Raw genomic sequence first — 144,179 nt, 5'->3', positions numbered from 1 at the left:
ACTTTTGGTTAATTCTAGAAAATATACTGCTTTCTTGTACAATGGTAAGAGTTACCAATATTGTGTTGTGCCATTTGTGTTAAATTCTTCTGTTTCCGAATTTATAAGAGCTTTGGATCATGTACTGGGGCAAGAACTTGCATCTAAACTGATAATCTATGTAGATGACATTTTGGTTACAGGGAAAAAATTGGGAGGAACATTTTTTGATTTTGAAGTCAGTTTGTGAAAAACTTAGAAAAGGGGGGATGACATTGAAATTAGAGAAATGTAAATATGCAGTTTCTGAATTAAAATTTTTGGGTCATGTTGTCACAGACAAGGGAATTTTGGCAGATCCAGAAAAAATTAAAGCAATTTCAGAAATTCCTATTCCTAAGACTAAAAAACAATTAAAGTCGTTCTTTGGGTTATGCGGTTATTATCGAAAACATATAAGTGATCAGAGTCTGAATGCACCATGTTTAAGTCAGTTACTTAAGAAAAACACTGTTTGGGTTTGGGATAAAAGTTGTCAGGAAGAGTTTGATAAAATTAAGCAAGAGTTGAGGAAGCAACACTTATTACACAGACCTGATTTTAATTTACCATTTTGTTTGAACACTGATAGCAGTAATTATGGGCTTGGAGCAGAGTTATTTCAAGAAAGAGTAGAGATACATTGTACCATAGCATTTGCAAGCAGAATGTTGCTCAAGCATGAGAAAAGTCATAGAAAATCCACACCCTAATGCTTATCGTTTGGTGTATCCTAAGTCAAAGAAATTATTTGGTCTTAGGAATGTTGTCTCTTTAAAACTGTATAAACAGAAATCATAATTTCAAAAATTTAAATAATCTATTATCATCTAAAACAAAAGTCCTCCACTGGAATACGCTTTTTAGAACAAAACTGCCTGTACAACGAAGTGTGTATATTTGGATGTATAAATTAATAATTTGAAGTCACATGTTAATTGAAACTGATGAAAAAAAGACACTGATGTAACAAAGAATGAGAGAAAGATTTATTTTTACTTTTTTACAAAAAAAGTCTCCCTAGTGAGCATTTCTGAATTTTTCTAATTTTGGAAGCTAAGTCTTCCCTGTGGGTGAAGGCATGCATGTGAGGACATGCATGCAAAGGTATAAGTTTCAAAACGAATTTTAGATAAAGCCTCATGATATACGAGCAGTTTATTGTTGTTTATACTGATGTTGTGGGGAGCAAAAGTACTCCTCATAAAAATCTGACTTGTAGTAATATTGTAGTAGAGAGGAAAGTGAACATAAATAATTGCAAAAAATTTAGATAATACTGATGTATCTTTAGCTGTACTAAAAGAAGAAAATCATAAAAAAGTACAAAAAAACATGAGTAAAAAAAATTTAAAAAGAAAAAAATCATAAGCAAAAAAATCTACAAAAAACAAAAAAACCATGACTAATAAAAAAATATAAAAATTAAAAAAAATCAGAAGTTAAATATATATATATATATATATATATATATATATATATATATATATATAAGGCAAATATAGAGAACAACACATTACACTATATATGTCCAGTATCATTTTTACTGTACAATATGTAAGCATAATGAAATTAACATTAATATAAAAAAAAATTAAATCTTATTCTAGGAAATGAGTTTTAGCTTTCTATTATTTTCAATCTGTATGCTGTATGTTAGAATATTTCTCATGTATGTTTTATACCATGTATATTTGTCATGTTAAATAATTTTTTTACTTGAAATTTTTGTGTATGGGATTGATGGGGAAGTATCATTGCAACAACAGCCAGTAACAAGTCCACAGATTCAAAGAGTCCAAATTTGGAAGAGGTTATCAGACTGCATCATTAATGTACTAATTGTGTAATACAGATCCATCACCGAGTGTTGTCGGGATTTTGTTGTATATGTCCATAACAACAAAAGCCCTGGGGAGCAGTTGTAATGGATCTGGGAGACGTTATTTTTTTACCGTATTTGTCGATACTGAATTGAAAATGTTTTCTTATATTTTTGTCAGAATTTATTATAATTTGTCTTATTATATGTTAATTTACTTCTGTTTTTGAGAGTAAAAGCATATTGATTACTATTAGAAAATGTATCGAAGAATAGCAAAGAAACTGATTGTGTAAAATATCTTTGACGTTGGAGTAGTCTTTGACTATAGTCAGTCCGAGTCGGAAGCTAACTCTTGGTGTGTGTTGACGTAAGAACAATGTGAAGGTCGCCGTCATAAATAATTTTGAATTATGTTACTATTATTTTTGTATTATCTGAAAAGAAGAAACTACATTGGAAGAAACTGTATTTGAAACACCAAAATGAGAGAAACACGCTGAACCACGTCATTTTCTGCAGCCGACAACGATGCATTGTGGAATCATACTTAGACAACTGAAGCCAAGACTTATATTTGCTTGCAAACGTCTAATGGAAAAGGTACTGTCACGAAATATGGCAAATTTAAGTTTATAAAAAAAATAGTGACCATATTTTCAACTTGTGTAATAGCCGGGAAGCCATATTTCAAAGGGCACGTGTTGTGCCGCGCTAACAATACACACCAGGGGTCACGTCGAACGTGGAAGTAGCCATGTCTAAAGTATCTTGTGTGTCTAGCAAGTTCACTACTTCCTGCAAAGACGTGTTCTTAAATCTGAGGATTTGTTCGCGGATGCGGTGATCCGCCACATTCTGCGCAATAGTGTCTCTAATCATTATATCCGCATATGAACGTCCAAACGAGAAATTAAAGTCACAATCAGAACTTAGTCCCTGAAGGTGCGCTAACCAAGATTTATTCGACTGAGTAGGGCCACGCCGGAGGCAAAAGAATTTGTAGCGTGCATGTACCACATTTACACTGTCACGGAAGTAGGAGTTCAAAATATCAATCACTTCATCGTAAGTTTTAGTTTCTGGGCGGGTGGTGGGAAACAATTTCACGAGCACACGGTACAACACAACACCCGCGTTGGCAATGAAAAAAGCAAGCCACTCTGTACCTGGTATGTTGTACGCTACGAAGTGTGCCTCGAGCTGCACGATGTATTCTGGCCAGCGTTCAACGTCAGGACTGAAGGCACGAAATGGCGGCGCCATCGGCGACGGTGTCGGTACAGGCGGTGGCGTCGGTGGCGCCAAAGTAGCTGCAGTTTGCAGTGTGACCAGTCCATTTATGGCAGCAAGCAGCTGCGTCATCTGCTGAGACTGAAAACGTACAACATCGGACACCGAAGCCTGTTCCTGTGGTGAGGCCATGGTTTACACAAATGAAGGTCTTATACTGAGGCTAGCACGAAAAGAAAGCAGTGCCGAGCAAAGAAAGGAAATGATCAGAGAGGGAAAAAAAATTTAATCCCTGATCGTCGCCAACTTTTGTAGCCCGCCTGGAAGGCGGCACGTGGGTAGGAGCTGGAAAAGATGAAAATCTCTCGATAGTGCAGTGTGAATTGCACTTCTGGCCATTAAAATTGCTACACCACGAAGATGAGGTGCTACGGACGCGAAATTTAACCAACAGGAAGAAGATGTTGTCATATGCAAATGATTAGCTTTTCAGAGCATTCACACAAGTTTGTCGCCGGTGACGACACCTACAACGTGCTGACATGAGGGAAGTTTCCAACCGATTTCTCAGACACAAACAGCAGTTGACCGGCGTTGCCTGATGAAACGTTGTTGTGATGCCTCGTGTAACTAGGAGAAATTCGTACCATCAGGTTTCCGAGTGTGATAAAGGTCGGATTGTGGCCTATCGCGATTGCGGTTAATCGTATCGCGACATTGCTGCTCGCGTTGGTCGTGATCCAATGACTGTTAGCAGAATATGGAATCGGTGGGTTCAGGAGGGTAACACGGAACGCCGTGCTGGATCCCAACAGCCTCGAGATGACAGACGTCTTATCCGCAAGGCTGTAACAGATCGTGCAGCCACGTCTCGATCCCTGAGTCAACAGATGGGGACGTTTGCAAGGCAACAACCATCTGCACGAACAGTTCGACGACGTTTGCAACAGCATGGACTATCAGCTCGGAGACCATGGCTGTGGTTACCCTTGACGCTGCATCGCAGACAGGAGCACCTGCGATGGTGCACTCAACGACGAACCTGGGTGCACGAATGGCAAAACGTAATTTTTTTAGGATGAATCCAGGTTCTGTTTATAGCATCAAGATGGTCGCATCCGTGTTTGGCAACATCGCGGTGAACGCACATTGGAAGCGTGTATTCGTTATCACCATACTGGCGTATCACCAGGCGTGATGGTATGGGGTACCATTGGTTACACGTCCCGGTCACCTCTTGTTCGCATTGACGGCACTTTGAACGGTGGACGTTACATTTCTGATGTGTTACGACCCGTGGCACTACCCTTCATTCGATCCCTGTGAAACCCTACATTTCAGCAGGATAATGCACGACCGCATGCTGCAGGTCCTGTATGGGCCTTTCTGGATACGGAAAATGTTCGACTGCTGCCCTGGCCAGCACATTCTCCAGATATCTCACCAATTGAAAACGTTTGGTCAATGGTGACCAAACAACTGGCTCATCACAATACGCCAGTGACTACTCTTGATGAACTGTGGTACCGTGCTGAAGCTGCATGGGCAGCTGTACATGTACACGCCATCCAAGCTCTGTTTGACTCAATGCCCAGGCGTATCAAGGCCGTTATTATGGCCAGAGGTGGTTGTTCTGGGTACTGATTTCTCAATATCTAAGCACCCAAATTGAGTGAAAATGTAATCACATGTCAGTTCTAGTATAATATATTTGTCCAATGAATGCCCGTTTATCATCTGCATTTCTTCTTGGTGTAGTTATTTTAATGGCCAGTCATGAAAAATCACCTTTACTTTAGCAACAAGAGAAATACGTAACTTTGCCCTGAGGTGCGAATCTGAAGGGAAGTGTCCCAGCCGTCTGTGTAGATCTCTCCCACTCCGGGTAGAGTGCGCTGTCGTTGGTGTCTGCCGTAGTGCCAACTTTAGAACTTGTATTTATGCCGTGGCATCGTTGCTATCGATACCACACGTTCAACACATGTCTCAGAAACGGTAAACGTTATCGCTGTTAAAAGCCTTCATCACGTCTGTGCATGCTTGTATAAACACTACTAATCATAAAAGTATTCTTGTTGTTTGTAAAGAGAGCACTGTCTAAGCACAGACGGGAAATTAGAGCAATTACGCAAACACAATTCAAAGCGCTGTCTTACAGAAGAGAAAAATGGGAGGAATTTTCGGTGACCTACAGCTACTGGTCTGGAGATGTCCTAATGGGACAATGGTGGATGAGGGACAGCACCCGTCTGCTGCAACTTTGAGCACTTGAACAAAGAAGACATCATATTACTCTCAGAATTTTTCCATAGATTCCTTGCACCCCCATCTTGTTCGAACCAGTCTGTAGAGGCTCCTATGTCCCAGCATAAAAGATGTCTTGTAAATGAATGGAGCATACTGATGGGCTCTTACTGAATTTACCCGCCAAATTTCTGGTGCTGCCGGTATGGGAACACTGACCGTCACTATTTTTCTGCAGATCAGACTTTCAACGGCAAAACTGTTTTGTAAGGATCGTCATAACGCACTGACGGTTAAACCTTGCAAAAGTAGTCTACAGACCGTGAAATACAGAAAGACACTTCCTCAATTGCACTGCTCTGCCACTGTCGATGGAAGCTTGAATGTTTCAACGTGAAACAGATCTCCAAACCCGGCTATATATAATCACATATCGTGTCGATGTAATAAACACATAAATCGTATCCTACACCAAACAAAATCATCACTTCTGCATGCTGCATGTAGCTAGCGATCGCCAGAAACTCGTACATACACTACGAAGACAGATAGGGTAAACACACGGATCATATATAGTATTTGCAGCACTAGACATTTCCCACGAGGTCGGTAAGTCATCCACCACAGCAGACGGTCACAAGCCATATGCCCCCAAACACACACTGGCTGGACACACCCTCGGCAAACCGAAGTCACTCTCCGAATTGTTGTACAAAGGCTGGGCCGGTTCCCTTTGTCACAAAGTAATTATTGTTCCTGGTCACGACCTGCTTGCTTCCTTGCTTTCTACATCCGTTATCAAATTCTGAGATTACAAAAACATACATATTTTCAAACGACTTGCCAGAGTATCACACCATTTACACGATACTTCTTGACATCAAGGACATAACAGTGTGCTACCAATCGCCTGCCGAATATAATTCCAAAGATGTAGACTGGAAATGCTAGACAAACCCGAACCTTTAGCGAGATGCAGGATGCTGTAAGCCACTGAGTTACTAGAAACTTGGCCTGTCTGCAAAGATCTTTACATGAAAATTCGAAAGAAATAGAGGAAACTGATATTCCGACTCGCGAACACCGATGTCGGTGACATAACAGATTCCAAACCAACCTTATAATTTACAAAGTCAACTAAAATGCTTCTCGTATCTAGAGAACCAGCAAACATATCTTCCACCCATCTTTCACCTGCTAGATGCACACATCACAGTCGATGTTCTCTGAACCAAATGAAAGCGGGAAGCGTCCAAAAGCCGTCAGCCAGACAATTTACATGAGAGGGAATAATGGTACAGCACAAACACTCGTTTGTATTGAATCTTCACAAATTTCCACGGAGCACACGCTCTCACGAAGGCTGTTCAACGCATAGTGAGTATTAGTTCACTATTCAGCCCTTTTGAGGGCGACATAGTTAAGTCAGCTATGTTCCTGAACCCCCCACCGGTCTTTCCATTCAGACCGCTCCTGCCATTAGCTGGAAACGTGAATCATTCCCGCCACACACCACCGCTGTCATGTACTCCTCGCACACCAACAGAATCGGCCCACGAAACTGGCCACATATATTGTATCACTGTACTTACAATTAAATATAACGATCGCGGTCTCAATTGGATGACATTCAACAATGAGCGAAGTATCAGAAACACATTCAGCTGACGGCTCTGGCTCTAGAAACAGAAATATCTGCACCATTCTTATGACTTGATACACTTTTCCAAGTAAAAAAAAAAACCCTTTCATTCCTTTGCAGCTATTGCAGTATTCCGCATCAAACCCACACCTTCCATACGTCTGCATATAGTAATTTTCTTTGCACATGTCGGAACACACACACACACACACACACACACACACACACATGATTTATAAGCCTGATCCTCAAGGCGAATGTATCACTCATCCCCTACTACTAAGTCTAATAATTCGCCTATAATGATTGCTGGCGATACGAAACAATACTGAGCGAAAATCAGCGATGGGTGGACATGTCTCATAAGTTTTTCTTGCGGGTGGTACCATAGTGTCTTAGAGAAACATAACCTTCTTACAAGTCGCCAGATGTTAAAAATAGTATCGCCACGACTATGTTACGATCACAATCGGTCTTGGTTCTATAGGTACTCACGAGTATCGCTAACGATATCCATGTCAAAAACTATACAAGCCTTATAAATCGAGGTGTTGCATTAGCTCCGAATGATGTTCTTTTTCCACACAAATACCGCGACACCGAATATAGACGGTGATCGCCGGTGTGTATATTAACAGACCAAAAGTGCGGTTACACGTCACCAATGGTGTAAGCTCGCAATAAAATCAGCGAATTTAGAAAGTGATTCGCCTAAGGAACGTGGTATGAAGCCGATATTTACGACTCCGTCACGCCGCAGCTAGATATTTGTCCAGTATTTGTAATGCATTCTGTCTCGATGCCACGTCAGAGGTTCTGCGATATATCTACTGGGTTATAGCCGATGATTGATTCAGAATGATCACACACAGTAGATGGTGTGCTGTCGTAAGAAATGTACACAGGCTTTTCAGATCTATACTGTTACCCTTTCCAGTAGAAATGCTGTCTTCGTTTTGAAATCAAGTCATTCCATTCAACCCTATACCTGCGTTGGATCCAGAAAATGAAGCAAACGCTCTGCAGCTGTAGAATATGTGGGTGGAGGTGACTGGATGCGTTCGAGTACAGTTCTATACTATGCCGCCCAACCAGAAAAATAGTGCATTTGTACTAGGTGTTAGCAGATGTACTACATTTACAACACAGAACGAGAAGTGATTTCATCTTCACACAGATAGTAGTCACATAAAATCGATAAAACTACGAAAAATGACGGAAATACTTATAAGTTGACGGGAAAGGCATCGAAATGCAGGGAAATTGAGGAAGTACTTACGTGTCTTCTGGTTGCCGCAAAACAATTCTTGTACATGGGAACGAGTATGCGACAGCAAGAGGAAAACGAGAAAACGATGACATGGAAGCACCGGGAACCATGGAAACAGTCTTTTTTTTTTTCGTCGAGGCAGCATTCTACTGTATGTCCATTGGGGTAATAGTAATACACTCGAGTTGACTGCTGTCTTTGATGCTTTCCTGGAAAAAGAGAGAGCCATCTGCCTCTAAACCTACTTGCATCTACGTTGAAGGATGACAGAGAGTGGATGGAGTGATCGGTTTGAGATGGAGTTATAACGATGTACGGTTTAATGGTAGACTGATGATGCATTTTAGAGAGAGAGAGAGAGAGAGAGATGTTCCTGCAGGTCATTTGACCATGTTTTTCCGTTGTTCTGTCAGGATGCATCACTTTTGTGACATAGCCTATATTCGACTCGTATACATCAACATGTTCTGTGTGTGACTTAGAGCACTGTCTATTTGTGATAGTTAATAACAAACCTCTCGCTCACCAGAGGACTCGTATCTCATGTGTGATGAAGCGTGACCATCCTGTTTCGACACATCCCTCTAAACGAACGAAGATTTATGCGACACACTCCATTCCCCTGTCGCATCTTGGATATAAAATCGAGACTTCAGTTTCATAATTAAGATGATTCAAAGTTAGCCACAGGTTTTTGTGAGGCACTGCAATCCCCGCATATACATCTGATTGGCAGATGTCCCGTTTACAGAGTTAGTGGTGGCAAGACGCGTAATTTCAAATGTCAAACGCCCCTGCTATGCGTTTTCTGTTTTCTTGTAAGAGGTATTCTCCGTTACTAACGATCATTTTCTATGGGACTGATGCGGGCTTAATGTAATTTCTGAGCCGGCCGGTGTGGCCGTGCGGTTCTAGGCGCTTCAGTCTGGAACCGCGTGACCGCTACGGTCGCAGGTTCGAATCCTGCCTCGGGCCTGGATGTGTGTGATGTCCTTAAGCGAATTAGGTTTAAGTAGTTCTGAGTTCTAGGGAACTGATGACCTCAGATGTTAAGTCCCATAGTGCTCAGAGCCATTTTTTTTGTAATTTCTGAACCGTGATCAGAAGTGAACAGTGAACGCTATACATCTCTGGAAAGCTATATTGTGTGTATATGACACAGAATCGATGTTTTAAGGAAGCAGTTTTTTTCATTTTACAGTTTGGTACCATAGCTTATCGTAGGGATACCTGCAAGAAGGTTGTATGTCATGTGCTGGAAATACGAGGATTGGAACTTTAATAGTGGTAACTATTTATTTACAGCTCGTACAAAATAGATACATGTTTCAAAGTTTTACTGACCTTCACCGTAGTCACCAGCATTGTGTATAACCCATTGCCAGCGATTTGGAAGACGTAGGACACTCTTAGCAGTGCCATTTGTGTTGACAGTTCGGGCGGTGCGGTCTATTGCCCGACGAATTTGTAGCAGTTCTGAAGCGAATGCCGTGAAGTGTTTCCTTCAGTTTAGAAATCGAGTTGAACTACGAGGGTTTAAGTCAGGGGAGTGCAGTAGGTGGTATAGCACTTAGCAGCCCCATCAGTCAAACAAATCAGTAACAGCTTCCACTGTATGTGCTTGAGCATTGTCCTGAAGAATGATGGTGAAGTCCTGCAGAAATCGTCATGACTTCTGTCTCTATACTGTTCATGTTTGGAACACATCCTACGACCAGCATTCCACACGACTAATATGTCAGAAACTGCAGCGATCTAGCCTGTTTTAAGTGCAGAACCTTGTGGCCTTAGGAGAGCATGCGTTTATGTTTTGTCTTATCAATAGCTTCTTGGTATTCATCCCAGGCACTAGAACAATACTTTAGAATTGATAGCACAGTTGATTTACGTAAAATGCTTCGAACTCGGTCCGTCTGAAGCTCCGTGATGCATAAAACCACCCGTTTTTGTTTTAACCGGCTGGTGTTACCACACTTATCTACTACTATACACCGATAAGGGGTGCTAACGTCCCCGACATGCGCACATCTGGAGAAATCTTGTGCATATGGATGGTTGCGGAACAGCAGTTATGGACTAGAGACGCTCCATTAATTCACGAGACGCGGAATGTAGTGCTCTACTTCTGGTCAGCTGCATATTAAATCGGTAACGGTGCTTCATGGTGGATTGGTCAAAGACAGTGCGAGGGGATCTTCCAGTCTCTATCCTAAGAATGCGAGAAGTCCTGTGACTCCCATCCTCATAGATGCTCGAGGTTCTATAAATATGTAGATCGCTGTCTGGTATACTTTGTTGATGTATATGTTCCATAATTAACAATGAATGGATGTACTGCACAGTCATCTACCCACGTTCACAAAATAGAGGAGGGGCAGTTCAGCGATGATACAGAACCTGGGAGTCATGCTGTCGCATTATTGGTTGGTGTTGAAATTGCTGTAAAATTGCTAAAATTGTTCGCACTATCAACTTTGATGCTCATTATTACAGTACATGACGGTGTCTCTTCCATCCCATCAGTTCATGGCTACGCTGTTGATTACCACATAATGATAGACTGTGATGGCTTGTTTGAGATGGAGAAAGAACCTTGGTGGAGGGGCAACACCTTCTGGACATGCCTAACAGGCCGGCCGAAGTGGCCGTGCGGTTAAAGGCGCTGCAGTCTGGAACCGCAAGACCGCTACGGTCGCAGGTTCGAATCCTGCCTCGGGCATGGATGTGTGTGATGTCCTTAGGTTAGTTAGGTTTAACTAGTTCTAAGTTCTAGGGGACTGATGACCTCAGCAGTTGAGTCCCATAGTGCTCAGAGCCATTTGAACCATGCCTAACACCGACACAGTGACAGTGTACAGTGACTGCAGTATGAGGAATCAATTAAAACGAAACTCAGAGCCGTCAGCTATCCCATCACGGTGACAGACGAGTTTAAATGTAGAGGCTGTCAACCACCTTTGGACAGCAGTTTGGAAACGCTTCACACTGCCGTAAAACTCTTCCAGTTTCCCTATGATGTGACTGTCTGTTATTTAAAATTATCCAGTGTCTGCGTGTGTGTGTGTGTGTGTGTGTGCTGTGTGTGTGTGTTTTGTGGTAGCAGCAGCAACAAGATTTACACCGTGTGATGTATAGTTTTCTGTGAGAGGCAATGGATCATAACGTGTTAATGTCAGTTTAGAACCTGACACAGACCTCAAAGTCGTGGTGGGAAAAACAAAATGTGTGGCAAGGCGCGTTGCAGTGGGAAAAAGGCAATGTTTCAAACAACGACACAGAGCCTCTCTCTTGCGACTCATAATCCATGTGACATGGCCATCTTCCTACAGTACAGGCTATGAAACTTTACGCTGGTCAGCGCAATGGATCAATACCTGTATATTTAATAGGATCGTCGCATATGCTCAATGCTGTCATGCATATGGTATTTGTTTTCGACATATTGGAAGAGAGAGAAGCGGTAAAAATCTATCGGGTTCTCTATCCGATGAAGTTAGCGGAGCTTTTATAGTACGTAATTTTTCTCTGTTGGATGGCACAGAATGACGATGATAGAATGTTTGGGTGATAGATGTGAGTGGACCGTGAGGGGAGGTTTGCTTCGGACTGCAGTACCTGTATGTAGTTTGGAGATGCACTGCAATGCAGTAGCAAAATCCTCGTCCTTCTCCCAGTCCCCATACCGTCTTTTATACCACCTCATGTTGCAGGAGTTGGCTTCGTTTGGCGCTGACCTGACACAACTTAAACGGTTGGCGAGCTGCAACAACATGTTTCCATTTCCACTGAATGTTCAAAACACGATACTGTCGCACAAACTCAGCTTAGCCTCTTTCAGCATGGTTGCAGAATGCGATAGATACAGCTCTCTCCGACTGCTGCTCAGTTCAGACTTAAATTGAAACCATCACATGCACAAAGCTGCATGGATGGCAGGGCAGAGTCTGAGGAGCAGTTAGAAGATTCATAGGGCCTATCTAAAACCATGTACTGTAACAGATAGGTTCGAAAAAGGTGACTTGTTTCGACATATGAGAGTGCCAGAATATCATTCACTAGTGGCTGTAATCATTAAAAGACTTCTCCTTAGGATCAAACGCAGGTATGTGGTTGAATGGAATGACTTGATTCCAAATTGTAGACAGAATTTCTACTGGAAAGGGTAACAGTATAGATCTGAAAAGCCTGTGTACATTTCTTACGACCTTAATCAGCACACCATTCTCAATCAATTATCGGCTATACCCCAGTGGATATAATGCACAACCTCTGACGTGGCAACGAGGCAGAATGCTTTACAAATACTGGAGAAATATCTAGCGGCGGCATGAGGGAGTCGCAAATATCGGCTTCATACCACGTTCCTTAGGCGAATCACTTTCTAAATTCGCTGATTTTATTACGAGCTTACACCATTGGTGATGTGTATCCGCACTTTCGGTGTGTTAATATACACACCGGCGATCACCGTCTATATTCGGTGCCGCGGTATTTGCGTGGAAAAAGAATTTCATTCGGAGCTAATGCCACACCTCGATTTATAAGGCTTGTGTAGTTTTTAACGTGGATATCGTTAGCGATACTCGTGAGCACCTATAGAACCAAGACATATTGTGATCGTAACGTAGTCGTGACGATCCTGTTTTTAACGTCTGGCGTCTTATAAGAAGGTTAGGTTTCTCTTTCTAAGACACTATGTTACCACTCGCAAGAAAAACGTATAAGACATGTCCACCCATCGCTGATTTTCGCTCAGTATTGTTTCGTATCGCCAACAATCAGTTATAGGCGAATTATTAGACTTAGTAGTAGGGGATGTGTGATATATTCGCCTTGAGCATCAGGCTTATAAAGTATGTGTGTGTGTGTGTGTGTGTGTGTGTTCCGACATGTGCAAAGAAAATTACTATATGCAGTCGTAAGGAAGGTATGAGTTTGATGTGGAATACTGTAATATCCGATAAGGAATGAAAGATTTTTTTACTTGGAAAAGTATATCAAGTCATAAGAATGGTGCAGATATTTCTGTTTCCAGAGCCACAGTCATCAGCAGAAGGTTTTTCTGATACTTCGCTCATTGTCGAATGTTGTCCAATTGAGACCGCGATCGTAATATTTAATTGTAAGTACAGTGATAAAATATATGTAGCCGATTTCCTAGGACGAATCTGTTGGTGTGCGAGGAGTACATGACAGCGGTGGCGTGTGGCGGGAATGATTCACGTTTCCAGCTAATGGCAGGAGCGGTCTGAATGGAAAGACCGGTGGGGGGTACAGGAACATAGCTGACTTAACCGTATCGCCCTCTAAACGGCTGAATAGTGAACTAATACTCACTATGTGTTGAACAGTCTTCGTGAGAGCGTGTGCTCCGTGGGAATTTGTGAAGATTCAATACAAACGAGTGTTTGTGCTGGACCATTATTCCCTCTCATGTAAATTGTCTGGTTGACTGCTTCTCCATGTTTACCACCTTTGTTTGGCGCAAAGAACATCGCCTTAGTGTGTGCATCTACCAGGTGAAAGACGGGTGGAAGACACCTATGCTAGTTCTCTAGAGACGAGGAACAGCTTAGTTGACTTTGTAAATTATAAGGATGATTTGGAATCTGTTATATCACCGACATCGGTAATCGCGAGTTGAAATATCAGTTTCCTCTATTTTTTCGAGTTTTTATGTAAAGATCTTTGCAGACAGGCTAAGTTTCTAGTTACTCAGCGGTTTACAGCACGCTGCACCTCGCTAAAGCTTCGGGTTTTTAGAGAATTTCCAGTCTACATGTTCAGAATTGTACTCAGCAAGCGATCGGTAGCATACTGCTATGTGCTTGATCTTGAGAAGTATCGCGTAAATATTCCGACAAACCATGTGAAAATACATATGTTCTTGTAATCCCAGAGTCTGATAATGGGTGTGGAAAGGAAGTAAGCTAGCAGGTGGGGACCAGAAACAGCAAGGCCGTTGTACAACAGTTTGGAGAGACCTCGGTCTGCTGAAGCAGCTCTGGTCATGTGTTGGGCCAGTGCATGTTTGGGGGCAGATGTTTTGTCACCGTCGGCTGTGGTGGATGACCTACCGTCCTCATGGGAAATGTCTAGTGCCCTGAGGACTATATATGATCTGTGTGTTTATCCAATCTGTCTTCGTAGTATATATACGAGTGTCTGGTGGTCGCTAGCTGTATGCAGCATGCACAAGTGATGATTTTGTTTGGTGTAGGATACGAATTATGTGTTTACCACATCGACACGATATGTGATTATATATAACCAGGTTTGGAGATCGGTTCTGCGCTGAAATATTCTAGCTTCCATCACTAGTGTCAGAGCAGTGTACCTGAGGAAGTGTCTTCTCATATTTTATGATTTGTAGACTACTTTTGCAAGGTTTAAATGTTAGCACATTATGGCAATCTGTACAAAACAGTTTTGCCATTGAAAGTCCGGTCTGCAGAAAAAAAATGGCAGACAGTGTTCCCACACTGGCAGCATCAGTAACTTGGGGGTTAAATTCAGTAATAACCAATCAGAATGCTCCATTCATTTACAAGACATCCTTTGTGCTGGGAGATAGGAGCTTCTACTGACTGGTTCGAACAAGATTTTTTTTTTTTGGGGGGGGGGGGGGGGTGTGCAGGTATCTACGGAAAAATTCTGTGAGTAATTTGATGTCTCCTTTGTTCAAGTGTTCAAAGACAAGTTGCAGCAGACTATCCATCTCTGGCGGGATGCTCTTCCTCATCCGCCACTGTCGCATCAGGACATCTCCAGACCAGTAGCTGTAGGACACCGAAAATTGCTCCCATTTTTCTATTCTGTAGGACAGTGCTTCGAATTCTATTTGTGTAATTGTTCTGATTTCCCGTCTGTGCTTAGACAGTGCTCTCTTTACAAACAACAAGAATGCTTTTATGATTAACAGTGTTTCTCCATGTATTAAGGTTTTTACTGTTTCTGAGACATGTATTGAAAGCACGACATTATGATTTCCAGAAAGGGTAACACTTGATCGATGGGGTACATCATTAGGACCATCAGGGACAATGCATCGGTGTTATTCTGGGCTATTGTTGTAAACAGGTCGTGTTGGGACAAGAATTTCCATGCAGACCAGAGGAGACATCACGAAAGCTCCTACAGCATTAAAAGCAACCGTTAACTATTTCTATGACACTTTACAATTTCTGAGAGTGAGACTTGGCTCTTATTTACATAGACATGTGATGTCAGTATAACACTGACAACCTTTTAGCTACACCTGCGTGGGTGAGCCACTCTGGAAACATCTCGCTTGGTGTTGGACCTGCAGCTATGAAAGCTATGGATCAGCCATAGTGGCTAGATAAACAAGTGGGCGGCCAGAGGTGTCTCATATGTGGAACGTGCTGTCCAGTTAAGATCGAAGAATGCATCTAGTCATCATTGCGTCTTGGAACTCCTCAGGGAACAGTTCACTGATACGTCACAGTCGAGTATCTTAACAACAGTTTTAAAGCATTTTTACGTGCAATGAACGTTTGTGCAATGGATTATTATCGGCTGTTTAAGCGTTTTCATCGTGTTTGCAGAGCATTATACACGCATTATTTTGCCAGTTTTACACATTGTGAACGTGTCTGTTGCTTTATTTTGTGAACAAGTCTGTATGCTGTGCAAAGCATTTTTCGACAGTTTACAATTAGTGAGCCCGTTTACAGAGCGTTTTACATGCACTATTTTGACAATTTACGATCTGTTTCATGTCTGTACGGCAGTGTACTGTATTATTTCGGTAATTTACGAGCAGTCTGGATATGTTGGATATTTGTTGCGACCCCAAGCATGTCAGGGCAAGTGTTTTGTATCAGCATAATAAATAAACTACCTCAAATCCGTCTCTAAAAAATTGTTCCAACTTCTCACTGAAAATAAATAAATAAAGTACACTCCTTCCTCTCTGCAGCAGCTGGACACAGACTGATTCCTTTTCCCGCTATTTTTCCTGAGACTGCCATGGGACGACACTGCCCGCCGGCAGGAGTACTGTTTACTAGGTCAGTTGGACTCTGGACATCATGGTGAACACATTGGATGGAGGTACTGCCTATCACAAATCAAATTGCTTAGATAAATACTGTATGCATAATAAAGATTATGTCCATCCTATCCACCAGCCTAGTGAAGGCTGAGTCCCTTCCTCACCAATTCCACAGAAGAGGTGGTGGTTGGATGACTTAGGTTAGTGGAGGTAGCCCAAGTGACCTATTTTCCAACTAAAATTTCCCCGCTATTTTCTGGCGGTGGGAAGGGGCAGGGGAGAGGGGGGTTAGTTAATTGGAGGTAGTCCGATTGACCTATTTTCCCACCCAAATTTGAACTTCTCACCATGATGTCATTGTGACATTGCCACATCCTTCGCTGCCATCTTGAATTCGCCATTTTGAATACATTTTGACATCAATGCAATGTGGGTTGGTGCTCTCTTTGTCACACTACTTACTCTTTTTCCAATTACAAAGCTCATGTAGGCACACCCTACAATTGTCACTTGGAACCAGCAACAATGCAATCCCAGTCCGTGCTTCGACCTGCCCAGACTGCCATGGTTTGTGAATTATAATACAGTGAAATGGTGTGTATGTGCTAGTCGGCTGCATGGAATCACCCCAAAAAGATATGCCAACGTGTGTCAGAATCACAGAAAGAAGCTATCACGTTTGGACATGCCCCTGCCGTCGCCTTGAACAAAGTTGTGTGATCTGTTGGTGCACCAACGTGGGCTTCCCAGTGTGTCTACAAAGAATGATGTACCACTCACAGACATTTAACTTAGTGTTCCAACAACGGTCGTAAATAGATCATAGTCCACTGGATTTAGAGATGAGTGTCACACCTTCTAAGTCGGCGTTAGTTTCAAATCAGACAGGAACTGCAGCTGTTAGCGATTGTATATCAATCTCAACCAGTTTCCAAGCGAACATCACAAAGGAAACTGCCTGCACTGGATATTTGGAGTCGAGTACATCGCGAAAGGCCATCGTCCCTAGCAGTACATAAAGCCCTGCTCCATCAATAGACTAAATAACATACAATCAGGACGGTAGCTGACTGGAGGCGCATGCTTTGTTCTGACGAGTCGCAATTTTGCTTTGTTTCAAATAATGCAAGGCACTGTGTGACAAAGGTCCAACGAACCGCTGAAGTCACCGTTTATGGAGTGTGTAATTCAGGCTGGAAGTAGTTCTGTGATGTGTTGTGGGTGTCTTTCGTATCATGACTTGAGTCCACAGAATCACGTCAAAGTTAACAAGAGTCAAGAAGTTTATTTTAACATTCTAGGTGTTAAAGTGTGAACTTTCTGCTACATCTTCGTGATTTATTCGTTGTGGACACAACCATGTTCATGAAACTGCACACATACGTTCCTCATTTGATTATCATTCAGGCACTCTATTGCTCTTCAGTGGGATGCTAAGTCACACAGTCCTAATTCCATAAAACAATGTCTGAGATTATTTGTAACAGTAAACAAAACGTAGCTATCACATCAGTGAGTGGCTACAGCTAGATATGGCGTACTTGTGTTAACTATCAAGGACATAATGGAAGTCACTCTGTGGTTTCGGTTGGAAATAGAGTGAACAGCCACTCTCTGACGATTCACCTACAGTTCCCGAAGAAATTTAGGTTGTGAGAGTCATTATGCGACAGTTACCGCCATTTTATTGCAGGTCTTGCCTCCATCATTTTGGAAGCAACCTTGTGTTCCGTCATCCACGATCTGTCCATTATGATTTGTGTTGGGAAGCGCACCACCTGCAGAGGCTGCAACTGTGTTATTGCGACATCTTCGCTGCAAATATACTGGCATAGCAAAACCACTGTCATAGTATAGTAAGCTTTATAGTTTGACCCCTGTTTTCGATTATAGTATTTGACACTGATGACTTTCTTTCATTACCTTGTTTTAATCTGGTTTACCCTCCACATTCTCTCTAGGGACTGGACTTTATTCTGATGGCGTAACAGCAGAAAGAAGCATGTCCATAGTTATGCTAGCTACCTCTCTTGATATACTCGAAGTGCAGCTGCAGCATTACTGTTGTTTGATAATAGAATTTCACCAATAATGCTCTGTTCCTTTTGTCCAAATGCATGGTGACACATCAACAAGTTCACTGAGATTGTCAGGTGTATGAGACTATGAATCACTTTGACTGATCACGGCACGTCGTGGCCATAGTTACAACTGGATGGTGGCGCTGTGACGCATGGAAATCATGCACCCAATACTCTGGACATTAATGCTGCCAAATTTGATACTTATATGGATATTAGTTTCCATGTTATAACATGCTAAATAGGGAAAGTTTATTATAACCATCTGGGACGATTTCATTAGCAGAATCTGCTGACTTTCACTGTTCTCACTCTAGCTTTCCTGCTGTTGATCATTTGTTTCATTGATTGATTACTAGACAACGAAACACATGTAGTATGAGAGGAAGTCTGACACCAGTACAGTCGAGGGACAAAAGATGTTTGTACTTCTCCAAAAAACATTTATACCCTCTATCCATAGTCTGCACAAAATAGACAGCTGCAAGGTTTACACAGGATAGACTAGTGTGGGAAGCTACATCAAATTGGTCTTTGAACTGAAGACTACAAGAAAAACAACAATAAGAGAGAACTAGTTGGAAATGTATATCTTGCTTGTTGTCTATAAATATGGACCAGAAATGTTTTATCAGGAATGACACAAGCACAGCGAAGTTATCACTTAGTTTTGTAAATAAGAAAAAGTAAGGAGGAAGATGCTTTTCAAGCTGCTAAAGATTAAAATTCACAGGAGCTGTCTTGAGCTTTCCATCTTTTTTCGATTGAAAAAGTAAAATATTATGTAAAGTATAGTAAGCTATATAGAAAGTAGAAACAAGGAATTTAGTTGCATCATAACTTGTGTGCACTTATTGACAGTAAGTATTTTCTTATCTTACATATTTCATTTTAAGAGACAAAAAAAGAAAAAAAGAAGTTAATCAAATGGCTTTCCACATTGCATACCTATAGTAAAGTGTCACATTGAAGTCAAAGATCAAGTCACAGAATAAACAACGACGAAGAACGTTGCTATTGAGTGCAGATATTGTTTGTCCTATTGATGGTCAGCAGTTCTGTTTGCGCTGTATTCATAGAATTGCCATATTGATATGATATAATATTATGCACAAATAATATATGAAATTTTTCTTTATGGAGATGGTTATTAATTGAAACTGATAGTGATAATAGGGGACATATAGACAGCTGTGCAACATGCATTTCATAAAAAAAGAAAGAACAATTTTGTTGTTTTGGTGTTCAGGCACTTGAAAAGTTGTCAGAAGAATATTTTCCTCTGCTCAGAGAGTAATTATATTTGTATAATTTACATAAGATTAACATTAGAAGATGTCTGTTCATATGTACATTTTCTGTCATAATAGTAAACCCCCAATTCTTTAAGGAATCAGATTTCTATATGTGAAACAGCTTCAAATGTCTGAGTACTTTGTAAATGAGTTAATGAATTAAATGTTTGGCATTAAGCACGTAAGAGAGAAATAGTTCAGAAATGGTTTGAAATTAAGCTTAAAGTGTCTTGGAAGTCGCTGAGTACTCACATTATGAAACACTAGGTGAATATAACCTGGCTAACTTGCGTTCATAAGCAGAAGCAAATTTTTCATGCATCTTATGTTTAAGACTCCTGAACTATGTGTCATACAATGACACAATTTTTTAGAGACATTTAGCAGTATATGTGGATACCATCTAAAAAGTGTGTTGCGATTAGAGTTAGTGGTAAAATACTATTAAATTAAAAAGTTGTGTCTGACATTGAAGTTTCACTGTGAGTCATTTTTAGTAGAGGCTAGTTTTCATTGCGTCTAAATGGGTATGATGACATATCTTACAATGACAGAATTTTGCAGGTACCCAGGTATATTCAGTGGTATTTTCGGATACTGTCTGCAAAGGATGTTGCAGTTACAGTAAGTAGTAAAGTAGCAATAAACTAAAATGTCATGTCTGAAGCTGAAATTTTACTGCATGAAAAGCAGAAATGTATGCGATAAACTTTTGCTATTTGTCATTTTCTGGAGGGTTTCATCAAGAAAAAGTTTCATAGAGATTTTATTAATATTTCTAATGTACATGGATTTACATATGAATACTGCTAGTGTATTACATGGCTATTGTAAATGATGGACCCATTTTCAAAAATTCCTATGTATTCTAGTACAAATCCAAAATGAACAAGCTTTATACCAATGAAAAGAGGAAGTTTCGAAGTTTTTGGCCAGTGGCAGAAGGCAGACGGTGATGGTTTCAGAAGCAGCCAATAGAAATCACACTGCAATAGGGTTGGCATTCCGTTTTAGTCTCAATTGTGAGTGAGATGGCGACTGTGGAGTACAAGGTTTTCTGCATTCTTGAGTTCACGAAAAGTGAGTTGCAAGTTGCAGTGCAGTGGGCATTTTATACCAAATTCAGTATCCAACCACCAGCTCACAAAAGCATTAGCTGTTGCTTTAAGGAGTTTAAACAGACTGGGAGAGTGTGTAAAGGAAAAAGCACAGGCTAATTAATTACAAATTATTACAAATTATTAAATTTATTTAATTGATATCAAACATTAAGAAAAAATTTCTTCTTTTCATCCATATAAAGCGTGTTCATTTTTGATTTGTACCTGCATACACAGGAACTGTTGAGAATGTATCCATCATTTAGAAAAAACATGTAATTCTATTGAGAACATTAGTAAAAGAAATACTGTGCACTTCATTAGACCACTACCTGCTAAAGCAACCTTGTGCATTATACTGCACTGACAATGGAACATTCCTGAGAGTCAATAAACAAATTTGATGAAATTTAGAGGGTGTGTAGAGGGGCAAAATTGTGTAATATGCATTTTTTGTGTCTAATTTCATTTTTAATGTGTAAAACAAACCCCAAAATGTAATTAGGCGTTTTAGGTTCAGAGGAAACATCTTAGAAATGATGACACAAAAAAAAAATGTTTTCCATATAGAAGTTGATATAGGATTAATGTTCTTGAAGACTTTGTAATCAACTTTTATAATAATTTGAAATTTTGTAGAATACCCCTGAATCATTTATTAATTTTGAAAAATGAAAACTTTTGTATCAATATAAATTAAACAAGCTTTCAAGCCTGTGTAGTAAAGCTGGTTTCTAAAATACCGTTTTTTCAGAAAATAAGATGAACACAATGTGGTGTCTGAGTACTTTGTACATATGTAATTAAAATATCTAAAGATACATTACTGTTCTAATTATTTATTTTACTTATATTTGTTTTATGTTTTAAATTGATATTTTACATTTTACATTCATATTTTTGGTTTTTAGTTTACTATATGAAATATTTATATTTTGTTAATTGAAAATAGTAAGTAACTCATTATTATTATGTAATGAAATGCTTAAAACATAACTTTTTACTCCATGCACATAAAATGAAAGAAATTTCAACATGTTATATAAATGACGAAAAACTCAATAAGAAACAAAATTCAATAGGATTTCAAACTGTCGCAGGTGATCTTCTAAATATTCTGATTTGTATCGGGCATATTTCAGTACTTTGGTAAGCCTTGATGAAGAGAACTGACTATCTACTATGCCTGCAGTTTGATTGTATTATTTCTCAAGTGGAGATTGACATCATAATCTCTCAACAGAACTACATCGGAAGCTGTATACATCCGAACTCTTTACCTGTGCCATCAAACCCTTTGGGATCACCAGATGAACAAGTTCGTTGTCGTTAGCGAAATGCCCTAAACATTTCTTTCACACTGGCCACCGGAAGAATCTAACAATAATGCAGATCTTTCTCCTGTACTGGGAAATAAGCATCTTTCAAATATCTTTTGATATGTTCAGATGTTTGTTTAACAGATTCTGATACTGTCAAAAGGAGACTTGGAGATTCAAAAAAAGATTCTCAAATCCTTGATCCAGACTCACTATTAATTTTTTTGAAACTATGAAAAGGCGAATTTTCAGTGTGAAAAAAACGGTTCTGATCATCATACCTAAGGACAAAAAACATTTGGTGACCCAAAAGGGTTCTATGGCACAGGTTGGAAGAACTTACAGATCTCGTTCTGTTGAGTGATTATGATGTCAATGTCACCTGGGAAACAATAATGAAGATAAAAACTCCTCTTGAAACTAAACTTGCCAGAGCATTCTTTTTGTGTCATGTTTTGTTGTTTATCATGTTCATCATACAGTATGTCATGCAACACTGACAAGGGAACATTCCCAATTGTCAATAAACGACCCACCACCATTTCTTAATGCAACATACATACATCCCTTTGTAATAAAGCTGCTTTCTGAAATATCATTTTTGGAAAATAAGCTTACACAATGTGCTGTCAGAGAATTTCTACATATCTTGTTAAAGTATCTAAACATTCATTACTATTCTAATAATTAATTTTACTTATATTTGTTTTATGTTTAATTTGTTATTTTATGTTTTACATTCATAGGTTTTTTTGTTTTTTAGTTTATCAGTTCACATACATGTATTTTGTTAATGAAGAAAATAATAACTCATTTTTATAAAAGAAAATAATTAAGATAATCAGTAAAGAAATACTTAAAACATAATGTCACAAATTAATTACTTAGTCACAAATTATACTGCAAAGAATTGAAGATAATGAAAATAAATGATTACAGAACAAGAGAAATATACATGTCTGACGTAAATTATTATGCTAATTTGTGGGAGTAGGAAAAACACAGAGAACCTTTAAACCCATTAGACTATAGCCATAATCATGGAGGGCTCTTCCTCTCAGTCAAGAGATAATAACAACATAGAAATTACTGAAAAATGTAACTAAAGGTGGTTCATGTTATGAAATCTTCAAAAAATAAATTGTATGTAATTACTTATCAATTCTGCATTTACATACATAGAAGCAACATTGGTATCTGATATCTTGACTGTAAGGTTTTGTATTGGAATTTTATAGGAGCTGAATTCAAAAATGATACTTTGCTTCCTTTTTTAAGTTAGGAGAAATCTTAGAAAAAATCGACAGCACAGCATATTCCTTAAAACACACTGTCAGAACTGATATTCAGACTATTTTTTTACATTTACTTATTTACTTTTGTTCCATAGATCCAGTATACAAGAGAACTGCATGGATGTGAAACGAGTCATAACTATACATGAGAACAGTAGCTGACTTATAGAAGCTAACAGTATGTGTAAAGGAAATATGTTAACAATTACAAGCCTCAGCACCTCCTAAAGTAAAAAAGAGGTATAAAACAATACAATAATTAATTTCAATTATTCCATATCAAGTTACAACTTTTCTAGAAGTCAAGTATATTGTTATTCTGATATACCTCATCATGTTCAATTACAATGTGGTAACAGCAAATGTATTTATGTGAAAGAACTCATCAAGAGAGCAAAAAGACTGTTTCAGAAGATATTCTTTTAATTTACTTTTCAATTTGGTACTACACTAGTAAGATTTTTTATGACTATAGGAAGTGCATTAAAGATCATTTTGCTTGAGTAGTGTACATATTTTTCTACTAGGCTTAAGTTTTTTCCATCCATATGCAAGTCATGTTTTGATCTTGTGTCATAGGCATGATAGTCACTGTTGGGTTTGTGCATGGGTAGGTTCTTAACTAAAAAGGACATAAGGGATAGGATATATTGTGAGGTCACTTTTTATATTTTGTGTATTTTAAAAACATTTCTGCTTGAATGATTTCTACTCACTCCACTTAGAATTCGGATAGTTCTTTTCTGAGTGACAAATACTTTATTTGCCACTGGTTAATTTATGAAAGAAAATACCCAAAATAAGCAGCCTTAACAGTGTTAGTATTTGCAGCCACTGCTATAATGTGTAGAGTGAACTAAGTTTTTTTCTCAAGTCCAGAATATGGCACAACCAATTAAATTTATTGTCGATGTGGAGGCCTAAAAATGTAGAAGAACATACTTTATGTATGTCTTGATCATTAGAGCTTAGATGTATGTCCTACTGCACTTTCTGAGCCTTATAGAAATGAATGCACTGTTTTTTTTTAATTGTAGTAAGGCAATTGCTGGTGAACCATTTATAGATATCACTGAACACAAAGTTGGTAGATGTTGCAATGTCACTGTCAGGTGTTTTTCAACTAAAAGAGATGAATCATCTGCAAAGAGAGTAAATTTAGTAGTAGCTTTTGTACAGTGTGGTAGGTCATTAATAAAAATAAGAAAGAGTAAGGGGCCTAGCCCAGAACCTTATGGCACTTCTGTACTTACTGTTCCCCGACCAGATGAGGCTATTGTACCATCTCTGTGATTAAGTGATACCCTCTGCTTTCTATCAGTTAGGTATGATAGAAGCCACACTCCCATTCTGGCACTTAAACCATAATAGATAGCTTTTGAAAGGAAAATATCATGGTTCACACAGTCGAAGGCTATTGTTAAATCACAAAATATACCAACTGAATCTAATCTCTTGTTCAGTGCTTCTAAAACATTATTGGTAAATGCAAATATAGCATAATCAGTTGACAGGCCTCCTTGAAATCCGAATTGACGATATCTAAGAACCTTGTTGATTTTGAGGTGCTCCACAATTCTCTTATGTATCATTTTCTCAAGAACTTTGAAGAAACTTATTAAAAGAGAAATCAGGTGGTAGTTAGAAGCATCAGTTTCATCCTATTTCTCCAATAGTGGTTTCACAACAGCATATTTTACTCTGTCTGGGACAATACCTTGTTGAAGTGATCCATTAAATACATGGGAAAGTATTACACAAAAGGCATTATGAGAATGTTTAAGCACCTTAGAGGAAATGTTATCAAAGCCACCAAATTCTTTCAGGAGGTCCATAGCCTCATTGCCAAGTCCTCTTCCCAAAAATGCTGTGAACATATTTTGCTACATCTCGTTGGTTCCCAGTCTCAAGTGTCAGAAATATACCACTACAATAAAAGTAAAAAGCGCAACAACAAATCATGTATAGAAAATAAAATATTGTTTGAAAAGCTCCATTTAAACCTTTAGGTTACGATCAGATCGATTAGTGCACCTGTAAAGGCACAAGCTGACTTTTTTATGTGTGAACTACAGTGCCACACAATCAATGCACCAGATGCTATTTGGGACATGACCACGAAAGTCGATACATATCGCTAACGATTGAAACTGGACATGGGCACATCAGAGTGTCGTCACAGGGAAGTATCACTTCTGTGAACCATGGACTTAAAAATGCCATTAACCTAACGTTTTGAGGTATGTAAGATGGCGGACGTTGCATTCAAGTTTCTGATGGAATGACAACTCCCTTCTTTAGTTACCTCCATAGGTATAGTGCATGGTGAAATTGTAAACTTGTGGAACACAACAACTGGAAAACGAAATAAATAATAACAAATATGAAGCATGAAAGGAACAGTATCATGAAATGTGAAGAAAAGTCACAGAAATCCCGAAAGAAAAGCCAGTACAAAAGTAACGAAAAATCACAAAAGGTAACAAATACTGGAATCAGTAACTAGAATTAAGCCATATAGGTCAAACAGTCCTGTTGGAAGAACATCCACAACTGTGCATTATACCAGAGGTTGAAAATAATGCTTCAGTGGTAATTTATTTTATTATCACACAACCTCTTTCAGGCTCTCATAAGCCCATCCTCAGGAGTTGCACTGGAAATAGAAAGAGAAGAGACAATTTCAACACACCGCAACACACATAAAAAACAAAAAATTTCATATAAAGTTTTAAAAACTTAAAAAAAAACGTTTCGAAACCGCCGGTCGGCCTAGGAGCTGTGAAACCTATGTCAGTGCGAAAGTGACTCCAGGCAGTACTGCAGACGACTGCCTGGGTAGGGAAATATACAATTAATGCCAGGACACTTACATTGTTCTAGGGCCCCCGAGCGCCGCGGTAGACGTGTACTAGGCGTGGTGTACCACCTATGAGTGCAGAACAGGGAGTAGTCGATGGGAACGAGGAAGTAAATTGGTAAACCAGAGTGGCAAAAGTACTGCCATCTATTGACAGAGAGAAGTCAGGGCCACTAGCCCAGCCATTCACAAATTGAATTAGTTGTTTATATGAAGAAAAATCAAAAGAATTACATAAAAATACACAAAACAAGTGCATTATGCGTAGTAAAGGAGTGTATTGAACAGGTCGGTACAGAACTGTGGTACAGCTGAGTGGAAGCTGCGATATAAAATTATTATATAAACCGTAAAGCACAATGAGACTTTCCTTTTACATGAGTGGCAAACAAGTTTTAAGTTTAGTGGGGATATATAAGTGGCAACCTGGAACAAAATGCCACAGTCATCAGTTAAAAAAAAATACACATATGCTACTCGTATTTGCAAGGTCTCATTACTGATAAACAAGGAAATTAGCGAAACCTTACAGTCTATACTATCTGAGAGCAATATGCCAATTAACAGCTAGTAGCAATAGTACTAAAAGGACACATTAAAAGTGGGGTCAGTTTAAAACCTGCTAACCAACAGTTGACAGCTAATCGAGGCTTAATGAGAGAAGATCTGAGACGGATCTTACATCATGAAAGACAGGTAAATTTTTAATTAGTGAGGGTACAGATAATGCCACAATACTATAATGCGTCATAGTCATAGGATAAAATGAAAAACATGCAAAATTTTACTAAGAGAGTACAATTTTACAGCTATGTAAAATGAACTGGGTGGTCCTTGTGTGGACCTCACTATAGGAAACAGCCGTATGCTGTACATTTGTTAACCCTATTGAAGGCCACAAAAATAATGGCAAAAAAAAATGCTGACTGAATTTAGAACTGGCTCCTTACGTTGAATATGTAGAATGCTGCAACTTGTGTTTATATTTGAAATGGAATGGTTATTGTCCTTCAGGTGGTTACTGAGAGAGGATTTGAGATGCTTCTGAACCGTATTTTAAAGGAGCGGCCAGTTTGACCTATGTATGTGGGAGAGCACTCACTACACTGGATTTGATAGCTTGTGCGTCTGGTGTCACTTTCGCATTGGCATAGGTTCCACAGCACCTAGCCCAACTGGCGGTTTCGAAATGTTTTTTAAAAGTTTTTAAAACATTTTTATGAATTTTTTTGATTTTTATGTATGTTGTGGCATGTGAAAATTATCTCCTGTCTTTTGCTATTTCCAGTGCGACACCTGAGGATTGGCTCATAAGAAGCCAAAATTGGTTGTGTGATAATAAAAGAAATTTAAAACTGAAGCAGTATTTTCAACCTCTGCCACATAGATCAATTCTAGTTAGCAATTACAATCATATCATTGTTCATTATTTAGATCATTTTCCAGGATGTGTGTGCACTGAAATGTAATAGGATCTCTGCATTTGTAAATGCTCTTTGAACGACTGTCAAATAGTGACAAATATTGGAATCAATATTTAGAACTGATCTATGGGTTTTAATTTTAGTTATTGATTCCAACTATTCCATAGTTCGTTATTTAGACAGTTTCTGCAACATATATGTGCACTACAGTGTTACAGGATTTCTATGTGAAAAATAAACTTGGATTGGGCACCTACAATAGTTGTTACTTTTTCGCTGTAATCTGGAGATCTAAGAATTCTAGGAATCCTACATACACAGAGTCCGCATATCTACTACAAATGTCTAACATTGTGAGCCATCAAATAGTTGGGATCAGTAACTAGAACATGCTAACAGGTCAATTCTAGTTACCAAATCCATAGTTCCTCGTTTAGACTGTTTTCCTGCAGAATTTCTGCATTTGTAATTGCTATCTAAACCATCACGATAATAATGAGAAATATTGGAATCAGTAACTAGGATTGAGCTCTATAAGAGGTCAACTCTAGTTACTAATTCCAATATATGTTACATTTTGTGAATTATCATAACTTATGTATTGGCTTTTTTAAGGATTTCTGTGTCAGTTTTTGCACATCTCATGCTACTGTTTTGATATATGTTAATATTTATTTCATATTACTATTGTTGTGTCACACTGTAGTTTCTCCCCACAGAAAACCAAAACTTTCCTACAGTAGTCCTATCTGATTCTGTTCTTATTATTATAAATTAACACTATTTTATGATCTCACAACTTCACTCTCTGCTATACTGTAATAGAATTTAAAATTTCTCTGTGTTTCTCTTATGTGCATAAATTGCGAGAATAATTTATTTAATTAATATTTCGTTTCAATTTTGTTCTTATTTGTATCCATTATCTTAATTTTGTTTTGGTGTAATTCGTGGCTAACATGTAAATAAATAATCGTTAGAATTGTAATTTTAACATATCTACATTCCTTTGTTTATAGATATCATCCATTGCTTTCAATGGTTGTCTCTATGTAGCATCCTTGATTCAGGTATTACAGCGTTGCTCAAAGCTTTCAACTAAATTGGGCACTAGAATTTGTCTAACTTTTCACTCAAATGCACTGCCAGTGGTACCCTCTTCTTTCATATTGAGAACGTTGCTTTTAATTAATCAGTTGTAATAGCAATTCCTGAATGTTGGCTGGCCATCATCATAGGGGAGTATTTTTCCAATAATCCTGCTCAGAATAATGAATCATTCATTCATCACTAATCACAAACATGTTTTGCCCATTTCTACTCCTTGATGTATACAGCTTTTCACTGAATCACATTTTTGTAGATGTACTGAAATTAATGTGCTCAATAAGTTCATTCTTCTCGCAAAATCAAAGTCATCAGGCAAAAATTTCAGTTTCTACCACAAGTCCACTGTCATAACTTTCTGCTTTATATACACATACAAAGACAGATCAATAGTAAGAATTATTTTCGTCTTGCTCTTGGCATCTTCATATACAAGTACCTCTGAGGTACATTTTGCCAATCATTCGAGAATTAGCATGTTGCCAATTGAAAATCTCTGTAGTTTTCACGTCCTTTTAACTTCTGCACATTAATCAAATAATTCATCACCATCTTCTATTGAACAACAACATCCTTGACTGGGCCCATAACCAGTTAAGATTTCTGACAGATGTAGATATGTATGTGGATATTACTAGCTGATTACTTCTATTGAGAATAATGATGGCGCTCCACGGGTTTTGTAATGTCACTTCCTGTTCTTTCACGTTGAGAAGTCGTTCTGTCACGTGAAACACAAAATAAGTTCTGTGATATTTCGGCAACATGCCTCGTAAAGTAGAACCAATAAGAAGCAAGCATGCTCTCTACATCACATACAGCTTTCTCACGCTAAGTTAGACTTCATTTGGTTGCAACATGGCTATGGTGTGGACCAAGGAGAAAATGTGTGTCTTGATTGAAGCAATGAAAGAAGAACAATTTCTGTATAATGTAAAAAACAGAAATTATTATAACATTGTCGTATGGAAGCATTCTCGAGTGGTTTTTTTTTTCTAAAGTGAAGCATGTTAGGCCTCGACTGAGCAGCCCAAAGAAGTGCCAAACGAAATTTTATAACATGTGTAATACGTATAATGTAGAAAACAGAAAGAGGAGGAAAGAGAGTATGAGAAGTGGAATAGAGACAGATGATGTAAGTATGCACTGTTCATCTACTGGATCATTAGTAACTTAAGTATGTACTGGTATTTTATAGTACATTGTGACCAGAAAACGGAATGCAGCTTGTTTCATAAATCGTTTCGAACAAGTTTTAAGGTGTATACGCCAGCTTTGTGGTATTTCCGCAGCTGTAATTTCTGGACGAACATTATACTCTGCGAAATAGCGTGGCAACACCATTATCGTCATCCAACGCATCAATAGAGCACAGTTAGTTTTCTGAAAACCACTGCTAAGTGCGTGGAAAGATTTGCCAGTTAATTCTGACGTTGTATTCAAATTATTGACTATTTGTGACTTTTGAAATTAATGTCTAGTATATTGTGTACCGATACTCCGCTATTCAGCCAGTAGCACGATGGTTAAATAGTGCATGTGTGTACATAGTAGACCATAAACAATACATAATTGAAACATTTTGTGATTTTAATTCAAAGAGAGTGCAGCACTGAGGATGGGACTGTTACTTTCTCGAGAAATTTCACCTTCATATGTGAATATTCACGTGTGTGAAAGTGAAGACTTCGTTTTTCACTACTACTGTGTGTCTCTGTATTGCATTTATAAGTATGCATGGTTCTCTTTTTTCGTTTTAAGTGACACTGTTGTTAATTGGTTGAATTCAATACTCACCAGCAGCAGGAGTGTACAGGTTACTTCATAAGTAATCTTAATTTTGCACTTGCTGCCTCCATATTTTTCAAAATCGGATTTGGATGTTCATTGGCAACACATGTAACCCATACAAATGCATTTATTGCATCTACTGGTGCAAATACTTCTACTTCTACTTACTGTTAAGTGTGCACTGACTATCACGTGCTTATACAATGTAATTCTAACACAAAAAGCTGAATACTTTTATCTAAGCCATTATTTTATATATTCCAGATAGATGACAGCTCTGATGAAAACGATTCTGTGGAACCTTCTACAAACAGTGCAGTACATGCAGAGGATAATGATATCGACTTTACAGAAGAAACAGACATCATAGTAGAAATACTGTCACCAGCAACAATGAGTGTAGTGCAGAATGGTGCACCAAGAAAAAGAAAGAAAAGTGAAGGAGATTATTCTAGAGCACTTCGGTTGATTGTTGAAAGACTGCAGTCCAGTACCACTAATGATGTTGATACATTTGTCAAATACTTATCCATAGAAATGAAAGCCATCAGAAGCCATGAAATGAGGATGCTTGTTTAACAACAAATTTTAAAACTTCTTTATGATGCAGTAATCAATCATTAAATGTGTGAATTTCTTGTGCTGTTATTTTATTCTTTCATGGAAATACACAAAATCCTTATTACCCCCATGCAGTTCATTGTATCCATATGATACATAGCTTTTCGGAATGACTGTCAGTAGTAGTAATGTACCTTTGAGCTGTCATATCATTTTAAATCTTGTCGTAAGAACCGTGTGTTATGGAGTGGGTGTTGTCACATTCTGATCGTCATTTATGGGTACAGCTGTGTCAAGCCATACTTTCTTGAATTTGTCCATCACTGGTTTGAGTTGTACTCTAAAGGTTAAAGAGATACATGTTAAATTAATATTCAGAAATGCTGTATAATTTTTATATACCATAACTATGGTATCAAGTGAAATAAGGTACCTGGATGATTAGTGTGTACATGCAACAGTACTGTATTGTGAAAAATAAATCACTGCATAAGTGAAATGAAGTTTGGCTCTAAGATTTGTTAGTATCTGCATTAAAACTCCCACCATATAGTGTAGATTTTAAAAGACAAATAGGTTAATTTTCTAAGTTGCTAGTTTATTAGAAGAATGTCACTGAGCGTAGCAGTTACATATGAGTTGATTTGAAGTCATAAGTGAACCCTGTAGCGTTCAATCACAATATTTTACATTAAATATGAGTACAATCAGCACCTAGAGGCAATGTCTAACCTCAAGTTCTTTCATCTTCGTAACCAGTAGCAATAACAAATTAATAATGTGTTATCAGCAAGTGCAACAGTAAATAATTTTCAATGCAGTACATGGTAAAACAATAATTAATTTAATATAATAAAGAAAAATGATGAGAAAATCTTTTAGGCCTGTAACTGGCTTTAAATTCAGTCTCAAATTGTCACAAACATGGAAGAATTAAAACTTTCATAGGATTGTCAGACAACACAACTGTGCAACTGAGAAAAAAATCTACTGAACACTATGGAGCTCATTTTACCTTTTTCTTCTAATGAAGTAAATATATCTTTAACCTAAAGCAATACTGCCTGGCCACATGCTGGTGTTAGTTTAATGTTTCCTGGTTCATTTGCGCGATAAATCGTAATGATTTAGAGCAAGTCACTTCAATACACATTGCACATTCATTTTTAAAAGTGACTACATACTGAAATTATATATATATATATATATATATATATATATATATATATATATATATATATATATATATATATATATATATATATGTGTGTGTGTGTGTGTGTGTGTGTGTGTGTGTGTGTGTGTGTGTGTGTATGTGTGTGTGTGAATATATATATCTATATATTACTGTTGATATGTAAGCACTGAAGCGCTAAAGAAACTGGTATAGGCTACATATTCAAATACAGATAAATGTAAACAGGCAGAATACAGCGCTGTGGTCGACAACGCCTATATAAGAGAAAAAGTGTCTGGCACAGTTGTTAGATCACTTACTGCTCATACCATGGCAGGTTATCAAGATTCAAGTGAGTTTGAACGTGATGTTGTAGTTGGCGCATGAGCGATGGGACACAGCATCTCCCAGGTAGCGATAAAGTGGGGAATTTTCCCATACAACCATTTCACGAGTGTACCATGAATATCAGAAATCAGGGAAAACATCAAACCTCCACCATCACTGTGGCTGGAAAAAGTTCCTGCAAGAGTGAGACCCACGACGACTGAAGAGAATCGTTCAACGTGAGTAGAGTGAAACCCTTCGACAAGTTGCTGCAGATTTCAATGCTGGACCATCAACTGTCAGCGTGCTAACCATTCAATGAAACATCATCGGTTTGGGCTTTTGGAGATAAAGGCGCACTCATGTACCCTTGATGACTGCACAACACAAAGCTTTACACTTCAACACCGACGTTGGAATGTTGATGACTGGAAACATGTCACCTGGTCGAACGAGGCTCGCTTCAAATTGGATCAAGCGGATGGACGTGTATGGGTATGGAGACGACCTCATGAATCCATGGACCCTGCATGTCAGCAGGGGACTGTTCAAGCTGGTGGAGGCTCTGTAATAGTATGGGGCGTTTGCTGTTGGAGTGATATGGGATCCCTGATATATCTAGATAAGTCTCTTGACAGATGACAAGTAGGAGAGCAACCTCTTTGATCACCTGCATCCATTCACATCCATTGTGCATTACTATGGACTTGGGCAATACCAGCAGGACAATGCGACACCCCACACGTCCAGAATTGCTACAAAGTGGCGCCGGGAACTCTCTTCTGAGTTTAAACATTTCGACTGGCCACCAAACTTCACATACATGAACGTTGTTGAGCATATCTGGGATGCCTTGCAACGTGCTCATCAGGAGAGATCTCCGGCACCTTGTACTCTTACGGATTTATGGACAGCCCTGCAGGATTCATGATGTCAGTTCCCTCCAGCACTACTTCATACATTAGTGGAGTCCATGCCATGTTGTGTTGTGGCACTTCTGTGTGCTTGTGGGGGGCTGCACGATTTTAGACCAGTGTATCAGTTTTTTGGCTCTTCAGTGTGTATATGATCAAAAAGTCAGTATAAATTTGAAAACTTAATAAACCACAGAATAATGTAGATAGAGAGGTAAAAATTGACACACATGCTTGGAATGACATGGGGTTTTATTAGAACAAAAAAATCCCATATTGCTAGACATATGTGTTAGTAATATCTACCCACCACCTTTTACGCATTACAGAAGTTCTTGTATAGAATAGGAGTTAAGGAGAAACTTTAGTTTTCAAGTTTTATCTTGTTATGTCTCAGACATCTTAGGTCACTGGGTAAGTTACCAAAATTTTTGTTGCAGCATAGTGCACCCCTTTTTGTGCTAAAGAGAACCTTAATACAAATGTCATTTCCTTCTTCTACTGTAATTATATACATTATAGTTCATTTTGAACTGCCATTAATTTACAACAAACTTTGTGAGGGGTTAAATATTCTGTGAAGCAGTAGTCAGAATGCCTCACTCCTTAAACAGGTGTCTACACGAAGAACATGGGTGTGCATCACATATTATTCTAACAGGATAGTTTTGAGCAATGATGACTTCCTTTCTTAAAGATGAGTTACCTTCTTGAAGCTGTCCGTCGTCATCAAAACGCTGCATAGCCAACCACTTCTTCATTGCTGGGAATAAGTGGAAGTCTCTCGGTGCCAGGTCGGGACTGTACGACGGATGAGGAAACAACTACCACTTAAAAGATACGAGAACTTCACGAGTGGCATTTGCTGTGTGGGCCCAGGCGTTGTCGTGAATCAGCAAGATCTTTGTTTTTGAGCTCAACTTTCCCCTGCGCTTGTTTTGTATTGCTCTTCTGAGGTTGTGCAGAGTTTGGTAAAACCTTTGAGAGTTTATTGTAGTGCCTCTTTCCAGGAATTCCACAAAAATCACACCTTTTCTGTCCCAAAAGAGGTACCCACGTGGTTGAAGGCGCAGGCAGCCGAATTTTACGACGAAGGAATTTCCAAGCTCGTCCATCGCTACGATAAGTGCTTTAATTTAAATTGCAACTATGTAGAAAAGTAGTATTTAAGTGTGGCTTTCATCTGTATATAATAAAGAAATTTCCAATACTTTATTTATTTTTAATTCCAAAACGTAATGTACTTTGTGGATAGCCCTCGTATTTCTCAAATCTACTTCATGAAATACATTACTAGCTACTGTTCCAAAAAATTTCGGGCGAACTGCCGGATGTTTGCAACTTCCTGCCGCAATATTTCGGCGCAGAGTCTTCTGGCCATCTCCAGGTGATACTGGCTAAAACTCCCTGAGCTCTGGTATTTAAGCCCCCTGCGGTTCATGCGTAGTGGATTCACTTGTCGTTGCACGTGTGCTACTTGAGCGCGTTCGATATTGCTGCGTCGCGCGCCCTCTGTGGCGAAAACTCGCCGCATCGCTGTCAATTCGATTGTCTTCCTGCTGTCCCATCACAGACCTTAAATCTATACTCGATGTTAACAAATTTCTCTTCTTCAGAAACACTTTCCTTGCCATTGCCAGTCTACATTTTATATCCTCTCTACTTCAACCATCATCAGTTATTTTGTTCCCCAAATAGCAAAACTCCTTTACTACTTTAAGTGTGTCATTTCCTAATCTAATTCCCTCAGCATCACCCGACTTAGTTCGATTACATTCCATTATCCTCGTTTTGGTTTTGTTGATGATAATCTTATATCCTCCTTTCAAGACACTGTCCATTCCATTCAACTGCTCTTCCAGGTCCTTTGCTGTCTCTGACAGAATTACAATGTCATCGGCGAACCTTAAAGTTTTTATTTCTTCTCCATGGATTTTAATACCTACTCCGAATTTTCCTTTTGTCTCCTTTACTGCTTGCTCAATATACAGATTGAATAGCATCAGGGAGAGGCTACAACCCTGTCTCACTCCCTTCCCAACCACTGCTTCCCTTTCGTGTCCCTCGACTCTTATAACTTCCATCTGGTTTCTGTACAAATTGTAAGTAGCCTTTCGCTCCCTGTATTTTACCCCTGCCACCTTTAGAATTTGAAAGAGAGTATTCCAGTCAACATTGTCAAAAGCTTTGTCTAAGTCTAGAAGTGCTAGAAATGTAGGTTTGCCTTTCCTTAATCTTTCTTCTAAGATAAGTCATAGAGTCAGTATTGCCTCACGTGTGCCAATATTTCTACAGAGTCGAAACTGATCTTCTCCGAGGTCAGTTTCTACCAGTTTTTCCATTCGTCTGTAAGGAATTCGCATTAGTACTTTGCAGCTGTGACTTATTAAGCGAATAGTTCGGTAATTTTCGCATCTGTCAACACCTGCTTTCTTTGTGATTGGAATTATTATATTCTTCTTGAAGTCTGAGGGTATTTTGCCTGTCTCATCCATCTTGCTCACTAGATGGTAGAGTTATGTCAGGACTGGCTCTCCTAAGGCCGTCAGTAGTTCTAATGGAATGTTGTCTACTCCCGGGGCCATGTTTCGCCTTAGGTCTTTCAGTGCTCTGTCAAACTCTTCACGCCGTATCATATCTTCCATTTCATCTTCATCTACATCCTCTTCCATTTCCATAATATTGTCCTCAAGTACATCGCCCTTGTATAGACCCTCTATATAGTCCACCTTTCTGCTTTCCCTTCTTTGCTTAGAACTGGGTTTCCATCTGAGCTCTTGATATTCATACAAGTGGTTCTCTTTTCTCCAAAGGCCTCTTTAATTTTCCTGTAGGTAGTATCTATCTTACCCCTAGTGAAATAAGCCTCTACATCCTTACATTTGTCCTCTAGCCATCCCTGCTTAGCCATTTTGCACTACCTATCGATCTCATTTTTGAGACGTTTGTATTCCTTTTTGCCTGTTTCATTTACTGCATGTTTATATTTTCTCCTTTCTTCAATTAAATTCAATATTTCTTCAGTTACCCAAAGGTTTCTACTAGCCCTCGTCTTTTTACCTACTTGATCCTCTGCTGCCTTCACTACTTCATCCCTCTGAGCTACCCATTCTTCTTCTACTGTATTTCTTTCCCCCATTCGTGACAATTGTTCCCTTATGCTGTCCCTGAAACTCTGTACAACTTCTGGTTTAGTCAGTTTATCCAGGTCCCATCTCCTGAAATTGCCACCTTTTTGCAGTTTCTTCAGATTTAATCTACAGTTTATAACCAATAGATTGTGGTCAGAGTCCGCATCTGACCCTGGAAATGTCTTACAATTTAATACCTGGTTCCTAAATCTCTGTCTTACCATCATATAATCTATCTGATACCTTCTAGTGTCTCCAGGATTCTTCCATGTATACAACCTTCTTTTATGACTCTTGAGCCAAGTGTTAGCTATGATTAAGTTATGCTCTGTGGAAAATTGTACCAGACAGCTTCCTCTTTCATTTCTTCCCCCCAATCCATATTCACCTGCTATGTTTCCTTCTCTCCTTTTTCCTACTCTCGAATTCCAGTCACTCATGACTATTAAATTTTCGTCTCCCTTCACTACCTGAATAATTTCTTCATCATCTGCAGAGCTAATTGGCATATAAACTTGTACTACTGTAGTAGGCGTTGGCTTCGTGTTTATCTTGGCCACAATAACGCGTTTACTATGTTGTTTGTAGTACCTTACTGCACTCCTATTTTTTTATTCATTATTAAACCTACTCCTGCATTTCCTCTATATGATTTTGTATTTATAACCCTGTATTCACCTGACCAAAAGTCTTGTTCCTCCAGCCACCGAACTTCACTGATTCCCACTATATCTAACTTTATCCATTTCCCTTTTTAAATTTTCTAAGCTACCTGCCTGATTAAGGGATCTGACATTCCACGCTCCGATCCGTAGAACGCCAGTTTTTTCCCTCCTGATAACGACGTACTCTTGAGTAGTCCCCGCCCGGAGATCTGAATGGGGGACTATTTTACCTCTGGAATATTTTACCCAAGAGGACGCCGTCATCATTTAACCATACAGTAAAGCTGCATGCCCTCGGGAAAAATTACAGCTTTAGTATCCCCTTGCTTTCAACCGTTCACAGTACCAGCACAGCAAGGCCGAATTTCGTTAGTGTTACAAGGCCAGCTCAGTCAATCATCCAGACTGTTGCCCCTGCAACTACTGAAAAGTCTGCTGCCCCTCTTCAGGAATCACATGTTTGTCTGGCCTCTCAACAGATACCCCTCCATTGTGGTTGCACCTACGGTATGGCCATCTGTATCGCTGAGGCACGCAAGCCTCCCCACCAACAGCAAGGTACATGGTTCATGGGGGGAGAGCAACTTAAATTGGAAAGACCACATCGATAATATTGTGGGGAAGGCGAAACAAAGACTGCGCTTTGTTGGGAGATCACTTAGAAGATGCGAGAAACCCACTAAAGAGACAGCCTACATTACACTTGTCCGTCCTCTGCTGGAATACTGCTGCACGGTGTGGGATCCTCACCAGGTAGGATTGATGGAGGACATCGAGAAAGTGGAAAGAAGGACAGTTCGTTTCGTGTTATCGCGCAATAGGGGTGAGAGTGTCACTGATATGATACGCGAATTGGGGTTGCAGTCACTGAAACAAAGGCGGTTTTCTTTGTGACGAGATCCATTTACGAAATTTTAATTACTAACTTTCTCTTCCGAATGCGAAAATATTTTGTTCACACCCACCTATGTAGGGAGAAATGATTATCATAGTAAAAGAGAAATCAGAGCTCGAACAGAAAGATTTAGGTGTTCCTTTTTCCCACGCGACTTTCGAGAGTGGAATGGTAGAGAAATAGTATGAAAATGGTTCGATGAACCATCTGCAGACACTTAAGTGTGAATTGCAGAGTAACCATGTAGATGTAGATGTAGAAGTAATGAGTAGCAAGTGAGTGCAGTAAATGGCAGAGTGCCGATCCACATTTTCAGCATCTACTCCCCACTTGGTTCAACAATAAGGTGGTTGAGCTAGTCCAAAGGTCAGAAGAAGGCAATATTTATAATGTGCTGAAATATATTTTGGGAGGGAAACTTATGCTTCTCCCAGAGTATAAAATGTTCAGGTCGTTAACTACCTCTTACAGACCGAGTATAATCAAAAGAATGTTGTAGAATTGGATCCAACTGAATGAGGCAATGCAGGTATTACGATACTGGCCCTGTATTCAAGAGAGTGAGGTTTGCTCTGTCTGAGCGTTCTGATTTAGATTTTCCATGGTTTCCTTAAATCATTTCAACCAAAAACTGGAGTGGTACCTTTAGCAAGGCCATGATCGGCCACCTGACTTTGAAAAAACATACTTCTATATTCTATGTGGATGCATATTTCAATGGACACCAGCTGTTTTCAAGGTACAAATCACATCACTGTGCATGGCAACTAAAGCCCTCAGTAAGTCGGACTACGCCAATCAGAATTCAAAAGACTGCACATGTAGAATTAGTAAACACACCATAAATAACTAGCTGCACCACAAAACCAAAGATGATCAACCTCAGGTATTAACAATTCTTGAAATATTAATTAACAACAGTTGTGAAAGTATTATTAGCTCTGCCCTCCATTTTTTGACTGCTATCACTTATTATATGATCATTGTTAGTTTACTCTCAACAGCTTCCTCCATAACACTATTGCAGTAACTGACAGTGAATCCAGAATCTACATGTCATTATTCTGCATCTGATAACACGTACCAAGCCAATATTCTGCAATTGTATATTTGCTGGCTGTTGTAGGTGTATGTAATGTGTATGTTCTATACAGCAGTCCAGTTGTCCTAACCATCTAACTGATGTACAATATGCCACAAATGCAGAGGATAATATAGACACATGCCTCACACACAAACATAGTGAATGCTTTACAGATCCTAGGAAGTCCCTAATGTTATCAGGTGATCAAAAAACAGTCTTCTTGGAAATACAACCTGCATGAGTCAAAAAATCTGTGGACTTAGGCAGAACCTCATTATTCTTTTGTACCTTGAAAACGACGTTGTGTACTCCTGTGGTAATACTGGAGGTTGCTGAGGATATTACTACACTATTTTGTATTATGCATGTGTGCTACTGTGGAAATAAGAAGCCAAAGGATCAGCATTATGCGAATACTAGTCACCCTACAAATCACTTTAAACATTTTTTTAAAAAAATATCCAAATTTATTTCGTATTAGGCGAGTTATCTTTTACTGTTAAGAATGTAACACTTTGTGGGTATACTTTCATCATTAGCATAATCGAGCACTGTTTGGATCTTTTAATTCTTAAGTTGTTTACTAATACCCAGCACCGGTTTAGAAACATTTTAAGACATTTCAAGCAGGTGCTCCATTTCTTATGGATTCCAGGGATTCTTGCTGATTTCCTCTGCTGTAAGCTGCACATCGGTGAAGTTCAAGCTTCCATTTACTCCCTTCCATATTATAACAAAATTTATCTCAATTTTCGACGAAAGAAGATTCATCAGCAAATGGATCAGGTCAACAACAAAGTAATGAAATACTGTGGAGCAAAGTTACCCAAGTTTTGCCAGAAAATAGCCATCACAGCTACTTCCGATCGTGTAGTGATAAACAACTTATTGATTACAATTTTATGGGTACAATTTAAGTAATAACCATTTAATCACCTTAAAAGAACTGTATTTGCCTTTTGTTTAAATATTTTTCTAGTAGCAATGCATCAATTTTCTTGTCAAAAACTACCTCGAAAATACAGCACTACCAATTCGGTTAGCAGAAAATATCCAAGATAGCGAGTGGGAGAATATGAGTTAGTAGAAGCTATCAGCTATTGGGTACAATCGACAATGGTCTGAAATGTTTATTCTAATAGCTTCTAGACAGGACTGAAACTTTTTCAAAGTTGGAGCAAAGCTACCACTGTGCGTCGAAGTAGCCCGGCTTTACGAAATTCATTCTTTCCATCTCCATACGCGAGTAAAGCAGGGAGGTACCCTTTTACGGGGTGCGATGGCAAGTACCCTCCACCTTGTACTCCACACCGCATCGAAGAAGATTATGGATGCGGATCTATTACGGCGTTTGTGTCTTACAGTTCAACATTTGTGACCTGGTCATACTATATGGTCATCTTCGCCATAAGCACTATTATTCGTTGCTGTTCTTGAATTCCGAGGTTTCCGTTTCTTTACAGTAGAGCTCTTATAGTCTTTTTTCTTCGATTGTAAATCTTGTGCGTTGATCCCTATTTGTAGACAGATCACTGGTCTATGTACGAATTAACCAATATTTTCCTTTACGTAGTTCCCATCTTTTATTGCAGTCTTTGGAATTATGCACATTGGCATCTGTGATAAGTCGATGGAAGGAACTGCACGATAGCTTGCGTAAGATTATACTGTTCTTGGGAAGGGTAATTAGACGAGAAAACTGCTGGAGCTAAGTAGTGTGTTGCTGAAAATTTATCGAGATGATTCTTCGGCTAAACACGAAGGGAGCGAAAACGTTTCCGATATTAAAATGACGTCACTGAAAACTGCAGGAGCAACAGCTCCTAATCGAAATATAACCGTTTTTAGTCATGTGAAGTACGAGCATCTTATAGCAGGCATATCTGGTGGTGTCGCGTCAACCCTCATCCTACATCCGTTAGATCTCATTAAAATCAGATTCGCAGGTGAGTGCAATTGAACTTTGAATTGTGAACACTTCACTCTACTGGCAGGATAGTTTGTGTACTTAGATTTCTGTTGATTATTTTGTAATTCCTTTGATCTAATTCAGTATCTCATGCAGTGTACAAAGAAATAAGAATAATAATCCCCTCATTTTTCTGTACTTAGTGTTCCCAGGTTATTCGTTCTTGTTTCTCTATTGTATTGTGTGAAAGTGTGCAGTGTCTATATTGTTTATATCTGGACTGTAGTGTAGCAATTTATTCGCCCAGCAATTTATATTAATAATAATGAAAATGTTGGATTTGTCAGCCGAATGAAATTAGCAAACAAAAAAAGATGCAGTGTTAGCAGGTCGTGAAACAACGTGTGTGTGTGTGTGTGTGTGTGTGTGTGTGTGTGTGTGTGTGTGTGTTCATAATTAAATGTAATCGTGAAGTTTGTTTGGCAATTTCCTTAAATTTGTAAACATTTGGCACAGAAGTTTTAGTTAAAATGTTTTAAATGGTTGTTGATAGTGATGTTACAGAATTCGCATCAATGTAAAATACAAAATCAAATCTTTGTAACATAATAAAAGCTCTAAATAGCTATGTCCATTATTTTAGTGTAAGCTGAAATGTTAACTTCATATTTTTTTTACAAACTTGTTAGAGTGCCAACGTCTTGTTGTATTACAGTTAATGATGGACAAACCAAAACAACACCACAGTACAAGGGTTTAACAAGTGCAGTAACAACTATAGTGCAGCAAGAAGGTCCTCGTGGCTTATATAGAGGTGTGACACCAAATGTGTGGGGCTCAGGAAGTGCTTGGGGATTTTATTTCCTGTTGTGAGTATTTACCTTCTATCATATACATAAAATATAAAATGTGGATCTGCATTGTCTATTTCAGTATAGTCAAGCATTTACATAACATACCGTAGCTGTCGCAATTCGGAATTATTTCCTATAGGCCACTAAGTAAATATAGCATGTTCATGTAAATAATTTTGAACGTCCATACTGTTTGCAATGGGAGTTCTTCTTAAGTAACAAATGTTATTTGTGTAGTGTAACTTGAAAATTTTTGAAATTGCAAAGCCTTAGTTTTATGAAGTGGTCTGATAATGACTTGTCTGTCTTCCCCAGAACAATAAATCTTAAAGGGGATTATTACTTTAGTGACAAGTATATTACAAAGCCCTAATGAAAGATGGAAGTCATAGTATAGATGCTATTGAAACCTCGATTTCTGGTAGTTAACATGGCAAGCTTTTCCCCTCCATGTTGAAAAACCAAAGCAATGCCATTTCTGCTACAGTTCTATCACATTTTGATGGCTTTGCTCATGGTAGTAAAACAGTATTTCCCTAACTCCATTGTTTCTCAATTGTAACTTCACACATTATTACTGGGGTTACTTTCACTTTAAACACTTTCTTTTGTGGTATTGTCACTGCAAAATCACTTAACATATGAAACCAGTGCTCCTGTGTGTCAAACGTGTGTGGGTGGCAGTATATCAACTGATTGAAAGGTGTATGTAGTGGTAGGTATTAAAGCCCAGTTGTGGAAGTCTGCCACCTCCACATTTGAGATGTAATGGAAAGTATTGGGGTATGGATCTGGTGTACCACATCTAATAACTTTAGGTGATATTTTCTCTTGAGAGTTGGAAATGGAACTTTTGTTTGTGGTTGTGGCCTCTCTTCGCGTTTTCTTGGTCCGGGACCCATGACCACATCCCTGTGCAAGGAGCATTCTTTTATCCCACTGTTTCTCCAGTTTTTAGATTTGGTTTACCCATTTGTGCTCTCTGCTGCCGGCCAGAGTGGCCGAGCGGTTCTAGGCGCTTGAGTCTGGAACCGCGCGACCGCTACGGTCGCAGGTTCGAATCCTGCCTCGGGCATGGATGTGTGTGACGTCCTTAGGTTAGTTAGGTTTAAGTAGTTCTAAGGGACTGATGACCTCCGCTGTAAAGTCCCCACCCACTTTTAATGGACACTCTCTCTTCCGTGAGTAGCTTTGGAAGTGTGGGATTGATACCTCACTGTTTAGTCCCATAACCTACCCCTGCAAATCAATCAGTCAATGATGTCTGTGCAATGTTATTTAGCCCAAATGATATTCATAAGTATTCAAATAACCGAATGGAGTTGTTACTGTGTGCAGCTCTGTGTTGCTATGCAATCAGTCTCTGCAAACATACTAAGTGGATCAGTATTTTTTAAATTAAATCAAGGGGGAGGGAGGTGGATCAACGTTTGTTAATAGTCATGTGTTTGAGGCAATCATTCTTGAAAATTACTGCCCATGTGTACAGGTGCTCTTGTTATGGCTTCTTTACGTTCCATTCATGTACTGGTGTCGGAAGAATGACTTTCTAGGTGCCTCTGCATGAGCTATAAGTAATCTAATCTCCTGCTCACTTTCCCTACAGAAGTGATATGTAGAGTTGTTGTATATTCTTAATTATTAGCTAGTTGTAGAAATCTTGTTTGTAGGATTTCTCAGGACTGTTTCTCTATTTGTTGATATTTTCAGCACTCTGTTTTCTAACATATGGAAGATAGCCCACGAAAAATTACTACACAGTTATAATTTTCCCTAACAGATAATTTTTGTTGCACATTACCACCATAAGATTTATATTATAATAAAGATGCTTAGAAATATGTCAAAAGTGCTTCCTAATTTTATTAATTCCAAACAATTTACAAGGTATTCAGTTTGGAATATACTGTAATAGGGCAATGCATCAGATGAGGATATCTTTACATCCATTCCAGAATGTCACTGAATGAAAATCAAATATTTTGTTTTGTAAGTTTGCATCTCTTCAGCAGTGGTGCTGCAACTGCAACAATCAATTCCAGTAGAGGTGTCACATACATTTGTTTCTTGTGAGGTTTGTTATTTCTTCCACCAGAGGCATTGCATATGTCATATTCATTCCTGACAGGCTGCTGTCAACCAGTAAGGTTATTACCTTTGCTCAAGGCACATTTTCTCAGTCTTGTTGCCAACCTATAATCTGCATTTTAGAGAATGTTGTTAGTTACTATTTAATCATAATAAATCATTGTATAAACACCATATGGTAGACTCAATATAAGGTAGAGGTATACTGCAACCAATTTCATGTTTTGTTGGGTGAAAGGTTTCTGAACAAGGATATTACCTCAAGATATTGTCACTCAAGACAATATTGGCAACTTCTTAATGTGTGCTTCTTTAGGTGATAAAAGCTCTACATAAGGAGGTGTTTTTGTGTTTGTAACAATGAAATAGGAAAAACAAGTTACACGATTGTCATTTCATCATAAGATTTTACTCTGTGCCATACAATTAATTTTGTGCACAAGCCTATGTTACAGTATCCTCAACAAAAGCCAAGTTAAGACATTGACGTGCCATATCGTCATTTGAAAATGGAATTGGTATAGTGTTTGGCATTGGTCTGCCTGAATCCAGAAATGATGTTGGATCCTGCATCCTCATTATGAAGACTGAATAGCTCTGCACATCAGTACAAAAAGTTTTAATGAGATTGTTATTTTAAGTAAAAGGAAATACAGCAGTTAGTCAAGATATAGAAATGTGTAGTTTTGGTCCGATTACCTAGACAGTTTGTTAATAAGCATTGGCGAAGTTCTTCTCTTATTGAAATGCCTTTTGTAGTAAGATGGGTGGTTTTGGTCATGGACTTGTGAAATCTCATCATCACCCATTGTTATAGTTCACCAGCACCTGTGCAGCTTGGAAAACAGCCACATATGGGCTGCATGAATCATTAACTCTTGGCATTATCCCACCTTGGATATTCCATTTTAAAAAAAAGAAATATTACAAAACTTTTCATTCTGCTTTCCATGAGAATGTTCAAAGGCCACTTTGTCATGTAACATTAGTGGTCGTGCATCTCAACATGTTGAATGATTACTTTCGTTGATTGGATTTCATAAATGTTTCCTTGTAAATTGCAACAATGATGGCTACCAGCTAATCACATGTTTCCAACTGTTAAATTTATATGCTGCAATACCTTGTAATGTAATAATTCCCTTCTGCAGCCATAATTATAATTTTGATTTACATTAATACATTTTCATTTGCAGTATTCAAGGAGTCAGTATTTCCTTCCTGTAGTGGTACAAATAAGGAATTCTAAATTGTACAAATTTTCTTTCGGAATAACAGCTGATTAACAACATTTTAGTTGTCTACAAATTATGATAGTGCACTGGTATTAATATGCTAGTAGGATGGTGATTCTATTATGAGCTGGTTTTTGTGTGTGTGTGTGTGTGTGTGTGTGTGTGTGTGTGTGTGTGTGTTTCCTACTTCTTCGTTCTTTAGGTGTTAAGAGCATTTTATTTTAAAATTTATCGTTCACACACATTCTCTGTGCTAGTAACTGAAGGTTGACAGTGTCAATTTTGGTGAAATCATTTGTATGTTGTACATAGTGTTTGTGATCTTGCTTCTCAGTGTCACCATGAATCATCTCTAATACGTAATAGAATGATTCCCATGTCCTCTCATATATTCGTAAAATTTGTCTGGTTATTTCAATAATTGAAGAAAGAGGTTGTTGGCACTTTGATGGAATAGATTCTAAACTTTATCCTGCCAAAAACTATCGCAGATTAGGCATGCTGTGGACCAAGCTGCCGGACTATGTTAACAGGTGACCTCTTGCAACTGTTTTTGGTGCCACGGTGACTACGGCCCTCTGTGGTGTTTATGCTAGGAGAACACCTTCAGACGCGTACGGCCATCCTGATTTAGGTTTTCCATGATTTCCCTAAATCACTCCAGGCAAAAGCCGGGATGGTTCCTCTGAAAGGGCACGGCAGACTTCCTTCCCCATCCTTCCCTAATTCGATGAGACCGATGACCACGCTGTCTGGTCTCCTTCCCCGACCAACCAACCAACACCTTCAGAAATCTCATCATTGGCAAGTGAACTTTTTACAGTCATAGGAAGTTCAGTTTCTGAAGTTTTAATCAGATTGTTGGGCTCTAAAACAGCAAATTGATCTGATTTGTGTTCCATGGCTTTGCAGTGTGTATAGCTTTGACAGTAATCTGTTGATGCACTTTAACAGTGACCTCAATTTCTGGTTCAAAGTCAGTCTCCCTTGCAGCCTTCACTCCAGGCACCATTATTTTCCTGAATCGATGTGCTATGTCAACAAGATAATTTCTCATGTTATTCAAAAGTAATAAACATTCTAAAGTTGACTCAAAGAATCTGTAAATACTTTCAGGCATGGTTGGTTCCATAAACATATAAATGAGAACTCTCACAATGTTTGCAAGAGCTTGAGCAGCTCCTCTGTGTTCTATAATTTCTGAAGAACCCCAGTTCTTAGTGGTGCTGATAATCTTTCTAAACCACTGATACAGACTTAATGGCTTTGTAGTGAGCACTTGATCATGTATCCTAGTCTCTTAACTGCAACTGTGTCTTTCAGAAGGTTGGTCCTCATGTGGATAGAAGCTGAGTGAAAAGCATCGAAAGTATCTGAGGTCCCAAAAAAAGTTACATGTGATGAAACTATTGTAAAAGGATGTAATTCTCCCAGATTGAGAATGGTGTGCACAGAGTTCAAACAGTGCCTTAGGATTAAGTGCACAAATTCTTGGTTGAATATTTCAATGCACTCCAGTCACTGTAGAATAATTGTCTTACTCTTGTTCTTGGCACTTTTGTTATATCTAGACAATGCTGTTCAATAACCTGTAAAAGATCTTGGGTTATCTTCCCAGTTGGCTGAAAATAACTTAGAAAGAACTCTTTTAATTCAACTTTAGCTTTTGTAATTTCACTAAATCGAGTTACCTAAAAGATGCTGTTAAAAAAAGATACAAAAATACTTCGATTTTTATATGATTTTAACAAATCCACCCTCAGTACAGTGTCGTATTTAGATACTGGTAAGTCTAAGCACTTGCAGAAAACTTCATTTTCCACTGACATTTTTCTCTGTAGCTGTAAAATGGAAAATTCTGTTAAGCTAAAAACATTGTTATGCGTATTAATCGTTTTAAAGCAGGGGTGTCCAACCTTTGAGCATACCAGCAGAATTTTATGGATTTTTTTTTACTGCTTGTATGAGTTGCTCACTTCTTAGGCCGCACTGAAACTTGCTTTGGGCTGCATGTTGCTGCGAGTTGGATAGTTTTTAAGTATCTCAATTTCTTGTTTTTCCGTTCGACATGCTGCTTCGCCAACATAGCCAATTGTGGCAGTCACACTTGCTCTTGTTTTCTGTTTGTCAAAACATACTAGATGTTTCTCTGAGGTTTCATAGTCGTAAACACTCGAACTGTGTACACCAAGCTTGAAAACTAGTAACAAATTAATAAGTATTGTTTGAACTTGGTTGTGTTAAATATCCTACAGCAAATTTTTGGTTTTTAGTTAGGCATGCCATACCAGTTCTCAGAATTTTCTCGCCACTTGGCAGCCTGGTACAGAACCATCAGATGTCAACTATTTCTTGATTTGCTCCCTTTTCATCTGGTGCACTGTTTTCGAATCTTTCCTGTACGTTACAATTATTTAAAAGATTTTCTACATTTCCTTTGAGCTCTTCAGTTTCTTCTTGAATGCCCTCCCTGATTTTTCAGTTTGGTTTTTGTGACCTGCAAATTCACTCCAAGGTAGAGAATTTTAAATTTTGTTCCCTGTCCTTTTGGTCTGATGCTTTTTGAATACTTGCTGCTGATGCAGAAAGTTTAGTAAATTTCAGCATTGGGCTGGACAACAGGTGGTCTTCCAAAACATTGGCCCTGTGTCTTAAATTATATTTCTGCAGAAAGAAATAAAAATACATTTACAGTACCTGAGAAAAATGATGCACCCAGAAGACATGTTTGGATGTCAGTGTAATGTTGTAAATGCACACCATAAATGGTATGGACATGATTGTAGAGTTGCAGTTCTATGTGAAACAGAGAGCAGCCATTAGTCCATTGGTGTTGTCTGTGTTTTGTGTTACCTGACCTATTAGGGTATATAAGGAATGCAAACAGTGACAGATGTTGAGTAATCACTGTTAAGGACAAAGAATATTCATACTTGCATGATACCATCTTATCAGCACCTGGGGCAGACTTTGAAAGGGATTTAATGTGGGTCTCAAATTGGGTAGCTGTTTGAATTGTGCAATATCTAGATTTTAGGGGCATCAACCAACCAACCTGTTCACATCTGTGCCTGGTATCTAAGAACAAGTAATAGTTGTTTGTTGCAGCATTATTGCCCCACACTGTTGAAGACTAGCACCAGCACGGTGGCCTACTTAGTCATAGATTGCCCTAATTTGACTGCTTTGAGGTGGCATCTTAATCTTCCTGGCAGGTTACCTCTGGTGCTAGCAGATGACACCAAAGTGGCTGATCTAGAGTTAAGTTTTGCCCCTGAAAGTGGTTTTTATTCATCCCTGTAGGGTAGTGCTTTTTGACCTCGTGGACTGCCTGAGGGGTTGGTGGGATACCCCCTGTCCCGACCCCCTGTGTGTCCCTTGCTCGGTGACGCAGCCTGGCCTCTACCCTTTTCACCTTTTTATTCTCTTTATTTTTGTTCATTTCTTGGTTTCTTTGTAGTGACTGATCTTTTAATGATATGCCTTTTTTCTGGACTTTTATCTCTGTTTCTTATTGTGTTAGTTATACTTGGGCTTTCCAGGTATTTCTTTCACCTCCTTCCTTCAATGACCACTCCTGGTGTGCCACTTATCAAATGAATGGGCTGATGACCTAGAAGCTTAGTCCCTATCACTTGAGGCCAACCAACTCACTCAAACCAATCACACTAGAGAATCACTGTCCCATGTGTTGGCTGCTGTTGTTATGACATAGATGGCTGCATTTGGGGTGGTGCCATGACCAGGAAGTGTAGAGTGCTTATGAATGGCATCACATCATGTTAAGTGATGAATCACAGTTCTGTACTACCATAGATGACCATTATAGGTGAGTATGACGACAACCTGGAGGGAGATCACATGTCAGGTCACTCAGTGATTTTAGTCCCCATCCCAGATTCGGATGAAACTTGGCACAGAGGTAGCCTATTACAAAAAGCACCCCACCTCTAGAAGTTAAAGTTGTTCTGGCAGCTCTCCTAATTAAGCTAAAATGATGGGAGAGGTGCTATTTTGCAGCATTCTTCATGAGCTTTCATAGGATATACAACAGAATGTAAGTTTGAAATGAAAATTATCAAAAAGAATTTTTCAAACAACTGTAAACACTTCACATATCAACCAAATGATTTCAAGAGCTCCTTGGTGGCAGCGGCTGTTAGGGCAGGCATTGTCGTGCAACAAGCACTCCCCTCTCACCGGAATTCACCTCCTTTTGTTTTGAATACTCATTTAGAGTTTTGTAGAGGCTCACAGTAGCATTGTGCATTGATAGTCTTTCCCCAACACAGAAATTTGACCAAAATGCCTTCTGTCCCAAAACACTGAGGTCATGTTTTCCCCCAAAATTGTGATTTTGAATTTTTTGGTAGATGGGGTATTTGTGTGGTGCCACTGTGAAGACTTTTTGCGTCAGGTGTCTAATGAGTCACCCATGTTTCATGTCCAGTTGTAATAGAGTTCAGAAAATCCTCGCCTTCCAATTAAGTTGCTCAACAAGCTCACAGACACTATTGACCCAATTTTTATTATACTGTTTCTCAGTTGTTTTGGGACCCATCTCGTGTATCATTCGTGATATCCCAGTGTTTCTGTGAGTCTCTCATAGGAGAGTTCTGGAAACATTGCAGAAATTTCATCCACTGTCAATTGGCAGTCTTCATGAACAGTTTCCTTGATCCCCCCCCCCAGTCAAAATGGAATGTCCTACACCCCTCTGTCTACCATGAACGTTTGTTCTGCCTCCACTAAACTCACTTCACCACTTAAACCCAACTTTTTTCTGTTCATCACATCTTCACCGTAAACTATTTTGATTCCTGAATAAATTTTGGTGGATGTTCCTTCCATGAGTAGGAAGCAGATCACAGCACTTAGTGGGGCTGGCATCTTTCATGCAACTGGACAGTACAGCATGAGTTTAAGTACTACTGTGTTCCTGCAATGCCTGGTCTGGTCATGGATCACCCTCTGTCAGTGTTGCCAATCTTCCAAAAAACATAAAACCACAGCCTGTTATGGTCACAGCACACTTAATTTCTGAACATGCCTCATAACATCACATACTCCTTCTACTTGCGAAGTTTCATTTAGTTTCCTCCTCCTCTTCTGGTTGCTTCAGCTTAGTAGATGGTATATTTTAGTATATATGAAAAATTGCTCATTGATAAAAGTGAAATAAGCATAGAAAACTCTTTAAAAGTTCTTTTTGGTGATCCCTTGATGCCTCACATGTCCTACCAACCAATTCCTCTTTCTAGTCAAGTTGTGCCACAAATTTCTCTTCTCTCCATTTATCTTAAATACCTCCTCATTAGTTATGTGATCTACCCATCTGATTTTCAGCATTCTTCTGTAGCACCATATTTTGAAAGCTTCTATTTTCTTCTTGACTAAACCATTTGTTGTCCGTGTTTAACTTCCACACATAGCTACACTCCATACAAATACTTTCAGAAAAGACTTCCTGACACCTAAATCTGTACTTGGTGTTGACAAATTTCTCTTCTTCAGAAAAAGCTTTCCTTGCTATTGCCAGTCTGCATTTTAGATACTCAATACCTTACCTCATCAGTTATTTTGCTCCCCAAATTGCAACTCATCTACTACGCTGTCTCATTTCCTAATCTAATTCCCTCAGCATCACCCGGCTTAATTCGACTACATTCCATGATCCTCGTTTTGCTTTTGTTGATGTTCATCTTATACCCTCCTTTCAAGACACTGTTCATTCCGTTCAACTGCTCTCCCAAGTCCCTTGCTGTCTCTGACAGAATTACAATGTCATCGGCGAACCTCAAAGTTTTTATTTCTTCTCCATGGATTTTAATACCCACTCTGAATTTTTCTTTTGTTTCCTTTACTGCTTGCTCAATATACAGATTGAATAACATCGGGGAGAGGCTACAACCCTGTCTCACTCCCTTCCCAACCGCTGCTTCCCTTTCGTGACTCTCGACTCTAACTGCCATCTGGTTTTGTACAAATTGTAAATAGCCTTTCGCTTCCTGTATTTGACCCCTGCAGCCTTCAGAATTTGAAAGAGAGTATTCCAGTGAACATTGTCAAAATTCCTTAATCTCTCAGATAAGTCATAGGGTCAGTATTGCCTTGCGTGTTCCAACATTTCTACAGAATCCAAACTGATCTTCCCTGAGGTCAGCTTCTACCAGCTTTTCCATTCATTTGTAAAGAATTTGTTTTAGTACTTTGCAGCTGTGACTTATTAAACTGATAATTCGGTAATTTTCACACCTGTCAACGCCTGCTTTCTTTGGGATTGGAATTATTATATTCTTCTTGAAGTCTAAGGGTATTTCACTTGTCTCCTACATCCTGCGCATTAGATGGTAGAGTTTTATCGTGGCTGGCTCTCCCAAGGCTAACAGTAGCTCTAATGGAATGTTGTCTACTCCCAGGACCTTGTTTTGACTTAGGTCTTTCAGTGCTTTCTCAAATTCTTCGTGTAGTATCATATCTTTAATCTTCTACGTCCTCTTCCATTTCCATAATATTGCCTTAAAGAACATCGCCCTTGTATAGACCCTCTATGTACTCCTCCCACCCTTCTGCTTTCCATTCTTTGCTTAGAAGTGGTTTTCTGTCTGAGCTCTTCATATTCATACAGCTGGTTCTCTCTTCTCCACAGGTCTTTCCATTTTCCAGTTGGCAGCATCTATCTTACCCCCTAGTGATATATGCCTCTACATCCTTACATTTGCCCTGTAGCTAACCCTGTTTAGCCATTTTGCTTTTCTGGTCGATCTCATTTTTTAGACTTTTGTTTTCTGTTTTGCCTGCTTAATTTTCTGCATGTTTATATTTTCTCCTTTCATCAATTAAATTCAGTCTCTCTTCTAGCATTTACTTATTAGTGCTTAATGGCCCAAACATGAAGTCAGATTAAAGGATATCTAACTTGGTATGCAAACAGTGTTTCAGAATTACAGCACAAACATTTTGTAGTGTTAAAATACTTCAGTTTGTAAAAAATCCTGTGCAGATGTTGGATAGTGTTTTGCACACTCTTCCCACTGCAAATATCTCACTATGTTGAATGCTGGTTAAATTTCATACTAGTGTAGATTTGATGTTTCTTCATTTTCTAGTGTTGCACACAGTTTCTCTTAATGATTTAGTTGTTCCTCCTATTGCTTCTGGGTTGATGGTTCTATTCCTCTGTCCATCAAACAACTTCATTGTTCCAATAATGTGGGACATATGGCTGTAACCAGTTTCCTCACAATGTATTCATTGATATGTTTTAAACTCCTTGAGAAGTACTCTTATGTTTCTTTTTACCAGTATTCAATTTGTAAATGACACTGGAGTTTAATGCACATATCTTTAAAAATTAGAACACAGCAAGGAGCCATGTGCTTGTTTTGTACCAAACACTGTGCGTGTTGCATAAATTTTTACACCTATCCAATACTACCCTCCTGCTGTTTTGGAAACACACATTTTTTTACAGGCACAAGTATCTTCATGAATGTTGTCATGATGGGTTGTTCTATAGAAGTAAACAGTGAGCCTTTCTGGGAACATAAAATGCCATACACAGTTGTCATAAAACCAAGCCAATGTATCAAACATCTCTGTCTACAGGGGAGGAGTGCAGCAAGAATCTCACATTTATATTTTGTAACATTTCCACTGAAGTTGGCTTCAAATCAATCAAATTAGTGGCAAGTGGGACACTGGTATGCCAGTTGTCAATGGTTATCTTTCTCCCCGAGTGTCTTTGGGTAACAAGATATTTAAGAACAATTGAGAGGTGATTAGATTGCCTGAATGAACCCTCAGACTGCATTCCTGGACAGTGCAAATAGAAATGTCTACATTCTCCTATAGAAATTACCTTTCAATGCAGGTTTTTTGGAATTTTTAGCCAAATGCTGCTTTCATGAACAACATCCCTGAAATAGAAATAGTCAGATATTCTTTAGGGAATATACTCCTGTGAAGTTTTTTCCTATATGGGTCAGAAATTTGTGAGTAGCAAGCAGCAGGCAAGATTTGGAATCAAGATATTTTTGTGGCACAGTAGCCAATGTGTTAAATTTAGAGTGCAGTCACATAAACTCTTCTTCTTCTTCTTCTTCTTCTTCTTCTTCTTCTTCTTCTTCTAATATTTCAGCTGTATAGCTTTTGGCCATCTTCATTCTGTTGGCTCTCTGAAGATAGCTGAAACATTAGAAGAGGGAGAAATAGTTTGTGGCTGCACTCCTTAAATTTATTGACTCAGCAGCAAGAGTCCTTCATCTCTCATGTACTTCACATATAATAAGGTAGGTGTTTCAACTGTAGGAGGAATATTTGGGTGAAAAATACATTTGAGGGCTCATTGTAGCGCGTTGCAGTGGTGATAGTATCTTGTTGAGGAAATGCCTAGTTTTCAGGTTATAAAATTATGAGATTAGTAAACTGTTACATCGTTGCTGCACGGTACTATACCACTGCACTTAGTGCTGTATGGTACGGAGAGATTGGGCCTTCACAATATGCTGATTCAGGCAATTACCACTGCTGCTGTTGTGCAGAAGGAACTAACTGCCCTGTACTAGTGTATATTTACACATCCTGTCTAGTAAGTCTGGGCAACTTTCCCGTAACTCTCTCCATTTCCTAACCTTGTCAGTCCTTTCCCTTCCTCACTCTTTCTTCTTCAACCCCTTCTGCCAGTAGGAGCACTGGCACATTTCCATAACTTTCACATATTGTTTTTTCCTCTGGGCACTTGGTAATTTTGTATCTGAATATTATTGCTCATTTATTCAGCTACATATTTTGCAGAAAAAACTTTTGAATAAAGGAGATGAAAACCAGGTAACTCTAACATCACAAATTCAATTTTATTTTTTGTACAATTAAAATACATTTACTAATAAAAGAACTGTTTTCTTTTAAAATATCAAATCTCTACTTAACGTAAGGTAATAAGTGTGAAGACCTTCATAGCACAATCACGTTATAAAGTGACTGACAATGTACAATATATAAACTAAGCTTTTTGACATGACTATCTCATGACAGTGAGGACATCACTGTGGGGTGGTAAATTATGTTTGCATGTTTTTAGTGGCGGGGTGTATACGACCTGGGAATTTTTTCATCCGGGAGAAAACTGTTAAACCCGGGAATTTTTCATTGTTTTAGTTTTTAGTTACGTTTTTGTAACTTTGACTAACAAGAACCAATACTCTAACAAAGAATATTACTATATCTTGCTACTGCAGAATAATACTGCAGCAATAAAACACAAACGAGAGAAAAAATGAAAATAAAACTAAAGTTCCAAAGGAAATGCACCATATACAAGAACAAAACACAGTGCTCATACAAGTGTCTGCCAACAGCAAAATGTGTCAGTCTTTAGGAAGACTGTGCAGTGCTTCATAACAACAAATTGCCTCCAATGAGCGTGACGTCACAACTGTTAGCAATAGATTCGTTTGAGCGGTTGCGAGCGAGCTTATGCGCATGTGCAGTGGACTCGCGTATGAGTAGTACCTTCTCCTGCTTCTGGCTACAGAAACGTGGCAGTTAGCTGTACAAGCAATTGCAGCAAACAGCCAGATGCTATCCGGAAAAATTTTACTGGTGCGCCTAAGCTGGCAGATTCACGTATGCGCAACAGGCCTGGAACTAGTGGGCAGGGGCAAACTGGGGTATCTGCCCCCGGTGGCAGATTGGGGGGGGGCGGGGGTGGCACCAAATTCATATTATTGTGGAAAAAAGACCTTGTTTCACAAAGCTCCCAGCATCTGTCGCATCTAGAAATAAACTTTCTTGTAGACAAAAGGGGGCGGGTCTATACGAGTTGAGTGAATAAAGCCGAAAGGGTGAATTACAATCGCTGTTTATGTGGTTGACTGGGTTTGCAAATGATCAGTGTTGTCATAATTACTAGTGAATTCCATAGATTCAGACTACCAGAGTGGAAATAAATGACTAACAGGAATAACAGGCAATTAAGATTACATATTGTCTTCTCCGTGTATCCAAGAAAATGAAATTTTGACAAAACATTTTTGGCCAGACCGTTGCACTACTAAGGGCCAGTTGCTAGCAGCCGTTGAAGTTCTATTCTGGGAGCAGTGCGGAAAACGCGTTGTACGAACACGTAATAACACCTAACTGGAGAACAAATGCGGGATAACTAAACCGGTGATTGTGGCAGGGTTAGTGAAGTTAACTAGAGAATAAATTTTGACACTGGCAGGAATAGTTACAGAATTAGTGATGACAAGATCGTTTGTTAGAACGAGGAAGGAGAAGAAACTGAGACTCTCACATATCACGGAAGAATATGATGATTCGAAATTTATATAAAAATTTCGTACTACTACTACTACCATTCGATCTCGTGCTTCAGAAGCTAGAGACTATGAATGAAATGTGAAACTATTTCCTAATATACAACTTTCTGCTTGTAGTAGGCCTCATAGGCATTTGATTATATTGGTACTTTGTGAATTATATTCTGTGGTGGTGGTGGTGGTGGTGGTGGTGGTGGTGGTGATCATGATGATGATCATGACCATACAACACCACCCAGTCATCTCGACTCCCTGAACCCGCCGGGAATCGAACCTGGGACCCTGTGCGCGTTAAGGGAGAACGCTACCGCAAGACCACGAGCTGTGGACCTGTCGTGTTATAAAAATGACCATTTGTGCCAAAACAGTTGTTTATTTGGTGTGTGTAAAAATTGTTGCAATATTAGGTAGGCCTATTTCGTTTTATCTAGCACACAGTGACAAAATACACGTAATCATATCGAGAAACCGCACCAGTCTTGGGTACTATTTGTATTAACAGCTTTTCTGGTAGTAGACGGCGACGTTTTGTTTTTTCATGTAGTAAAACATTGACGAACTTGGATGAGGTAATAGATTCTTTCTCTGAAAGGGAAGTATGCCATATAAAGCCGTGGCAAGATTAGAGAGAAAAAAAGGCTAGGCCTTATGGATTGAGGAAATGTGTACTGTCTTGCTTGTCTCTTGTCTTTACTCGTTTTATGTATCCTAAATTTAATTTTATGTCACTCGAAACAGCAAGTTAATAGCTAATAGGCAGTAAAGACTGCAAATTTTCTGAAGAATTCTTGTTCTCCCAGTTACAAATTATCCCATCCACTATTAATTGCGAGATTTTTTTTTAAGAGGGGCAGGGTGTCAAACTGGCCGACTGGGAGCAGGAGAGGCACCACAGGACATTTTAATTTCCACTGGCCTGAATATAGTTTGATGGCACCCATTACAAAATATTACACATTTGGATTTCACAGAGCGAAATACAGAGACGTGCGATGGAAGGAGGATGTATGAAGAGGCGTGGCACTGCACTTCGGCACACTTAAGACGAAATAGCATGTCTTAAGGTCCCTCGATCATATGTTTTACGTATCAGACTCATCAGAAAGATGTGCACTACAAAATGAAGATATTTTTGAAAAGTCGATTTTTAAAATTTTTGGCGTCCTACCTCAAACGCTCGAGGGAGGGGGAGCGCCACTGTCTAATATTGCCCAAGTTCGGAAATATCGTAGATCCGGACCTGATGTGCAGAGCAATCTGAGTTGTAGTGGTGAGGTGGTAGTCTCCACGTGATCCGTGTTTATGTTAAGTGATTTTGCTGTTTCCCTTTGTTTATTGCTCTCAAGTCAAATGAAAGCAAAACTGATTTCTGTGGCCGGGAGCTATCAAGTGAATTAAAATACATTCACATAATTATGGTAAGCTAAAATATGTTATTTGTTTCAGATTTTATTTTGTTTCCACCTTTCTGACACTCAAGCGTTTATTGCCTTGCAGAACAATGAAGTTATTTTTGTTGGTTTGTTAAAGAAATTTGACTTTTATTAATCTTTTCTGCTGAGACAGTCAATTTATTTGAAACTAAGTGTTTAATTCCACACTATGGGCTAATTTCAACTGTTTGCTACATTTCAAGTTCACATTTCCACCTTCTAGCGCGTATGGCATTATGCCATAATAAAGAACCAAACATGAGATAATGCAGTACTGATAATCCAAGAAAATTTACAGCTGAATCTAGACAGACGAATGTGCACTTTAAGCCGAATTATGCATTTTAGTATGGTTCACAAAATTCCCATGCTCTTAGCGTATCCTCCAATGTCTTGTTTCTTTTATGACATAATGTAAGATCTTTTAATGTTTTACATGTACGAACGTACAGGCTCCGTGCATCATCGTATCTGCGCAAGCGCAGCGACACCTGTCATCTGGCGCAACTGCTGAAACTAATAGATTTCTAACAGGTCGCGGGAAAATATTCAGTGGTTGTTTGAAAAGCGTTACTTTGAAGTAAATTAAATTTCCTGTTACACAAGATGAACTGTCGCGAATGTCTGATGAATTTCTTAAATAAGAGCGTTTGACTCTCATTCAAAATTCAAATCTTTGAGGACAACCATTTAGAATATTTTCGAGCCCAGAAGATCAGACATTTGTCATTGTTAAAAACTTTACTGGCACATTTGTGTGCGCAAAAAAGATCAGCATTATGTGTGAAATCTTCTTTCCCATTCTTCTGTGTATTATTCTTGTCAGTAAGATTGATGTATGAGCTATTAAGCTGATTGTAAGATAGTTTTTACACTTGCATGCCCATGCTATCTTCGGGGTTGATGGATGATCTGCTTCTGAGGGTATGATGGTATGTCTCTAGACATACATTCTACAAACCAACTCTGTTTTGATTGCCACTTCCCTCATTGATTTTAGAAATTACAAAGGAATGTTAGTGTGTTCCTTATTGGATCTGAAATATTCCAAAGGTCTGTAAAAGTCTAATACTGGATTCCTCATACTCTGTATTTCTTTCCCTAACATGTCGTGAGGCCTTCAGTGTATGTATTCAACACGTTTCCTTTTTTTTCTTTGTTTAACTGCAGAATTTCTCTTGCAGTCTCTTGACACCTTTGCTTTCAAGTTCATTGAAAGTTGTTTAATTTTCTGTGTGCTGAATCTGCTCTTCTGATAACCCTTTCTTCTTCAATTTGTTCATATTTTTCCTGCAGTCATCGTGCATTAGCTTCCTGCACTTCCTATTTAGTTCATTCCTAAGTGATTTAGGTTGCTGTATCTCTGTCTTATTCTGAACATCTTTGTGATTCCTTTCTTCTGTTGAAATATTTCTTCTGTTACCCAAGGCTTCTTCAGTTATCTACTTTATACCAACATGTTTGCCCATCTTTGGAGATTGCCCCCTTTTAAAGAACTCCATATCTCTTCAATTGAACTGCCTCCAAGTGGTATTCATTATCACAATATTGACAGTATTAGAGAATTTCAAACACATGTTGTCATTCCTCAGTACTTCAGTATCCCACTTCTTTCCACATTGACTCTTCTGAATGATTTTGTTAAATTCAGCTTACTTGTTTGCACCAAATTGTGAGCTGAGCTATGTATGTGTCTGCTCTTGGGTACAGCTTACACTCCAGTATCAGATTTTGGAATCTCACCAAAATGTAACGCAGCTGAAATCTTCCCATGCCTCTAGGCCATTTTGAAGCATACTTCCTCAGCTTGTGATTTTTGAACAGTGAATTTGCTGCTACTAATTCTCCTGTAACTTTTTTCTATTCCCTCCCATACTACAGTGTTCCAATCTCGCATGATTATTAGATTTTCATCTCCCTTTACTTACTGTTTTATCTGTTCACTTACCTCGTATGCTTTCTCTTAAACTTCAGCAGCTGCTTTTTGAACTATTGTTTGCTGTCGAGTCCGGATTTTCTAAAATGTGGTCTGCAGAGGGTGTGGATATTTTGTACAATCTGAAAACTATCGGAAATAAATAGTATTGGTGTTAATCTTTGAACAGAAAGCAACAAAAAATTTCCAAAAAACGGACTGCTTGTTTCTTTGTTTATGCCGATCATACGTAGAGGATCATAGCACAGTTGATGGTGAATGATTTTCAACAATTTTTGCCACAAGTTCTTGATGATACAAGGGGAAAAAAACTCAAAAGTTGCATTGGCCATGATAATGCCAGCGGTCACGCAGCAAGTAACTTAGTTATTTGCTGGAGAGAAACATCTGATTGTATTAGTCAGATTTATCACCTAATATCTTCTAGTGTACATAGGAATTTCAACTACCTTAAACTGCTGAATCATTCCAAAACTATTTATTTTTGAGGTATCAGCATCAGAGCAGAGAGAAAGTTTACGGAATTAGTTCGAACACCTGCAAAAGTGCACACATTTGAAAGGCAAATGTGTTTAAAAAAATAAAATGCTTTTTTCATTGTTATTGTAAATTGGCTTTTGTTGAGGTCTGCTTAGGATTTTTCTAAAATATGTGGTCCGTGTAGGATGTGCGTTGTTGGAGTACACCTGTTTGTGTACAGGTTTTTCTCAGCATACAATGTTTGAGTCCAGATGCTTGTGCTCGCTCGCTCGCTCGTCTCTCTCTCTCTCTCTCTCTCTCTCTCTCTCTCTCTCTCTCTCTCTCTCTCTAGCCCTTGCAGATTGACTCGTACTTCAATTATTAACAGTACATCTTACAATGTTGAAATTACTGTTACAGCTATAACACCATTAAAACATGGATCCAAGGAGGGAACAGCAAAAAGCCCTTGGGACCATTCCTCCATATGTTGGCTGCAGCAGAGGCAGGGATTCTCACCCTTGTTATGACAAATCCTATATGGGTGGTGAAAACTCGGTTATGTCTGCAGTATAGTGAGTTGGATCTGTCGAAGCTACCAGACAGCAAAAGATATGCTGGGATGATGGATGCTCTGAGAAAAATTTACCGTACAGAAGGGATCCGGGGACTTTACAGGGTGAGTACATTTTATTTATTTCAGTTTGCAAATTTTCTACTTCTTTTTATGTATGCATACTTAAATTGTGTTCTGGTAGGAGCACGGTCATGGGTTCATTTCTGTCCAAACCCATTTCACCTTAGTTGTGGGTGGCATCATCAGTGTGTCAATAATTGTCTGAATGTCTCAGTGTTGCAGGTAGCAAGCTGCATTTATCATAAATATGTAGCTAAAATGGACAGTAATGGAAAACACGAAATATAATATGAGGTACAGTACGTAGGTACAAACATCGTGTTAAAAAGGGCCAGATTCCAACTGCCTCGAATTTCTAATTTTATTTCCAGAGGAAATAAAAAAAGTGCAAACTGATGCCACAACTGTAGTGAAACAGATTTGCATATAAACATTTGTGTTTTCAGTGTTTGGACCTGTCAATCATTTTGCAAGGTTTCCTTTTTTGATTATGTTAGTTTAAAATGTTGTTGTGTTTGTCAGAGACTAGTGTCTTAAGTTTGGAATCTAATCTGGTAGCAGTGTGGCAGTTCTTAGTAAGAGGGGAGGTCAAAAAGTAAAGGGACTACTGAGAAAAGGAATGTGTAATGTAATGGTAGAAAACTGAAATAAACATTATTTTTCTGTATAACCTACTTGCACTTAAACACACTTCGTTGAACACTTCACAAATTTTTTGATTCCATCAGACAGTGTTTTGGTTGCATCTGTAACTAGTTGTGCACTGCACAAATGACTTCTGCATTGTTGCAAATCTTCTCCAGAGTGCTTCCTTCAGTGGTCCAAGCATACGGAAATAGTTTGGAGCAAGCTCTGGACTGTACAGCAGGTGCTTGAGCAGTTTGACTCCTTATTGTTTCGGTTGTCCATTTGGCAGAATGTGGCTGAGTGTTATCTTGCTGCAGGATGATACATGTTTGCAGTTTTCTGCAGTGTTTGAATCTGATTGCAGGTTTGTTTAGTTTGCGACACACTGCAATACTTCTCACTGTTCAGTTTTCTCTCTTTGGGGTGAATGAATGGCCATCACACATTCCATGTCCCAGAATAGTATTACCATAATCTTGCCAGCTGATGGTTGAATTAGTTTCTTAACTTCTGGTGGTGATGAATGTTTCCATATCGTGCTTGCAGCCTTACATTCCAGTTTGTGATGATGCACTTAATTTTGTCTACAGCGATGATGATGATGATGATGATGATGATGATGATGATGATTTCTTCAGTAGTGGGTGCATGTTGAGCTCTATGTTCCCTCGAAACTTGCGGGGAGAGTCTGTATTAAAGTTGAAGGAAAGGACATACATCACCTAAAACTCTCACACATTAGTGTCAGACTGGTAGACAGTTGTGCTTAATGTTAAATTATAGCATGAAGAGTTAGGACAAGTGAAAATTATGTTCTTGTTTCACAAATTTTGCAGCAAGAGAAATTTAAGTGAAGGACCGTGCACTAACAACAATAGGCATATTTTGAGTCCCATATCTTCCGATGCTATCGCCATTCCACATTTTATGTGCTTTTGGAAAATTTGGAACACAATGCACTGAAGGTTGAGTCCATTCAACTTACGTAGATGTAACTTCCCATTACCACATGATTTCCATCATACTGTGAATATCAAAGTTTCGTTGTTTTTTTTCTAAAGTTTGGTTGGTTTTTTATTAATTGTGTGTTTCATTATTTGCAAACTTCCATGAATTGAGTCAGTATCTCCATAACGATACCAGTAAGTCAGGTCAGCTGTTCAAATGTCTTCAGTTGCCAGTATAGAGAGGGAGAGAATTTTGCAGTACTAGATGTAAGGTGGTGGTGGTGGTGGTGGTGGTGGTGGTGGTGGTAGTAGTAGTAGTAGTAGTAGTAGTAGTAGTAGTAGTAGTAGTAGTGTGCTATATCACTACCTGTCCAATCTGTGGAATGTCCTGGTCCATTCTTATGTAACACCTACACCCAACACTTTGCCACTTGGTTCATATACCCATGGAAGACCCAGATGCAAGGTATATTCTATGTACCCATACATCACATCTTATTCCAGTTCCACCAAAAAAATATCCTCTAAGGCAGGACTGTCTTGTGAAAACAGTGTTAAGCCAAATCTGTTGTTACCTACACGCAGCCTTTGAGGCACAACCACCAACAGCTGCCCACCTGAATGAACAGCTATTCTAGACTCTTGTCTAGAGCAGAGGTGACAACCCAGTAGAACAACATGCTGCTGAGCACATGATAGACTGTTTCCTCACAATTTATACATATGACACCACCACCCTTCCCAAATATGAACTTCTTCAAAATCAGTATGAATTGTCCTTACAAAACAGTCATCAATCTCGCAGTCCTCATAGCCTCAATCTCCTCTAGTTGCTGTCCCACATCCACTCGTTCCACTCCAGTCTGTCAGTAGTACTACTCACATATTGCTCTCTGCAATCTCTCTCTTCCTCTGTTCTCTCTCCCTCCTAGTCATTGTTAGTGAGTTTATTTATTTTCCACCAATGACCTTTTTTGTGTATCTCCAGTTTGTTTTACTTTTTCTCATCTTATTGTATTGTTTTGATTCTCGAATAAGTGAGTATTTAAAAAACTCCAAACTCTGCAATGTTATGTACTTAGTGTTAAATAAAATTTATTATTGCAGGGTTTTGTTCCTGGGATATTTGGTGTTTCTCATGGTGCACTCCAATTCATGACTTATGAAGAAATGAAAAATAAATACAATAATTACAGAAATGTACCTATTGATACAAAATTGGTAAGTGAACAGAATGATACATGAACTGTTTGTACTAATGTTAATCTTCATATAGTTTGGATCTGGTCCTGATTAATTTTTTGGAGAAAGCTCATAAAGTCTGGAATTAAGCTGACAGCTAAGCAAGTATGCAGAGTTATTCAAATGAGCTTCCCACCTGAGAACTATATTGCAGTTAAATCACTAAAATTTGTACTTCTGTGAATTGTTAGGTGATAAATAACATCTCCCTGTTTCTTGATATGGGGACTGCTGCTTACGTATTTTAAGCAGTGTATTTTATCTGTTGTTATTAAAATGCTGTTTCATTGTGCCATATAAATACTCGTTTTTGAAGCTTTGTGCTTATGCCATTCAATGTGTAATTAACATGACACAAAAGATAAAGATTTTACTAACTTGGAACTGCTTTATTAACTGTTAAAATCTTAAGTAGTTCACATCCACTAAATAGACTCACTTTTGCTTTTGATGTGGGTATTTAAGTAATACTTACTTAATTTTCTCAGAAGCTGGCTCAATTCACATTGGATATAATGTTCAGTTCCATTTAAAATTACTTGGATGCTTGCAAGTGGAATTGTGTGTATAGTGTCATTAACGAATCATTTTTACCATTTGTATGCTAGTCACTATATCAATTAAGGAATAGATACCTGGCACCCTTATTTCAGTCTTTGTGATTTAGTTCAGTTTAAATTTTTTATATATTTTCTGTTGTACACAGCTTACTCTTATTACACAACAATTTGGTTGAATTTTCTGTGTCAAATGCTTCTTTATAGTCAACAAATGCATTTTAAAAATATTACTCAGTCATTTGTTTGGTTAAGAGTTCCCTTGAAAACACAATCTGCATATAATTTGCATTTACAGATTCCATTCTGTATAATAGTGTTGTTATCTTTTTCTTTTTTTTTCTTTCCCAGCAGGGTGTTAAAATTGCATTGCTCAAACTTTCCATTAATTAATTTCTTGTGGAGCTAACTACTAGTGGTTGAGTGCTTTCTTGCTGAAAACAAGTCCCTTTGCCATTCTGGCATTTCTTCTTATCATCCTTGCTGCAGTCTCCTCTCCTCTCTCTCCTCTTATGTCTTTTCCACTTGACTCATAAACTGTGGTGGCTTCTTTGATGTGGATTAAATGTGCCTAGGGACTTGAGATTTTGATTGTTCTTCTACCCCCATTAGCCTGTATCTTAACATTTTTGACTGGCGAAGTATGATTCCTGTTATTGGGTTTCACCCTCCACATATAAAAAAAGAGCATTCATTGTGGTCTTTGAAGGTGACAGTCCTGCAAGAGTGGGAAATAATAATATTATATATATTTTAGAGGGAAAAATTCCACATGGGAAAATTATATATAAAAATCAAAGATGCTGTGACTTACCAAATGGGAAAGTGCTGGTAGATAGACACAATTGTCTCTTTGATTTATATATGTATGACATTTAACTGTGTATACCTCCCTTTATGGAGACCGCCTGAACATTGAGTAAATGCTCTATGTGCAAAATCACCACTTAACTTTACCTTTGAGGAAGATCATTATTTCCACGCCCTCCTCCTGTGCTCTTTGATGTAGCAAATCTTTAAAGAAGATTGCAGAATACAAGTATGCAGACAATCTAACAGATTAATGTACTTTGAAACTTGGATGATAGACAAATACATATGTTCCTTGAGGACTTTAGGATTCCTTCCGAAAATAGAGCAGTATTCTCAACATACAATACATCTTGGACAAGTGCACCCCTCAAACAGACATATCCCACAAATAACAATGTAGGACAAGCACTCACAACAGGCAGTGGATGGAGGTGGTTTGGACAGTGGACTGTTGGAGCCATGTCCGTCAGTTCCAGTAACCCCCCCCCAAACATTTCCTAACTGAAACTTGATCCCTATAAGGAAAAGAGAAAACTCGAGAGAAAGACAGGTGTCGTAACTCAAGTGGACACAGATTCTGAACTTTGCCTTCTAGCTCTTACTGCTACAACCCTGCTTCCAAAAGTGCTTGTTAAAATTGTTCAGTGGAACTGTAATGGTTCCTCCCATCTCTGTGCAGAACGTGAACTTCGTAGCACTCTACCCAGAAGTTGGTATAGGCTTGCAGAATAATCTATTCTCAGACATTACAAAACCTGTTACAACAGAGCTGACATTGTGAAGGCATTGGGTGGGATTTGTATGTTGGTCCACGAGACCAGTTTCACTGAACAGATGGCACTCAGCACTTATTGAAAGCAATAGCCTTACATGCAAAGATGTTAAACTTTACATGTTCTTTCAAAGTCGATGGTGACAGGACTCCAGATAGTTACTAATTATGATCTTCCTTACCTCCACCTGACCTCATATTGCGTGGATTTTAATGCACACAATGCTTTCTGGGGGTAGTTCCAAAATTTATCAGCAAGGCTACCTGCTGGAACATGTAATTGACAAAAAAACTTTGTTGTTTTAAACTCAGGGTTTCAAACTTGTTTAAGCCCAGCAAATGACACCTTCTCAGCTATCACTCTATTCAGTTACAGCTCCACTTTTCTCCCACCTCCATAGTAGAAAGTGCATGACGATTTATTTGGTAGCAACCATGTTCTGATTTTTTTTTTCTTTCTGTGCCACGCTGACAACCAACAGGATAGACTCCATGCAGAAATCTAAAGAATAGTAATGGGTATAACTTCCATTTATTTTAAATTTGTACTTTTTCATACATGGGAAAAGTGGAATCATCCTAAGACATACCGTTATTGCAGTATAACAAGTGGCAGAAGCAGTGATCACCTTGTCATCCTTTTCCCACTTCCAGAAACCTGTGCCACAGTGGAAACATAAAATATCCATTACAAAAATTTCAGCTAGGCAACCCTTGTATGAATAAGACATCCACATAAATCACCTTCAAAAGAATTTTAGCCTGGTGTGCTATCTGATTTAAAAGATTGAAAATTTTTTAACCATTATTTGGGTTTGTATTTCCTCCTCTGATATATATACTGTATGAGAACTAGTTATTCTCTAGTACTACAGGTATCTATTACATGCTATTCAGTCTGGTCTCCTCCCCCCCCCCCCCCCCCCCCCAGTGTTGCTAAACAACTAACAATCACTTTCCTGTGAAAGGCTCAACATCTGAAAATTATCATCTCACATCCCATCTCCACATAAGACAGGTTTATCTCTCTCTATTACTGACTCTCGTAAAGATATGTCCCCAGTGATGATATCAACTTCTTGAAACCAGATATGAGGATGTAGGTTAAGATCCTTGGTACTATACCCTGGTGGGCCGTTATTTGTGTGCAATTGATGGAAAAATTGGGAATTTTGTGTGTCACTCAATAGTGTTAAAAAGGTTGAATTACGTACACTGGTTGCAGGATGTAGTGGATAGGCTAAATGCTACACATGCAGGAGGTTGTGGGTTCGAATCTCATCAGGCACAATAATTTTTTTAATCTTTATCAAAGTGACTTTGATCATTATTTTTATTCAGTTAATTGGTTCAGATGTAATTTTTTCTTTCTGTTCCATTGTCACAGCATTTTAATCACCACATGAACTTCATTTGTTTATTTTGTCTTTATATCTTCCTTTTCTAATCAGAATTTTTGTGAATATGAATTTAAATATATTTATGTATTATACTACTGTTGTTTGAAAATTGCGATCAGTTAAAAAACAAAAGATAAAATAATCTATTTATATTGACTGTGCAATGCTGTGAAAAATATATTTCTCATTACCAGATGGTCAGTTTTATTTGTTGCATGGCAGTTGTCAGAGATTTAAAACATAACCTAAGTAGCTACTACACCATTTACAAAACACAGATGAAGATATAAATGAAATAAGGGTTTATAAGTAAAACAAAATTGGAGTGAAATGAGAAACAGATATAATGAATGCAACAGTGTGAACGAAACAGGGAGATAAAACAAATGAAATTAAATTGAAACTTGTACATCAGATTGATTAAAAACACATGAATAAAGATGTAAAGTGGGAAAAGGATAAATATGAAGAAATAAAAGGAGTTAATATTCTGGTTAAAATTATGTGACAAAGGAATAAAAATGAAAAATTATATTTAAATAAATTAACTGAATAAAAATGATCAGTCAGTAAAGATTTAAAAATTAAAAAAATGGTACTGCGCCTGACAAAATTCGACCTTGCAGCCTCCTGCATATGTAGCACTTATTCTGTCTACCACACCACACCACACCACACAACCAAACTACACAAGGCAGCTTTTTAATGCTATTGAATGGCACACAAAATTCATAATTTTTCATCTATTTCTTGCAAGCGAGGGCCCACCAGGTTGACTAGCTGAAGTGTGCGATACCTGAGAACTTAACCTACATAATTGTATAGATATTTTCAAAACTTAACCTACATAATTGTATAGATATTTTCAAAAAGTCTATTCCACCCAGAAGCAGACAGTGACCATTACGTCAAATGGGTACTTGGATCAGTACTGGGGTGCAGCACCAAGTCCTCATTGCATACAAAATCAGATGCTATTTCATGGAATACGAACTTCATTTTTAACAGCTATCCAAATTTTAGATTTGAATAAGTGGCCTCATGAAATGAACAGCTGTTACCTTATTTGTCCCACAAATGGTGAACTAATGGCTGATCCTGATTCTTCAGAGCAAGTCTACTAACAACCACTGTTAAAATATCACCCACTATCAGCATATCATTGCAGTTTTTTACCTGTGAAAAGCCTATGTCGTCATACAACAGAATCATATTTATACTACTCTGCATGTTTGGGGATTTAGAGGTGCCTCCTAATTTTTGTCTGGAATTTATCATTTCGGCCTTACCTTGTTAAAGTAGGTGCTGGCCAGTCAGTCAGCTCTGCTCCACGGTTATGCAAAGTTAGGTATTTGCTAGGCATTTAATTGTTGTGCTGGTCTTTTGTGGAATGCGCAGGCTCCGAGGCTGTTCTGTCTTCTGATGTGTGATCCTGCTCTTGCATACTGGCTGTCCCCATCCTTCCTGGTACCAGTGGGTTCGACAATGATAGCGTGTGTCTGTGCCTCATGAAATGTTGTGGTAGCAACAGTGATGATGCTGGTACAAAACTAGTGGTAATACAGTGGGTTATCAGCCTTCTCTGTTCGGGAGAAGAGAGGGAGCAACAGTGAGTCAATGCAACCCTGATGTCTGTCCTCTGTATTGGGGGCTACTGTGTGGTCCCCTGGGTGTTGTAGACTGCCACCCATGGCATACACAGCAGCTCCCCACCTACTGCCATTGGAGTGTAGGACCTGAATTGGCCTTATCGACAATAGCAAATGTTAAAGCCTGAGCAACTCTCCTTACCAAGCTATCCCCACTCCTTCCCTGACTAGAATCTGCGTGGCTTGCCCCACCCAGCTAACTCCATTCCATTCCAATGGCAGAAACTTGGAATATGCTTGGCTTACTTTGATGTTACGTTACAACCACACGTCACTCAAAGTGACACATTTTGTTGTACTTTCCTGTTTTTGTATTATAGCTTGCAATATACCATTCATTGCTGAAAGAAACATTTATTAGAAACAAGTCAACCTAGGGATGACATTTTATAAACAAATCTCATCAGTCTTAAAAGCCTTCAACAAATATGACCACAAAAAATAAGGAAGTTCAAATTGGCAAAGCTTTGGCACAGTGCAGTGGGCAAAGATGTAGAGTACAGAGAGAAGGGTAGCAGGTTCATGTATCCCCATGTGCAAACAAATTTGTTTCCATCTTAGTATTTTTGATACTTTTTGGGAATTTCTTATGAATGTAATAAAAGTATGTTCAGTGAAATTAGATGTTATAAAAGGTGCGACAATAAAGTAATGAGACTGATCTGAGAAAATATGTTGCATACCGTTTTAGTCAAGTTTATTGTTGTCTCCTTCAAGGTAGTTGCCTTCTGATTGCACACACTTTTTCCAGCGCTTCTGCCATTGATGGTAACATTTCTGGAACTCATCTTCTGTCATATCCTGTAAGACCCTCATCACAGCTTTTTGGACATATTGTGTTGTTTGAAAATGGTGTTCCTTGACTGCAGTTTTGACTCTCTGAAATAGAAAAAATTCGTATGGATCGATATCTGGTGGAATAAGGTGACTGTGGTAGTACTGATATTTGTTTTGAGGTTAAAAATTGCTGTACTGACAGCAGTATGTGATGGCGCATTATCATGATGCAGAATCCAATTATCAGCAATGTTGGCACGGACACGAAGAACTCTTTTACCAAGTCTAAAATTTCTTTTTAGTAACATTGGTTAACTGTATGTCCAGGAGGCACCCATTCTTTTATGAACAATTCCCTAGGAATCAAAGAAGCACACAAGCATGCATTTCACTTTTGACTTTGACATGCGAGCTTTATTTGGTCTGGGTGATCCCTTTGAGCACCATTGCAAACTTTCATCACCAGTGATAACATGGCTAAACAATTATGGATTGATTTCTGTTTCCTCTGACAGATCAGCTGCCACATTTTTCCGTGTTTCTCGCTGTTGTGGTGAGAGATTTTTCGGGATAATTTTTGCACAAATCTGTCTCATACCATGATCTTCATTTATTATTAGATGAACTGATTCTCAATTGATGCTCAGTTCTGCTATCATTTTCACGGATAATCTTTGATCAGATTGTACGAGTTCATGCACCACCCTGGCCAAGTTGACATTCGTGTGTGAGTTGATAGTCGTCCACTGCAGTCTTCATCTTCAACATCTGTTCTGCCTTCACTAAACATTTTATGCCAATGAAAAACTTGAGCTCTTTACATATCCTCCTCTCCAAAAGCCTTCTGAAGCTTACTGTAAGTTGTCGTTGTTTTCACCCAATTTAACGAAAAAGGAACGGCATACTGGGGGCAGCTGGCTGGGTGTTGGAATAGGCAACAGATGAGGATCTGTAGCAAGGGGGAGCACAGTAAGGGAGGCTGGACAAAGGGAAGAAGGTACCCCTAGAGGGGCAGGTTCCTATAGGTGAGTCGGCTTGGGAGGTGTACATTGTATCAGTGGAGGCTGATACACAACCTGCAGGCAAAATCGGTTTTGATGGTGGGCCACCAGCCTGTCACCTGTCAACAACGTGAAGACTCGCTGATTCCACTGACCATGGACTACTGCTGGAATCACACTCATAGCGACCAACACCCGAACCCAAATGGGGTTCCAGTACGTATAGCACAGTGACTGAGGTGCACAACGCAGCTGGTACTGGAGGTGCCAACATTGTCGTTTTCCATCTGTCTTGATAGTAGCAGCCTTAGGATCGAGTAGTGTCAAGCCATTGTGAGTGAGGAGTCTGCAACAGGTGGTGTAGCGCTGTGCACTGCTGGCATCTGTGGAGCAGCTGCGCCAGGCTCGTTCTCGCCATAGAAGTGCACCTGTAAGAATAGAAAACGTGTAAGTATCTCTTCCACCAAGGTATCAGCAATGCCCTTCATCAGCATTTTGGGGGCCTGTATGAGGAGCTCTGCCTTCTCATTGAACTGCAGGTTAAACAGGAGTGTTCTGATGCGTGGATGCCATGGTGCAAACAAGTTGTGAAAGATAATGAGAGGTGAAATGTGGCCAGCTATCCATCAGCAGGGTGTGCGGGAGGCTTTCAATGGAGAAGATCAGGGTGAGGGCACACACAGCAGCTGTCGTAGAGTGGCTGTTGACAGTGTATGGGAAATGCGAGTAAGCATCAATGAGGAGCAAGCAAAATATATTCTGGAAAAGGACCAACAAAATTGAGGTGAATGCCTTCCCAAGGTTTTGTGGTACCAGCCAAGGCTAGTAACATAGGTGCAGGATGGCCTGATGACCTCCACATAACAATCAAATCTTAAATTTTGTTTTGTTTTGACACTTCGCCAGTACACAAAATAGTGAGCAAGCATCTTCATCTTTGAGCCACCCTCCTCTGCCCCTGTTGGTGTGATGTTAGAGCTGAAGGATATCCCATTGGAGGGAAGCCAAGAATGACCACTTGGGGCACTAAATGTTCCATTGTCAACGAGATCATCCCCATCGACAAAGTCAGTGTCACAGCACAAAATAATTATGGATGAGGTTGGACATCCACACTGGGGTTGGTCGGCCATTCCTGCTGGATGTGTTGCACTGGGTGGAGAACAGGATCCTCGCTGATGGTGTGTGCGATTTGAGAGGTCATAATATGAAAGCTGTCCACAGCCTTCTGAGCCTCCTCATAAAGATTAAAGCAAAGGATTTCAATCTAGTTGAATCCTGAGTTCAGACCCAGGTGCATTGTGTGTGTGTGTGTGTGTGTGTGTGTGTGTGTGTGTGTGTGTGTGTGTGTGTGTGTGTGTGTCTTATACTACAATACATGGAACTCCTATGTCGGCCGTACTCGTTGTTGTATACAAATTGGTTAAGAGGGTGTACGATGGATGCCACTCATGGGATGAATTTATGATAATTCGCAACTTTGCCCAGAAAAGCCTAATGCTGCTCCAGATTATTGGGTCCAGGAAGAGCCTCAATGCCATTGATATGACTTTGTTGGTCATATCCCCTGTGGGAGATAACATGTCAGAGGTATTGTATAGTGGGTTGGAAAAAGTGAGACTTAAACAGATTGCACTTGAGACCCACACCTTGTAAGTTCGAAACAGAAGCGGAAGGTTCTGCGGGTGCTCCTTGTGTAGTGGCCTGTGAACACAGTGTCATGTAGTTCATACAACAGGGAATATGTTGTGCGAGTTGCTCCGAGAAACGTTAAAAAGTGGCAGAGTACTTGCTACCACTAAAACCAACTGTTCATATGTGTAGAGATCATAAGGTTTGTTGATGACAAGTAACTTCTGAGAGTCGTCGTCAAATGGGAGCTGCAGATACGTCTCCAATAAATCTTGTGCTCATGCAGGGTGTATACGACCCGGAACAACCAGGAGATCCGGGAAAAACCTGGGAATTTTTTAGAATTCCAGGAATTGTTTGTTGTTTTAGTTTACAGTTAAATTTTTGTAGTTTTGACTAATAAGAATCTATACCCTAACAAAGGATATTACTGTATCCTGCTTCTGCAGAATAATAGTGCAACAATAAAACATGAACGAGAAAAAAAGGAAAATAAAACATAAATTGCAAAGGAAATGTGCCAAATACAACAACAAAACACAGTGTTCATACAAGTGTTTGCCAACAGCAAAATGTGTCAAAGGCTTTAGGAAGGCTACGCAATACTTCATAACAACAAATTGCCTCCGATGAGTGTGACGTCACAACTGTTTACATGAGATTTGTTTTAGCAGTTAGGAGTGGGCTCATGCGCATGTGCAGTTGAGTGGCTTATCAGTGGTACCTTCTCCTGCTTCTGGCTACATAAATGTAGCAGTCGCAGCAAGCAGCTAGATGAAACCAGGAAAAATTTTACTGCCGCACTCAAGCTGCCATATTCACGTATGCGCGGTATTAACAATGAAGTTATTTTTGTCAGTTTGCTACAGAAATTTGGTTTTTATCAATCTTTTACGCTGAGGCAGTCCATGTGTTTGAAATAAAGTGTTTAGTTCCACACTATTGGCTAATTTCAACTGCTCACTGCATTTCAAGTGCACATTTTCATCTTCTAGCAAATATGACATTATGCCACAAGAAAGAATCAAAAATGAGTTAATACAGTACTGGTACTCAAAGAAAATTTACATCCCAAAACCCACACCGAAAAGCTTAATATCAGGTCGGTGCCTACTTCATTGGGAATCTGGACATATGAATGTGCTCTTTAAGTATGCACTTTAAATGTGCCATTTTAGTATGGTTCACAAAATTCCGATGCTCTTGGAGTATCCTCTGATGTCTTTTTTCTTTTGTGACATAATGTAAGGTCTTTTAATGTTTTACACGTACAAACATACGGGCTTCCTGTGTCATAGTAGCAGCCAAAGTGCGGTGGCGCCTGTTATCTGGCGCTTTCTGACGACTAATGAAACGAACCTATTTCTAACAGGTCACGGGAAAATATTGCGGATGGTGGTTTGAAAACCGTTAGTTTAAAAGTAAATTTCCTTTTACACAAATTGAACTATCTGCGAGAATGTACGATGAATTTCGTTAATCAGAGCTTTTGATGACAAGCCATTTAGAAGTATTTTGAGCCTAGAAGATCAGACATTCATGTCGTTATGAGCAAATTGATGTAGTGCTATGGAAAGCTCTCTCTCCTCTGTGGTAGCTAATTTATTTGTGGAAAACTTTGAGGACAAGTCACTGGACTATGCTAAAAATTTTACTGGCACATTTGTGTGATATATCCTAAAGTGTAACATGCGCAAAAAATATCAACATTATATGTGAAAGCTTAGCTTCTCTTGCAGCTTATTAACCTTAGAGACCAATATTATATGTGAAAGCTTTGCGTTTCTTGTAGCAACACTATGTATATTAATTTAAAACATCAACTTTTCCTGTTTGTGTATCCGCGCTACATAAGTGATGTTGCTATTAGCTGACTGCATCACATGTCCTGTGGTCTGAATATCCTCTGTCATCGTCTGGCAGGATCACATGACATGAGCTATGACTGGCTTACAAAAGAGCATCGCAATCTCGATTACAGTGGTTCCCTAAGTAACATGCGGTGTTTGGTGGAATTCGAATTTATACTTTCATAATGTGAAAATATGCAGTGTACATGTTGCTGCACGTCAAAAATCTTTCCAAAAGGAGTTTTCTTCCCTGACTTTAGTTTTCTAAAGTGCTGGGAAATTCTACGCCCGTGTATAAAAACATAACCATTCAAAGGGGTGATAAGTTTTACAGTTCCGAGGGAAAATATACTGTCACTTAACACGGAAAAAGTGTGTTTTCATCCGGGAAAAAGTGTATTTTTAACCGGGAAAAATCCGGGGAATTTTTTTTCCTTGTCCACGTATACACCCTGTATGCCAGTTTAATCACCAATTCCTCTGGATGCGAGGTGGTGTTTGTCACAGCCTGTGCATTAGTCATCACCTTCAAATTGCTACATAGACAGTTTGCTGAATGGTTTCTTTATAACGATGAGTGGTGTAGCCCATTGCGTGGACAAAACATGTTCAGTCACCTCCAAAGCTGTGAATCTGTCACATTCTTCCTTAACGTTCCTATTGTTTTTCAAGAAACATACACATTGTGAATGGGTCAGTTACACCTGCTATTAAAATTATTATTAGGCAGTACTTCAAAATATGTTTTGTAGATTTTTTTTTATGTGGAAAAACAGGCATTGGAACTTATCAGCATAAAATTTTAGTTGAAAAATATTCTTATGTGGTACTTTAAAATACTTTTTTTGTGTAGAAAAACAGTTCAGAGCTTAAATTTCAATGTTTATTGCAAATACTATTATAAAATTGAAATTAATTCACAAAATTTGTCTTTGAGGAACTATATTGAACTATATGCCCATTGAACTAACTTGAAAAATTCTTGCAGTAAATGATTGTGTGCACTCGGCAGAGGAATTATTGACATTTATTACAGTTAGTTTCCCTTTTGGTGTTTCATTGATCCACACTCTTCCTCCCCTCTTTTGTTCTTTTGGTCCTGAACTTGTTCCTGCAATATAACTTTGATCTTGTGAGAGAGATTTTTTGGTCATTCATTCCTCTTGTATTGGTTTTGTTACCTCATTTCGAAGTTTTCTTTAGCTCATATCAAAGTTAACTTAGAAATTGCCACCTTATGTGCAGTTTATTTTGATTGTTCTCTGGATTGATGTGTACATACAACACACAGACTTTATTGCTGCAATACCTAGCATGTTACAGAACAAACAGGCCATCATTTGGTACACCTTTTGCAGGAAGAAGTGGTGGCGAGTTTACCTGTTGTCAACTCCCCTTTTCGTTTTGTTGTAATGGTATTTTTTTTTCTTAACAAGTATGAAACTGTTACATCCCTCTGGAACCCAAAGGTGATTGAAAGTATTGGTCTGCTATTGTTTGGCTGTTTTTCCTTCAGAATCTCAGCTTTGTTCTTTCTGAGAGTTCCTGCTAATGTTTGATTCTTCTTGAAGTTCTTTGGCCAGGGTGTAGTCCATAAAGACATAATCGGTGATAACTTTTGGCCTTTTCTCAGTCCTTTCAACAAGCCTCAAAACATTTCTGCTTTGATTTGTTTCTCATGATCCGTTTTGTGGCTTTTCTGTATACGCTTTTCCTGCACAAACGTGTGATGTTTTTTCGCCAGATAACAACTGTAATTTTTTCCATATTTCCCTCTGCATTTTGAAGGTATATTCTCCCGGAAGGGACACCTTCCTTTGGAACTAACTCCTTATCCACTGTGACATCTTTGTAAGGAAAAACATGTTAAACAGTCCCAGAAACATTTCAAAGGGAGTCCTGATAGCAGCCAGTGTATCATGATGTTGCTTAGCTGGTTGATCTCTTTAGTCAAATCTGAGAAATCTCCGATTGTTTGGAATCGCTGAAGTGACAATGTTGCATGAAAAACTGGCTGACCGATCACGTTGTCCCATAGCTCTTAAAGAGATTCTTCAGCAGATGAGTACACACTAGCTAATATAAGAAGTCCCAAATAAGCCTTCAGTTCCTGAATTGTAATAGGAGTGAAAGTTGCATCTTTGACTTCTGATACCCATGTCATTTCTCTGTTGGTTTCATTCAAAAGCACTATCAACATTATGAACAGTGGAAATGACGATACTTTTGTTTAGTCAATCTGGTGAAGAGCAAACTGTATAGGTCCTGGAGCAGGATGGATAATGTTTGCAGCCCTAAAATATAAATGTAAAATAAAGAAAAATAAAGCGAACTATAGTTAAATACAATACAATAAAATACAAAGAAGTACAATAAAACCTAAACACAACAATACACAAAAATTTAAGATATACTGCATACAAGCTCCAAGGGGTGATGGATAATAGAGGATTCGGCCTTTCTAGACAATCCGCACCATGAGGTAAAGGGATAACACTGAGAAAGCCCGTCCCAGCACTGCGTTGCTCGCCAAAACAATCACCTGCGACTGGATCGAGCTTCGAACCTGGGACAACAATGGTGACAGTCCAGTCCACTAGTCACTAGACTATGACACAGTGCGATGATGATGATGATAATAATAATAATAATAATAATAATAATAATAATAATAATAAACCCCATGGAGGCCCGGGAAAAGAATAGGCCTCTGGTATGTTCTGCCAGTCGTAAAAGGCGACGAAAAGAACAAACCACTAATAGGGCTAACCCCCCTTTAAGTGTGATTAGTTGGTTCAGTACAGAACTAACGGAGCCTCGAACAAGCGCTGTCATGGTCGGGGACGACGTTTGAACCCTATGCCCGTCCACAGTGGCAACGACACTGCTAGCCACATGGAAAATGATTTAAATCCAAATAGAGGTGTTTTGCAGGACATGCTTCCTGCAACCACCCTAGAAGGAAAACAGACAGAGGATGAGATGGTCTGATGAAGTTAACCGACATCTCATGTTCTGTTATTACCAAGCAACAAACTTAGGAACCAACACAACTGGATACAGATCACAAGTATACATAACATTTATTACCAGATACCCAGAATTAAAATTTTTAACAGGACGACGACTAGCTGATCAGATCCGTGTAATAATAAAAAATAACAGGATACCCCAGTCAGAATTAGAAAACATCAAACAACAAGTACAACAAATACTGGAACAGAATAATGTACAGTCAGAAGAAGAAGAAGAAGAAGAAGAAGAAGAAAATACAGTAATGGACTCAAACATCCCAGAGCAAACAAACCAAGAACAACACGCATCAATTAAACAATCAGAGGAAAACGAAATCTTAAGACAGCCACCAGAACAAGCACAAATAGAACACGAAGTGACACACATGTTAGGTATAGAAGAAAAATTTCAGCTGACATATATAGAATACAAAGACACAAATACAGACATTAGACCATTCTTGCATAGACCACCAAATAACCCACAAGTCGAAACAACAATAACAACTATCAACACAATCATACACAATAAAATAAATGAAAATACAACTACGGAAGAGTTAAAACTACTGGTTTATATAGGAGCACTCTCTACACTAAATATACACACTAGGCAGAGATGAGAACCAACCAACACACAGAAGAAACCCACAAAACCAGTATGGCAACACAGGCTGCAGATCAGAATAGAAAAACTTAGAAAAGACATCGGACAGCTAACACAATTTATAAGAAATGAAATATCAGACAAAAAACGAAAAAGGTTAGGTAAAATCTCACAACAAGAAGCGATAGAGCAATTAGATGAAAAGAAGCAAAAATTATAAGCATTGGCCAAACGACTTAGAAGATAAAAAAAAGTGAAAATAGAAGGAAACAAAACCAAATATTCAACACAAACCAAAAGAGATTTTACCAGACAATAGATAACACACACATTAAAATAGACAATCCACCAAACATAACAGACATGGAACACTTCTGGAGCAACATATGGTCAAACCCGGTACAACATAACATACAAGCAGAAACAGACACATACAAGATGATACCACAAATGCCTGAAGTGGTAATTTTGCAACATGAAGTCACCCGAGCAATTAATTCTACGCACAATTGGAAAGCCCCTGGAAAAGATAAAATAGCAAATTTCTGGCTAAAGTAGTTCACCTCAACACATTCACATTTATCTAAATTATTTAACATAATAGAGGGAAACATTCCACGTGGGAAAAATATATTTAAAAACAAAGATGATGTGACTTACCAAATGAAAGTGCTGGCAGGTCGATAGAAACACAGACAGACACACACATACACACAAAATTCAAGCTTTCGCAACAAACTGTTGCCTCATCAGGAAAGAGGGAAGGAGAGGGCAAGACGAAAGGAAGTGGGTTTTAAGGGAGAAGGTAAGAGTCATTCCAATCCCGGGAGCAGAAAGACCTACCTTAGGGGGGAAAAAAGGACGGGTATACACACTCACTCACTCACTCACTCACTCACTCACTCACTCACTCACACACACACACACACACACACACACACACACACACACACACACACACACACACGCGTCGTCTTTCCCTCTCCTTCCCTCTTTCCTGATGAGGCAACAGTTTGTTGCGAAAGCTTGAATTTTGTGTGTATGTATGTGTCTGTTTGTGTTTCTATCAACCTGCCAGCGCTTTCGTATGGTAAGTCACATTATCTTTATATTTAAAAACAAATTATTTAACAGTTACATTGCAGACCCATACACATTTCCTGATACACTTACACATGGAATAACCTATCTGAAACCTAAAGATCAAGCAAACACAGCAAACCCAGCTAAATATCTTCCCATAACATGCCTACCAACAATATACAAAATATTAACTTCAGTCATTACACAGAAATTAATGACACATACAACACAGAACAAAATTATAAATGAAGAACAAAAAGGCTGTTGCAAAGGAGTACGAGGATGTAAAGAGCAACTGATAATAGATGCAGAAGTGACATATAAAGCTAAAACTAAACAAAGGTCGCTACACTGCGCATGCATTGATTACCAAAAAGCTTTTGATAGTGTACCCCATTCATGGTTACTACAAATATTGGAAATACACAAAGTAGATCCTAAATTGATACAGTTCCTAAACATAGTAATGAAAAATTGGAAAACAACACTTAATATCCAAACAAATTCAAATAATATCACATCACAGCCAATACAGATTAAGCATGGAATATACCAAGGGGACTCATTAAGTCTTTTCTGGTTCTGCCTTGCTCTGAACCCACTATCCAACATGCTAAACAATACAAATTATGGATACAATATTACTGGAACATACCCACACAAAATCACACATTTGCTATACATGGATGATCTAAAACTACTGGCAGCAGCAAATCAACAGCTCAACCAATTACTAAAGATAACAGAAGTATTCAGCAATGATATAAATATGGTTTTTGGAACAGACAAATGTAAGAAAAATAGCATAGTCAAGGGAAAACACACTAAACAGGAAGATTACATATTGGATAACCACAGCGACTGCATAGAAGCGATGGAAAAAACAGGTGCCTATAAATATCTAGGATACAGACAAAAAATAGGAATAGATAATACAAATATTAAAGAAGAACTAAAAGAAAAATATAGACAAAGACTAACAAAAATACTGAAAACAGAATTGACAGCAAGAAACAAGACAAAAGCTATAAATACTTAGGCTATACCAATATTGACCTACTCATTTGGAATAGTGAAATGGAGTAACACAGACCTAGAAGCACTCAATACACTTTCATGATCACAATGCCACAAATATAGAATATATCACATACATTCAGCAACAGAGAGATTCACATTAAGCAGAAAGGAAGGAGGAAGGGGATTTATCGACATAAAAAACCTATATTATGGACAGGTAGACAATTTAAGAAAATTCTTTCTAGAACGAGCAGAAACTAGCAAAATACACAAAGCAATCACTCATATAAATACATCAGCTACACCTCTGCAATTTCATAATCACTTCTACAACCCTTTAGATCACATAACATCAACAGATACGAAGAAAGTAAACTGTAAAAAGAAAACACTACATGGTAAGCACCCGTATCATCTAACTCAGCCACACATCGATCAAGACGCATCCAACACATGGCTAACAAAAGGCAATATATACAGTGAGGCGGAAGGATTCATGATTGCAATACAGGATCAAACAATAAACACCAGATACTACAGCAAGCATATTATTAAAGATCCCAATACCACAACAGATAAATGCAGACTTTGCAAACAACAAATAGAAACAGTAGATCACATAACAAGCGGATGTACAATACTAGCAAATACAGAATACCCCAGAAGACATGACAATGTAGCAAAAATAATACGTCAACAGCTTGCCTTACAACATAAACTTATAAAACAACACGTTCCCACATACAAGTATGCACCTCAAAATGTACTGGAGGATGATGAATACAAATTATACTGGAACAGAACCATTATAACAGATAAAACACCACCACATAACAAACCTGACATCATACTCGCCAATAAAAAGAAGAAATCAACACAACTAATCGAAATATCCATACCCAATACAACAAATATACAGAAGAAAACAGGAGAAAAAATTGAAAAATACATCCAACTGGCTGAGGAAGTCAAGGACATGTGGCATCAGGATAAAGTTGACATTATACCAATTATACTATCAACTACAGGAGTCATACCACACAATATCCACCAGTACATCAACGCAATACAGCTACATCCAAACTTATATATACAACTACAGAAATCTGTAATTATTGATACATGTTCAATTACCCGAAAGTTCCTAAATGCAATGTAACATATACCGTACAATTAAAAGGAAGTCACGCTTGATCAAGGTCAGCTTCACTTCCCATTTTTAACCAGACCTAAGGTCTGAGAAAGGAATGATGATGATGATGATGATGATGATGATAAACCTGTAGAAGACAGTTATGTAAAATATATTTATTATGCTCAGCTGGCTCTCGACTTGCTGGAGTATTTGTAGATCACTCAGTACCGTTATGCAACGTGTATGCATCTCCCAACAACATTAGTTTCTTTAGACAGTGGTACTCCAGCTCAATCTCCTTCAGTCATATCACTCTCTTCACTCCCAGCCAAATAAATTATCACCACTGCTTGAACCACCAAGATAATCTTGAAAATCAGGATCATTGGCAGGACCATCTAGCATTTCATTATCTAACTAATTCAAAAGCTTTTCTAATTGATCATCACTTAAAAATTGTACAGCCATTTTGACACACAAAATCAGACTAATGATGTAGTTTTTATACTTTGCCTATTCTTACAATATGAAATGCCTCAGAAGCATTGTAGACCGTACGGCAATCACATTTTTTTCAACTAAAACTTTGTTAGAATTAAAGTGACAATTTCTGACTGGGTCTAAACCACCTATTCACAATAAATGTGTCAAAATTGTCTCCAAATTATTTTAGATTTTGAAATTAAATTTGAGGACAAAATAAAGTATTACATATCAAAGGATTACCTAAGACCCTGCTAGAGTATAAATATTAATCACAGTTTTGTGTTAATTTTTTAAACTGGGTCAGTTAGACTCATTCACAATAGGAAGGTTACCATATTTATTCGAATCTAAGCCGCACATGAAAAATGAGACTCGAAATCAAGGAAAAAAGAATTTCCTGAATCTAAGCTGCACCTGAAATTTGAGACTCGAAATTCAAGGGGAGAGAAAAGTTTAGGCCGCACCTCTAAATCGAAACAAAGTTGGTCCATTGTGATAAAAGACACAATTTAGGTCGACTGAATGACGATACAGCTACAGTAGTTTGGTTTGAGTTGTAAGCTTAGCAGTTAAGCTTTACCATTGCGATGTGTCAGGCGCTCCGTCCGTATTTATATGGGTACCAGTCCTTTTTCACGTGCTTCTTCTGGTTTGAATTGATTGCCTATTTTTCTTTGATCTGATAAGTGCCGTTCTTTTTGTTGTAGGTGTTTACGTCACTCTAAGCTGAAAATGCATTATTGTACTGTGTCATGCATTGTTTGTCACATTCTGATAATGAATGTTTACGGCCTGTCGCCGCTTGCGGCATGGCTTCCTTTTGTGCGCGCTACCGCTGCTTACAATAAAAAATAGAGAAATCGTCTCATTAGCTAAACAATGGCAAGAGACTGCTATTTGTTATTACTTACACTGCTGCTTTCTTTGATAATGATCAACAGGAACTAAATAATAGACTGCGCATGATAGATGATGTTCTGAATGAGAGTTTAGCGAAAAATTTTCTCGTTTGAAAATCCTTGCAGACGCCTCTTTAGTACATTACATTCTGCACAGAAATTAGTGATCTTAGATTTAAAAATCTAGTCAGTTGCCGTGCTTCATTTCTGTCTGTATCGCTATTAGGAATAAGAATAATACGGATATAAACATGACATGATATGTATATTCTTCCGCTTTTGCTATTGCCTCACTCTAGTTTCGTAGTTTATTAGGCAGGCACGATTTAAATGAGATAGCAGAAAATATGAAAGAATACATGACAAAATGTTTATATTCGTATTATTCTTATGGTGAAGAGAATACTGCCTGTGATTCACAATTCAAAAAGTTCCTATTAACAACCATCTCTTCTCACAGGTAGGAAAAAATTCAGAACGTAGAGTTGGCCATATTGACAAACATCCGAAACAGTCTTTCCAGTTGGATTTTCGTAGTACATTGAAATGCTGCTACATTCGAAGATGAACAATACGGAATTTGTATTTACTTCGTTGGATAATGTATGACAATGTAGTGGTCGAAACTCGGGGCGGAGAATAAAGCTCGTCTTCCACCTTTTTTAAAAAATTTATTTACTGATGCAGAGGTTTTGGCACCAGTATTTATCATTATGCCAGCAGAACATTCCTTTGTAGCGCTACATATATTAGACGGCAGAAGTTAGTTGTGGCGGCACCTACCAACATTTTTCAGAACTTTCGCTTACTTTGCACCCGATTCTAAGCCACAGGCGGTTTTTTGGATTACAAAAACCGGAAAAAAGTGCAGTTTAGATTCGAGTAAATATGGTAACTGGATCACAAAGTGACAGTGGCACTGGCCACACCCAGAGAAGAGGTGTTCTCTGTCAGAGTACGTGGTAAAGCTCTTAGCCCTGCCTAGCTCCCGCAAAAAAAGTCTGAACTCTGCAAGAAGAGTTCATAGCGTTCCTAGTGCGGCACATGGTCGGAAAACAGGTTAACCACATTAGTAAATGTGAATCTAAATGCTGTGAAAGCATTAAGGCCAAACACATTTTCTGTGGAAGGACCACTGCCATATATGCCATGTCAGCTGTTAGTTATTAGGGAACAGGTATCTGTTGTCTGTAGGTAACAAGACTACATACAGGTAGAGGCAATGGTGGAGCACAGAACAGATACATATGAGCTTTCATAAGCTGCTGCAGCACCCATATCAGCTTGACTAGAACAGCTTCCCATTGATGCACACATTGATGAACAACTTGTTAGAAACCACTGCAAGGTTGTAACACACAGGACTGAGACATTAATGCCCATTGGTTGAGGGCTCAGGGCGTGTCACGAGCAGACAATAAATTGACATTGCTGCAATGTTTTTTTCCTGGCATTGGGGGCAGTCTGGCCAGTCATGTTGGACTAAACAAGCAGGACATGATTTAAGTGCTTACGGGAAACAGCTCACTGTGGATGTGTTTGTGGTACAAGTGGACCATATTGCTGTGATTTTCATCTTGGAGTAGCACCCAAATAAGAGTGCCTGCTGTTGTTAAAGTTGAAAGTGGCCACATCCACCAAGGAATCCAACCACTTGAGAAACTTCCATTTGTGATACAGAAAATGTCTCATCTTAGTAGGAATTTTCCAACGGTAGCACCTGTTGACCATCCTCAGCAGGGGCTGACCTAACTTCATCCTGGACCAGAGTATGTGTTAAGACTCATGTTGAGAGGTAGCAAAGCAGCAGTTCAGACTGAGACCCTGCACTTCTGCAGGCAAAGCGCAGTAAGATTGATGACATTGTTCATGCACTGATCGAACTCCACCCTCAAAGAAATAACATGCATATGTGGAGGACAATAAGTGACACATTTTGTCAAACGAGAGGAAAGGGTTCTGAAGAGACAGGACATCACATATTTTTTTGGTGACCTGGAAAATTTAATAATTTGTTGTATGTTCAAAGACTATCTTCACATTAGGAAATGTGGCATATATAAGATCCCATGCCAATGTGGGAACTCTTATATTGGAGGCATGCTGAACAGTGCAGAAACATTGTGCTGAACACCATTGCCACACACATCTGGGGCAACTGGTAACAGAGCATTGTCTGGACACAGGGCATTGCATATTTTATGAGAAGACCAAAGTTTCATTTTCAGTGGCATCTTCCTGGGATTGTGTTTGAAGAGGGCATATATTTCTGTATGGCAGACAGTTTTAACAGGGATTTAATTAAGTGCTGCATGGAATCCAACACTAGGCTGCCATTAAATTAAAACCAAAATGACCCGACACGGCACATTACCGACATGTAAGTGTACCTTTAACTGCAGGAGTGTCCAACAGCATAGTCGTTGCCCAGTGCACATACAGAGGCCTTTCTGCAGCTCCTGGCAGGGGGTACTATGAGTGGTGCTTTCCCCAAACTGCGAATATCTTCCTGTGTGTATTGCCTGCTCCTGGGCTGATAAATTTGGACCCAGCCCTGCGATTATCAATTGTCTTGCAGCAGTGACAGCAGCAGCTACCACCACCTGAAGATATCAAACAGTTGTAGTGATGAAATATTGTGGGATTTGCACATATGATCTGGCAGCAAACCTGATAAGAGTATTTTAGAGAGAGAGAGAAAGGGTTCCTGAAGGGGGTCAACTTTCTAACAAGTAATGCATGGGGATGGAATCCAACAGAGAAAAAGGGCCTTAATGGTAGTGCTACCAATTACTTTCTAGATGCTGAGGTGTTGCCATAAGTGCCTCTTATGCCTCCCTGTCCTCTGCAGTTTCATCATAGGCAGGGGAAGGAAGCAGATAGGCCAGTAGTTACTGTGGCTTTGCCACGAATCCAGTCAACTCCTTGTCCAGCACAGCTGTGTGTTCCTGTTGTAGCAATTCCAAACACCATTGGTTTTCCAACTGCTGGTGCAGTAAACTTGGAAGCACTATCTCCAAGGAGTGCTAGATGTCATCAAATCTGCAAGAAACACTTGTAGAAAGTCCAATCAGCCTTGTCGCCACTTGTGTTGTAATTCTACACACAGTTCTAAACGTTACTAGGAGCAAATACAGCAGCGAAATAGTCTGCTTCACTCCAGGGTTGTATGAAGTTTGGTTGCTCGGTGTCTCCAGATGGTGCAAATTATTGGTGGAATGCACAGGCCCTGTGGCAGTGCTGTCTTGTGATGTGTGATTGTTGCTGCCTGGCAGCTGTCCTGCACTGAAGTGCAGGTGAGTTGAATTGTTATGGCTCATATCTATGCTGTGCAAAATGTTGTGGTAGTGATGGCAGTGGTGCCAGTACGATGGGTGGTAACACGTTGGCCTTCAGCAGTATTGAAACCTGAAAATTGCATGTTACAGGTGGTGCTCTTCCAGTGGAGTCATTCTGACTGTCATTTGAACACACCTCACTTCAGTATTTGGGAAAGGGTAAAAGAAAATTAAGATTTTAACTAGAGCTTTGTGTTAGAAAAAGTATGGAGGACTAGACCAATGCATTTGGTGGTGTGTATGTATCAGTTATTTTATTTTCGCTGTTCCTGAGGACTGTTACAGCAAAGACACAGGATTGTGTTCATTTTCTTCTACGTTTTTGGAACTTCGTGCAAGCATATACGCATCACTGTGGATTTTTATGGAAGAAATATTTTGTCAGCCGAAAGTTTTTTCCTACATAATCCTTTCTCAGTGATGTTATTTTTGCAGAGCATCAGATCTTCACCTAAAATATTTAAAAATGTAAAGATTTAGTAGCAGAGTGAATCTCTTTTATTACATCTGATGTTATATTACAAACTCCATTTTCAGGGAACTGGTGAATATTTAACATTTGCTGCAGTTTCAAAGTTGGTAGCAGCTGCTGCAACATATCCATACCAAGTAATTCGTGCAAGGCTGCAGGATCAGCATCACGACTACAAGGGCTCATGGGATTGTATCCTCCGCACTTGGAGGTATGAAGGGGCTAGAGGGTTTTATAAAGGGCTTATTCCTTATCTCTTACATGTGACACCTAATATATGTTTGGTATTTGTAATTTATGAGAAATTTACTGAAAATAGCTGAATGATTAAAAGACTTTATTGTAAAGACATTTTTGTTTTGTCCATTGTTCTGTTAACTTTATGAAGTATGAATCTGATGTATGATGGACTGCTGTGGTAAACATGTTCCTTTATACTTCATATTGTATGTAATTTATGCATTCATTGAAATTTTTGCAATACCACAGAAACTTGACCTATTTCTGTCTTGCAGAAAGTATTTAGAGGAGTCTAAACCTAAGTTGTGTTGAAGTGGTATTTGACAATATAAATATGTTTTGCAGTGTGTACTTTCATAGGAGATGCTCTATTGTATTGTGCACTGTTCACCACTTTAGAAGTTTTATGAAATATAACTGAGAAATATTTTTCCACTTTTATTCTTCTTAACGTACAGTTACAATAAGAGATGGACATAACCATTTCTGGGGCAATACACAAAGCTTTCCATGACACACTAACATCAATTTTATATTTCTGCCTTTGTAATAAAAGTGGTAACTGCTGTTTAAAAATTGCGTTGAAAAGTTACAGACGAGGGAGCAAGACTGAAAGTTATTGCCAAGTTGCATAGTTTTTGAGAATAATCAGACAATGTGCACCTAGTTAAAATTTTGAAGCTGGCACACAGCATATGGTACTGAAATTGTTTTACATGTTTAATGTGTAAATTTAAGCCAGTAATTACAAAAATATGGCACTTTCCTCAAGTTATTTTGTGACTGTAAACTAAAGTTTTCCTTCTGCTTGTTGAGATATACCACTGATTTCATGTTGTTAGATATCATTGGACTGTTGTTCAGAGCCACAAGAAATATATTAAGTTGTAGTCTCCCTTAACTTACATTGCATAAAGAGTTAAAGTTGTCTTAACACCCTCCATAGATGACAAAATGTAAATTTGCTGTTGAAGGCTCAGAATAATTCTGTTTGTAAGGGGAGAACTTTCTGGTATCTCTGATGGTAAAAAGTACTTGCTATTTGTGGCAGTTGGAAAATAAATTACCATTGTAGTGTATTGTATACCTATTGTAGTGTGTACCTACTGCTTCTTAATTGTAAGTTAATTCGGAAGAAGGAGAAAGTATAGGATATTCTGCTTTGCTCTGTTCATGTTTCAATGCATTTCATTAACTATTCCATAATGCAAAACGGACCCACAGTAATAGATATTTTTCAATTTAGAATCTTTTCAAAGGTGAATGTGAACACACAGTGGGGTGGCCATAAGTATCAGAAGTGAAATAAAAAATAGCACGATACAAATGAATGGAACTTCAGAGTGAATCAAAATATTATAAGTGCTTTTTCTGGTGACAGATGGTCTCCAGTATTATTGTTAAAGGAAAAAATGTTACATGAATGAATGAATGAAAAGGGCAACCAAAGCAAAGCCGTGCTATTACACTGTCTTGAAATGCTATTAATACAGATCCATCTTCAAAAGTATCTTCTCAGTGGCTTCTAAGAATTTAGTATTTGAAAGCATAAAACTAACAAGTTTGATCTGTTGTTAGATTTCTTACTGGAACTTGATGAGAGTGTTGAATTTATCAGTTTGTTTGATGTAACTTTTGAGAATTTCCTGGTATTTATTCTAATAATTTTGAGATGTGCAGACGAATCCCATCTACTTTCTGCCAGAATATTTTAGCCCAAAATCCCATCCGGCCATCTTCAAGTGAGTAGACAACTACTGAAGAGCCATGGTGTATTCATGGTATTTAAGCTGAATCTCTCATGCGAAATGTGCTGGCATCTTCTGGCGCATGCGTCGCATGACGACATGTGCACGAAGCAGAGTTGTGTGTGTGCTGCCCTCAGTGGTGGAAGTGAGAGATGATCTAATCATTGAATATTGAATTACTCCATTGATTCTGCTGTGACTGGATAATTTTAAAAATTAGATTCCAATTTTTATCATTTGAAAGCCATTGTCATGATTTATAAGATTATTGGCAAGGCGTTTTGCTACTAATTCTGTGATTACTAAATCCCAAAAACTGAAAACTGTAGCTAAAATTTTTGTTTTATTGTATTCCATTGTGTATCCCATGGAAACAGTATTCTGCTATTGCTGATTTTAAGTTGCCGATGATGGTATGTCTTGTGTTCCTGGACAGTTCGTGTTGTCTAGCCTATATGTACAGTGCCACACTCGCAGAGAATTTTGTAAATGCTTACATTTTCCAGTTTTAAGTCGTCTTAAACTGATCCAACCATGGCCAAGCTTTTCACTAGTGGATGGAAGATAATCTTGATTTTATTTTTCCTAAGCAAGCTGCCTATTTTAGAAGACAAATTTCTGGCAAATGGAAGGAATGCAGTCTCCAGTGCATTGCTTCTTGTTACTATACATATGCGTGGACTTCCTTATTTAGAGTGAAATGTAGCCATTCTCTTTTAAAAACTGTCTCAAAGTGTTGCAGCTCTGCATGCTGGTTTTCGTCATCTGATATTACGTTTGCCCAACTGTTATGGTACTAAGAACACTGGCAGTTTTTATGGGGTGTTGATAGCTAGATGCCTGGAGTTTTAGATCTGTGTCTGTGTCTGTGTGTGTGTGTGTGTGTGTGTGTGTGTGTGTGTTTTTTCTGTTCTCGGAATGGTCCAGTGACCCATCATTCTTACAGTGTAAAGTCCCATCTTTCTCAATCTCCATTGCAACATTGATGTTCTCATGTAATGAGTTTAAGTGACTAAAGAATTTCTCTAGTTCTTGTCCGTCATGAGGCCATACAACGAAAGTATCATCTACGTAACACCAGAAAACTGTGGGCTCAAAAAAAAGTAGACTAAAGTGCTTACTCCTTGAAGTCTTCCATAAAAAGATTAGCCGTCACAGAGGATAAAGTGCTCCACATGATGATGCCATCTGTTTGTTCAAAGAATTTATTAAATAAGAAGTAGATTGAGGAGTGTGTATGTTCAAACAGGGCCCTCATACTAGCACTGGATAAGTTACCAGTAAGATGTAATGAGTCCATTAAAGGCTTTGATAAAAAGTGAGACCAGTTCAAAGTTAAATAGTAAGTCCAAGCTGCTAAGCTTAATTGTCTTAAGGTGATTGACAGAATCTGTAAATTACATATGGGGTGACAACACTTACCCACATACAGCTTCAGTAGAGGGGCCAGATGCTTTGCAGTAGAGTTGGCCGAGGGCACCAATATTACTTACTTCTAATTGTATGGGACATCATTGTTGTGAATCTTGGGAAGACCATATGGTCTTGCTGGTACTGCATTGTGTGGTCTCAGCGTCCTGATAACTTGCTTAGGTAGAAAACTATCGTTCAGAAGAGTAGCAGTTTTTCTTGATGTATGGCTCATTGGGTCACTTCAGATTTTGTGGTATGCAGAATCATGTTGCTGACCATACATCTTGTTGTAGGCTTCCCTTGTCAAAAGAACTGCGGCATTACCGCTATCTGCAGGCAGTATGGCTATGCTAGTATCTTCTTGGAGGCTGGAGGGAGCAGCTCTTTGAACTGGTGAGATGATCCTCAGTTGTGGCACACATTTCAACAGCATTCGGCAAGATTCTTGTCGAAGTTCATTTGCAGAACCCACAGAGAGAGAGGTCTAATGGTGTCCTTAATAGAACAGGTGAGATGAACTGTCGGAGTGTTGTGCAGAACACGAAAGATACACCTGACTTCAGCAACCATTAAAATCAGTAACAGAACATTGCATTTTCATGCGGCACCCAGTGGAATATAATAGAACAATAATTTTAGCTCCAGTTTCCAATTTTTGGGATTCAGTTATCAAAGAATTGATGGAAATAAGTCTTGCCGATAACCTTTTAAACCACAACAGTGTCTTTCAACTGAATAAAAATTGGAGTCCTATACTTTAAAATTATCCAGTCACAGCAGAATTGATAGGTTCATTCGATAATCACTGATCAGATCATCTCTAGCTTTCACCAGAAGGGGTATCACTTAAAACTCGGCTGTCCCGCACAGGTCGTCACCTGGTGCATGCCGCGCAAGACACCAGCATGTTCCGCATGCGTGAGATTCGATGTACTTGCTGTTGGATGCACATGGGCTATTCAGTAGTTGTCTGATCATGTGAAGAAGGCCTGACGTGTCTGGGCCAAAATTTCATGGCAGAATGTTGACTGGATCCAGATGCACACCCAAAACTTACAAGAACGATTTATTTGCTGATTATAAAGTAGATACGACAGTTACACATGACTTGGAGTAAGTATTCTGCCCATTTCTGTGTACCTTATAAATGATCCTACTCTTTTGCAGCAGTAAGTTTGGACATCTTTAATATCACCATTAATGTGATGTTGATGTCTTTGTTCGAACTGTATATGTGGTGCATTTTTTGCAAGCTTAAATCTGTCCGCAGAAAAGCCAATTGAGACCTAATAAGGGCTGTTCTGCAGATTGTCAGAACATTAAAAATATAGTAATGTTATTGAAATAAACAACTCTCTGTGGTGAAGTGATTAGTTCTTGTCCACTGATTTATAGGTCCCAGGTGAAATTCTCCATGAGCACCACAAATTGTTCTAATAAAAAACTGAAGTGGCATCCAGTTAGCTTTGTGAGCATGACAGAAGCTGCTTGAATAATAGAGCAGTGATAGTGATACGGTAGCTAGCCAAAATGGGGAAATTTTTACTTTTATGAATGAAGTGATTTGATAATTCTGAAAATGTGTTCTTTTGGGTCAGTTAAATTATTAAAGATTTCTTAACCTTAAGTAATAACTCGGCTTCAGTAAGAAAAGTCAATTAGACTTTTACTTTGTCAGAGTGCAGATTTGCTGACTGAAGCACTCCTGAGAACATTAGCATTAGCTATAAGAAGAGGAATTGTTAATTATTAATTTTTTCCTTTTTTTTTCTTGTATAACACACATGAGCTGCTGCACATGTCAGTGATCTTACCTTGTGGTGTATGGAATATTGATTATTCAAATTGCTAATGAAGCCCTGAGTGATTATAAAATATTTAATGAAGAACAGGCAGTTAATCACTTGACTGTACATTATGAAGTGAATGCCTGCCTGTCTATCAAGATATTGTTGTTTTGTAAAAAAAGGGAAATAAGTAGTTATCACTTTTACTGATGCAACACACGTTTTGCTATTTTGTTAAGTTTCTTACAAACTACATCTTAGGGGACAGCGGTTTGTGTGGTTGTTCCAGCAAATAGGCTGTGACAGAAGTGGTGAAGTAAACAGATACTTCCAGTATCAACATTGTGTAATCCCATCATATTTTTATACTGGTTTTATTTGTATGTGACATGTGTAACATAAAAACAAAGCTTCAATTGTTGCTTGATGCAAAATGTCTGTGAACTAGTTTCATGTTTGTATTTTCTGATGATACCCTTTCCTGTATGTCTTCTGTTAAGTAAAAGACAACTATTCCTGTCACACCATAATGAATTTTTCCACACTGTAGTAGTGTGTACATTTAAATATACTTTGTCAAATAAAAGTTGTGGAGCAGCATTAACTGTGGAACTAACAGAAGATGGATGCAAAAATGATTTTATACTGCTCCTCGTATTTTCCATACTTTGCAAAATACAGTAGCTTTGTTTAATGAACTGTACTTGTTTTATTCTTCAGGTATTTCTTCTTATACAGATATGTAAAGGTGACAGTCAAATTCCTCCATCTTAGAAGTAATTGCCCCCTAGTTCCATGGAACACTACCATCAAAGACCTATTGTGTTAGGCAGAAGAGTGTGTGTGTGTGTGTGTGTGTGTGTGTGTGTGTGTGTGTGTGTGTGTGTGTGTGTGTGGACTTTTCTTATTGCTGTTAAATGAAAGCAAGACACTAGTTCCCTATGCATTTAAGACCATTATGACAATACGTAGGAAGGCTGCTGCCCAGCTATCCTGAGTGGCCGATTGTACTAAGAGTTCAGTCAGCTTAGACTCAACAATTTTCTGTTACACTATTACCAATATATGTTTCTACTGTCTAGGGTTTCTGAATAGGCATAAACTGAACTTGTACAGGTGCTTCATTATTGTTACCTACAACAGTAGAATTGCATTAATCTAAATTGGGCATATATGAACAGATGGAAGAAAATATCTTCAAACACAATTAGGACTGATTGTGTTTTCAAACAATAAAAAATCCAGGATGGAATAATTAAAATATTGTAGATTATCATTTTGTTAGTATTCTACTTTTTATGATATCCCACATACTATAAAAACTACTTAATTTCTCACATCAACAGAGTACAGTCTGAGATTATTACAACAGTCAGTGTATTAAGTGACGGTGTATTATGTAGTAGTATGTATATGTGGATCCATCAGGGATGTAATTTGTCACAAATTTTGTAATTCTTGTCAGTTTGTCGATACAAAACTGTGCCACTATAAGTAATCTGTTGCATTTGCTGCCAGTAACCGTCAATAACACAAGATTTTTGGTACATCTTGATTATTGTAAAGTAATCATTTTTCCAGCAACTAAGATGGTGTATGATAAGACTCTTCTAAGTGAATCTTGATTACAAGTAATTATATAACACACAAGGTACATTGCAGATGTGAGAAGGAAAAATTGTGATCGTACTGTTGCCTTAGATATTGAGAATATTGAGAAATGTATACTTTAAACTGATTATGTTTGTAATCACTTTTTGAATCAACACCAGCTTCTCATGTTAACTACCGCATTAATTAAATTATAACTTTATTCATTGCATGACACTTTGATGCTGTAGTTACCTTGTAAATTTGTGCACATTAAAATTTGAGTTAAAGTAAATTTTAAGAGCTGAAAGTACTTCTGCAGGTAGATGTCAGTGATCTTGATATCACTGTTGCGACTTTGTTTTTGTTTTTTTGGCTTTGCTGATACATTGAAATAAAAAGAAATATCTCTCTCTATATAAAAAGAAAACAGGAAAAAATTTCAAAATATGTTTAAATAAAGTAAGTCAAGTCACCCTACTTAATTGTAATAGGGTTACAAGCTTATTTTGTTGCATGATAATATTATTACATTCTTTTTCTTAGTTTTTGTGTTGAACAATCTGTTAAGAGACTGTTAAAAGTACAATAAAAATGAGAAATTTGTATTCTGTATTGTTGTAATAATACATTGGATATTTTTCATGCGTACAATTTTTCAGAGGTATGGTGCATAAAATTCCTTCCTCTGCTATATTCTTGGTAAGACTAAGGTTTTTGTTATGTACAGTTAATTGTTTGTCTTCATTTTGCAATAGAAGTTCTTAATTACAAAATCTGGTCATCCACATAATTCCTATAGTGCTAGGAATCGGAGTAATAAAATTAACATTATTTACAGTGCAGTTTCGAACTTTTCGTCAACTGAAAACTATAGCACGCCCTCAATTACCCTGGTTAGCAAGAATGCAACACTGCACAGATAAACAAAAAATTGGATAATCCAAAATATATTATTTTGCTGGGAGCTGCTATTTATTATATTTGCAAAACATGACATATTTATTTGAAAGCTCACTGTTTTATTTAAATGTTCACTGGAAACTGAAGGATTTTTTTTTTTTGCAAAATTACACTTAAAACAGTGTATTTTGTACCAATTGCTTTCTGTTCACTTCTGGGAAATAATTGCACAGTTTCTCATTTCTGTTTTTCATGAACTTTTTTCTGGCAGTGGCTCTCATTTCAAGGAGAATCAGATAATGGTGTAGTAAAATTAACTTTGCCCTGTGTGTTCTTCTACCAGGTAAAGAAAGGCATTTCTGTGCCTTGAGGTGCATAACAAAAGTCACATCATCAAAATATTTGTTCTAATGAAACAAGCCTTTCTTTCCACTCCAAAAATCCCTAGCTATGTATTGGTAATCGGCAAACTGGATAATTGGGAGCTTGCTGCAAATGTTTCATACAGTGGGATTAAAGCTAAATGTGATAATTACAAAACATGAAAATCATTTGTAGAATTTAAAATTTGAGACTAGTGAACAAAGTCAGTGTGTTGCCCTTAAAGATGTATCCTGTCAAAAGTAAAATTGAATATCAATTGGTTATTGATCTGATCATCACTGTAGAACCTCAGTTTTAACTATTTCTGTTATTGTTAGAGGTATAGGGAGCAAAATTTTATGTAATTATCATTACTGAAAAACTTCAAATGAATACACACAAATGTGTGTAATTTTGATGTTTCTCATGGAAGATGAAAACTGTGCATAAGATGTTGTTGATGTTGATCAATAAAATGCACACAGTCCAATCAATGTTTATGCAATACATGACATCTGGATTCTGGAAGACTTAATAAGTAACCCCCATGCCTGCCTGCTTCCATTTGCCTTGTCCTTATTTTTATCACCCTAAAAAGAGGTGGAACATTTGTTCCCAGGGCAAGTATTGAGCATTTTCTTTTGAGTCTGGGTTTTTCAGATGTTAAATCTCTCCTGATGTTTGAATTGATATGGATGCTTACTGGTAACACACGAAAGGAAGGAATTTTTGTTACACTTGCATTGTGCTCGTAATAACTGCATTAAGGTATTTAATTGGAACAACATATGCTCTAATGTACGGGTTTCATAATTCGGAGATGACTTTATATTGTTTCATAATAATGAAGTAAAGTTTTGCATTATGATCAGAATGTGTAGTTCAGTTATGATTGTCACAGGGTGGAACCCTTGAGTCTGCCAACAGATAAACTGGCCCATTATATAGTCATGCAAATTGTGTTTATAGCATCAGAAACTTGCACTTTTTAAATTTTGTTGTGACTTGAGTTCCTTTGTACAGGAAGCACATCTGTAATTATATACTTAATTTTTCTCATTTTTAGCATTATGTATTAATTTGTTGTAATCTAATAACAGTGTACATGAACTATGAGCAAGTAAATCCCTGATCTGTTTTCATTAGCAGTGGGACTGAAATTTCAGTAGGTAATAATTCATCAGACCTTGTCTTCATAGTGACATTGTGATAAGTCACATAACACAAATTTCTCTATAGAGCTGCATATGTTTTCTGTGAATGTTGCTTGGAGGTATGGGGATGGTGCATATTTATAAAACTAAAGCAAATAAAATTATTTAATGCATGTTTATAATGAGTTCTGCCTTCATATCGTGTTGTAACTATATAGTATTGAACCATTCCTAGCTTGGTATTAATTTCTTTTGCTGCTTAGTTGTCAAATACCACTTCTTTGTTAATATTTATGAATCGGGAAAAAAATTATTTTGTTTGTAAATAAAAACCTTGCAGGTTCAAGGTTTGTATATAGTTTGAAGTAATTTCATCAGTTATTTTAAATGGATCTCTCAGTGCATTTCTAAAAAAAGTTGTTTGTTTGTGTGTGTGTGTGTGTGTGTGTGTGTGTGTGTGTGTGTGTGTGTGTGTTTTAGGGGAGGGGGAGTAGCTTCTATTCCTCACTGAGCTGCACATTTCCTAGTAAAATCTCTCGTGGATTGAGTAAAGGCGAATATTTTTGTTTTATTTGGAGAATCTCATGTGCAGAATATTGTTTAGTGATGTGTCCATGAATTGTAAGTTTGATTTGTTAATTTAACAAGCTGGATCTGTACATATAACATTCAAAAGCAATACTTTTTGGTTCTAAAATACTATGTACTTAAAATAGAAGTATCTCATTTTATTTCTTTAGAAACATTGTTTTGGAGAACATACTTTGATTCCTGTTAATTGTGATATATATGTAATATCTGAATATTTGCTGTTAAAGTTCTCCGTAATAAAATTTTATTTTTTTATTTCTTGTGTTTGACAATGCAGGGAATAATATCCTCATTGTAATAAATAGTGCTTACTGATGCCTAGAATATCACAATTGTCATTTTTATATGATATTTATTTCTGAAAAGTCCATAATATGCCGTATGTTATGTAAAGCAGCTAGTACTTTCATTACAACAATAAGAGAACATACTGGCAGTAGATAAACTAACTGTGCTGATGATGGAAAATAAATGCTCTTTTCTAAATGAAAAGATTTTTCCAGTATCTTGTCTTTGGTGTTGGTGCGTTCTAAAATTTTTTGCAAAAATAGAATTTTTACGTCTCATAAGTGGAGTGAAGGTACAGGTTATACTAGAGAAATTGATATTTGGGTGAAAACTGTGTAAAATGCCGCTTCAGAAATGTATGTATGTGGTGGCAGTGATCATGAAGACGACGACTTAAGTAGTCTTAAAAGAATATAGTCTGTGGGGAACAAAAATTAAGTTGATCATTCCACTCCACATATTGTATGAGCTGCACCTTCCTTTCTATAGTTCACATATAAGCTGCTTAAGAGCATTACTTCCAGATAATGCAGCAGCTCTGACAAGCTCTTTAATACCAAGTATAATTTGTGGTTTGTTTTTATTTGTGTAGTAATTTCATTTCTAATGGTGCAGCTGCACTCCATTCCTTGATATGGTCAGTGCTTCGTTGTAGCATAGGATACTGTTTATTTTCCTTGTTTTTGAAAGACTTCACGCATAAGGAAACAGCCATACAACAAATCATGGTGTGTGTTATTAACATGAACACATTTTACATTTGTCATTTTGTTGAGTGAAGTACTCAACCATGATGAACATGGGTTATCAGAAAATGAATGAGGATCTTACTTCCATAATATTTTTTTAATAAAGTTGCTGACCTCATCTGGGTTTGAAACCATTAACTGTAGAATGATAGGCAGGCAACTATTTACTTCACTGGCAATTACCAGTAACAAGACTTTATAGTGTGGTCTTGTCTGAAGATACACACAATGTGGTGTATGATGTGGCCAGAACAAAGTTTTTCCATATTGACATATTGTTCTTTCAGAAAGTGTGCTTTGATTATATCAGTGCCAGTGGTCATAGTGTACCCATGAAAGAAGGCAAGAATAATAGTGACACAGTTGGCATTTTTAATCAGAGGTTTGCATTTTCATGAAACAAATGAAATTGAAAATCTTCTGCATTTATATTTATTTCTAAATAATTATAGCTCAGGTGCTAGTTCTTCAATGTTCACCTTCTAATTTTTTTTTACAAATGGAAACACATACAGAACAGTGAGCAGCAGTGTGGATGGTTTGAAAATGTGAACCAAGAAAGGAACAGCTAGTGTTTGGGGTACTCATATATGGTGTAATAGTTGTTCACTTTTATAACGACATTGTTGGTATAGTAAATTTTGAAAATTGCAAAACTATATAAACAATCTTGTGGAAACGATGTGCATTAATATAAACTTGTCTTACCCACTTAAACTTCATGATCGTGATTGGATAGTTAAAAAAAGAAAATTAAGTTGTGTTAGTTAGAATATCCATAACTATTAAGTGCCGGCTTTGAGTGTATTGGTTTATAATGTGATTATATTTAAAATTCATAGATAACTCTCTGGATTTGTGCTGTTAAGTCTCTGGAATTTGTACACGGAGAAAATTGGTAATTGTTGAGAGAGAGGGGGGGGGGGGGGGTTGGTTTGTAAGTACATAGCATTCCAGAACATCGCTGACATTAACCCTCACTTACAAATGCACTTTTTGCACTCTACAGCTAGCGCACGTACTATTTGACAATACTGTAATTCAGCATTATTAGTAAACTGTAAATTGTGCCATAAACATCATGAAGTATGTTTTGTGGTGTGCTATATTGAGCCTTCCCTACTGTACATTCTGCTCTTGCTTTACCAGTCCCCACTGCTTAGTTAGTTCACGGTACTGTTACCAATAATGATACTTCAGATGGTACACAATACAGTTCTTGACACACACGAATATGATTTACCACAGTTTTCCCATGAAATGCAGTTTCCAGTAGTTTAATTCACTCGATCAAAAAGTAATGAAAAATGTAATAATACCATGTCGTTAACATTTACTTGCCTGTGGTACTAGTTGCTAACTGTCGTGGTTTAGAAAGAAATGAATCTCTTCTGGGTGTAAAACCTTACCTTTGCAGACAAAAAGAGGGAAACACAGAGTAAAAGTATGGAAGAAGGGAAAACTGGTAAATGTCATCCTGAAAGATAGTGTTGAAAGTAACTGTAGTTCATCAATAATAAATCGTGTATTTTATAGTTTCAACAAGCATTGAATTTTGAAGGTAGATTAAAATTTCAGACCAAAGAAGAATAAACATAACTGTTTGTAAAAAGACTGGAAAAGAAATAAATTACACAGAAAGAAATCCACTGCCATCTTTACAATGACTGAAACATAGTGAAAGGACATAAACATCACTATAATGGAAAATATTGAAAGTTTTAGAAGTAAGAGGGGACAAAAGATTTTAGTTCCCAACATTGTTGCTGGCTTAGTCAGTTGATAATCAAATGCAGCATTCTAAAGTTAAGTGCATGAAGTACTCTGTGGTTTGGTCCTTTTCATCTTAATGGTGTAATGTGTTGCCTGAAAAAGGCTGTCAAGGAGAGTGAATTATTTTTATTACTTTCATGCACAACTTCATGGCCCTCATAAATACCTAATATTCAGTTAAAACACTTGTTTTACTTAATCAAAATAAAACAATGGCAAATATTTGGAGACAGTAGAAAGACTACATTTTATGGTCACATTTGAAAAAAACACAGTGCTGGGTCCAGTAAAAAAATACACTGTAGCTGTACTGTGTGTCTGGTAAGTATGTGAAATAAGTACAGCAGAACCCCCAGTGTTCAGGAAATTCACACAGTATCTTATCAGCAACCAAGAGGATGCCTCCAATCCAGCTTTTGTGTGTGTGTGTGTGTGTGTGTGTGTGTGTGTGTGTGTGGGCATGCGCTTTATAGGGGATCGGAAGAACCAAAAAAACTAAGCTTGTCATATGCTGCTCAAGTGCGGCGTGATGTGGTATGTGTTAGATGAATACTGAATCTATCATCTGATATTTTAACATACTGTAGCCATTGAGAGGATGGCATAAGTAACAGGTAGGATTTAGTGAGTGTTCATCCTTTAATTTTTGCATGTGTTTAAATTATTTCGAGATAATACTTGAGCTAATGTAAATACAATTTAAAAAAATTTTGTGTCATAGTGATGAAATCTATGCATTTGGCCATTATGATGTTAGTCTTCTGGGTTATTCTGCAGAATAGATAATACTGTTATATTTTAACATTGATAGTTATCTTTTCTGGGTTCCATTTCAGGTATGAGGGTGTACGGGGTTTTTACAAAGGGTTGAGTGTTAACTTGACTCGTGTAACACCAGCAACAATGATCACCTTCGTTGTATATGAGAATGTGTCGTATTTCTTGCTAAGCTTCAGACGTGAACCAACCAGCCTTTAAGAAAATTAGACAATGAATGACCCAGAAGAGTTACCAACATTCCTTGCAGTGAAATCTACAAACTATGAAATTGTTAAGCTTTAAAAGTTGTTCCACGGAGCATTTAAAATGTTCACTTTAATTTACGAAAAGATCCTATGAATAAGCAGTTTAGTGGCTACTGAGAATGTAAATTTGATTGATAGGACACATTAATAAAATCTAGTAATGTGAGTTTTTAATAATATGGATTAATATTGCTATGGCTGTGATTGTGTATATTGTAATATGTTGAGATCAGTGTGAATTTATTTCACAGAGATCAAATACAGTAATAAAATTTTGTAATTTCAAAATGTCATTCTTGTCATTTAGTTTCAGGTAATTAATACTACTAACATTGTGTTTTAAAATCCAGATTCTGCCTGAGAATTACTTAGATTTTATCTCTCTGATTAAACAATAATGACATGATTCCTGTAATGATGAACTGTTAAGAGGGGATGCTGTCAAGTACTTAAATAAGAAACAATCTGTGTAGTCTGATTTTATCACGATAATGTCATAATGCGTATCTGACTATATCATGATAATGTCGTGTGTAAGGCAGTTTATATGTCGTGATGCCAGTGCATGTGTATTTCCTTGATTAGATCCTGCAAGAGAGTTAAGGCTGTAGGTGCTACATGTTTCATGAACAACAATTTTAGTGGAGAAAACCTTGACATTTGGCAGGAATTTCATAGGTGTTGTAGTGAATTAAATACACAGAAAATAATCTAGCAGTGAGACTAATTGCAGTTTGATAAATGTGGTTTCAAAAGTTTGCTTCAGTGCACAAATTCTTCATACTATTAAAACTAATACCGACAGAACTGAGTCAATACTGAAGAACAATACCTTTTTGAAGTCAATATGAAATGAAAGCTGAATGCAATGTGACAAGAGTAAAATTTATCATCCTTTCAATTGGTCTACCTACATCAATGAGAAATATATATTTATTCTGTGTTGTTTATTATTCTGGCTTCTGAATGTTTGAATATTAGGTAAGAATCCATGCAAAATGGTTACCATGGTTTCTGATATTGTATCAGACTCTTAAACCTCTCTTCTAAAAATACATATCTCAATAGTTTGCCTGAGCCCTGATTGGCATCACTAGAGAAATGAGCCTCTGTACAGAGGCCACATTACTCAATACATTGTTAAAGTTTAAAAATTCATACCTGTTGTTTGTTTATATTCGAAAGCTGTTTAGTGCAAATATTTCAACAGTTGTCTAAACCCTTTATGAAGTGTTGCCAATGTCACAAATTTGTTTTTTTTTTATAGCTATTGCAGAGTTGAAATTACTGAATTTAAATGGTGTCAAAACTCCTTTTATACTCACTGACTTTTGAGGAGATCTGAATGCAATGACTGTCAAGTCAAGTCAGTAGGGGGTGGATTGAAATTGTAAAATTTACCAATATTATCCAACATGTTATACCCAGTCGTGAAGCTCATACAGCAAAATCAGTAAATCAAAGTGCCAAAACTGGAAATGGGCAATGGTAATAAACCCAGATTATACTGAGTTAGGTTGACATTGCCCTTGGCTTATAGTGACATGTTAATGTCGTGCTGCGAGTGCAGTCTCAACGCTACTGATCAGCTGCACTGAGAATTTGACACTTGAGAAATCCTTGGTGAGCTCTACATGTTGCATCTGATTCCCAAACCTGCATCTTAGAAGCACCTGAAGTATTTTTTAAATCTTAATAGAAATTGTTAATTTCTCTCCCACCTCACCTTCTGAATTGATTATGTTGTGCTTTAATTTACAAATAAGTACAACACTTCTTACTTTCGTTATACTGTAGTACATACCATATAAGTGGGGTGTTATTAAAATATTAGCTGATTGTAATTTTAAGGTACTGAGTGTGATGGTTCAGGATATTTGTGTTTTTATTTATTCTTTAGCCAAACAGTAATATGTACAGTAGTTCAGTTAGTATAGAATAGTAGTTAAGAAATATTGGTATTGGGAATCTCATTTATATAACTGCTCACATTGTGTTCTGTTTTTGAGTAAAGTATCTTTGTGTATTATAGAAATTCCTCGGGACTAGTCTATCCAAAATTTTGTTCATTGTGTTGGAATTAGTCTTGCTATTAAAATTTGAGCAAGAATTGGGTTTTTAGTATTATAAATGTTTGGGGAAGAACACATTTCTGAGTAAAATTTGTCATGAGATATGATATAGAACTTGCCAGCATCTCCTTGTACTTGTTTGTCTAAATATTATTGTTGTATTTACTGACTTTTCTAGTCCTTTGGAATCATTTTTAAACTGTAGTGCTTAATGTAGTAAATGTAAACCCTTCAAATGTCCAAAAGGTTTCCACAAATAAATTATGTTGTATTTAATTTTGTGTGTAATTTATTTAATTTTACTGTTGTCCATGGTGTAAAATTTTCAAGTTTACTTCTATATTGTGAATTCCTTCACAGGAAACTAATACATCATTTAAGAATGTACTGCTATTATACAAACTGAATGCAAACATTGGGTATGTAAAACTTGATAGTAACCTACACAGATTCTGGTCTAAAATATTTTCAGCACTGGTGAAACAGGAATTTCATTCAGTATGATGACAGCAGTGCAGACGTAGTAGATAAAAACAACTGCTCCCTTTATGAGGCATGTAATTTATTTTCAGACTTAACTTTATTCAACCTTGTGGCATTTATTCACTAGTTAAATTGGACACTTAAACTGGCTGAAGAAATTTGAGGAAATAATAGCTTAAAATTGTAGAGGCTTTCATGGCTACTTTTGGACAAATTGCTTGTTGGCTTCTGTCTCGGTTACTTCGGCAGACATTTGACGATTTTTCTGATGCTAGCCAGCTTGGCCGAAATGTCAGAAAAATCATCAAACAAATGTCGACCAAAGAATACAAGACAGAAGCCAACAGGCAGTTTGTCAAATTATGGTTTGTAGGATTTCAGGTGAAAAGTTTTTCTGTTGCAAAGGGAAGCAAAGTACAATGTACACTGATTTTTAGGAGACCTCTATGTTCACTTAAGCTGGCAAATTCACACAAATTTAGCGCATCCCACATTCATATTGGGTGAGGTGGAAAGTATGTGTAATCGTTCACATTAGATGGCAGTACTGGAACTGTAGACATCAAGCATGCATATTACCATTGATGAAGATACGGTAACAGTTAGTGAAAATCTGTGGCAGGTATTGCCTGGTCATACAAGGGCTGGGCAAAAAATGTGGAAACACCCAAAAAAATGTGCTTTGGATCATCAGGACATTTATTAATTTCCAGAGAGGATTAATGAAATGTATTTGGTCACTTTTAGTTCTGTGTAATGACTTAAGAGAGTACAATGTTAGATACTTATTGCCAGGCTGAGTCAGGACTGTCTGAAAACATTTCCTCTAGTAAGGGGCCTGGGATATTTTTATGACCGTCCTGCCCTCGTATATCTAAAAAACAGAATAAGGTAATTATTGCTAAGTGCCAATGCCTTCGACATTCCTCTATCTAATCTTCTTTTGTTGTACCTGATGAAGAAGGAACATTTGTGACTGCTGTGATATTCAGCTGCAGTATTCCTGATATGTGTGAAGCACTGTCAATGGCTGAAGGGTAGAAAGAAATTGAGGGGATACAAGTGACTGCAGAAAATTGAGAGTTCCTCAGCATCCGTGGGTTCGGACTGTAGCGTGGAGGGACTTTGGTACCTTGCCAGATGTACAGCTCATCCGTGCACGCAGTGAGATAGAACATTAGCCACACCTACTGAAGAGGTAATGTCAATTCCAGAAGAAAAACCAATCAGCTGGTAGTGCATGATTTCTAAGAGAAATTTACTTGCGCCTTCAGAAACATGGCTTGTGATGATAAGCCAATTTGAGCTGACTTTTCCTCAGCTTCATGACAGTGACAATTTGTCTAGAGAAAGGGGCATGATTAGTAAGTTGTGTGCAACATATGGTGAATGGTTCCCCCATATAAACAGAGAGATAATTAGAACTTATGCCTCGCACATTTATTCGTTTGTTCTGGCTTTCATTTTTAAAAGAGAGTAAGCACATTTGAGATAGATCATTGAAAAAAGGGAGAAAAAAATTGTGTATGTCATCACAATAATCAATTCAGTGCGTAGTCTGTTTTGTAAATAAAAGTTGTATATGAAGGTATGTACATTTTTGACAGAACCATTGTACAAGGGTTGGAACTGTAATAATGGCAACTATTTATTTACAGCTTGTACAAAATAGATACGTGTTTCAAAGTTTTACTGACCTTCAAAGAAGGCACCAGCATTGCATATAACCTGTTGCCAGCAATGTGGAAGTCGTAGGATACTCTTAGCAGTGCCAGTTGTGTTGACAGTTCGAGCGGCATGGTCTATTGCCCGATTAATTTGTAAGAGTTCTGAAGCAAATGCTATGAAGTGTTCCCTTCAGTTTAGAAATCGAGTTGAACTCACGAGGGCTTAAGTCAGGCGAGTTCAGTAGGTGGTGTAGCACTTAAGAAGCCCCATCAGTCAAACAAATCAGTAACAGCTAGGCACTGTATATGCTTGAGCATTGTCCTACAAAATGATGGTCAGGTCTTGCAGAAAGTGTCATCACTTTTGTCTCTATGCTGTTCATTTTTGGAACACAACCTATGACCAGCTTAGAGACAGAAGTGATGACCCTTTCTGCAGTACCTGACTACGTACAGTGCAAGCTGTTACTGATTTGTTTGACTGATGGGGCTGCTAAGTGCTATACCACCTATTGAACTCGCTTGACTTAAATCCGCCTAAGTTCAACTCTATTTCTAAACTAAAGGAAACACTTCACAGCATTCGCGTCAGAACTGCTACAGATTCGTTGGGCAGTAGAATGCACGGCTCGAATTGTCAACACAACTGGCACTGCTAAGAGTATCCTAAGACTTCCACATTGCTGGCAACAGGTTATATGCAATGCTGGTGCCTTCTTTGAAGGTCAGTAAAACTTTGAAACATGTATCTATTTTGTACAAGCTGTAAATACATAGTTGCCACTATTAAAGTTCCAACCCTCGAATGTAGTATAAGTTGCCTGTGATATTATGTTGTGAAAACATCTGAACTTTTTCATGCATTACTAGACTGATATTACAAATGTTTTCACTTATTTACAACATTGCTTGGCAGCTTCACCGCAGAGGAGAATAGGTAAGTAAACTTTTTTATTTATATAATTGTAACTTACACCAATTGTGCTCTTATGTAAATTTATTTCAGTGTGACTAAATTAATAGTTTCCAGTTTATTTGAGCCAACGTTTCGCATTTGAAGTATATGTCAGTGTTGTTGTGATCTGATATTTTACCGAGGTGTAAGGCATAAGCTACGGTAGAATATAAGTCATCAATTTTAACTTTGTTTTAGCTGCTGAACAGCAGATGATGTCTAAATTTGACGTAAACAAAATATTTTGCAAAAACTTGACATAAGCGAGCATGCGGTGTCACCTGCTCATAAACACCTGCTTTCACACTGACGTCATAACATCAGCCAGTGGCCGAGCAGAGCACTTACTGCCCAACCTTATTATTTATTATTCTTAATTAACTCATCCCACCAACGGTTGACATGGGCAGCCTCAGAAGGATTGAAATGTTCTCGATGGATTTGTTACTCAAGTGACATCCAGTGATTAGTTCCCGTTCAAAATCACTGAGATTTCCTGGCTGACCCTTTCTGCTGTTACTGCTTCTCTAATTACAGCATAATACTTCCTGCCCCTTTTCATACTGACGAGTCTGTCACTTACGACACCTAGTGGTCAGTTTTATAATACATAGGAGTACCAGATACTTTGATGCAGTAATGTAATAAACAAATCCCACTGTTATAGACCATTGGTTCACAAGGAAAAGCAAAATGTCTGACATTGAATCAAGGACACTGTTGATAAATCTGGTGAATAATGTTTATATGATTCCCTCACATTTCTCACAGTTGGTCAAATAGCAGTCATAGAAATTATTCATCACTGACATTCCATCTGGCATCTAATTGTGGTTTTGTCCATTATAAATGGTTTTGTGAAAGCTTGTGACTGCAAAAAATGGTTTTTTTTTTTTTTTTTTTTTTTTAAAAAAAAAAACTTCTGCTACCAGTCACAATTTTTTTAAATTCATCTTTTACAAGTAACCTCACACATTGAAAACATTATGTAAAAATGGCATAGTACACAAAGAAAAACACACCTTAAATTGGGAATCATATCCCCGTAGGTGCCGTGGAAGATGTGAATAAAAGAAAGCTGTGACTGGTAACAGAAAAGTTGTTTATAAACAAACACATTGACATCCAATTATGATACACGTGCAGCTCCACTCAGTGAGTCCATGCTCATATAGCTGCTTGCACTTTTCGGTTTTGTCCTAGTTTTCAGTGGTATCACCCTGAGTATCATCTAAATGACTTCAGAGATACTTCCATTTTTCTTCCCTATGTTGCCTGGATTGTTATTTTAGTAGTTTATAGAGTTTTGTAGTAGAGTGCCGCTCAGATAGTTTGATCTCTTATTGTTGCAATCTTCTGTAATTTTTCAGTTGTCTGTGCTCCTGATAGCACCTTTTTTCATAGTATTATATTACACAGATTTGCACTGTAGGAAATGAGGTGTGTGCAAAAACAAACCACAAGGGGAAATGACAGCTGTCAAGAAACAGATGGATGTTGACTTGGCTAGGGTTAACTGGCTTCATACTGCTTCAGTGACATTGAGGCGCCTGTGGCGAAAGCTGTGACATCTCTGGGAAAACTGTAAACCCCGACGATGTCACTGTGTCTTCTGATGCACAAAATCTAATGTTTCTCTCCACTAACTGCATTGAATAGCAGACAGTGGTGAGATTGTTGCCCTCTTACATCTTATCAAGAGAAATGAGGTGTTGCCCAGAGTTGATACACACCTTTGAATCAGCATGGGATGCCAATTTGTAGAGCCAGTGGTCAATTTTCTGTCAAGTCGTCTGGATGTGCTCAAAAAGTGGGTTTGTTGATTATTGGGAGGTCCAAAACAGTGATAGAAAAAATAGGGCTGATAGTGGAAATAGAGAAATAATGATCTGGTTAAAGAAAGAGGCTTGTGTGCGCTTGTTAAGTTTGCCAGGAGGTCTTGTTAAGAGATGTGGAAGAAGCTATGCCACCATTTATTGAACGCACCTGATTGCAGATGCCACCCTGGTTCTGCGGCTACCTTTGGCCCCTTTAAACATTTGGCTGAATTGGTGAAGGCAGCAAACGTCGCACACTGGGTGCAAGTGCAGCATCTTTTCAAGGTTCCCAGAAGTCCTAAACCAGATGTTCAGATGATTGTTGTAATTTAATAGGCAGAGTTCTCAACCTCTACCTCGGGTGGGGAATAGTAGCACCCTTCTTAATTGATCAGGCCTGCGCTATACATAGGAATCAGTTCTTGAGTAAAGAGTTTGTGCGACATTCAGAGGTTTGTTTTCTTTTTAAAGTTACTTATAAAGAGATAAAGAGGGAAAGACTAGTCATGTTACTTTCAAAGAACTTATCTGCGGATTGGAAAGAGAAAATGTTACTGTGATTATTAATAAACTGCAAACCACCCATAGTAATGATCCAGAATTAATCTAGTGTATTAAAGATAGTAATGTCCACATAATGTTAGGAACAGGAAGTGAGCTTAAACTGGACGTGGATAGCAGTGAAATTCTACATTACGATTGGAATAAATACAGAACTGACTAGAGGGCAACATATTAAACCACACTGTAACTAAAAGATTTTAACTTTCTGAATCAGTTAATGTAGAGGAGGGAATTGATGATAAGACTATCATAGCATCAGTGACTACAGGTTTCAAAAGAAATGTTATGAAAGACAGGAAAATATTTTTCCTTGAAGACTGACAGGAGATACATTGTGAACTATCTGGCCAGTTAACATCGAGAAATCATCTCTGGAGCTGAGGATGTGGAGCACAAGTGGATAAAAATCTAAAACACTGCACAATAAATGTTAAACCTGTATTTGGTAAGCAGGTTTATGAGAAATGGCAAAGGCCTGCTGTGGTTCAGTAGCTGTGTTAGAAAGCAAAGAGAACTTCGTAAAATTTTTAAGCAAAATTAAAGCTTTGTTGATACACAGATGAACAAAGTAAAAACAAGCATAAGGAGAGCAATGCAAGAAGCATTCAGTTAATTATAAAGTAAAATTTTATTAACTTATGAGCGGAAAAAATCTGAAGAAGTTCTGATCATATGAAAAGTCATCATACTTGCACTGAAATGGGAAATGGCAGACGGCTGAGGTACTAAATTCAGTCTTCTGAAATTGTTTCTGTGGAAGATTGTAATATGGTTTTCCCTCCATGATTGCACAAGTGTCAGACTGGCAGATATTGATAAAAAAATCAATCACAATTACTCAACATATTAGGGGCAACTGGAAATGAGAAATTGTATGATTATAGATCATATAAAAGAACTTTCTCCCCTACCAGCAGCAGTTTATCGAAGGTCGCTGGAACAATGAAGTGTCCCAAGCAGTTGTGTAGAGACGTAAGTCATCTTCCTCAATCTGTTGTAGAATTATGGAATGTATTTTGTGTTTGTGTATTATGATCCTATTGGAGGCACAAAATCACCTGCAGGATTCATCATGTATTCTACAAAAGTGACTTTCTAAAACACAGCTACCTCTTTTTGATTTTCTAAAATTTGACAACTTCTCTCATTCTCCACGAGATCCAGAAGGTTGTAGATAAACAGCACTGAAAATTTATACAGTATCCCTTGTTGTCTAGAAGGAATTCAGTATACGTTCACCTTATCACCTAGTGATTAAAATTTAAACTTCGAAAATACTGAACAAGCTTTGTGATTGGGCACAGGATTAACTTAAAACACCAGTATATTAGGGAGTATTCATCAAACTTCACTTGCAGGTATTACAGGAGAGGTGTTGTGCATATGGTCAGGTTTCTGTTAAAATTTTGAGAATATATGTTCCAAGAAAGTGCAGGCAATGTATTTATTGACAAAAAGGGCGAACTGTAACTCTGTGCTTGAACCCAGATCATTGCCTTTTGCATTATTACTGAATTTAAGACTGGTCGTTAGGAGTGTTTGATTTGTCCAGTTGGTGAAACTGAGAAGCATAGGGGTATTGGTTTGAATTCGTTTGGTGTAGAAATTTAGGTTGCTACAAAGTGTAAACTATATTACACAATGGAAGATTTATTCTGGATGTTGTAAGAAGATCTATAATCCTCCTCATAAAAGATAACGAATACACCAACCGATTTTATTGTGATCATGTATCTTATGCAAGGATATAAGTGGAGAAAGGTAGATCCTCAGATGAATGTATACTTGATTTATTTATTTATTTTTCTTTCAAGTGGAAATGGTGCATATCATTCTATTTCTTAAATACTGACCCTCAAAATTGTAATAGTAAGCTATTTATATTATTATTTATCGTCCTTGGACCATTCAGTACAATAATATCGGACATGTCATGTATAATACAGAAAAAATTACACAAAACATAACATAATAGGACAGGATTAGGCGAGGATAGGGCAGAAAGTCAGTGATGGCCTAATGAATAGAAAAATCCCAGCATTGACCTTAGCCAGTTAGGAAAAACACGGAAAACCCAAGTCAGGAAAGCTGGATAAGGCACAAACCTCACTCCTCCCAAATGCAAATGTTATGTTACATGTTTAAAAAATAAAAAACATATGAAAACATTATGGAACACTGTTGAAAAGTGTTAACACACGAACAGCTGCCAATACTATATCCACTACAACTAATCTTGCCCCACATCCCTTTTCTGAGGAGATATTGTCCACTGAATCTGAAACAAAGAAAACAGAAAACCAACAGCAGAAATATTCTTTTGTACACACTACCACAGCATAGATCAAATAGTACTCAACAACAAATAAGGCTTAGTGCACATGTAAGCTAACATATCCAGTTTCGTTGTAAGAAAGCTTCTCAACAACAAATGATTTTAACTCTGCACTGAAAGTCATTTCCATCTCCCAAAATCTTTATGTATGTTGGCAGTGCATTATAAACGACGCCAAAGTAGGTCACATCTTTGAGTACAAGGTGCTTTTACTTGTTTTAATGGAGGGACCCCACAGCTGCAAGTGTTACAACTATGGTAATTGCTATTCGCTTGCAGGTCGCTAAGTTTAGGTCTTATCAACACAGATTTGTGTATGTTCAGGAAGGATACAGTAAGCACACACAACTTTTTAAATAGATTTCAGTGCACCCTAGCACAGCTATGTGATAAGATTGAAATAGTTCTGTAATGTAAAAATTTCATTTAAGTGACTATTGGTTTTACCTCAAAAACTATTCCATAAGGTACAAGGGTCTGGAAGTAACCAAAATAAGCCATTCTAGCACCTTCTGAGGAGAGCAAACTTTAGAAATTATTCTCAGAGCAAAACGCACACAACTGAGTGTGGAAGAGTTTAGTTACCTGGTCTTTTCAGTTTGTCTTGATCAACGAAGATACCTAAAAGTTTTGTTCATCATACTTTTTCTGACTTGTTTCCTCGCATTACTAGTGGGAGATCCTGGTTTTGATTCATTTTTCCAAACTGAATGTAATTTGTTTTGCCGGCCGGCATGGCCGAGCAGTTCTAGGCGCTTCAGTCTGAAATTGCGCGACTGCTACGGTCGCAGGTTCGAATCCTGCCTCGGGCATGGATGTGTGTGATGTCCTTAGGTTAGTTAGGTTTAAGTAGTTCTAAGTTCTAGGGGACTGATGACCTCAGATGTTAAGTCCCATAGTGCTCAGAGCCTTTTTTTAAAAAGGGTTACCTTGTTGGTATTGAACCATTAATGTGTGGACTTGAGGACTTGCTCAGTAGTTGTAGACAGAGATTCCTTAACATTGTTCACTATTACGCTGGAGTCATCTGCAAACCACATGATTTTAGCTGCAGTTTCTGGCAATGTCATTTATATAAATAAGGAAGAGGAAGGGGGTGTAACACACTATCCTGTAGTACCCCTATTTCCACTTTCTTTGCAACAGATACTAATCTGATTTAACGATTGGAATGAGCGTTTATGAGATCCAAACCTATGATCTATTTTGCAAATATAATCTAAACCACCTATTTCCTGTCCCTTTTGTCCCCCATTGCTTCCAACTTAATTGAAAGATTTCATGACTAACGGCATCAAAAGCTTTAGAAACACTACAACATTACTGTTGTTACCCAGGTTTCAAATTATTTCATCTGTGTAATCAATTATTGCTGTTTCCATACTTCTGCCTGATCGAAAATTATGTTTATTGCCAGTCAGTAGAGTGTGGTCGTGCAACTACTTAATAATCAACTGTTTCATGGTCCTCACAATTACTTTAGAGAATGCTGAGAGGAGTGATATGGGTAAATAATCTTCTGCTTTACGCATATTACCACTCTTGCAGGAAAGGTATTACTTTCGAGATATTCAATCTGTGGGGAAACACTTCCTCAGTGAATGATAAATTAACTATGTGGGTCAATGGCTTTGTAATTTGTGAAGCAGTACGAATGACAAGTGACACTAGTACTTCATCTACAACTGCTGACATTGAGGATTTGAGGCCTTCAATCATCTTTACAACTTGTTGGAACTAACCTCATGCTGTACGCACGTGTATGATACATAAGTTTATTGTAATTTGTGAAATGTAAGCTAAGTGTTTGGGAACATTGGTGCAGTTTGGCAGGTCTTTATTGGCAATATTAATGTTATCAGCAGTTTTAAGCAATTTTCTGCTCTTCATGTGCCTTCTCAGTTTCACTTTTTACAATATTCTATACAGATTTTGATTTCTTGCCCAAAAATCTTATTATGCTATAGTTTTTAAGTAGTTTTGCCTTTGCAATTATCTGTCGATGTATTATTTTCTAATAAGTCTTCACATATTCTATGAACTAGTGATCTGTGGACTTTTCACTGAGAACTGATCCTTTTAAAGTCCTACAGGAAGTCTTAATCCCTGACACAATCCAGGAGCTAGATTTAGTGACCCAACATAAGTAGACTCGGGCCAGTTTCTTTGGAAAACATGTTTCATGAATACAGATGAGAAAGCATTGTTAGTAACTGATTGTGAAATGAATTAAAACCAGGATTCGTAACTTACACTATCAACAAAACTGGCACATTGTTACGCAGAAAAAATTCTTCTATAAGAAACAAGTAGACTGAGGCAACAAAGGTCACGGAATATCTCCTAAAATCATGTTGGATCTCTCTTTCCCACATGCGGTACAACAACTTGACTTGGCATGGACCCAACTAGTCGCTGGATGTCCCCTACAGAAATATTGAGCCTTGCTGCCTCTATGGCTCTCCATAATTGCAAAAGTGTTGATAGTGCGGGACCTTGTGTACAAACTGACCTTTAGATTATGTCCCATAAACATTTGATGGGATTCATGTCAGGTGATATGTGTGGCCAAACTTATTTGCTCGAATCATTCAGAATGTTCTTCAGACCAATTGCGAAGAGCTGTGGCCCGGTGACAGTGCACTGTTGTCCATAAAAATTCCTTTGTTTTGGGAACATGAAGTCCATGAATGGCTGTAAATGGGTCCCAAGTAGCTGAACATAACCATGATCGGTTCAGCTGGACCAGAGGACCTAATCCATTCCATGTAAACACAGCCCACACTATTATGGAGCCACCACCAGCTTGCACTGTGCCTTGTTGACTACTTGGGTCCATGGCTTTGTTTGGCTATCCCAGACTCAAAATCGACCAATTATTCTTGCCAACCAAAATTGGGACTCATCTGACAAATACATGGTTTTCCAGTCATCTAGGGTCAACCAATATGGTCACAAGCCCAGGAGATGATGTGCCGTTAGCAAAGGCACTCGCGTCAGTTGCTTGCTGCCATAGTCCCCTAATACCAAATTTCGCTGCACTGTCCTAAAGCATACATTCGTCTTACATTCCACATTGATTCCTGTGATTATTTCATGGAGTCTTCCTTTTGTGTTACCACTGACAACACTACACAAGTGCCGGTGCTGTCAGTCATTACATAAAGGACGTCAGCTACTGAATTGTCCATGGTAAGAGATAATGCTTGAAATTTGGTGTTCTCGACACTTGATGCTGTGGAATACTGAATTCCCTAATGACTTCCAAAATGGAATGTTCCATGTATCTAGCTCCAAATACCACTCTGCATTCAGATTTTTGTAATTGCCTTTATGCGGCCACATTGGAAACCTTTTCACGTGACTCGCCTGAGTACAAATGACAGCTCTTCCAATGCGGTGCCCTTTTATAACATGTGTACACTATATTACCGCCATTTGTATATGTGCATGTCACTATCTCTTGACTTTTATCACCTCAGTATATAGATCTATTTCTTTCACAGATTTAGATGGAGTTTTAAAGTTGGGTCCATTATGATCAGATAGCCCTAAAACAGTGTCAATAATGTATCTATCTCTCTGTGGTGTCCATAGCTGAAAATATGTTGTATATAAGACTGTCTGTCCTGTTTGTTGTTCGTATTGGGGATATTTATAAGAGGAAGCATGGTGAAGCTGTGCAATACATAAAGAAATAGCATCCTTGATGCAGAATAATTCACAAGGTTTAAATTAAAACCTCCATAGACAATTATATTGTCTCTTTCAGTAAATATTATGTCCAGCAGAGACTTCAATTTATTAATGAAGGTATCTCCTTTCCGCACTTGATCTGTATACTGCTTTATTATATTATGTGATCAAAAGTATCTGGACACCCCCAAAACCATATGTTCTTCATATTAGGTGCGTTGTGCTGCGACCTACTGCCAGGTACTCTATATACCCTACAATGATTAATGTTAAAATACTTAATTCAAAATCCCTGCAACAGTGCTCCACAATGCACATATCGTCAATATTGGCATTGTTTACAGCAAGTTCAAAAGATTTTTTCCTCAAACTCTTAGATATTATAGCTTAAAATTTAAAAGCCTGTAGAACAGACAGTGGTGACAGCTGTACTCACATTTTGCTGTGTTATATCTGATTTTGAGGTGGAGTCTCAGAAATTCTTGAGCACTACAGGTTTTATGTGGCCTTGTAGGGCTTTCCTTTGGCTGCATTGTAATGCTAATTGCAGCAGCTCCTGACGAGACTGGATCATCATCTGCTGGCATTGTTGGGTCTCCGGCTGCCAGTGCAGCCCTCTGCAGCTGCATACACTGCTGCCGATGCCAACATAGAGCCCTCTGTGCTAGAGGTGACCTGGCTTCTGCGGCAGGTGACCTTATCTCTGTAACAAATTCACAGTCTTCCTTCCAGTGTATTTTCTTGTGAAAGCAATGAGTATTGACTGTTACTCTTCTGCTGGCTACTGTTCCTGATCAGCCCAAATATTTGAACACTGTCTGAATATGAGTTTACCAGAAAGTTGCGGAGTAGTCTCCTTGTGTAAATATATCTTCAGATTTTCTCATTTACTTTCCCTACAGTTTCTGGTTTTGACAAATGCTTCTTGTGAAGCAAAATGCTTTCAAACTCCGTCTCATTTGATGGAATCTCTCATTCGTCCCCCAAGGATTTCTTTTTAGGTTGTGCGTAAAAGAAACCATATAGGACTTCAAGTGCAATAGTATCACCATCTGAAATCCGGGCGGCGGTAACTGGCTGATCTGTTGTGTGGCTTGAGGTGACAGTTTGGCAGAGTTGGTTAAGCTAAGAAATGTGAACGTAAAATAAAGTCTGTGTAGTACGGCCCAAGGTCTTTCTTTGCTCTATATTTAATGTACTTTTAATCATACACGGGTAAAACTGTGAAGTAGTTCAGAAAAGCTGTCTCACATAACAAAAAAAAAAAAAAACTTTGAGAAATATTTTAGTGCTTGTTACAAGTAGAGTGTGTACACCAATTGTAAAAAAATGTAATGGGAAGGGGAGGGGGGATGGCACCATGTACCGTGACTTACTAAACAATGGCACTTGGCTGAACTAATTGTAATGAATATTGGATCTCATTACAAAGGCAATACATAAATAATAAAATCTCTACTTACAAAATGCTGGATGATCTTTTATATACAGGGTGTAAATTTTAAGTTTACAAACCAGAATAACTCGAAAAATAAGCTTCACACGAAAAAATGTGTAGAATCCAAAGTTTATTTTTTTCGAGGGGGACATCTGCCGGTGCTAAAATTAGCCCGCCACCCCAGCCCCGTGGGGGTGATACGGGAGGCAACTTTAAAATTTCAAATGGGAACCCCCATTTTTATTGCAGAATCAGATTCTACATAAAAAACTACGTACATTTTGTCTTAAACATTTGTTTTAATTCTTGGTAGTTGGCGCTGTAATTCAAGAAAATCCATCTTCTCATTTTTGTGTGGAAAATGGTTACAGATAAATAAAAAATACTAATTTACTTGGTAAATTTTGATTCGCTAAAACTACAAATCTCTCTCTCTCTCCCCATAGGGTGGGGTTTGAGAGAGAGGAATTAGGGTTTTACAAATGTTGACAAACAAAACTTATCCGAATCTGCGGAAAAAGTAATATGTGAGTCAACATTTGTAAAACTCTTATGGTTTGCTGTCGAAGAAGGTGGTGGTGTTGCATGACAGTGCACAGCACACGGCCCGTCACATTATTGAAACCATCAACAAGATGAAATTTGTGGTAATTGGAACACCCTCGCTACAACCCAGACCTTGCTCCTAGTGACTTTCACTTGTTTGGGCCACTCAAGGACACTTTGCATGGTTGCCGATTTGCCTCAGATGTGGACGTGCGAAATGCGGTGTAAAAGTGGCTTCACGACCAACCGAGAACTATTTATTTGATAGGAATACGTAAGCTAGTTGACCGGTGGGCCAAGTGAATTGAGAAGGAGGGAGATTACATAGAATAATGATGAGCATTGTATGCTCCTAGCTTCATGTTAATAAACGGTAGAATGAAAATTGTAGATAATTTCTGACTTGCCCTCGTAAAAAAAGTACTATACATATAAAACTGGTTTTCCACATGCAACTAAAATGACACCCCAGCAAATCACATGACGGCTTACATGGCAGTGGTGCCGTGTGCTGCTGTTTCCGCACGCTGCCGTAAAATTCTAAAATTCTAGTTGGGCTGCCTTGAATGTAGCATCAACTGGGATTGTTCGGACGAACATCGGTGTTGTCATTCAGGTTATGGCATTGGAATTGAGACGAGAATCCAATAAGAAGAAGAGAAAGCATAACTATTGGATTTTAAAGTGGATTTTGCGTAGATATAACGCAGAGGCATCAGGATCCAATAAGAAGAAGAGAAAGCATAACTATTGGATTTTAAAGTGGATTTTGCGTAGATATAACGCAGAGGCATCAAAGACAGTTACAAAGGAAATAGCACTCGTAAAGGAAAATCCATTCTTGAGCCAATTTTGAATTAAAAAAAAAAAACAAAATTTCGAGTAACTGTTGATCTGCCTATTAAAAAATCCAGTACTCACATTAGATATCCAGTATTTGTTCGAGCGAAACTACAAGTGACACTTCGATGTTTTGCATCTACATGTACATCTACACACTGCAAACATCGTGAAGTGCGTGCCAGAGGGTACATCCCATCTTACGTCATTAAGGTTTTTTCCCCTTCCATTCACGTATGCAGTGCGGGAAGAATGATTGTTTAAATGCCTGCGTGCGTACCTGTACTGTAATTAATGAAATCTTATCCTTACAATCCCTGCGGAAGCGATATTTAGGAGGTTGTAGTATATTCTTAGGGTCATCATTTAAAGCTAGCTCTTGGCACACAGTAAGTAGGCTTTCTCGGAATGATTTACGTATATCTTTGAGTCTGCCAGTTTCTGTGACGTCTCTGTGACACACTCACATGTATCAAATAAATCTGAGACCATTCGCTTGCCCTTCTCTGTATACGTTCAATATCGCCCGATAAAAGTGTTACACCAAGGTATTTGTACGAATAAACAGATTCCAAGTGTGACTCAATAATATTCTAATCACATGTTTCTTTCGTATTTTGTAGTGCACAATTTTCTATTTCGGAACATTTACAGCAAATTGCCAAACTTTGCACCACTTTGAAATCTTATCGACATCTGACGGAATATTTATATAGCTTATTTCAATTAGTACTTCATTATAGATTACTGCCGGGGAGATTATTATTAATATTTTATACAAGGTCATCAATATACAATGTGAACAGAACGCGCCTGAAGTAAATTATACATCTGCTGTGACTCTCCATCCAAGAAAACTTGTTGCGGCCTCCCTACCAAACAATTCTCAGTCAAATCACAAATTTCGCCTCGATATCATATACGATCATAATTTCGATAGTAAGTGAAATGCGATACTGAGTCAAATGTTTTTCGAAAAATCAAGAAATATTAAATATAATTCATTTCCTTGATACAATGTTTTGGAAGTTAGCCAGTGGTGCTTCCAGTTTAGAACTGACTGATTTACATTCGTCAATATCAAAAGCTAAAGAATTTCGATAGCCACCACCCTCAAGAGGATGCACACTGTTGTGCAAGGGTTACTGAACGCTAATTTACTATGGCCCTCGTACATGTACTAGTGAGGTGGCTATTTCCACATAAATACAGTTGCTGTAGAAATTGTGTGATAACATCTCCAAAATACGTGAGCTGGGAAAGGAAGTTGGGTTATGAACACGAATAAAGAAGAAAATGTGCTAAGCTATAATAAATAGATTTATTCGCGTGAGGCCAGAATTAAAACTTGGATCTTGACACGGAGTATTAGAGTAGCATGTTGTTCAAAAATCATGAACATGAGCAAGAACTGTTGCTAGTTTGCTAACAATACATGCCTGTATTCTTAGTTTGATTACACTAAACATGCTGTGGACTCTACTGTGAATAGAGATCTATTAATACACACATCAAAAAAAGTTTTGCATCACCTCAGTTCCGAGAGTTCCGGAACCTGTAGAGAAAACTGGAATTGAGATCAACATAAACATCATTTCCGTCCTTTTTATTGCACATGAAAACCACACATTGCAAGTTGTACCACAATACAGCGAGACCTTCAGAGGTGGTGGTCCAGATTGCTGTACACACCGGTACCTCTAATACCCAATAGCACGTCCTCTTGCATTGATGCATGCCTGTGTTCGTCGTGACATACCATCCACAAGTTCATCAACGCACTCCTCAGCAGTGATCCGGCCTAGATCCCTCAGAGTGGTTGTTGGGTCACGTCGTCCATAAACAGTCCTTTTAAATCCATCCCAGACATGTTGGATAGTGTTCATTTCTGGATAACATGCTGGCCACTCTAGTCGAGCGATGTCGTTATCCTGATGGAAGTCATTCACAAGATGTGCACGATGGGAGCGCGAATCGTCGTCCATGAAGACGAATGCCTCGCCAATATGCTACTGATATGGCTGCACTACCGGTCGGAGGGTGGCATTCACGTATCCTACAGCCGTTACGGCGCCTTCCATGACCACCAGCGGCGTACATCGGCCCCACATAATGCCACCCCAAAACGGAACCTCCACCCTGCTGCACAGTGTGTCTAAGGCGTTCAGCCTGACTGGGTTGCCTCCAAACATGTTTCCGACGATTGTCTGGTTGAAGGCATATGGGACACTCATCGGTGATGAGAACGTGATGACAATTCTGAGCGGTCCATTCGGCATGTTGTTGGGCTCATCTGTATCGCGCTGCAAGGTGTCGTGGTTGCAAAGATGAACCTCGCCATGGACGTAGGAGTGAAGTTGCGCATCATGCAGCCTATTGAGCACAGTTTGCGTCGTAACACGACGTCCTGTGGCTGCACGAAAAGCGTTATTCAAAATGGTGGCGTTGCTGTTAGGATCCCTCCAAGCCATAATCCATAGGTAGCGGTCATCCACTGCAGTAGAAGACCTTGGGCGGCATGAGCGAGGCATGTCATCGACAGTTCTTGCCTCTCTGTATCTCCTCCATGTCTGAACAACATCGCTTTGGTTCACTCTGAGGCGCCTGGACACTTCCCTTGCTGAGAGCCCTCCCTGGCACAAAGTAACAATGCAGACGCGATCGAACCGCGGTATTTTAACCGTCTAAGCATGGTTGAACTACAGACAACGCGAGCCGTGTACATCCTTTCCTTGTGAAATGACTGAAACTTACCGGCTGTCGAACCCCCCCACCCACCCACCCACCCTCTCACCCCCCCACCCTGTCTAATAGGCGCTGCTCATGCATGGTTGTTTACGTCTTTGAGCGGGTTTAGTGACATCTCTGAACAGTCAAAGGGACTGTGCCTGTTATACAGTATCCACAGTCAATGTCTATCTTCAGAAGTTCTGGGAACTGGGATGCTGCAAACTTTCTTTGATGTGTGTACTAACGTGGAATTTATTCTAATCGGTAATGGGACACTTTACCGAAACCACAGACGTATGACGTGAAGCCGACGGGTGCAGGGTGATGATGTCGAAGCTGCAAAAGCACATCATACCGTTTTCCGTAATTCGGAGTGGAACACAATTAATTCGCGGCCGGGTGAAAAGTTCATTTTCGACCAGGCTTCCAGACGAGTACAACTCAGCACGAATTTCTCCATGGATACAGAAGACATAAAGCGACATTATTCTACGACCGTCCACAAGCTAGTCATGCTTTTCTATCTCTTGCGCCACCACACGGGCACCCATCTTGTTGTTCTCGAAAATTGCTAATCCCGCCATGGCAACAAAACCGTTGCCAATCATGACCCCGAAATTGACGCTCTATGCTCCCACTATAAAAACAGAAAAATGCCCTGCGCCAATCTTAAGGGTTTGCACCAAAACCAAAAGGCGGCTTTGAAAGTGAGCGTTCGTTACTGTCCTCCCACCAAGCATAGGCCTCACTAAGTCCGCGAGCGGGACAATTCGAGTGTGGAATGCAGTGATAGAACATGTAAATTTGCTGATCTACGATGCGCGTCCCGCAGAGCCAGAATTCTAACACACCAAGCAGTATGGTCACAGCAGCCCAGCACGCTGTCGTATGGCTACAAAACAAGGCTTCCAGCAACACGAAGAGAGCGAGCTGCAAACCGACGTGGCCGGCGCCTACTCGGGGCGACCCGGCGACTACTTAAAAGACGAACTGTGATTGTGAGGCCCTTCGCCACTCTCACATATTGTCCTCGCTTCCTTCCCGGAATGTCCCCGAATGGGCACATTCACGGAACCCCTGGCTACCTTACCCCGGCTGAATGCAGCCGCTGCTTACAGCGGGCGGAACGTATTATTAAGAAATGAAATCCATCCGCTCACCGATGAAATTCCCCAGACATGTAAGTACTGTGAGCTCAGTCGCCGATTCATGCCCCGTATTCCATAACAGAAATAAAATGACAACATTTAAATTATAACCTGTTTTCATGTTGAATTACTAAAAGAAAAAAAAAAAGGACTGGTAAAGGACCCGATAAGCTTTCCAACGAGAGTGGAAGGGACAGAAGGGCCGTCACCTTTTAGCTTGCAGTATGTCATATGAGAAAATTTCTAGCTGGGTTTCACGTGATAGATGTTTTCGGAATCCACGCTGACTGGCACAGAGCAGGTTGTTCTGTTAGAGGTACGTCTTTATGATTGAGCTCAGAATGTGTTCTAATATTTTACAACAAATCAGTGTAAAGGACGTAGGACGGTAGTTTTGTGGATCACTTCTACCATCCTCCTTGTTATTGGGCGTGATCGGTGCTTACTTCAAACTACTGGGCATGGTTTCTTTTTTTTTTTTTTTTTTTTTTTTTAAGGGATCTGTGACAGATTACAGTTAACAGAAGGGCTAACTGGCATTACAAACTGGCTATTATTTGCCATCTCTCCAATATTTGTACCACTTCCTCACTTTCAGTGTTCTTGTGTGATATTCTGGATTCTATTTACAATGGCATGGAAACTCATATTCTAGATACTGTATATGTTTTCACTATTGCACCACAGCCGCGCGGGGTAGCTGAGCGGTCTAGGGCGCCTTTTCACGGTCCGTGCGGCTCTCCCCGTCGGAGGTTCGAGTCCTCCCTCGGGCATGAGTGTGTTATCCTTAGCGTAAGTGAAAGTTAGATTAGGTAGTGTGTAAACTTAGGGACCGATGACCTCAGCAGTTTGGTCCCATAAGACTTTACCACAAATTTCCAGTTATTGCACCACACATCAGTTAAATACGACGTAGTATTAAAGATATTCTATACCGAATTTTGTACTTATGCTTAGTGCAAATGCGTAACAGACACTGTAATATACACTAAAGTGACGAAATTAGTGGGAAAGTGATAAGCACATATAGATGGCGGTAGCCTGGCGCGCACGAAGTATAAAGGGCAGTGCATTGGCGGGGCTGTCATTTGTACTCAGGTGTGAAAATGTTTCCGACGTCATTATTGCTGAAAGAACAGGAACTAAGAGACTTTGAACATGGGATGGTAGTTGGAGCTAGACGCGTGCGACATTCCTTTCGGATACTGTTAGGGAATTCAATATTCCGAGATCCACAGTGTCAAGAGTGTGCCGAGGATAGTAGATTTCAAGACATTACCTCTCAACACAGACAACACAGTCGCTGAGAGCCTTCGCTTAACGACAGAGAGCAGCAGCGTTTGAGTGGAGCTGTCAGCGCTTGAAGACAAGTAACAGTGGGTGAAATAAGTGCAGAAACTAGTATTGGATAACCGCAAAAATCAATATGGGACGAAGGACGGACGTATCCTTTAGGAGATTGCGCCAAAATGTGACGTTAATGGGCTATGGCAGCAGACGACCGATACGGGTACCTTTGCTAACAAAACGGCAGCGCCTCTCTTGACCATATCGGTTGGACCCTAAACGATAGCAAAAGCGTTGCCTGGTCAAATGAGCCCCGATTTCAGTTGGTAAGAATTGATGGGGGGTTCGAGTCTGGTGCAGACCCCCTGAAGCCATAGACCCAAGTTGTCAACAAGACACTGTGCAAGCTGGTAGTTGCTCCATAGCTGTGTGAACCGATCGTTGACTGGAAATAATACGTTTGGCTACTTGGTGACCATTTGCAGCCATTCATGGTTTTCACATTCCCAAACTACGATTGAATTTTTATGAATGGCAATGCGCTATGTCACTGGGCCACAGTTGTTCACGATTGGTTTGTGGAACATTCTGGACAATTCCAGCGATTGATTTGGCCACCCAGACCAACCGGCATGAATCCCATTGAATATTTATGTAACGTAATCGAGAGACCAGTTTGCGCAGAAAATCCTGCACCGTCAACAGTTCCGCAGTTATGGATAGCTATAGAGACAGCGTGACTCAGTATATCTGTAGATGACTTCCAACGACTTTTTGAGCCCATGCCACGTCGAGTTGCTGCACTGTGCCCGAGAAATAGAGGTCCAGTACGACATTAGGATGTATCCTATTACTTTTATCACCTGAGTGTAGTTGATTTCCTGTATGAAGAGCTACACTCAGTCTAAAATTATACTGTTACCAGAAAAATCCTTTCTCAAATCCACTGGGCGAGTGTTTAAGAACATTGAAGATGCCAATGTACTAGACTCCGAATATACTGGCAGCACTGCAATAATTTTTACCATTTGAAGAATTAAGTGAGCTGTTGTGCAGTTACATATCACCTTTCGCTAATCACTCACTAATACTTGTTTGCTCACACACAGATCTTATCTACATATCACATACACACATCAAAAAAAGTTTTGCATCACCCCGGTTCCCAGAACTCCTGAAGATAGATGTTGACTGTGGATATTGTATCACGGACTCAATCTCTTTGACTGTTCAGAGATGTCACTAAACCCGCTCAAAGATGTAAACAACCATGCATGGGCAGCGCCTATTAGACGGAGGGGGTCTGATAGCCGATCAGTTCCAGTCATTCCTCCAGGAAGGATGTTCATGGCTCATGGTGTCTGTAGTTCAACCATATGTTTTTGACACGGGTTTTAAGGCTGCTGAAATCATTACTACTGCGAGGAAATGTTGTATTGTCTGCATATATTACTCTGCTGGATTAAATAAGTCATGGCACATCACTGATCTTTTTTAATAACAAGAAAGGGTCTAATACAGATCCTTATGGACGTTTGCCTTAACTTGTTCTGTATTGGACACTTCTTAGTTACTCTGTCATCGAACTGTTGAAGTAGGTATTTGAATACGGTGTGTATAGCGTCAACAGTTCACAATTTTTTCCTAAAAACGTATTGTTATACACTAACTATTCCTAGATTTTCATATTCAAATACTTTAGAAAAATCTGGGCAGTTGGCCTGTAACTTGTAGGCGAGTCTTTATCTCTCTTTTCATATACTGGAAATACACTAGACACTTTAAGCTCACCAGGAAACATCCCTCAGATATACATTTGTTGTTGTCGTTTGTTGTCTTCAGTCCAGGGACTGGTTTGATGCAGCTCTCCATGCTACTCAATCCTGGGCAACCTACATCCTTCTGAATCTCCCCCTGAGGGTCCGGGGTAAGAATAGGCCCGAGGTATTCCTGCCTGTCATAAGAGGCGACTAAAAGGAGTTTCAACCATTTTGGCCTTCAATGTGATGGTCCCCATTGGGGTTTGACCTCCATTTTTCAAAATTCTACACAAGTATGAGCCTTTTGGGGAAGGACACCTTACGTGGTGTATCACCAGTTCTCAGTGCACTAAGACCTCGGCACTCATCATCGTAACGGCGTCGTAACTGCACCCGCTATTCATCCATTTGGGCCTAAACACCTGATGGGTTGCACAAGTTACTGCACCTACGATCAAGATGGACTTTCCATGGCACCCGAAATCCAGTACGGTAGCCAGCCCGTTGTGGTGGGGTCGTCATGTACCCTCTAGGTTGTAGCCCCCTGACAACACAGGGATCGTACTGCCGACATCTGAGCTGCACCCTCCCCACGTAAGCCAAGGAGTAGATGCCCGTCTACCTGGGGCAACAAGACTCCCGGCAACGGTCATCCTGCCAGGTCGCTCTTGCTGAGGCTGGGTGGCGCCTGTGGGGAGAGTCCCTGGTCAGAGTGGGTGATATCGGGGTGGACGTTTCACAGATGAAACGTCAACATGCATCAGATCGCTCTGCGGCCGCGTCTTCTAAGAGGAAAGGTTCTGTCTCTGTCTCTGTCTCTGATTCTGGTACTTCTGCCTTTCCCCCCTTGGCCACTCCCTGGGAGGAAGGACAGGCCCGCCGGCTTGGGGCGAAATACTTCCCCCGCTATTTAGTCTGTTCTCGGACCGATGGGGGGACGTTCGCCACCTCCAAGCCCATGTTCTTTGTACAGCATATCAAGGATATCTTCGGAGAAATCGAGGCTCTTAGTAAAATGCGTTCAGGGTCCATTCTCATAAAGACCACCTCCACTAGACAGTCGGCGGCGCTCCAGGCATGCGACCGATTAGGGGACATCCCAGTGTCCATTGTCCCACATCTGGCACTAAATAGGATGCAGGGGATTATTTTCCATCGGGACCTCCTGCTGCAATCTGATGAGGAGCTCAGGGCCAACCTGGAGCGCCGTGGTGCGCATTTCGTCCGGCGAGTACAGCGCGGGCCCAAAGATCGTCACGTCAACACTGGGGCCTTTATCCTCACCTTTGAGGAGGATGTTCTCCTGGAGAAAGTAAAGGTGATGTGCTACCGGTGCGATGTATGACCTTACATCCCGCCTCCTATGCGATGGTTTCGATGTTTGCGCTTTGGGCACATGTCGTCACGGTGTGAAGCTGAGCCCCTTTGTGGCGATTGTGGACGTCCTCTTTGTGAGGGACATACATGTACCCCACCACCTCGGTGCGTCAGTTGTCCTGGCCTCCACTCGCCTAGATCTTTCGACTGCCCCACATATCACAAGGAGAAGAAGGTACAAGAATTGAAAACCTTGGACCGTCTGTCTTATTCTGAGGCCAGGAAGAAATATGACTGCCTCCACCCCGTGATGTTGACAATGTCGTTTGCTTTGGTCGTTTCCACTCCTTCCGCAGTATCCTTACCCCTATCCTGTCCCCCCTTCACCTCCTCACCCCATCCGGGGTCTATGCCTCTGCCTCCCAAATCCCTCCCTCCCAACTCCTCCTCCCTCACAGCCCCTGCCCCCTCTGCCCCAGGGGCCGCCCTCCCTCCTCCTCCTCCTCCTCCTCCTCCTCCTCCTCCTCCTCCTCCTCCTCCGCCACCTGAGAAGTGATCCTCTTCTGAGGCGCCCATCTGGGAAACATTACGGACCCCGGCTTCCGAGGTTCAGCGTTCAAAAAAGGACTTCGAGCGTGAGGACTTTCTTCGGGTCCAGCCCCCACAGCCCACCATCCCTGTGACTCATTGGTCTTCCAAGAAGGCCGCAAAGAAGAAGTCTTTATCCCCCTCCCCACCCCGGCGCGTTTCGTCTGATGCTCCTTCCAACAGTCGCTGCTCCCGGCCATCCTCAATTTCGCCGGGACGCTCTGCTGCCAGGCGCTCAGCTGGCCTGTCGTCGGCAGAAGCTGCTGCCCCTCCTGCGCAACCCAGGAATGTGGCCGCAGCTGGCGACAACTCAATGAAACAGGATCTGCCTCCCGACGGCTGTAGCGATGTTCCCTCGAAGCCCGGTCCTCCGCAGCCGTCAAGGTGACCAGCTCTTCACCCATTTCGTTCCCCCTTTCTCTGATTCGCGATGGTTCTGTTACATTGGAACATAAGAGGTATTTGATCTAATCGGGAGGAATTACAACTGCTCCTCCGCCTACACTGTCAGCTCGTCATTGGTCTCCAGGAAATGAAGTTACACCCAATTTCCTTTACCCACTATACCTCCAAGCGATCTGACCTAACCCCTGTGGACGGTATTCCAGTTCATGGTGGGGTCATGTTGCTCGTTCAGGACGATGTCTATTACCATCCCATCCCATTGACCACCCCACTCCAAGCAATAGCTGTCCGTATTACTCTTTCTGCCTTTACTTTTTCTGTTTGTACTGTCTACACTCCATCGTCATCCGCAGTTAGTCGGGCTGACATGATGCACCTCATTGCTCAGCTTCCTCCGCCGTTTTTATTGTTTGGCGACTTCAGTGCCCATCATCCTCTTTGGGATTCTCGTGCATCCTGTCAGAGAGGCTCCCTCTTGGTGGATGTTTTCAACCATCTCAATCTTGTCTGCCTCAATACTGGCGCCCCGACTTTCCTCTCGGACTCTACTCATACCTACTCCCACTTGGACCTCTCGATCTGTTCTACCACTCTTGCCCATCGGTTCGAGTGGTATGTCCTTTCTGACACCTATTCGAGCGACCATTTCCCCTGTGTCGTTCGTCTCCTGCACCACACCCCATCCCCACGTCCCTCGAGCCGGAACATACCGAAAGCTGACTAGGGACTTTACTCCTCCCTGGCGACCTTTCCGGACCAAGTTTTTCTCAGCTGTGACAGTCAGATCGAATACCTCACGGCTGTTATCGTCAATGCGACCGAACGTTCTATTCCTTGTACTACCTCTTCTTTACATCGCGTTTCAGTCCCCTGGTGGAATGAGGCTTGCAGAGACTCTATCCGTGCTCGACGACGTGGTTTACACACCTTTCGCCGCCATCCTACGCTGGCGAATTGTATTCATTACAAACGACTCCGAGCGCAATGTCGTCGAGTCATCAAAGACAGCAAAAAAGCTTGTTGGGCCTCTTTCACAAGCTCCTTTAACAATTTTACTCCCTCTTCTGTCGTCTGGGGTGGCCTGCGCCGGATGTCGGGCATTAAGACCCACTCCTCGATACCTGGCCTGACTTTCGGTAATAAGGTACTTGTGGACCCTGTGGATGTCTCCAACGCCTTCGGCCGCTTTTTCGCGGAGGTTTCAAGCTCCGCCCATTACCACCCTGCCTTCTTTCCCAGAAAAGAGGCAGGAGAGGCTCGGCGACCTTCCTTCCACTCGCTGAATCTGGAATATTATAATGCCCCCTTCACCATGCGGAACTCGAACGTGCTCTTGCACTGTCCCGGTCCTCTGCTCCGGGGCCAGATGCCATTCACGTTCAGATGGTGACACACCTTTCTCTGGCAGGCAAATGCTTTCTTCTTGGTACCTATAATCGTGTCAGGACCGAAGGTCAGGTCCCCATGTGTTGGCGTGATGCCGTCGTTGTTCCTATACTCAAACCCGGGAAGGATAGACACCCTCCTTCTAGTTACCGCCCCATTTCTCTTACAAGCTGTGTCTGTAAGGTGATGGAATGCATGGTTAACGCTCGGTTGGTTTGGATTCTTGAATCTCGACGGCTACTTACCACTGTTCAATGCGGATTCCGTCGACGCTGCTCCGCTGTTGACCACCTTGTGACCTTGTCGACATTCATCACGAACAACTTTTTGCGAAAGCGCCAAACGGTAACTGTGTTCTTCAATTTGGAGAAGGCTTACGATACCTGTTGGAGAGGAGGTACCCTCCGCACTATGCATAGGTGGGGCCTACATGGTCGCCTGCCCCTTTATATTGATTCATTTTTAACAGGTCGAATGTTTAGGGTACGTGTGGGTTCCATATTGTCCGACGTCGTCCTCCAGGAGAACGGAGTGCCTCAGGGCTCCGTTTTGAGCATAGCCCTTTTTGCCATAGCGATCAATCCAATTATGGATTGCATTCCACCTAACGTCTCTGGCTCTTTTTTCGTCGATGACTGCGCTATCTACTGCAGTGCCCAGAGAACATGCCACCTGGAGCGCTGCCTTCAGCGTTGTCTTGACAGTCTGCACTCATGGAGTGTGGCTAATGGCTTCCGGTTCTCTGAAGAGAAGACGGTTTGCATCAACTTTTGGCGATATAAAGCATTCCTTCCACCATCCTTACAACTCGGTCGCGTTGTTCTCCCATTCGTGGAGACAATGAAGTTTTTAGGGCTCACACTGGACAGGAAACTTTGTTGGTCTCCGCATGTCTCTTATTTGGCTGCTCGTTGTACACATTCCCTTAACGTCCTCCGTGTTCTTAGCGGTTCATCTTGGGGAGCGGATCGCAGTGTCCTGCTTCGCTTATATCAGTCCATAGTCCGATCAAAGCTGGATTATGGGAGCCTCGTCTACTCGTCCGCTCGGCCTTCCCTCTTACGCTGTCTCAACTCCATCCATAATCGGGGGTTACGTCTTGCGACCGGAGCATTCTATACTAGTCCCGTCGAGAGTCTTTATGCTGAAGCTGCCGAATTACCATTGACCTACCGGCGCGACATACTGCTTTGTCGGTATGCCTGCCGGCTGTTGTCAATGCCCGACCACACCTCTTATCAGTCCTTCTTCGACGATTCTCTCGACCATTAGTATGGGTTGTATGTGTCTGTCCTGCTGCCCCCTGGAGTCTGCTTTCGTCGCCTGTTTCGACAATCGGATTTTGCCCTCCCTACCATCTTCAGAGTGGGTGAGAGCCAGACTCCACCTTGGCTCCAGGCTCTGGTTCACATTTATCTTGACCTCAGCTCGCTCCCGAAGGAGGGTACTTTGGATGCAGTGTATTGCTCACGATTTGTCGAACTTCGTGCGCGACTCGCCAGTAACACCTTTATTTACACTGATGGCTCCAAAACTGACGATGGTGCTGGCTGTGCCTTTGCCGTCGGGGATGTCACCTTTAAATACCGGCTCCTCGACAAGTGTTCCAGCTTTACGGCCGAGCTTTTGCTTTCTCTCAGGCCGTTCAGTATGTCCGCCGCCACCGCCATTCTCCGTATGTACTCTGCTCTGATTCACTCAGTGCTCATCAGAGCCTTGGAGCTCCATATCCGGTCTATCCCTTGGTGCAACGGATCCAGCAGTCCCTCCATTCTTTTGCTGATGATGGCTCTCCTGTTAGCTTTATGTGGGTTCCAGGCCATGTAGGAGTGCCTGGGAATGAGGCTGCTGATGCTGCGGCCAAGGCTGCAGTCCTCCTGCCTCGGCCAGCCTCCCTGTGTGTCTCATCATCTGACATTAGTGGTGTTGTTTGTAAGAGGTTTGTGTCATTATGGTGGGATACTTGATCGTCACTTCAACAAAATAAGCTCCAGGCCATAAAACCGTTCCCAACAGCTTGGATAACCTCCTCCTGACCCTCTCGGCGAGAGGAGGTCATTTTGGCCAGGTTGCGGATTGGGCATTGCCGGTTTAGCCACCGCTACCTGCTATCCGGTGACCCCACCCCGCAGTGCCCTTGTGGTCATGCATTGACAGTGCGCCATGTTTTATTGTCGTGTCCCCATTTTAATCAATCTCGTGTTGTCCTGTCTCTGCCATCTACCCTACAGGAACTTTTAGCTGATGACGCTCGAGCAGCTGCTCGTGTTCTTCGTTTTATTGTATGACGGACTTGTCCAAAGACATCTAACTCTTTTAATTATTTTATCTGCGTCTTTGTAAGAACCTTCTGGTGCCCCCCCCCCCCCCCCCCTTGAGTTTTACCAGATTCTATGTGCACTTACATTTGTGACTGGGCGTTAATGACCGTAGTAGTTGAGCGGCCTAAAAAAAAAAAAAAAAAAATCCTTCTGAATCTGCTTATTGTATTCGCCTCTTGGTCTCCCTCTACCTCTGCCTCAGAACGTGACCTACCAACCGATCTCTTCTTTTAGTTAGGTTGTGCCACAAATTCCTCTTCTCCCCTATTCTGTTCAGTACCTCATTAGTTACGTGATCTAACCTTCTAATTTTCAGCATTCGTCTGTTGCAACACATATAGAAAGCATCTATTCTCTTCTTGTCTAAACTATTTATCGTCCATGTTTCTCTTTCGTACACTCCATACAAATATTTTCAGAAATGACTTCCTGACGCTTAAATCTATACTTGATGTTAACAAATTTCTCTTCTTCAGAAACGCTTTCCTTGACAGAAACATTCTACATTTTATATCCTCTCTACTTCTATCGTCATCAGTTATTTTGCTCTCAAGATAGCAAAATACATCTGCTTCTTTAAGTGTCTCATTTCCTAATCAAATTCCATCAGCAATACCTGATTTAATTTGACTACATTTCATTATCTTCGTTTTGCTTTTGTTGATGTTCATCTCATATGCTCCTTTCAAGACACTGTCCATTCTGTTCATCTGCTCTTCCAGGTCTTTTGCTGTCTCTGACAGAATTACAATGTCATCGGCAAACTTCAATTTTTTTAATTTTTTCTTCATGGATTTTAATTCCTACCCCAAATCTTTCTTTTATTAAATTTACTGCTTGCTCTCTACACAGATTGAATAACATCGAAGATTGGCTACAGCCCTGTCTCATTCCCTTTTCAGTCACTGCATCCCTTTCGTGCCCCTCGACTCTTATAACTGCCATCTGCTTTCTGTAGCCGCGCGATTTGAGGCGTCATGTCACAGACTGCGCGGTCACTCCCGCCGGAGGCTCGAGTCCTCCCTCGGGCATGTGTGTGTGTGTGTTGTTCTTAGCATACGTTAGTTTAAGTAGTGTGTAAGTCTAGGGACCGATGACCGAAGTAGTTTGGTCCCTTAGGAATTCACACACATTTGAACATTTTTTTGATATCTGTACAAGTTGTAAATAGCCTTTTGCTCCCTGTATTTTACACCTGCCACCTTCAGAATTTGAAAGAGAGCATTCCAGTCAACATTGTCAAACGCTTTTTCTAAGTCTACAAATGATAGAAACATAGGTTTGCCTTTCCTGAATCCATCTTCTAAGATAAGTCGTAGGGTCAGTATTGCCCCACGTGTTCCAACATTTGTATGGAATCCAAACAAATCTTCCCCGAAGTCAGCTTCCACCAGTTTTTCCATTTGGCTGTAAAGAATTCCTGTTAGTATTTTGCAGCCATGACTTATTAAGCTGATATTCCGTAATTTTCACACCTGTCGACACCTGCTTTCTTTGGGATTGGAATCATTCTTGAAGTCTGAGGGTATTTCACCTGCCTCATACATCTTGCTCACCAGATGGTAGAGTTTTGTCATGGCTGTCTCTCCCAAGGCTGTCAGTGGCTGTAATTGAATGTTGTCTACTCCCAGGGCCTTTTTTTTGATTTAGGTCTGTCAGTGCTCTGTCAAATTCTTCATGCCGTATCATATCTCACACTTCATTCTCATCTACATCCTCTTCCATTTCTGTAATATTATCCTCAAATACATCGCCCTTGTAGAGACCCTCTATATACTCCGTTCACCTCTCTGCTTCCCCTTCTTTGCTTAGAAATGGTTTTCCATCTGAGCTCTTGATATTCATACATGTGGTTCTCTTTTCTCCAAAGGTCTCTTAAATTTTCCTATAGGCAGTATCTATCTTACTCCTAGTGAGATATGCATTTACATCCTTACATTTGTCCTCTAACCACCCCTGTTTAGCCATTTTGCACTTCCTGTCGATCTCATTTTTGAGACGTTTGTATTCCTTTTCGCCTGCTTTATTTACTGCATTTTTATATTTTCCCCTTTCATCAATTAAATTCAGTATTTCTTGAGTTACACAAGGATTTCTACTAGCCCTCGTCTTTTTACCTACTTGATCCTTTGCTGCCTTCAGTAATTCGTCTCTGAAAGCTACCCGTTCTTCTTCTACTGTATTCCTTTCCACTTTATTTGTCAATCTTTGCCTAATGCTCGCGCCGAAAATCTCTACAACCTCTGGTTCTTTCAGTTTATCTATGTCCCATGTCCTTAAATTCCTTCCTTTTTGCAGTTTCTTCAACTTCAGTCTACAGTTTATTACCAATAAATTGTAGTCAGGGTCTACATCTGCCCCTGGCAATGTCTTATAATTTAAAACCTAGTTCCTAAATCTTTGTCTTCCCATTATGTAATCTATCTGAAACTTTTCAATGTCTGCAGGCCTATACAGTGCATTAATTGGTACAGAATAAATCTGTTACTTTCTTCACTAGTTGCACGTTATATATGTAACTACATTGTCTGATGATTTCAACTCTTCTTAGAATGAAACTAGGCGAGAGGTCAGAGGAGGTAAAAATACTCATATTTGTTGACAAGCTACAGATAATTTTTGAAAGAAATTCTGATGAACTGACACCAGCTTTGACGCCACCATTTCCTACTTCTTCAATTGATGTATTAAAAAAATAATTGAAGTTTTGGGGTACAGATATTAATTTTTAGTTTTATTGCTTCTTTAGCAACACTTCTTATTAGTTCCCATGTAGCTTTGTGCTTATTGGTGGAATTCTCAATACTACATGTGCTTTTTTGGCTTCCATGATGGTTATTTTATACCCATTCATACATTTAACATAGTTTAATCTGGCATGGTCGATCATCATACTATACATACTGTATATAGCACAACAACATAAGTAGGTTTTTAAAAGTTGTCAGTTGTTAGTATATCATGGAGTTTGTCTGTCTGGAACCTTGGTTTCTAAAGCCTTTGTCAATTACTTTGCATTTCTTTATGGCGATTCTGTCCATAAATTGTATCAAAAATGCTTCAAAAAACGTATTAAATATTGTCTTCAATGAAAAATCATTAATTAAAGTGCGATATGTGTCACCATGACATTGGCCAAACCAATCGCTGTCAGCAAGAGACATACAAAAGCTTACAATTTTGTTATCAGTGACTGGTCTTGTGATTATAACTTAAGGGGCAGGCCTAGTTCCAGTACTCTTATCATGAGGAAAGCTACTTCTGTAACTTAAAGATATGTAATTATGATCTGAAAATGGAAACACAGTCACACCACGATTCTTCTGTAGTCGTAAAATGGAAAAATATTGTCAAGACATGCTTAATGTCTTGTGGTCCCATTATTGATAGAGTGTAAATTACCCTGTCTTAGTAGATTTTTCAGTTCAGCAACACTACATTTATATATTGTTATATAAAAATCTGTAGTTAGATCTCCAGGTATTACAGTGTCATGATGCATCCAATTAGTCTCATTAAATTCATGCACAGCATATCCATTTTAAAAAATGCGTATTCTTAAGTGATCTTTGAGGATATTATTACTACCTTAAAACTGACAATAACTATACCAGCAGCTTTGGAGCTCTGTTCTTCATAGAAAAAAATCTAGATCCACTCCAATAACAGAACAAATGGGTGATGGGTAGCATAGATTTTCACACTAGCTCTTAAGTGCAATTTTGTGCAGTAAATATTTGCTTTATTGTAGTTATCAAATTTAATAACTGTAAGTTCACTCTCAGTGCCCAAAGTTGACTCAGATAAAAATATCGAATTCATTGTGTAGCACAAAACTGTTTACAAAAAAAATTTACTCATTGCATGTTTAGGTAGCAAATTTTAAGACCAAAACTTATAAAGGCACATTTGCATGCCGAGCGTGAGTTTCCTCGGAAACGCGAAATATTAATTAAATAAATAATCAGTGACAAATAAATAAAGCCTATGGCACACAACTGCAGCGCTGTGTCGCTGATAAAACAAAAGCACAATTACGTTACTCTTATGTTTGATTAAGAAAGAGAGAGCTCTGGTTGAAGTGGTGCGAGAAGCACGTATTTTATTTTATTGTCTGGCACACCGCCATATTTCATGTTATAGAAGAATACTGCGAGTTGCAACCACACTAGGCACTCGATTCTGTAAAGAATTTATATTTATAAAAGTAAGTAGGATTATGAACTGTAGGCTTATTCATTGAATATATCTGATTTAACTAACTGTGTAACTTTTTTATGTTTAGTAGACAATCACCTCTGTACGACGTATTGGCATGGCTGGCAAATTATTGTAATATTGAGATTTAGATTATGAGTCCGCACCTACCGCAGCAGTCTTTGGAAACGATTTAATTACGAAGTCCGATTATTCAGTTTTATTTCACGGTCAACTACGAGTAACATTGCCTTTACGAAAAAGCCATTGTCAAGCGTCTGATACCGAATAATTAAACGTCCACGTTCCAGATAAGCAAATACAATTGCAATCACAATCACCATCATACAGATAGAATAATTAATATTTAAAATAACATTTTTTATTTATTTTATTTATTTTATATTGGCGACTGCGTGTCGGACTTGTTATTTTGTCATTTGTTACATTGTTCTCTTTGTTTCATGTAAAAAATCAACTTTCTGGACCTGGACGTCAATGTATGAGAGATAACAAAATCTGAAGATATTTTCCAATTCTGAAATTTTGCGGGAAGACGCAATGAAACTTCCAGCAAAATAAGGTAAGACGCAGCATCTTTGCATTGGTAGGCTTGACCAGACGTATAATTCAGTGTATTAGCTTTTCAGTAAATTCTGTAGTGTTTCTTTTCCGCATAACAGTTTCAGTGATAAATTTCATTCTCAGTACTTTTCCCTAAACAATAACGTATGCAACAATACCAATACACGAGTGTACAATATGGCCGACTTCTGTACGATATCATGTAACATGGCCAGCAGCCATTACCAATAATCTCAAATTCAGTTTATATTTTTAAATTAACAGACAGCCATTGTTGCTACGAGCGATTCATGCTCAACTACATTTTATTTTAAAATCAGTGTCAAAAATTTTCTTGAAACATATATCACGTGTGGCATGGTAATAACTAGAAAACAATACGCAAAAATGGAACAGCAAGGACGTACTATTCAGACGCAATCCGACTCGGACGTGAGACAAGTGTTAGAAAATGACTTTACGACAGCAACCGGTAGTGACGATTCATCAAACATTGACGCAAGTGTTGACGAAAATTTTGACGATAGGCCGTCCACTACAAAAATTTCAAAATCTCAATCAGAGCCCATGTTAATGCATGACGTCACGTCTAATGACGCGGCGGGGGCAGAGACCTTCCAAACGGTAAACATTGCCGACATGTTACAAATGCTAATGAAACAAAACGCCGAAAACATGGCAACCTTAAAGGCACAATTAGAGACACAAAATGAACAGTTAAAAACACAAAATGACGAAATCAAATCTGATCTCATAGCAATCAAGATAGGTAATGACACTTTATGTAAGCGTGTGGAACTTATAGACGCCACACTGACCAAACAGATGACCGAACTCAGTACTAAATTTTCCCAGCTCAATACGAGACAAGAAAAGACTACAACTGACGTAGCACTTTTACAGACACAAGTAAAAAACCTTAATGTCACGTGTGAAGTTCTTACTGAACAAATTCAAACATATCCTTCAGTACATGACAACCTTGAAAAACGAATTACTGACGTACAGAATAAATTTGACAATGTTGAACAACACCTGACTGACATCTTACAATCAGATGCCACAGCTCATTTTCAAAATATTAATAAAGAATTTCATGATTGGGTTGAGAACAAAGACAAACATTTTGATAGATGCTTACGTGAAAATTTACCAACAATTGTGCACGACTCCGTAGCGCAATACATTACTAATAACAAACAGCTGATCAGTGACGCAGTACAATCCGTCACTGCACCCATGAGACAATTCACCGATCAACTACAGTCTGAATGTAACGAAAATATCAGTCAAAATGTACAGTTCAGAAACCAATATACATTCGAGTATGATACACACATTCTGCACACGACAAATACACAAGAACAAAACACACCACGACTACAACACATACCACCATGTGCAAACACAAACACAAGCTATTATCATGGTAAACCACAGCAACATTATCGTAATTACTCGCCAGCTGAACATACCAGTAATTACAGTGGGACAAATCCATATCATAATGCAAAGGAAGACGAAAGCTTAATGAAACACAGGCAATTTCAGATTTTTATCCCAGAAAAACGAACCATTCATCCGGTGATTTTTCTTAAATCTTTTAGTAACGCATTTCCACGCACTTGGAGTGACCGGAAAAAGATTTCATATATTGTCGGTTACATCCAAGGCGATGCAGCTGTCTGGGCATACAGTCAAGCTGACGTATGTACCACGTACAGTGAGTTTGAGCGTGCTTTTCTGAACAAATTCTGGTCGCAATCCGTCCAGGAGCGACTCAGAAGACAAATTTTAGAACCTGAAACTTTTAACAGTAAAAATGGTAACTTACGCAGATATTTTGAAAAATACTTGAACATGGGACATTTTTTAGACGAACCAGTCGCAACGCGTGATATACTCCGAGCGTTGAAGGCCAAATTGCCTTTCAACATTAAGGAAAAACTTCTACATATCCCGGATGACGATTCAGATTATTTTCTAACAGCTTTAGATTCGGTTGACATGTTACTTGAAGATCAGCGCTTCGCGCGGCAAAACAGCAGCCACAATGTTTACACTAGTGGTATGCAAAACATGCAGGCTTGCCAACACAATTCTGGCGCGCCCACAGTTGGATACGCGGTACAACAAAAACAGCAAACTCACATGCCGTCTCAGTACGGAAATCAAAATCAACACGCGTATTCCAATACAAACAATAGTTACAACAGTAATAACATTTCAGGCGGCAATCCATACAAAAGGCACCGCGGTAATAACTACAACGGTAACAACGGATACAAAGGTAATAACAAAAACACAAACAGAAATAGAAATAATAATAACTACGAGCCAAGACAGCATCAAGGTTGGACTCGTAACGATCAGTACTTTCATTCAAACTCTGCTTTACCACAGCAGCCACCAGGACAAAATTGGAGCATACCTTACGACCGACAGGTAAGTTATAATGCGCAACAGCAACAACAACCGCAAAAGTTTGGAGATCATAATAGGCAATATCCGAATGTGAATATAATAGAAATGACACCTGATGCACAACCTCAATCTGTGTCAGTACCTAGTACAAATGCTAATCCAACAAACTAGAAACAGTCACTTCTATGCCCCGGGTCGTGGCTGAAGAATTCTTGGGGGGCGACTTCAATGTTAATCAGTTATTTGACACCACACTTGAACAACAGAATAATGATATGCCGAGTAATTCTAAACAAAAACTACCTGTTTTATTTATAAGATACAACCACAATAACAATATATCAGATGAACTTTTACAAGACAGTACACAATGTCGTTTAAACACAAATGAAATTGTTTTAGCATCTACTACTGGTGTAGTAGGTGGGATTCCAACTACTATTATCCTAGATACAGGTGCAGCTGTGAGCGTTTTGTCTTTTAATTTCTATAAAAAAATGTGTGAATTGGAACCTGTGCCTGAGTTTCCTGCCCAAAACTGTAAAATAACTACTGCACTAGGTAATAAGTCATGTAGGGTTACGAAGCAAGTTTTTGTAAACGTTAAAATAGGTAATGGAACCGTACAATGGCCATTCCTGGTTGTACAAAACCTTGTGACAAATTGCATATTAGGAATAGATATTATGAGCGAGAAGGACTGCATTATAGACTTCTCCAAAGGTAAATGTATTTTAAATGATAAAGGCAGTGTAATTATTATTGATTTGGACAGGAGAACTCTAAAGCATGACAAACACTGTACAGGGTACAAGGTTCAGTTAGTACTTGACAATGACATTCAAGACATGCAAACACACTCATCTGACACAGAGCTAATGGACTTGAAAACATTGCTTGATCATAAGATAAGTGAAGCTACAGCTCTCAGTGTACATGAACGTATAAAACTACAGGAAGTGTTATCCAAATATTTACAAGTTTTTACCAAACGATTAGGTGTTATCAACACGTATGTGTACAAGATTGAAGTTAAGCCTCACAAGATCTTCTACCATAAGACATATAACGTACCGTTATCTCAACGACCTGCTGTGTGGCAAGAATTAAAACAAATGTTAGACTGGAAGGTCATTGAACCATCCACCTCACCTTATTGTAGTCCTCTACTTGTTGTCAAAAAATCAAATGGAAGCAATAGGTTAGTGTTAGACGCACGAGCTATTAATGAAATAATTTTACCGGTTCACACAAAACCTGAAAATTTAGAAGAGCAATTACAGAAATTTCTAGATGCAAAATATTTTTCCACAATAGATCTCGCTAATTCGTTTTGGCAGGTGGGTATCACTCCTGATTCTCGGAAATATACTGCATTTATGTTCGGGGGGGCGAACCTATCAGTTTTGTGTTCTACCCTTCGGACTGAATGTCAGCTCTGGGGTATTCATTACAGCCCTGGATACCGTGCTTGACGACGATTTAATTGAGACAGTCACACACTATGTAGATGATATACTGATAGCTACACAATCTTGGAATGAACACGTTGACACTCTTCAAAGAATTTTAGAAAAATTTGCACAACCTAAGAAAATCAAAATTTGGTTGCAGTGAGATAAAGTATTTAGGACATATCATTAATTCACAGGGCATACGTCCGGATCCCAGTAAATTAGATGCTATCAGAAACTTTCCTAGCCCTCGAACTAAAAAGCAGTTAAAATCATTCCTTGGGCTATGTTCATTTTTCAGACGTTTTTTGCCACAACCACTTTTGAACAGCAAACATCTGCTAAATCTACTCAGAAAGAATCAAGTTTGGATCTGGTCGGAACAGTGCCAGAATGACTTTAATACAATTAAACATGCTTTAGTGAATGCTAACATATTGAGCCATCCAGATTTCAATTTAGATTTTTGTATGACTTGTGACGCTTCACGTACTGGCTTGGGCTGTTGCTTATTTCAAGTTGTAAAGAATAAAGAGGAGGAACAGATAAGAATTATTGGGTTTGCGAGTCGCACTCTAACTGAATGTGAGCGTACATACTCCACTACTGAGTTAGAAACACTTTCCATAGTATGGGCATTCAAGAAATTCAATTATTATTTATTTGGAAAACATACGGTAATTTACACCGATCACCAGGCCCTGACATTTTTGTTAACTTGTAAACTTGTACATCCTAGACTATCACGATGGGCAGTTACACTTCAGAACTACTCTTTTGAAATTAAGTACATAAGAGGTAAGGACAACACCATTGCAGACACTTTGTCTAGACTTCCACAAGGTATGAATGATACCAGCAGTGACTTAGAAAATATAAATGACTACAGGATTCTCTTAATGCAAGACAAGCAGTATCACCAATATTATATTGATATGTGCAGAAACATGGCTGAATTACAAAAATCTGATCCTCACTGGTATAAGACAATAAAATTACTGGTAGAAAAACACAATCATCCTTTGACTAAGTATTACAAGTTACACAATGATGTGTTATTTTACCGCCGACATCCAAATGCTACTAACTGGTGTGTATGCATTCCCAAAGAGTCTGAATGTAATCTAATTTGGCACACACACTTAGTTTGGGGTCATTATGGGACGAAAAAGTGTTTGGCAAAGCTCAGTACATACTGTTATTTTAGCAATATGAGAAGAAAAATTTACAGGGAACTAAAAACATGTGTCATATGTCAAAAATCAAAACCTCAGAATTTATCCACAAAAACAGATTTACATTCTATTTTACCTAGTAAACCCCTGGAAATTCTGTGTACTGACATCAGTGGACCGCATCCAGCAAGCTCTGGAGGCGTCAAATATATCTTAGCTTTTTACGATATATTTTCTAAACATGTAAAACTTTATGCTTTAAAATCCGCCACTGCAAATGCTATAATACGAAGATTCTCAAGTGATTACCTGACGCACGTGGGAAAACCTAAAGCAATTCTATCAGATAATGCAGCATACTACTCTGGGTACAAATGGAGAAATTTCTTGAAGGACAATAACATTAAAAGTATATTTATTTCGAGGTTTAGGCCACAATGTAACGCGACTGAGAGACTTTTCCGAGAATTAAATCGATTCATGAGGACCTATATTTCATCAAAACATACTAATTGGGTGTCCTACCTAAGTCTTTTCGAAGACGTACACAATGACTTAAATATTTACGATACGAATTACACACCTAACGAGATCATGTTCAATTGCAAACAGAACGATCAGTGGATAGAACCATTACCTAAGTTGTCAGACAAGGAAATCACACCTGAACAGAAAATAAAAGAAGTATTGACTACATTGACACATCACGCAAAAATACGAAACAAACATCACAGAAACATAATAAAAAGAAAGCAAAAATTCGAGGTAGGAATGCTTGTACTACTTCGTACTCATCATAAATCTGTAGCACTCAAACGACGCAACGCTAAGTGACGTCTGCTATATGAAGGACCTTATATAATTGTTAACATACCGCATCCTGGTGCGTATCTGTTACAACATCCTAGAACTAACAAAATTATTGGGCTATACGCACACCGAGATCTTAGAGCATTTCATGCTGAATAATGTCAAAGTCATACCCATCAAAATATTGCTAAGCAACTCGAAAAACTCTGTTGTTACAACACAGATAATAAGTAGTATAGAAATTTTCATTTCAGCGGTTCCAGTGACGCAGTTGAAGACAGAAGAACTCTTCTTTCAGCGCGCGCCTCCACCTGAAAGACGGAATATTAAAGTAAAATTTATGATTACGTAGCAGTGGATGACATATTAATTTTTCACGGAACATTTGTTACTGAAGGTACCACTGACTTGGTGTGACACCTGACGAACTGACAGACGTCATCTGTGAAGCGATCTTTTACTTTGAGAAATAGATTAGACGCACATCTCTCAACACGAAAAGCATCTATCAGTAGTCAAGGCCACACAGACACTCTACACACACGCACAAAACGCGAGGAATCGAACATTTTCTCTCTCTTACTATTTTGAATATTTATTGAGTAGTGAAAACGCCTGGTCTTGCCTACTGATGTAATGAATGTTGTGTCTAACCTATCTTAATTTCAGATGACATCACAAAAAACATCGATAATATCCCAGCAAAACCGCTAAAGAGGATGTAAATATCTGCAATTCATGTAATCAAATGTGACACAATGTAATAACCTATAGCGATGTAATGATGATGTAAACATGTTTATGTGCAACTATATTATGTTTATGCTAAGAAAATATGTGACGTGTGTATGTATAATTACTTATTTTTTTAACTGATGTATAGTGTAACTGTTACTATGTAAAAATTTGAACAAAACGAGTGCCAAAAAGACATTGCATAGTGAACCACTGTTCACGGACATTAACGAACATTACTAACTCTGCAACTACGCGGAAACCTATGTGAAAGAAACTGTTAATGCCATTCATTATGCAGCGTATCTATGTGAACGCGATGAACGATTTCCTTGATTAATAACTACGAACATTTAGGTGAGCTATATTCAGCAAAAAACTGAAAATGTGAAGTGCATAATTCGTGCATCGTCTCGTGATATTACTACAGTACCCAACTTCAAGATGTTAACTGGATTAAATGGACACAAAGTGCCTGTCCAGAAAACAACACGACGGGTGGAAGAATTTTGGTTGGAACTTCAGGGAATGAAATGTTCTCGAAATGTGACGGACACTCTTACCTGGTCTGTCCAAGGATCGACGCCAGCTATGTGCCGTCCGAGGTTCTGCAACCAAGCTTCCACGGAATGTAAAAAACGAACTGCACGTGGACCAATTACTCGACGGGTCATGTCTGATCTGTAATAAGCAATGCTTTTAGTCACAACGAACTGCATCACTACGACTATAATGGAAATGAGAAATGGACACGCTTGTGTATTAATCACGTTGTTATACAACGATGTTACTGTGATCAAAAAAACTTTACCACGACGATACTAACCTGTAAAAAATTATTGTGCAGCGGATGAATATGAACTGTAATAACGACACGATGTGTATAGGTCAACGCACCTGAAAAATACGGACATTTTTCTTTGAAGTATTTCAAAACAATACTATGTAACTAAGAACATTCAACAATCTAAGTTGTATTGTGTTATAACAAATATTGTAAATTTAAAACTAAGTTACCTGTCATAGAATGTAGTCTTCATATGTAATCTTGGTTGAATATTTTCTTTGTGCAACGACTGAAAAACGCGCGCACACGAACAATATGATCTGCAATACTGTGCCGCGTGATCTAACTGTACGATATAACGGCAGTGCCGCAGTTACACAGACGCTTCTGCGCATGCGCGCACTCTATCTGCCAACATTAGAACTTTTACGGCGCACCCGCGTCATTCAAATTTTGTATATAATGTGTATAATGTGTAATGTAAGTCATGTAAATAGTTGTAGATAACTTAGATTTTCTTGTGCCTTTAGGTGAATTGCTCGCCTGCAGGTGTGTCCTTTCGCCTCGCAATTCAGGGGGCAATATAAAGGCACATTTGCATGCCGAGCGTGAGTTTCCTCGGAAACGCGAAATATTAATTAAATAAATAATCAGTGACAAATAAATAAAGCCTATGGCACACAACTGCAGCGCTGTGTCGCTGATAAAACAAAAGCACAATTACGTTACTCTTATGTTTGATTAAGAAAGAGAGAGCTCTGGTTGAAGTGGTGCGAGAAGCACGTATTTTATTTTATTGTCTGGCACACCGCCATATTTCATGTTATAGAAGAATACTGCGAGTTGCAACCACACTAGGCACTCGATTCTGTAAAGAATTTATATTTATAAAAGTAAGTAGGATTATGAACTGTAGGCTTATTCATTGAATATATCTGATTTAACTAACTGTGTAACTTTTTTATGTTTAGTAGACAATCACCTCTGTACGACGTATTGGCATGGCTGGCAAATTATTGTAATATTGAGATTTAGATTATGAGTCCGCACCTACCGCAGCAGTCTTTGGAAACGATTTAATTACGAAGTCCGATTATTCAGTTTTATTTCACGGTCAACTACGAGTAACATTGCCTTTACGAAAAAGCCATTGTCAAGCGTCTGATACCGAATAATTAAACGTCCACGTTCCAGATAAGCAAATACAATTGCAATCACAATCACCATCATACAGATAGAATAATTAATATTTAAATAACAATATATTTTTTTATTTATTTTATTTATTTTATAAACTGTTATTCCTTTTACATTGAACATACTGGCGAGAGGTATAAAATCTTTTACACTGCTTATCTTATGGGCTTCTCTTGTTAATGACTTAGACTAAAAAACATTTAGACAGAGAGAGGAAACTCTTTTCCTCCTACTCACAACACTTGACAATGGTTCTTCTACTACAGCTTTCTCCCTTCCTTGTGATGATAGTGTTATTGCTGTTACTGATACTGCTGTTTGTGAAACTTAAGTTTGTCTGTACTTCCATTGTTGACTCTGCGCCTGCTGCTGGAATTGCTGTTGATCCTGATGTTGATCCTGGAACCACTTGAGTCTTTGGTATATCCTCAATTGTTTCTCCTTAAGTCCCTAATTTGGATGATCATGTATCAGCTGCAGGATTTCGATAGTGACATTCCTCATTTGAATCCAATGATGATTCTTCTGCTGCTGCAGCTGATTATGATGTTGGTAATATTCTTGCTGCTATTGTTCTTGGTATAGCTGCTTTTACTGTTGTTGTAACGATATTAGAAATTCATTTGACTATCAGTGCTTATCCGGTCTGTTAAGATCTAAGCCTTACCCAGTATGAAATCTGCGAACAGTTCAGCTGATGTGTGCTATCTATACCTTTAATGAAATCACTGCAAATATAAGAGCACTGTTTATTAGCTATAGTGATTTTTTTTGTTTATACAGGGTCATTATGGTAAGTTGTACATGTGTGGTAAGTTGCAGACAGTGACATTCCTGTTGGTGAGATGGCTGCAGCATCTTTTCAGATATTTCGTGACCATTTGAGATTCATTTTTAAATATGTCATTTGACCCCCTATTAACACAACAAAATAAATTTCGGTTTAAACTGTCACAGTCAGTAGATTCCAGAGGCTTCCTTACTTCTGGCAATGGGGCATTTTGTTTCACAACAATGGTTGCTTTAAGATGTGTTCACTGATTAATAATTTTAGCTAGTGGATGCCCATAGCCATCTGATAAAATTAATATTTTCGTTACATTATCTGAATTTCTGGTTCAATGCTGTTTTGAAATTTATTCACATGGTTAACTGACACGTATTTGTAACCATGCACTTGGTTTCAATTGCCATACCTTTTTATCTTACCATTACAGTATATGATTCATTGTTGTAATTTGTTTGGTTGTTGCATTTGTAATATTGGTTTATATTTAAAGCAAGAATTTCTTAGTACTTTTCCTTACTTTTTGGCCCAGCTAGTGAGATTTTGTGCAAAGAAGATGTGTTTTTTCTCTTTTTGCAGCTGAACTGCTGCTTTTGTCTGCCGCTATTTTGGTACTATAACAGGTCGTACGTACATTTTCACAGTATATGACGTTATTTTTCCAAGATGAACACTTTGGTCCATTTTTTGTAATTTATTTACAAGGCTTATATACATTTCTGACTTCATTTATCACTAGGGTTGCCAAACGTTCTCTGTACTCTACGACAACAATAAAGTTCATGAAAATACTGTATTTTACATGATTTGATTTATTCTAGGAATTATGTTATATGAATCATTAAAAGAACACAAAAGTAGTTCTTAATTTTGTGTATAATTGATTGCATGAGTGACTGAGCAACTAACTGAGTACTTGTTTTAATACGAGCTAACCCTAACTATCAGTATTGTCAGTGTCAAAATTTCTTGTTAAACTTTCATCTGACAGTGAGGGTGATCTCTTTTGAAACGCCCGATAAATCACGCAGTTCTAACAGGTAATTAGGGTTGTGGAAAGGGCCAAGGGAGTTGCGGTCGGATTCATTTCACAATTGTAATTTATTATCATTTACTTCACAAATACACTTTTGAAAGAATTAAATTTGCTTTGTGGCGGAAGGCATCCAAACAGATGCTATAGAATAAGTTCAATTTTGAAAAGACGTGACACACAGTTAAATTTACGAACAAAATAAATCATATACATATAAGAGATCAGCGTGCGGAGCGGCTGAAGGTCGCCGGATTAAATCTTCAAATTCCAAATATACTATGATGATTACTGAAGGCAGAAGGCCACCATGTTTTAAGATGCTAAAAGGGCAGATGGCCCGCAAGGTACACAGAAAGAGATAAACAAGCGGAATAAGATGGCTGGAGGCCCCAAAGTTAAATTCTGAAAATTAAGGAAATATATATATTGCAACAATCGGTAAAACAATACATTAAGTTTACAAATTTCCTTTTGCAACACCAACGGCGGAAGGCCCACAATAAATTGTAAATCTTTCAGAGGAAATTACAATAAACTTTCAAGAGCA

The 144,179-nt window shown here is 38.9% G+C and overlaps 2 protein-coding genes across 2 annotated transcripts; one reads left to right on the top strand and one right to left on the bottom strand.

Annotated features, from left to right (window-relative positions):
* Positions 1-2,554: 2,554 nt before the first annotated feature.
* LOC124719359 lies at positions 2,555-3,265 on the bottom strand. The gene has a single exon (XM_047244826.1). It carries the CDS (start codon positions 3,263-3,265, stop codon positions 2,555-2,557), a length of 711 nt encoding a protein of 236 aa, XP_047100782.1.
* Positions 3,266-40,874: 37,609 nt separating this feature from the next.
* LOC124783331 (mitochondrial folate transporter/carrier) lies at positions 40,875-101,438 on the top strand. The gene is made up of 6 exons (XM_047254013.1): positions 40,875-41,218; positions 41,897-42,050; positions 59,929-60,187; positions 62,827-62,940; positions 85,532-85,677; positions 98,902-101,438. Exons 1-6 carry the CDS (start codon positions 41,062-41,064, stop codon positions 99,041-99,043), a joined length of 972 nt encoding a protein of 323 aa, XP_047109969.1. The 5' UTR covers positions 40,875-41,061; the 3' UTR covers positions 99,044-101,438.
* The last annotated feature ends 42,741 nt before the right edge of the window (positions 101,439-144,179 follow it).

Source organism: Schistocerca piceifrons, chromosome 1, assembly GCF_021461385.2.
Source record: "Schistocerca piceifrons isolate TAMUIC-IGC-003096 chromosome 1, iqSchPice1.1, whole genome shotgun sequence".
Classification (NCBI taxonomy): Eukaryota; Metazoa; Arthropoda; class Insecta; order Orthoptera; family Acrididae; genus Schistocerca; species Schistocerca piceifrons.
The sequence above is the reverse complement of the archived record's forward strand: the minus strand, read 5'-3'. Positions and strand labels throughout refer to the sequence as shown.

Excerpts from the sequence above, each read along its gene's own strand:
- LOC124719359 (XM_047244826.1), bottom strand. The coding sequence starts at position 3,265 with ATGGCCTCACCACAGGAACAGGCTTCGGTGTCCGATGTTGTACGTTTT.
- LOC124783331 (XM_047254013.1), top strand. The coding sequence starts at position 41,062 with ATGACGTCACTGAAAACTGCAGGAGCAACAGCTCCTAATCGAAATATA. Across the intron at positions 41,219-41,896 it reads CATTAAAATCAGATTCGCAG|TTAATGATGGACAAACCAAA; the intron begins GTGAGTGCAATT and ends GTTGTATTACAG. Across the intron at positions 62,941-85,531 it reads TACCTATTGATACAAAATTG|GGAACTGGTGAATATTTAAC; the intron begins GTAAGTGAACAG and ends CTCCATTTTCAG.